The 111,200-nt window shown below is 44.2% G+C and overlaps 1 protein-coding gene and 1 non-coding gene across 2 annotated transcripts; both read left to right on the top strand.

The window, feature by feature from the left end:
- Window positions 1-10,309: 10,309 nt before the first annotated feature.
- LOC122945410 (gamma-crystallin 2-like) lies at window positions 10,310-77,606 on the top strand. The gene is made up of 3 exons (XM_044304481.1): window positions 10,310-10,660; window positions 75,437-75,688; window positions 77,334-77,606. Exons 1-3 carry the CDS (start codon window positions 10,310-10,312, stop codon window positions 77,604-77,606), a joined length of 876 nt encoding a protein of 291 aa, XP_044160416.1.
- On the top strand, window positions 26,985-27,091 carry LOC122945892. Its single transcript, XR_006391165.1, has one exon. It is a non-coding gene; the product is annotated as a U6 spliceosomal RNA (small nuclear RNA).
- Window positions 77,607-111,200: the final 33,594 nt, after the last annotated feature.

The raw sequence follows: 111,200 nt of genomic DNA, 5'->3' as shown, positions 1-111,200 counted from the left end.
AGGGCTTTCTAGCTCCCTCTAACGTCTAGGAGGCTGAACTACACCCCAACAGGCCTGATACCCAGATAACACAGGGAAATGAACATAAAACATCACATTAATACAATAGACATATTAACCCTTGTGTAGTGCCCACCTTTACCTAGTGGGACACTACAGATGTCTTAAAAACCCCATCCCCGTGTCTTGCTAAGCCATGCCCCCAGTTAGGCCACGCCCCTCCCCCACCGCAGCCGACGGGGATTGAAAAAATGAATATAAAAATCAACTTCTGTAACCTGCAGTGGTGGGAGGGTGGGTGACTTTCTCCCTGCAGCTCACGCTCAGACAGCACAGTGTTGCTGTGTGAGAGTGAGCTGTTTAAAAAGACATCCCTGTGCTGGAGGACACAGTTAAGGGGATGGTCTGCTATGGAGGTCAGTGTTAAGGGGCAGATTGCTGTAGAGGCTACTGTTAAGAGGGCAGGGTGTTATGGAAATCACAGGTAAGGAGATGGGGTACTGTGGAGGTCACTAAAAAAGGGGTGGCCACTGTAGAGGCCACTGTTAAGGGGGCAGGGTGTTATGGAAATCACTGTTAAAGAGATGGGGTACTGTGGATGTCACTAAAAAAGGGGCGGCCACTGTAGAGGCCACTGTTAAAGGGACGAGCCGCTGTGGAGGTCACTGTGTCACAGTAAAGGGAGGAGGGGACTGTGGAGGCCACTATTAAAGGGGCAGCAGGTTCTGTGAGGTCACTGTTAAGGCAGCAGGGTTCTGTGAAGTCTCTGTTAAGGGAGCGGGATACAATGGCAGTCACTGTTAAAGGGGCAGTCACTGTGGAGGTATCTGTTAAGGGGGCCAGGAATGGTGGAGGTCAGTTAAGGGGACTGTAACCTATGGTCAGTGTTAAAGGGCGGGTGCTGTAGAGGTCACTGTTAAGGGGGCGGGCCCCTGTGGAGGTCATTGTCAAGCGGGTGGGGTGCTGTGGAACTGACTGTTAAAGGGGCAGGCTCTATGAAAGTCAAAGTTAAGGGAGTGGGCTGCTGTGGAGGTCACATTTTTAGGAGACGTGGATGCTGTGGAGGTCACTGTTAAGGGGGCGGGGTACTGTTGATGTCACTGTTATAGTGGATACGGTCGATATCTTTTAACGACACACACAAACATTAAATGAAATAGATTAAATAAACCTGTGCGAAGCCGGGCCCTTCTGCTAGTTTACTGATAAATTCCGACATGCACAGATCGTCTTTTTTCACAGCTCTAGGATCCTTGCCAAGTATTAAAATTACCTAAAATTAACTGACTGGTCAGTGGCAGTCCCAACAGTCAGACCGAGAACAGGGGTCCCATGTTCCCATCCTAATTGAGTGGCAGGCGGAGCGTGCACCCTGCCACTTCATTTGTTCTTTATGGGACTACTGGAAATAGCCAAGTGTTGTACTAGATTTTCTCCGGTATGTTGTCTCTTCAGCTTTGCTGCATCATCTTTACTGAACCATGCTCACTTAACGCCCTTCCTAAAGTACACATCCTCTGCGTCTGGAGGAAAGAAGGTTTGTACACAAACATAGAAAAGGATTCTTTACTGTAAGAGCAGTGAGACTATGGAACTCTCTGCCTGAGGAGGTGGTGATGGTGAGTACAATAAAGGAATTCAAGAGGGGCCTGGATGTATTTCTGGGGTGTAATAATATTACAGGCTATAGCTACTAGAGAGGGGTCGTTGATCCAGGGATTTATTCTGATTGCCTGATTGGAGTCGGGAAGGAATTTTTTATTCCCCTAAAGTGAGGAAAATTGATTCTACCTCACAGTTTTTTTTTTTGCCTTCCTCTGGATCAACTTGCAGGATGACAGGCCGAACTGGATGGACAAATGTCTTTTTTTCGGCCTTATGTACTATGTTACTATGTTACTCACTACTGTTCCACATACCAGGCTCTGCTACATTGTTAATACTGATGCTTGGCTATAAAGACTATATAGATCATATAGAAGAAGACAAACTCTTTCAAACAAAGCTAGAACCAGCTCTGTACCTCACATGGATCCAGAGATCCCCTCCCCATTCATTGCTCCAATTGCCCAACTAGATTTATATCAAGCTGGCTCAGGGGCAGTGTCCTTTCTCATGGGTCGTGTCTTTCTTCTGTAGCTCTCTCCCGATTACAGCTCAGAAGGCAGTTGGAGGATAAAACTGAGCATGCCTTCTCAGTAAGTAGGACAAAGAAATAAGAAAAAAGCAAACAGCAGGTGGTGCTATACAGATAGATTTAATTGAATAACTCAGTAACTATAATACATTTTTAATGACATTCTCTTACAAAAGTATTCAGACCCAGGTGCTGGTTTGAAAACTTTACAATATTTTTCGTGGGACAACTGCAGGGCCGGACTGGGACAAAAAATAGGCCCGGGCATTTTTGACTGAGCAGCCCAATCACATGACCCCCAACAGGCCCCACCCCCTTGCAGTCTAGGGGCGGAGCCAAACCCGGAAGCACAATTGAGGGGCAGGGCCAGCCACCAGTAAGATAGGAAGGCTTCAGCCAACACACAAGCTTTGCAACAATATAGGAAGCTACAGAAAAGTCTTATAATATCCTTAGTGGATCTCAACCTCCCCATCCTCCACACCTTGTACAGGTCAGTGCCCCCGAAATTGCACTCACAGTTCTCCAGCAACTCTGGCAAATACCACCTATTCTGTACAGGGTGGGTTTACATCTGCGTTATGCCATTCCATTATAGGTTCCGTTTCAAATGGAATATAACGGAATGGCCAGATGGAATGCAAAACGGAAACCTTTAAGGGTCCATTCACACGTCCGTTGTTTCTTTCCTGATCTGTTCCGTTTTTTGCAGAACAGATCTGGACCAGTTCTGTACCCATTCATTTTCAATGGGTCCTGAAAAAAAATCTGACATTGAGCTGTCCGATTTTTTTCAGGACCCATTGAAAATGAATGGGTCCAGATCTGTTCCGCAAAAAACTGAACAGATCAGGAAAGAGACAACGGACGTGTGAATGGACCCTAAGAGACATTCCGTTTTGCTCTGTCCTAATAGAAGTTTATGAGAAAGCATAACAGATCAGTCTGGGTCCCCTTATGCAAGACGGAAAACAAAGTCCCGTCGACAGGACTTTGTTTTCCATCTTGCATAACAGTAACCAGATGGATCCGTTTTGATTCCCATAGACTTTTAAGAGGACGGAGAGCAAACGGAATGCCTCCTGCAGAGTCTGCACTGTATGAGAGGTAGCAGTGGCTGTGAAGGGAAAAGTTCCAGAGCACAATGACAGCCCCAGAGCCTCTCTGCTGCCTGACCAACCGTATGCTGCCACAGCGCCATCCCAGCCTGCAGGACATCAGAGAGGCCTGGGGTCCACATTATAGCACCACTACATTTACTTATTATCAAAAAGCATCATACATAACCAAGCAAAAGCCAGAATATAATAAAAGACAAAAACATTAAACTACATTTATAATAAAACAATTTACTTACAAAAGAAGCTGTTCAGTCGTCTGCTCTGCCATCCTCTGCTTGCTTCCAATGATTATTTGCCCTCCTTTCTGTCTCTCCTCAGTGCGCAGGCGCACTGTTATGGGGGATCTGTGGATGACAGTATGACACACTGTTATGGGGGATCTGTGGATGACAGTATGACACACTGTTATGGGGGATCTGTGGATGACAGTATAACACACTGTTATGGGGGATCTGTGGATGACAGTATGACACACTGTTATGGGGGACCTGTGGATGACACACTGTTATGGGGGACCTGTGGATGGCACACTGTTATGGGGGACCTGTGGATGGCACACTGTTATGGGGGACCTGTGGATGGCACACTGTTATGGGGGACCTGTGGATGGCACACTGTTATGGGGGACCTGTGGATGGCACACTGTTATGGGGGACCTGTGGATGGCACACTGTTATGGGGGACCTGTGGATGGCACACTGTTATGGGGGACCTGTGGATGGCACACTGTTATGGGGGACCTGTGGATGACACACTGTTATGGGCATCAGTGGATGACACATGGTTATGGGGGCATCTGTGGATGACGTACTGTTATGGGAGATCTGTGGATGACACTATTATGGGGGCATCAGTGGATGACGCACTGTTATCGGCATCTGTGGATGATGCACTGTTATTAACAGTGCGTCATCCACAGACCCCACCCCATAACAGTGTCATCCACAGATATCCCCTTAATAGACTGTTAAGGGGATATCTGTGGATTGCATGGCACTGTTATGGCGGCATCTGTGGATGACACTGTTATGGGTGGCCGGGGGGGATCTGTGGATGACACACATATATGGCAGCGCAAGCATCTTGTGCTATATATATGTGTCATCATCCACATGATCCACAGATATACCCCCCCCCCATAACAGTGTCCCTCCCTATTGTAAGACAGACCCCGCTGTTCCTTATGTAAGTGAGCTATTGAGCTTGTAAATAAACTTGTGCAAAGTATATGAGTAGTTAGTAACTACTCATATACTTTGCACAAGTTTATTTACAAGCTCAATAGCTCACTTACATAAGTTACTATCTTATCTAATATAATCTATCACGATTCACTATCATCACTAACTTACTGCACAGTCTGTGGCAGACTGTGGGCATGGGCAGGCGGCAGCGACAGCCAGTTGGGCACTACTGGGGCGCAGGGGCGGGCACTGGCAGGCAGAAGCTGGTGGCGTGGCAGTGCTCCAGTCCCGCTCTTTAACATTCAAACTTGGCGGCCGGCGGCAGCGTAACTGTGACGTGACGTCACTCACTACGTTACGTCGCACGCGCTGCTCCTCCCACACTGAAGGCGGAGCAGGCGCGTGACGTCGGAGTGAGCGACGTTACACTGCCGGCCGCCGGAAGATGGGAGGCGGAGCACAGGAAGCGGAGCACAGGAGGCGGAGCACAGTCTCACACAGTCAGTATATGTGTCTGTTCATTGTGTCACAGTGGGCGGCCGGGGCTGGCAGGAGGCGGAGCAGTCACAGTGACAGGGGTGTGATAAGGCCATACCCGGCCGGCAGTCACGGCACACAAACTCGAACCCTGAGGCAGCCCCCCTGAGGCGGCCCGGCCCACCGGGCAAATGCCCGGTCTGCCCTATGGCCAGTCCGGCCCTGGACAACTGCTTTAATATTTGTTCCCTAAAACTACATCTTTTTGTTACCTGACTTTTTTTTCAGGTACATTTTAGGGTACTTTCACACGTTTTTCTTTTCCAGCACTGAGTTACATCCTAGGAGCTCTTTACCGAAAAAGAACTGATCAGTTTTATCCCCATGCATTCTGTTCAGGAGAGCAATCCGTTCAGGATGCATCAGAATGTCTTCAGTTCAGTCTTTTTGACTGATCAGGACAGAGATAAAACCGCAGCATGCTACGGTTTTATATCTGGCCCAAAAAACTGAACACTTCCCTGAATTCCGGATCCAGCATTTTTTTTCCATAGGAATGTATTAGTGCATTCAAAATACCGGAATGCCAGATCCATCTTTCCGGTCTGTAGATGCACAAACTGAAAAAAATGTTAAAAAAATAAATGGATGACACCGGAAAGACGGATCTGGCATTTCAATGCATTTGTAAGACAGATCAGGATCCTGATCAGTCTTACAAATGCCATCAGTTGGCATACGTTTTGATGGATCTGGTAGGCAGTTCCGATGACGGAACTGCTTGCCAGATCACTCTGCCGCCAGTGTGAAAGTACCCTTAGTGACTATCACGAGTCACTATATTTCCTATTCTGTATCCTCATGTAGGCTGATTCTACATTTTCTGTCTTCCAGAGAATTAACCACTAGACTACCCAGTGGCATCAAGTCCTGGGGTGAAATTGTGCTCTCTGGTTGTTTATATTGTCCTGGAATTGCAGGGATCAGACTGTTACAACTGCATTACTAGTAAACAAGGAGTTGGAAATGTTGCATAGGGGATATTGATCTGCTGTATCACTTGAACAGATTTGGTGTGGGGCTACTTCTAAAGAGGTAATCTAAGGGCCCCCCCGGTTTTCACCCATTAAACCCTTTACATAGATTTGGACTCTTCTGCAGGGTAACCACCGGGCAATCTTTAGAGTAGTGTCTGTTTAAATGACGGCTGGCCCACGGTTGTCAAAAGACCCAGGTGTGGCGCATCAAGGGATCTGCCAAAGCCATAGTCAGGAACAGGCCAAAGCCAGGGCAGTCAGAATTCATGCAATCCGATAAACTGTCTGAGGTCAGGGCAGGCAGCTCAGGTTCAGAAATTAGATCAACCAGAGGTCAGGTTACGTAGTGAAAGGTCAAATTTGGCAAACAAGCAGAGGTCGGTACACAGGCAGATAAAAATAGAAAGAGGACACCTTTGCAGGACAATAGCAAGCTTAAATCTAATGCTCAGGCACACTTCAACAAGGGAACGTGCCTTTAGTACCCCAAGGTGGTGAGCCTTTAACTGGAAAGTTTAGGGTGCATGCACTGGCCTTAAGCCAGAGGGAGCATGCATGTGCACCACTGGCGTAACTATAGGGGTCGCAGTCGTGACTGGGCCCCTTGCCAGTGGTGCTGTATATTTCCCTTAATAAGATGCAGTGCATCTTATAAAGGGAATACTAGTGAGCGCTTCCATTATGGAAGAGCTCACTGGTCTGCAGGAGGAGGGTGAGAAAAGCGCTGTGAGCGCTGAACAGTACTTACCACTCCTCCTGGTCTCTCTTCCCTGGGCCCGCGCTGCTGTGCCCTCCCCGCCTGCAGCATCAGGACTTACACAGCGTACTCTGACCTGGCGCTGGAGAAGGTCAGGGGACAGCAGTGCGGGCCCTGGGAAGAGATGAGAGCTGGGAAGACAGCCTGACTGGGAGAGGAGCGGCAGTGCAGGAGAGGTAAGTTTGTTTATTTATTTTATAGTCTGATATAATGTCTGATTGGGGGTCTGATTAGGGGCCTGATTGGGGGTTTGATTAGGAATCTGAAGGGTCCGATTGAGGGTTTGATTGGGGGTCTGAACAGTCTGATTTGGGACCTGAAGGGTCTGATTCGGGGCCTGATTGAGGATCTAAAGGGCCTGACTGGGGGTTTAGAGAGGTCTAATAGGGGTCTGGAGGTCTAATAGGGGTCTGATTGGGGTTCTGGAGGTCTAATGAGGGTCTGATTGAGGTTCTGGAGTTCTAATAGGGGTCTTATATGGAGGTCTGGAGGTTTATCGGGGGTCTTATCTGAGGTCTTATATTGGAGCGGGGTCTGACATGGAGATCTAATGGAGGTCTAAAGGGGGTCTGGTCTGAAATGTTCGGGGTGGGTCTCATCTGGGGTTTGATATGAAAAGTAAAGGGGTGTTTTTTGTACTGGCACACTATCTGTGTGGTACCAGTATTTTCAGGGGGACTGTTTCTGCAGTATGGTATTGGGGGAGGGTCAGGATAGGGTGTTGAGAAGGTGAGGATGATGGAAAAGTAGGAAAGTAAGATGTCTGTTTGTTAAACTCTGCAGAGACAAGACACTGCTTAAAGAAGTCACCATGGCAGTCTGGTCTGAAAGGAGAAGATAAGGAAAGAGAATATCTGCATCAGAGGAGACATCACTGGATGTAAGAGGTACATATGTGGGGCTGTATTACCCTGTATGTTCTGTAGCGCTGTATGGAATGTTTTCCAAGTATGTCTTAAAAGGGTTTGTCCGTTTTTATTTTTCATATGAGCGCTGCCTTCTCTGCTCTGTAATTGTAGCGGCGAGCAGATAAACAGAGCAGAGAAAGCAGCTCTCATATGAGTGCAGTGTCCCACTCAAGTAACCGTGGGCCCCGCAAACATTTTTTACTATGTATTAAAGTCATGTGATATGCCTGTATTTTGTATTTTATCTCCTGTCATATTCACCATGTCACAATGTGATTTTACACGCAAGTATCCTTTATACAGGCCTAGTCAGGGTGCACTACACTCGATTCTCCACAGGATGGAGCAGTGTCAGTGTGTATAAATAGCTTAGCTCAGACCGAAGTTAGGCTGTGCAGTCATGTGTCGTATGTGCAGTCCTGTGCAGTTGTGTGCTGTGCAGAGCAGTTCAGTTCCTGGTTGAGGTAAATCCAAACCAGTGCAGATGAGCTCAGGTAAATCCAAGTGAGAGTTCAGTTGAATTCACTTCTCTCATGAGCCATGTAGCTGAATATCTGGAGGGAGGCCCCTTCCTAGCCTCTCTACTCTGTCCCTGTCGGCTCCATAGCCCAGGGTTAAGGCTCTTCCAGGGTGACCAATGTCTAAACTGCATGCAGCCGAGTATCTAAGGAATTATCACGTTAATGCAGGACAAAGGATTAGCAAGACAGCCATTACCTGAGGACTTATTGAGCACCTTTGTACTAGGTGTAGGAGATAGCTTGAAGCATCTACATCTCCAGTTTAAATCCTGAGGACAGTCAGGCCAACTGTCAGAACAGCATTGGAATAGAAGTTTCAGGATTCAGAAAAGCACCTTTTTATTCAAGGATTAGAATCAGGCCTGAGTTGTGACCAGTGTAAGACTTTCGTTATTACCAGCCTAGTCTGAGCAGTGGTTTTCTTAGGTATTACAAGAGCCTGCACTTCATTGAGGATTTGCATTTCCCTTTCCCCATATGTATGGGAGATTGTGCTTAATGGCAGATTGTATCAAGAGACTGCTTAATGCCTATGTAATCAAGAGTAATCATCAGTAAAGTGCCATTTGGAGTTTCACCCTGCTTGCCTTAGACTCAATTCCTCTATTAACACTGTAGTAAATGGTTGTACCTCCATCCAAAAGGTACTGATGTCACGACTACAAGGGACATTGCCACTGGCACATTAATACAGACCACCAAGGGCACCTCAAACCCACATCTGGCCAGTGTCCCTTACACCAGAGTGTGCCCCAGAGAATCCTTGTACCGTTCTCCTTTACACCTATGCGAGCCTGCCCAGGTACGACATAACCGTGAGTAACCAGAACTGTATTTACCTCGGCCCACCTATTGCTCACACCGTGACCTCACACCTAATTCCCCTGCAAGGTCTGGCATACGGCATAATTAAAATTGACGTCACTACGAACAGGATCAATATCCTCTGTGCCTTATAGAACAGGATTTCTGATAAATATCCTATGTGCTTTAATGAACTGGACTTGTGCATTGTTGTATTGTTGTGCACTGCAATAATTGAAACCGCATCGTTAAAACTGTAAAATTGTGGATTTTTGAAGAGTCAGTAGCGCTGCTTGCTGTATTTGAATGGACTGTTTTGCATTTAGAATGGCCGCCAAAGGACTTGTAATTGTTTGCTGTGCCATCACTGAGCAGCTTGGCGGTAAAAACTAAAGACACTCCCCCTCTCAAAGTGGGAAAATTTGCATTTTGAAAGAAAACAGTAGAAATATTCTGCTGCGCCACAGACCAAGCCTCATTAGCATGGATTACAATATGAGTACCGCCTCCCCCATACTGGTTTACCTAGGGGGCGTGCCAAAAACAAGAGGAAGCCTGACGGAGCAATCAACAGGGTTGTTGAATGTCCTGTGATCTGCAAGCATGTCAGAGACTGCGCTCCCAAGAGCGACTGGCATCGGAACCATTACCGAAACTCCAGGATCTGCCGATGCACAGCCCGGAGCCGCAGCATTTGAAATGGGTGAGCCACCAGCTTACTCTCTGGGACTGGAGAGGCCGCCCTGCCCCTGCTTAAGTATGGACAGAGATTTCCCTAGGCCGAATCCTTTATTGCCTACTTTAATGCAAGAAATACGTGCTGCTGCTGTACGCAAAACGACACAAGCTAAAATCTAGTTGCCAAAGCCATATACGAGGACCCAAGAGAATGTCAGCCCCGCCTGGAACGGAGGTTGGGCATCGTAATTACCTTTGACAAAGATCGTGGGTTCGGCTTTATTAAAGATCTTACCACTGGTTGTGATTTATTCGTAAACCGCAGATCGGTAAAGCAGAGCTACTTGCCGGGATACATGCACAATCTCCGAGAAAGTGAGCCCATGGAATTTACCCCTGTGGAGGGGCTGAGAGGCCCGTACGCCACTGCTGTGACACGCCCGCGGCCTAAACAAGAAAACTGGGAGGACGCTAATGAACTATCCGAAACTACCCCAGAGGTTCCCAGTAAGCCGATCCATACCACTAACCAAGAGAAAGCCATCTTTATTGGACCTAACATTTCTGACAATCTACTGTGTTGGAGTGCCCTATCAGCCCATATCCATCACCAGAGCTGCCGCGCAAAGTCCAAACGCCTGAGGACATTGTAAACCAAGAACGGTTCGGTGCTTACTTAGACAAAATGCATCAAGACAAAATGAAAACAGCTGCTACAGAGCCTGATATCCAAACCCAACTTCTACTAGAAAGAATTTCCAGACTAGAGGTACATCTAGAAGATCTATGCCACATTGCTGCACTCCAAGCAGACCAGACTTGGCATGGTGAGTGTGAACAAATGCAGTCACATGAGAAAAATCGCACTCCTATGGACTCTGCTACATCAGAGCCAATTGACACTGTACCTTTAAACACAAAAGCTGTTCCTGATGAGCCTATGATTTTAGCATCTGCAAGAAAATTATCCTATGCTACCAGCAGGGTCCGTCTACCAACAGCACCTGTGCCACAACCTAAAGAGTCAATGCAATGGGTAGGTCCTTTCCCAATTTACTTACCAGCAAATGCAATTACAAAGGTTAACCCTTTATTAGATCCAAATTACTGACCACAGCTAAAAGCAGAGCCTGGATTCACCATCTTTGATGACCAAGGAGGAATGGATACTTATTTATGAATAGGCCTGCTCACTTAATCCAATTTGCCATGACTTTTCCAGTTTGGGATTTCCATTGTTGCTACAATGTTTAGCTGCTGCCAGTTCACCACGGCTAGTGACAAGTTCCTGAAGTCACTCTTTTGATCCAATGCCACATTGTGCCTGCTTATTTTTGCACGTTTTTCCCTTTTAACCTCCTTTTCAGGTTGATTAGGGATTTTTGCAATGGACCGTGTTTTATAATGTTTTAAGCCAAATGCCCAGAAAGACATTTTCTGTGATTATTGCACTAAACTATTTCTTAAAAGTTTTATATGCTACAATATTATATTTGCACTTTGATATATGCCAATGCTTCTAAGGACTCTTTATTGCCTGCCATGGACTCTTTTATTGCTCTTACTTATGATCTTTGCCCATATATCCCCGTCAAGCACTGAAGGATATCAACGACCATTATTCACCCAAACTACTGATATGTATTATGTGACATATTTGCCTATAATGTATTTGCATTACATTTGCAAAGTCAACATTTTATATTTGCTCTCTTTTTGGAGATGATTGTATATGTTTTTCAGATGACCGTCTTACTACTACTGGACGTGTCGGGGGCTACACATGAAATACTACGGGGGTATGCAGTGTCCCACTCAAGTAACCGTGGGCCCCGCAAACGTGTTTTTACCATGTATTAAAGTCATGTGATATGCCTATATTTTGTCTCCTGTCATATTCTCCATGTCACAATGTGATTTTACACGCAAGTATCCTTTATACAGGCCTAGTCAGGGTGCACTACACTCGATTCTCCACAGGATGGAGCAGTGTCAGTGTGTATAAATAGCTTAGCTCAGACCTGTTACGCTGTGCAGTCATGTTTCGTGTGTGCAGTCCTGTGCAGTTGTGTGCTGTGCAGAGCAGTTCAGTTCCTGATTGAGGTAAATCCAAACCAGTGCAGATGAGCTCAGGTAAATCCAAGTAAGAGTTCAGTTGAATGCAGTTCTCTCATGAGCCATGTAGCTGAATATCTGGAGGGAGGCCCCTTCCTAGCCTCTCTACTCTGTCCCTGTTGGTTTCATAACCCAGGGTTAAGGCCTGCAAGTACTCTTCCTAGAGGTGAGCAATCCACTCCTATAGATCGCTCTTCCAGGGTGACCAATGTCTAAACTGTATGCAGCCGAGTATATAAGGAATTATCACGTTTATGCAAGATAAAGGATTAGCAAGACAGTCATTACCTAAGGACTTATTGAGCACCTTTGTAATAGGTGTAGGAGATAGCTTGAAGCATCTACATCTCCAGTTTAAATCCTAAGGACAGTCAGGCCAACTGTCAGAACAGCATTGGAATAGAGGTTTCAGGATTCAGAAAAGCACCTTTTTATTCAAGGATTAAGATCAGACCGGAGTTGTGACCAGTATAAGACTTTCATTATTACCAGCCTAGTCTGAGCAGTGGTTTTTTTATGTATTACAAGAGCCTGCACTTCATTGAGGATTTGCATTTCCCTTTCCCCATATGCATGGGAGATTGTGCTTAATGCCGGATTATATCAAGAGACTGCTTAATGCCTATGGATGAATTGTAATCAAGAGTAATCATCAGTAAAGTGCCATTTGGAGTTTCACCCTGCTTGCCTGAGACTCAATTCCTCTATTAACACTATAGTAAATGGTTGTACCTCCATCCAAAAGGTACTGGCACCACTACTACAAGGGACATTGCCACTGGCACATTAATATAGACCACCAAGGACACCTCAAACCCACATCTGGCCAGTGTCCCTTACACCAGAGTGTGCCCCAGAGAATCCTTGTGCTATTCTCCTTTTCACTTATGCGAGCCTGCCCAGGGACAACATAACCGTGAGTAACCAGAACTGTATTTACCTCGACCCACCTATTGCTCACACCGTGACCTCACACATAATTCCCCTGCAAGGTCTGGCATACGGCAGGAGCGCTGCCCTCTCTTAAAACAGCTGATTGTTGGGGGTGTCGGGAGATGCCGCCGGCCTAAAATTGATGACCTATCTTGAGGATAGGTCATCAGTAGTAAAAAGAGGACAACCCCTTCAACAGCAGGACGGGAGGCAATGGGTTAAGTTGAGAATTTGGCATGGTGGACGTTTATATTTTAGCCTCAGGCAGCAGAAAGGCTAGGTGCTCCCCTGCCCCTTGCCATAAAGCACTGAGGGAAGGGGTTCCAAGCTGAACTCTTGTACCAGGGACCATGATCCTTTAATTATGCCCCTGATGTCCCCTATGGACACAACCGAAGCAGGCCTCAGCCTGAATTGAGGAGAGGGACACTGTCAGTGCTACTACAGTGCATAGCCATGTAAACAACGCGTTTCAGGGACTATTAGTCCCCGAAACGCGTTGTTTACATGGCTATGCACTTTCTTCAAATAAAAAAAGGAATATCCAGATCGAAGTTTCATGTCCGTTTCCACCAGTGGATTTGCGCCATTGCAGCATCTTTTCTTCTCGACAAGCACTCTCTGGAGGATTGGACCCCCTTTCCAGGAGAGATATTACCTGCGGCTGCAGCCCTGTGGAATTGTATTTTACTCCATTCATATCTACAATAGAGTTGTGCCTATCTGTAGCACAACTCAATAAGGTGAGCCTTGCTCTTTCTTGTCAATAATTTAATTTATTCGAACGTACTATCCTATTGTGCGTCACTTTCTCTCTCTCTTCCACCACCCCACTTGTGGTTTGAGTGGAGGTTAGAGACGTCCCCTTCTACAACTACAGTGCTACTACAGTTGCTGGGTTTGCTGTATAGGGAAGGGAAATGCCAGGTATCCACCAGGACACAGTAGCTCTGGAACAACTACAAGATACATATGAGAGAAGCAGTAGTGAGGATAGACCACCAGCATAGCAGCATCCTCCTCTTACACCCTCTCTTTGGTCAAGGCTGGCTTAGAAATGTTCTTTCAGAAGGGCTGGTGCATAAATGTTCTCTATGGGCTCCCAGGATCTCTACTCAGGACTAGAGATGAGTGAATCTTCTAATATTTGGTTAGTTTTAAGACTTGGCAAATTTTTCTAAAAGTTCAATTTGGGTCCGAATCTATTCGTTCAGAACCAAAGTTGCTCCAATTGCTCTGGAAATTGGTATATAACCCCCTCTAGTCCTCTTAAACACAGATTTGTTTTATTAAAAGCTCCTATCTAGTTTTGTTAATTTTTTTCATTTTTTTTTTCATATACCCTCACCCATCCCCTTGGTCTGATACAATGTCAAGTGTAACTGTATCTACTTTTATCTTTGCCGCAACAAACTGTGGTTATTGCTTGACCGCAACTAAATGCAATTATCTTCTGCCTGGTGGTGACAGAACAGCTGGGCACTATTTTACAAGATTCATCCGAATTGAACCAGAAAAGGTTCAGGTTTGATTCAGTGTCCCCCAAAAATATTAGCGAATCTCAGCGAATCTCTGAATCTGCGAATAGATTTGCTCATCTCTACTCAGGACCATAACCCTACCAGTCTACCATATGGAAGGTTTCTTTATATTTAGAATATTCAGGATCTCACTATAATTCTCCACACCAACTGAAGTAGAAGAGGGATGGAACAGATAGATTAGTGGTTAAACACAACTTGCTTCATGAGGGAGACATGAAAATAATTAGGAATGTGTAAAGAGGAAGGAAGATTCAATTTGTTTCAAGGGAAATGTCGCACCAAGATGAGAAGGGGATCCAAGAAGAGGTGCACCCACTAACAGACAGCACCCAGTCTGATAGAGATAAATAGATAAAAGGGTAGAAGTGGGGCACTCACTAAAAGTATAGGGATCTTGAATTTATTAAGGTAATAGCATGGTAAAAGTACAATAACGTAATAAAATATCATGTATAGGGATGAGCGAACTCGAACTGTATAGTTCGGGTTCGTACCGAATTTTGGGGTGTCCGTGACACGGACCCGAACCCGGACATTTTCGTAAAAGTCCGGGTTCGGGTTCGGTGTTCGTCGCTTTCTTCGCGCTTTTGTGACGCTTTCTTGGCGCTTTTTGAAAGGCTGCAAAGCAGCCAATCAACAAGCGTCATACTACTTGCCCCAAGAGGCCATCACAGCCATGCCTACTATTGGCATGGCTGTGATTGGCCAGAGCACCATGTGACCCAGCCTCTATTTAAGCTGGAGTCACATAGCGCCGCCCGTCACTCTGCTCTGATTAGCGTAGGGAGAGGTTGCGGCTGCGACAGTAGGGCGAGATTAGGCAGATTAACTCCTCCAAAGGACTTGATTAACTGATCGATCTGCAGCTGTGGATCATTGAGCTGCTGATCCTCAATTGCTCACTGTTTTTAGGCTGCCCAGACCGTTTGTCAGTCACATTTTTCTGGGGTGATCGGCGGCCATTTTGTGTCTTGTGGTGCGCCAGCACAAGCTGCGACCAAGTGCATTTAACCCTCAATGGTGTGGTTGTTTTTTGGCTAAAGCCTACATCAGGGTGAAGCTGTCACACCAAGTGCATTTAACCAGCAATAGTCTGTTCATTTTTTGGCCATATACAAAATCAGGGGCAAGCTGCGCCTGTCACCAAGTGCATTTAACCCTCAATGGTGTGGTTGTTTTTTGGCTAAAGCCTACATCAGGGTGAAGCTGTCACACCAAGTGCATTTAACCAGCAATAGTCTGTTCATTTTTTGGCCATATACTAAATCAGGGGCAAGCTGCGCCTGTCACCAAGTGCATTTAACCCTCAATGGTGTGGTTGTTTTTTGGCTAAAGCCTACATCAGGGTGAAGCTGTCACACCAAGTGCATTTAACCAGCAATAGTCTGTTTATTTTTTGGCCATATCCCAGTCTAATTCTGTCACTAAATCCATACCGGTCACCCAGCGCCTAAATACTAGGCCTCAAATTTATATCCCGCTAAATCTGTCCTTAGTGCTGTAGCTGGGCGAGTTATTTAGTGTCCGTTCAAGCACATTTCTTGTTCTGGGTTGAAATACAATTCCCAATTTAGCAATTTCATAATTTAGTGGTTTCTGCTATATCAGAGCTATTTGAAATCTATCCCTAAAAGGGTATATAATATTCAAGGTGCACATTGGGTCATTCAGAATAACTTCACACACACCCGCTACTGTGTATTTCCAAGTCTAATTCTGGCACTAAACCCATACCTGTCACCCAGCGCCTAAATACTAGGCCTCAAATTTATATCCAGCTAAATCTGTCCCTAGTGCTGTAGCTGGGCGAGTTATTTAGTGTCCGTTCAAGCACATTTCTTGTTCTGGGTTGAAATACAATTCCCAATTTAGCAATTTCATAATTTAGTGGTTTCTGCTATATCAGAGCTATTTGAAATCTATCCCTAAAAGGGTATATAATATTCAAGGTGCACATTGGGTCATTCAGAATAACTTCACACACACCCGCTACTGTGTATTTCCAAGTCTAATTCTGGCACTAAACCCATACCTGTCACCCAGCGCCTAAATACTAGGCCTCAAATTTATATCCCGCTAAATCTGTCCCTAGTGCTGTAGCTGGGCGAGTTATTTAGTGTCCGTTCAAGCACATTTCTTGTTCTGGGTTGAAATACAATTCCCAATTTAGCAATTTCATAATTTAGTGGTTTCTGCTATATCAGAGCTATTTGAAATCTATCCCTAAAAGGGTATATAATATTCAAGGTGCACATTGGGTCATTCAGAATAACTTCACACACACCCGCTACTGTGTATTTCCAAGTCTAATTCTGGCACTAAACCCATACCTGTCACCCAGCGCCTAAATACTAGGCCTCAAATTTATATCCAGCTAAATCTGTCCCTAGTGCTGTAGCTGGGCGAGTTATTTAGTGTCCGTTCAAGCACATTTCTTGTTCTGGGTTGAAATACAATTCCCAATTTAGCAATTTCATAATTTAGTGGTTTCTGCTATATCAGAGCTATTTGAAATCTATCCCTAAAAGGGTATATAATATTCAAGGTGCACATTGGGTCATTCAGAATAACTTCACACACACCCGCTACTGTGTATTTCCAAGTCTAATTCTGGCACTAAACCCATACCTGTCACCCAGCGCCTAAATACTAGGCCTCAAATTTATATCCCGCTAAATCTGTCCTTAGTGCTGTAGCTGGGCGAGTTATTTAGTGTCCGTTCAAGCACATTTCTTGTTCTGGGTTGAAATACAATTCCCAATTTAGCAATTTCATAATTTAGTGGTTTCTGCTATATCAGAGCTATTTGAAATCTATCCCTAAAAGGGTATATAATATTCAAGGTGCACATTGGGTCATTCAGAATAACTTCACACACACCCGCTACTGTGTATTTCCAAGTCTAATTCTGGCACTAAACCCATACCTGTCACCCAGCGCCTAAATACTAGGCCTCAAATTTATATCCCGCTAAATCTGTCCCTAGTGCTGTAGCTGGGCGAGTTATTTAGTGTCCGTTCAAGCACATTTCTTGTTCTGGGTTGAAATACAATTCCCAATTTAGCAATTTCATAATTTAGTGGTTTCTGCTATATCAGAGCTATTTGAAATCTATCCCTAAAAGGGTATATAATATTCAAGGTGCACATTGGGTCATTCAGAATAACTTCACACACACCCGCTACTGTGTATTTCCAAGTCTAATTCTGGCACTAAACCCATACCTGTCACCCAGCGCCTAAATACTAGGCCTCAAATTTATATCCCGCTAAATCTGTCCCTAGTGCTGTAGCTGGGCGAGTTATTTAGTGTCCGTTCAAGCACATTTCTTGTTCTGGGTTGAAATACAATTCCCAATTTAGCAATTTCATAATTTAGTGGTTTCTGCTATATCAGAGCTATTTGAAATCTATCCCTAAAAGGGTATATAATATTCAAGGTGCACATAGGGTCATTCAGAATAACTTCACACACCCGCTACTGTGCATTTCCAAATCTAATTCTGTCACTAAACCCATACCTGTCACCCAGCGCCTAAATACTAGGCCTCAAATTTATATCCCGCTAAATCTCTCGTTACCGCTGTCCTGTTGTGGCTGGGAAAGTTATTTAGTGTCCGTCAAAGCACATTTTTTGTTCTGGGTTGAAATACAATTCCCAATTTAGCAATTTCATAATTTAGTCGTTTCTGCTATATCAGAGCTATTTGAAATCTATCCCTAAAAGGGTAGATCATATTGAAGGTGCACATAGGGTCATTCAGAATAACTTCACACACACGCTTCTGTGCATTTCCAAGTCTAATTCTGTCACTAAATCCATACCGGTCACCCAGCGCCTAAATACTAGGCCTCAAATTTATATCCCGCTGAATTTGAATACAATACATTGGGCCAAATAATATATTTGTTGTTGTGGTGAACCATAACAATGAGAAAAACATCTAGTAAGGGACGCGGACGTGGACATGGTCGTGGTGGTGTTAGTGGACCCTCTGGTGCTGGGAGAGGACGTGGCCGTTCTGCCACATCCACACGTCCTAGTGTACCAACTACCTCAGGTCCCAGTAGCCGCCAGAATTTACAGCGATATATGGTGGGGCCCAATGCCGTTCTAAGGATGGTAAGGCCTGAGCAGGTACAGGCATTAGTCAATTGGGTGGCCGACAGTGGATCCAGCACGTTCACATTATCTCCCACCCAGTCTTCTGCAGAAAGCGCACAGATGGCGCCTGAAAACCAACCCCATCAGTCTGTCACATCACCCCCATGCATACCAGGGAAACTGTCTCAGCCTCAAGTTATGCAGCAGTCTCTTATGCTGTTTGAAGACTCCGCTGGCAGGGTTTCCCAAGGGCATCCACCTAGCCCTTCCCCAGCGGTGAAAGACATAGAATGCACTGACGCACAACCACTTATGTTTCCTGATGATGAGGACATGGGAATACCACCTCAGCATGTCTCTGATGATGACGAAACACAGGTGCCAACTGCTGCGTCTTTCTGCAGTGTGCAGACTGAACAGGAGGTCAGGGATCAAGACTGGGTGGAAGACGATGCAGGGGACGATGAGGTCCTAGACCCCACATGGAATGAAGGTCGTGCCACTGACTTTCACAGTTCGGAGGAAGAGGCAGTGGTGAGACCGAGCCAACAGCGTAGCAAAAGAGGGAGCAGTGGGCAAAAGCAGAACACCCGCCGCCAAGAGACTCCGCCTGCTACTGACCGCCGCCATCTGGGACCGAGCACCCCAAAGGCAGCTTCAAGGAGTTCCCTGGCATGGCACTTCTTCAAACAATGTGCTGACGACAAGACCCGAGTGGTTTGCACGCTGTGCCATCAGAGCCTGAAGCGAGGCATTAACGTTCTGAACCTGAGCACAACCTGCATGACCAGGCACCTGCATGCAAAGCATGAACTGCAGTGGAGTAAACACCTTAAAACCAAGGAAGTCACTCAGGCTCCCCCTGCTACCTCTTCTGCTGCTGCCGCCTCGGCCTATTCTGCTGCTGCCGCCTCGGCCTCTTCCTCCGCCTCTGGAGGAACGTTGGCACCTGCCGCCCAGCAAACAGGGGATGTACCACCAACACCACCACCACCACCTCCGTCACCAAGCGTCTCAACCATGTCACACGCCAGCGTTCAGCTCTCCATCTCACGAACATTTGATAGAAAGCGTAAATTCCCACCTAGCCACCCTCGATCCCTGGCCCTGAATGCCAGCATTTCTAAACTACTGGCCTATGAAATGCTGTCATTTAGGCTGGTGGACACAGACAGCTTCAAACAGCTCATGTCGCTTGCTGTCCCACAGTATGTTGTTCCCAGCCGGCACTACTTCTCCAAGAGAGCCGTGCCTTCCCTGCACAACCAAGTATCCGATAAAATCAAGTGTGCACTGCGCAACGCCATCTGTGGCAAGGTCCACCTAACCACAGATACGTGGACCAGTAAGCACGGCCAGGGACGCTATATCTCCCTAACTGCACACTGGGTAAATGTAGTGGCAGCTGGGCCCCAGGCGGAGAGCTGTTTGGCGCACGTCCTTCCGCCGCCAAGGATCGCAGGGCAACATTCTTTGCCTCCTGTTGCCACCTCCTCCTTCTCGGCTTCCTCCTCCTCTTCTTCCACCTGCTCATCCAGTCAGCCACACACCTTCACCACCAACTTCAGCACAGCCCGGGGTAAACGTCAGCAGGCCATTCTGAAACTCATATGTTTGGGGGACAGGCCCCACACCGCACAGGAGTTGTGGCGGGGTATAGAACAACAGACCGACGAGTGGTTGCTGCCGGTGAGCCTCAAGCCCGGCCTGGTGGTGTGTGATAATGGGCGAAATCTCGTTGCAGCTCTGGGACTAGCCAATTTGACGCACATCCCTTGCTTGGCGCATGTGCTGAATTTGGTGGTGCAGAAGTTCATTCACAACTACCCCGACATGTCAGAGCTGCTGCATAAAGTGCGGGCCGTCTGTTCGCGCTTCCGGCGTTCACATCCTGCTGCTGCTCGCCTGTCTGCGCTACAGCGTAACTTCGGCCTTCCCGCTCACCGCCTCATATGCGACGTGCCCACCAGGTGGAACTCCACCTTGCACATGCTGGACAGACTGTGCGAGCAGCAGCAGGCCATAGTGGAGTTTCAGCTGCAGCACGCACGGGTCAGTCGCACTACAGAACAGCACCACTTCACCACCAATGACTGGGCCTCCATGCGAGACCTGTGTGCCCTGTTGCGCTGTTTCGAGTACTCCACCAACATGGCCAGTGGCGATGACACCGTTATCAGCGTTACAATACCACTTCTATGTCTCCTTGAGAAAACACTTAGGGCGATGATGGAAGAGGAGGTGGCCCAGGAGGAGGAGGAGGAGGAGGAGGAGGAAGAGGGGTCATTTTTAGCACTTTCAGGCCAGTCTCTTCGAAGTGACTCAGAGGGAGGTTTTTGGCAACAGCAGAGGCCAGGTACAAATGTGGCCAGCCAGGGCCCACTACTGGAGGACGAGGAGGACGAGGATGAGGAGGAGGTGGAGGAGGATGAGGATGAAGCATGGTCACAGCGGGGTGGCACCCAACGCAGCTCGGGTCCATCACTGGTGCGTGGCTGGGGGGAAAGGCAGGACGATGACGATACGCCTCCCACAGAGGACAGCTTGTCCTTACCCCTGGGCAGCCTGGCACACATGAGCGACTACATGCTGCAGTGCCTGCGCAACGACAGCAGAGTTGCCCACATTTTAACCTGTGCGGACTACTGGGTTGCCACCCTGCTGGATCCACGCTACAAAGACAATGTGCCCACCTTACTTCCTGCACTGGAGCGTGATAGGAAGATGCGCGAGTACAAGCGCACGTTGGTAGACGCGCTACTGAGAGCATTCCCAAATGTCACAGGGGAACAAGTGGAAGCCCAAGGCCAAGGCAGAGGAGGAGCAAGAGGTCGCCAAGGCAGCTGTGTCACGGCCAGCTCCTCTGAGGGCAGGGTTAGCATGGCAGAGATGTGGAAAACTTTTGTCAACACGCCACAGCTAACTGCACCACCACCTGATACGCAACGTGTTAGCAGGAGGCAACATTTCACTAACATGGTGGAACAGTACGTGTGCACACCCCTCCACGTACTGACTGATGGTTCGGCCCCATTCAACTTCTGGGTCTCTAAATTGTCCACGTGGCCAGAGCTAGCCTTTTATGCCTTGGAGGTGCTGGCCTGCCCGGCAGCCAGCGTTTTGTCTGAACGTGTATTCAGCACGGCAGGGGGCGTCATTACAGACAAACGCAGCCGCCTGTCTACAGCCAATGTGGACAAGCTGACGTTCATAAAAATGAACCAGGCATGGATCCCACAGGACCTGTCCGTCCCTTGTCCAGATTAGACATTAACTACCTCCCCATAACCATATATTATTGGACTCCAGGGCACTTCCTCATTCAATCCTATTTTTATTTTCATTTTACCATTATATTGCGAGGCTACCCAAAGTTGAATGAACCTCTCCTCTGCCTGTGTGCTAGGCCTAAATATATGCCAATGGACTGTTGCAGTGGTGGGTGACGTGAAGCCTCATTCTCTGCTATGACATGCAGACTGATTCTCTGCTGACATGAAGACAGATTCTCTGTTACGGGACCTCCCTCCTCTGCCTGGGTGCTGGGCCTAAATATATGCCAATGGACTGTTGCAGTGGTGGCTGACATGAAGCCTGATTCTCTGCTATGACATGCAGACTAATTCTCTGCTGACATGAAGCCAGATTGTCTGTTACGGGACCTCTCTCCTCTGCCTGGGTGCTGGGCCTAAATTTATGACAATGGACTGTTGCAGTGGTGGCTGACGTGAAGCCTGATTCTCTGCTATGACATGCAGACTGATTCTCTGCTGACATGAAGCCAGATTGTCTGTTACGGGACCTCTCTGCTCTGCCTGTGTGCTAGGCCTAAATATATGCCAATGGACTGTTGCAGTGGTGGCTGACGTGAAGCCTCATTCTCTGCTATGACATGCAGACTGATTCTCTGCTGACATGAAGCCAGATTGTCTGTTACGGGACCTCTCTGCTCTGCCTGTGTGCTAGGCCTAAATATATGCCAATGGACTGTTGCAGTGGTGGCTGACGTGAAGCCTGATTCTCTGCTATGACATGCAGACTGATTCTCTGCTGACATGAAGCCAGATTGTCTGTTACGGGACCTCTCTGCTCTGCCTGTGTGCTAGGCCTAAATATATGCCAATGGACTGTTGCAGTGGTGGGTGACGTGAAGCCTCATTCTCTGCTATGACATGCAGACTGATTCTCTGCTGACATGAAGACAGATTCTCTGTTACGGGACCTCCCTCCTCTGCCTGGGTGCTGGGCCTAAATATATGCCAATGGACTGTTGCAGTGGTGGCTGACATGAAGCCTGATTCTCTGCTATGACATGCAGACTAATTCTCTGCTGACATGAAGCCAGATTGTCTGTTACGGGACCTCTCTCCTCTGCCTGGGTGCTGGGCCTAAATTTATGACAATGGACTGTTGCAGTGGTGGCTGACGTGAAGCCTGATTCTCTGCTATGACATGCAGACTGATTCTCTGCTGACATGAAGCCAGATTGTCTGTTACGGGACCTCTCTGCTCTGCCTGTGTGCTAGGCCTAAATATATGCCAATGGACTGTTGCAGTGGTGGCTGACGTGAAGCCTCATTCTCTGCTATGACATGCAGACTGATTCTCTGCTGACATGAAGCCAGATTGTCTGTTACGGGACCTCTCTGCTCTGCCTGTGTGCTAGGCCTAAATATATGCCAATGGACTGTTGCAGTGGTGGGTGACGTGAAGCCTCATTCTCTGCTATGACATGCAGACTGATTCTCTGCTGACATGAAGCCAGATTCTCTGTTACGGGACCTCTCTGCTCTGCCTGTGTGCTAGGCCTAAATATATGCCAATGGACTGTTGCAGTGGTGGCTGACGTGAAGCCTCATTCTCTGCTATGACATGCAGACTAATTCTCTGCTGACATGAAGACAGATTCTCTGTTACGGGACCTCTCTCCTCTGCCTGGGTGCCGGGGCCTAAATATCTGAGAATGGACTGTTCCAGTGGTGGGTGACGGGAAGCCAGATTCTCTGCTATGGAACCTCTCTCCAATTGATTTTGGTTAATTTTTATTTATTTAATTTTTATTTTAATTCATTTCCCTATCCACATTTGTTTGCAGGGGATTTACCTACATGTTGCTGCCTTTTGCAGCCCTCTAGCTCTTTCCTGGGCTGTTTTACAGCCTTTTTAGTGCCGAAAAGTTCGGGTCCCCATTGACTTCAATGGGGTTCGGGTTCGGGACGAAGTTCGGATCGGGTTCGGATCCCGAACCCGAACATTTCCGGGATGTTCGGCCGAACTTCTCGAACCCGAACATCCAGGTGTTCGCTCAACTCTAATCATGTATCAATATTGCATTGAAGTATCAAAGTAACAGTAAAAGTGGAGCAAATAAAATATGGTACTATCGACAATAAGCAATAAAATATACTATAATAAAATGCAGTGAATAAGGGTTGAATACAGTACTATATAGGGTTATATAAATTAATATGGATCCCGATAAATATGGTAAAAAGTAGTGAGTTCATATGTCAGCCATAGGGACATTCACTGATTAAATCCTGAGGAATAGTTCCATGTAAGGTGATCCGTTCCAACAACCAGTCTTTAAATGGTTCTCTCAAGCAAGTAAGGTCAGAGTCCCAAGCGTATGCAGCTAAAGAAGTTTTACTGAATGTCAGTTTGGCTGCTAATACGCACAGCGGCGTCCCGCTGTAATAATGCGATCGCTTATGAGTGGGGTATACAAGTGCTTACCCGAGGCTTCTGGATAACGATTCCTCGACACGGTGCGTTGGTGTACGGCTCCGGTCTCAAGGATAGATGTCCTGTTTCAAAATTGGCGCCAGTTGAAATGTTTGTTGCACGCGGTATGAGTTACCTGCGTAGTACAACACCGATGATTCCGGTAATGGCTCTGGCGCACAGGTGATGACTTCCAGGCTTCTCGGACTTGTAGACCCACTTGTCCTGGTGGGGGGGGGGGGGGATACCAGACGCGTTTCGGGGATTTACAAGGGGTCTGCCTTGTAAATCCCCGAAATGCGTCTGGTATCCCCCCCCCCCCACCAGGACAAGTGGGTCTACAAGTCCGAGAAGCCTGGAAGTCATCACCTGTGCGCCAGAGCCATTACCGGAATCATCGGTGTTGTACTACGCAGGTAACTCATACCGCGTGCAACAAACATTTCAACTGGCGCCAATTTTGAAACAGGACATCTATCCTTGAGACCGGAGCCGTACACCAATGCACCGTGTTGAGGAATCGTTATCCAGAAGCCTCGGGTAAGCACTTGTATACCCCACTCATAAGCGATCGCATTATTACAGCGGGACGCCGCTGTGCGTATTAGCAGCCAAACTGACATTCAGTAAAACTTCTTTAGCTGCATACGCTTGGGACTCTGACCTTACTTGCTTGAGAGAACCATTTAAAGACTGGTTGTTGGAACGGATCACCTTACATGGAACTATTCCTCAGGATTTAATCAGTGAATGTCCCTATGGCTGACATATGAACTCACTACTTTTTACCATATTTATCGGGATCCATATTAATTTATATAACCCTATATAGTACTGTATTCAACCCTTATTCACTGCATTTTATTATAGTATATTTTATTGCTTATTGTCGATAGTACCATATTTTATTTGCTCCACTTTTACTGTTACTTTGATACTTCAATGCAATATTGATACATGATATTTTATTACGTTATTGTACTTTTACCATGCTATTACCTTAATAAATTCAAGATCCCTATACTTTTAGTGAGTGTCCCACTTCTACCCTTTTATCTAAGATTCAATTTGTAACAGATTCGATTCAACCGGCTCAAAACCTCAAAAGAACCAATGAGTGTGCCAACTTGCACGCATGTACCTTAAGGGCTCGTTCACACGGCCGTGACGTTTTTTTGCGGTCTGCAAATTGTGGACCTGTGAAAAAATGGATGCCGCAATTTACGGAACAGAACAGGAGGCTCATTATAAAAATGCCTATTCTTGTCTGCAAAACGGACAAGAATAGGACAGAACTATTTTTGCGGGGCCACGGAACGGAGCAACTGTGTGCTGTCCGCATCTTTTGCGGACCCATTGAAATGAATGATTCCATATACCGACCGTATGCGGAACGCAGAAAACGGCCCGTATGCTGAACGCAAAATACGTTCACGTGAACGAGCCCCAAGTCTGATGTTCTAGGGGAAGAGCCAAAATTTGTAAACTGAGAGGGAGTTTCAGTGCTGCCCATAATTATTCATACCCCTGGCAAATTTTGACTTAAAGTTACTTTTATTCAACCAGCAAGTACGGTAATTTTTTGACGGGAAATTACATAGGTGTCTCCCAAAAGGTAATAAGATGATGTACAAGAGGCATTATTGTGGAAAAAAAAATAAAAATTCTCAGCTTTTATTTACATTTGAGCAAAAAAAATAATAAGATGTTCCGCACTGTGGAAAATCTCAAGGACGTGGTCGGAAGCCAAAAGTGACACCTAAGCTGGCCAGGAAGATAGTTAGAGAGGTGAAAAAGAATCCAAGATCACCACCAAGGCCATCCTGGTGAATCTGGGCTCTGCTGGTGGCAATGTCTCAAGGCAGACAATCTAACGGACACTGCACAATGCAGACCAAGGAGGACGCCACTTCTCCAGATAAGGCACACAAAAGCTTGCTTGGCCTTTGCAAAAGCTCATCTGGACAAAGATTGGTTGAGAGTAGAATTCAGACCATTTCCAAGTGGCGCTGATGCAGAAAAGTACTCCGTACTACAGTGTTACCATGAAAGGTAATCTTTTATTTAAAAGGTCAACGTGTTTCAGGGGCGAACTGCCCCCTTCATCAGGACAATAAAACTTTTACATGTGAACATATCCTTTGTCATTCTTACTTATATGCATTCCGTTTGAGCGCGATGTGCAGAAACACAGGAGGCGGAAACAGGGCGGGTTTGGGGGCGGGAAAGAGTGGGGTGCTGCTAGGATACCATGACCTCTTTCCAAGTGGGAGGTGGCCAATGATCGTGTTTCGGAGGCGGGCTAAGTCGTCAGCTGGTTGCCGGGTTGTGGTCGGAGGTGTTTATATCAGATGTTATATCCCCGAGTGACGCGTGAGGAGCGTATACCAAACGCGGTCACATGATCTCTCTTGTGCAGGATGATAGGGCGTGCCTGTTGACCAGCATTCGCCTGATTTGTTTGTAGCTGGCATCAAGGAGGAGCATACACCCAGGGTAATGTGGGTGGTGCATTCACTGTGGGAGGGGCATATGTGCCGTATCGTGTGTTCAGTAACTGTCACTAGAAGGAATGGAAATAAGTCAAAATTTTCTGAACGTAGCATGTATCGTTAGTATCTGGTTATCTGGTATACAATACTACAAGGGCTGTGCGTGTACATAAATCAATGGGGTATGAGGCTCAGTACTTGTTTTTTTAACTGCATCTGGTAGTCTAGTGCAATTAATATAAATATATTAGAAACAGAGACATATAGAGGATACTTGCGTCTCAGATAAAATAGATAAATAGGTAAATAAAAAATAAAATGAAATATAAAGATAATAATAAATAAATAGATGTGGGGAATTTATATATTGCTACTAAAATAAATTATCATATAAATGTATATGGAAACACATGTAAATATATACACACATGTGCATAAAAACAGTGTTGTGCTTGCTTCGGCAGCACATATACTAAAATTGGAACGATACAGAGAAGATTAACATGGCCCCTGCGCAAGGATGACATGCAAATTCGTGAAGCGTTCCATATTTTTACTGATTATGGTTGCTAAAATGTGTCTGCTTCAGCTATGGCTATCAACTGAGGTCCCTACTCGGGAAATGGTGGTAGCACAAATGCGCAACTTATTTCATTTAGAATGGTAAGAAGCGCTAAAATGTAAAGAGGTGCTAGGACAACGATTTTTTTCAAACATGGAAACTGTTTGCTCTGGCGTATGGTCCATGCACAGAATACATGAAAATAATGAGCCCATTCAGGCTGACAGCATGGTATCTAAAAGAGGACCTGAAAGGAGATCTAGGACCATTAAAAGTATCCAGATAATGTTCAGCAGTTACTTTCAGAATCACTCGGGGATTGGTACACTGACCAGGCGCAAATACTTTCAGAAGGGGGGAGGATACTCTCGTTTTTCTGGAAATCCTTAGAGGCGAATGGTACAATTTCGTCTCTTCCTCTTCTCTCGCCATCTGCCTATGTGGAGGCACCTCTATTGGGATTATAGTTTTCCTGGAATCTACCTTAGGGCAACAAATTGCATCAGTTGGGGGTGGGGGTGGGGGGGGGAAGGGACCGGGAGGTATGCCACTTTATGGGAAAGGGCAATTTAAGGGAGGGGGCCTAAAAATGAAAATGACATTCCAAATGTACTTATTTGAATTGTTCTTTACTTTGCTCTGATTGATGTCCTGCAATGCTGAATGGAAGAGAATGTAATGCTTCCTAATTGCTTGATTTGTGCTATTTAATTGACATTGTATGGAATCTCACAAAACTTAATAAAAAGATATTTAAAAACAAAACAAAAAAAAAACAGTGTTTGGCCACTGGGTCTATCCGGGTGTTTCTGTAGTGGCATGCATTATAGTACAGTCTCACTCATCTCGTTTGGTTCGTATGGAGTCAAGGTGTCCAATTGGTAGATACAATATACCTCTCTTCTCTGGAGGTTACTGAATCTGTTATATGGATTGTCCTGTATATGGTGATCGTTAGTTTATTTTTTTATTTTTTCAGGTGTAATTGCGCAGTGTCGCAAAAAACTATGTTTTGGGCATAGTTTTTGTATGTTGTGTCTATGTTGGTTAACCCTGCAGTGTAATGCTTGTGATGTGCGGCCGACATACTGGATTCCGCATTCGCATTCAATTAAATATATCACGTAGCTGCTCTTACAGGTTAGGTGGTGTTTTATTGGGAAAGTAGTAACATTTTTTGTGGAGCTGAAAGTTTTCTTATTGTGCGTGATCATATTACAGCAGAGACAGCATCTTGTAGAGCATTTGAAACTGCCCACAGGTTCCTTTATTGTTGTATTTCAAATTTTTGTATGTTTTTTCTGTTTACTTGGGACTAAGGTGCTTTTTATTGTGGGTCCTCTCCTGTAGATGATCACAGGTTTTTTTCGGGCGATATTTCTCAAGATATGGGTCTTGTTTCACAATATGCCGATGTTTGGCCGGTATTATCGTTTTATTTGAAGTGTTGTATTGTGAAACAATTAGATTTAGATGTTTCAAATGTTTATCCGTTTGTTCTTTCGCTGTACTCCTTAAGCATTCTTTTTGCAAATTTTTTAGGCTCTTCTGGTATGCGTCTTTTAGCAGTTTGTTTGGGTAGCCTTTGTCAGTGAACCTTTTTTGTATGATTTTTGCTTGTTCCTTAAAATCAGCTTTCTCTGTGCAATTGTGCCTTATGCATTTGTATTGGCTGTATGGTACATTTTAAAGCCATTTTTTATGGTGGAAACTCTTATAGTGTATGTAACTGTTAGTGTCAACCTGTTTGAAATATGTTTTTATTGTAAGAATGCTATTTGTAATGGTGTTGGAGATGTCTAGAAAATCTATATTTTTTTTTTTTTTGGTAATTTGGGATAAAAGTAATCCCCCAATTTGTATTGTTGAGTTTATCGTAAAATTTTAGAGCTGACCACTCATCACCATCCCAGATAATAAAGTTATCGTCTATATACCTTTAGTAGTAGACGATCTGCTTATTAACAATGTGCGTATTCTCAAAATGGCCCATGAATATTTTTGCGAAAGCTGGTGCCACTTTCATACCCATCGCAGTACCACGGCATTGATGATATGTGGTGCCGTTGTGAATGAAAAAATTATTTTCTAAGATAAAACCCTTTCATCTATAACGCCTAGCCCCAGCAAAAATATCTACACCTGCGAGACCCCCGATCTGACAACAGGTGAAGGAGGAGAAAAAACAAACCCACCTACTCCGAACTATTTGCTAGATGACAACATAGACGACTCCATCTTCCCAATACACCAAACCTCAATACAAGAAATCAACATGGAGAATGAACCCCTAATTATCATTGACAATACTGTTGTATAAAAATATTAATAGTTTGTGTAAGGAAAAAGGTAAATCCATTCTTCCATCAGCCGCAGTTAGAGAAAGACCCAGGTGCTACCATCTTGATTGAATTCTGAGCAACTCCTTCCCCTCCTTGCCCAGTCTCCATCCTTTATTGACTAACAAAAGGTGTAAATTGGGCTGGCCCAAGACAAGGATACAGGAAGTGATGACATTTCAAAGGACAGGGAGGGGCAGTCAATGTGGCTGGGCAGACAATGGACACCCCCCATCCCTGTATAAGGAAGGATGAGTCATGCCCATTACCCAACCAGCCAAGTGGCTGCCCACCCCCCATCACTGTCAGCATGGACCTTATTCAACACTGCTCCAAAGTGATCAGTATCTAATAAAGATGTTCTCATACTGACAGTTTTACCACTGGTCCTGATTCAGCCAAAGTACCCTCTGCTAGAGTGCTCTCTGGCTAAATCTGACACAGGGAGACAGATGACAATCTATAAAAACACACACACATCCTAAGATAAAATGTCCGCATAATAAAATTTCCACAACAGTCCCTCCTCTTTGTCATATGCTCCCCAGTGTCCCTTGACAAATCTTGATCTTCTTCTTTGAAAAATACAGTCTTGTCTACGAAAAGTCCTGAATCCATAAAACAAAACAGATGATGGAAAACAGAACGTCAATCTTGACACGTAGCTTCTTTTCTTCGGGAGGTGACTTAGGAGGTTGTGTTTCGCGTTGGTCGCCGGCTGGTTTAGGATACTCTGCATCTGGTCCATGGTTTGGTCTTCAGGGCGTCTTGTCTGTTCGGGCTTCGGTATATCGATTAGACATCAGGAACATCTCACTCCGGCGTATAGAAGGAATGGAGACAAAAAAACATAAGTATATGTCCTATTTCCTTTCGCCTGAATCCAATGGAAAACCAGTGAGCCCCAAGACCTCCCAAAGTTTTAAAAAGCATTCTGACTCTCACTAGTCATAGCCCCGCCCCTTCCCAGCTCCTGTCAGTATGGGCCTGACCCTTGTCAATGGTGTCTGCTAGCCTGGCATAACCATATACCTTCCTCACAACTGGAGGATCCCACATCTACGGGTCGCCTTGCTGCAGGATTAACAAGCCAGGAGCAGGAGCCAGAGCTAATATTAATATCGTCTATCAACAAATGCCTCCTTGTAACAAATAAACAAAAGTGATACTCTGCATTCTTTGACTTAGTTGAGCAGCTTCTTGAAGTGACCGGTGTGGATCCAGTTGTCTCGTCCCTCGAACTTCAGAGAGGTTGGCGTCATCAACAGCACCTGGAATGGCCCAAGATATCTCGGCTCTAGTCCCGTCCTCGGATGTTTCTTTAGCACGACCCAATCACCTGGTTGACTAGAATGAACACTGGTTATTGAGTCTGGGTCCGGGAGCAACTCCCGAAGCCGGTGGTGGACATCGGGTGATAACCCGTGGGGCTGCCTGGAGGCATACCTGATGGAATAAAAGGGTTACAGCGGAACATTCAGGCCATGGATCGGCCATGATTTTTACCTTCTTTGCAAAAATCTGACCCAAGTTCCAGCAAAGAAAAGGCAGTTGTGATGGTTTAGAAATTGATTGACATTTGAGAGCTTAGAAAGTTTGAAGATCGTTGTTTTCTGCACCACTTTGCCCCCTTTTCATCGTCCTTAAAACCAGGATGAAGAGAAGCTGAATTAAACATGGTGCATCGTCTCAAGGTTAGATGGAGAGATGACGGAGGGATGAGAGAGTGAGATAGAGAAAGAGAAAGAAAAATGCTTCTCTTGGACTCTGCAGTCTTAGCGGGATGGGAGTACATGACAGTGTTAGTTCGCACTTGTAGTGTCCCACTAGGTAAAGGTGGGCACTGCACAGGTTAATGTGTTTCATTGCATTAAATGTCATGTGTTTGTTTTCCCTGTATTAGCTGGGTGTCAGGCCTGTCAGGGTGTAATTTAGCCTCCCAGACGTTAGAAGGAGCTAGAGAGCCCTAGATAAATATAGGAAGGCCCAGACAGGAGAGAGTTAGTTCATTCCAGGGAACTAAAGGAGTCACTTCGTCCACCTGAAGCTCCTGAGGCTAGGATTAGCTCAGTAGAGGCACCCCAGTTGCAGGACAGAACCTCCTGGGAGAAACCCACAGTCAATCAACAGCCAAGTGAGGAAACTCCAGGGTAAGCTAAGTAACCCTGATGGGCAGATGCAAATAGAAAGTGCAGCAAGAATCTAATACCTGAGGAAGATATAATTACCAAGGATTTAAGCCACCCTTTAGGCATCGGGGCCTTGGGAGATAAAGCCAGAGCAGGAGTTCTAGAAAGGACAGTGTACATTGATTCTGAGGAAAGGTACAACCTGCTGCTGAGTGCTTGTGAAGTTACCCTCTGCGTATCTTGCATAAATAGTGCCTGCCATTTTATGAATAAGCCTACTTGTGGAACTGTGATTGAAAGACTGTGTTACCACCTGCTGTACAAAGTTGAACTGTTCAGTAAAAGTAACGTTTGGTTCACTATTCTACTTGTGTACCTCCATAATCCCAACTACCAACCGGTGTGCCACCGTCCAAAGGCACTGGCGTCACGAATCCAACAGGGACCTTGCCCCAGGCACTCAAAATACCCGTAACATCCAGGGCACCTCATCCACCATCAGGCCTGATCCCTATATACAGAGTGTGCCCCAGAGGAACCGTGTCTACCTCTCCTTCACTGCCATGCGCCTGCCCAGGGTTCTCCAATACAGTGAGTAACCCTAGATTGCCCATAACCGTGACCTCACTTCGCTATACCCTGCAGGTCTGGCGTGTTGCACACTGTCTGGGACTTTTGAATGTCCTGTTGCTGCAGATCGATGGATTCGTGCAGCCACAGTTCTGCTTTCTGGAGGGAACCATGGCTTTGGAGTCTAGTGGGGAATTTACGGACAAACTTTTTCCCAATCCAGACCTCAAAGGTCCCTGCTTTGGGGATGGTCCACTCTGAACCTAAAGTCCCTTGGTGCCAATCTTTGAGGGGCTTAACAACTCCTCCTCTATAGATGGATTTCACATACTGCTTGGCTGTCCTATAGTAGTCAGAAGTGGTACCCTTCTGATCCCTACCTAAACCCATGCTCACCTCAGTTTTGGCTCTGAATAGTGAACTGACCACAGGATAGGGCTTCCAATTGACCTGGAGTGGAAAAAGGGGTGCACAGAGAACACACAGTACCTTCTGTGGGGACGAGGGGTACACAGAGAACACACAGTACTCTGTGGGGAATAGGGTTACTCACACAGCTATTGGTATGCCCAGGTGATATATATCACCTTGTCTCCTTAAAAAAATGCTCATCAACTCACTTTCCTTTGCCGATATGATTCTATATAGTCAAGCTGAACAGCACACAAAGCCCTTTTTGCAGTGACTGATCAAAAACCTCTCACTGAGCAGCAACCCTTGAATTCAGACAGAAGTTCCCACACAATATCATGAGACCCCCAGTACTCCTAACCAAATCTACAGAGAAAAGAGAGGGAGCGAGAGAGAAAAAGAAAGAAAATGAGAATATGAATAGACTAAAAATAAAAATGGGTTGGTAAATAAGGAAAACTGAAAGAAACTTCAATAAAAACCTAAAAAATGAATTAGTAAAAGAAGAAAAATATAAATGTAAATTAATCAAAGAAATACCCAAACTAAAATAGACAAAAATAACTGAAAAATAAAAAAAGGAAAAAAACACTTAATTACATAAATTGAGCTTCAATAAAAAGTTTATTTTACCTTAACCCAAAACGCATACTAAAACCTTAGGAACACATACAATTGTATAGGACTGAATTAACAAATCAATGTCCTGGAGGGTTCCCCTGAAAACCGTACAAGAGAAATTCGATCCACCCAGTAATTGAAATGTTAATTTGCGCAGCCCCAAACAGCTTCAGATTCATTTGACCAGAGAAACAGTATTTAACATCACACGGTCCCAAAACCGGTTTCTTTCACATTTTAGCCGTTCATATTGTGATTTAAAATCCGCTTCATTGATCCATGACCTTGGCTGTCCCTGGGTTCTCTGCCTTTGCAAAGAAGTATGTCTGGGACTATTACCCTACCTTGCTGAATAAACCACTTCACTTCTAGGTATGGTTCTGGAGTACTTAACATACCTGTGTCTGTTGCCATTAGCAACGTCACAATATTGTGCAATGTGCCCGTGTTCCCTGCATGCAAAACAAAGAATAGCTCGCCTCCTTGCACAAGGCGATTTGACTTGGCGCACAACATTAACCATCCCAGCATGAGTAGATCTCACACTACTATCTGTATTGAGTCCACTTACCATGGACTCATCTGAGGAGTCTTCTGGCCTTGTGTTAATACGTCCAACTCCAGGGTCAGACACATTGTCCACCTCCATTCCTGAGTCAGATCCACCATGCGACCCACAGTCCTCAGACTTTTCCATGCTTTCAGCCCATACATTGCCTCTAATCCCAGACACATTACTCTCCAACAGTTGTTTCATCAAGCTTTCAGATAAACTTTCATTCTCCTTGCACAGCTCAGTATTACACCTCACAGTACATTCATAATTGGCGCTAGCTTCAGCTGCCTGCTGGACAAGAGTTCTCAATTTAACAATTTCCACTTTTAAATCTTCCACTTCTCCTTCCAAACTCAGCTTCAGCCTACAAGACTCCTGATATTTATCTACTATCCACCCAGCAGCAAAAATCAGAGCATACTTGCCTTTCCTTTTGCCCCATTTTCTGGTACCGATCAGGTTTGCTAGACAATTCTGGGCCTGCAGCCATGGATCAGTAGATCCCTGCATAGCCTGAAGAATGGCATCTGTATCCTTCACCTTTGCTACTTCTTTAAAAATACTTTCCATTGCACAAAAACAAACACCACAATGGTTGCTACAAAAAAAAATAATAATACAACACACTAGTACCAATCTCTAGGAGTTGTCCCAAAACTTTTGGCACAGAACTTTTCTATACTGTAGTACCCGTATTAATTATGCCAAACAGGTCTACAATTCAGTATAACAGCCACAAACATTAATCAGAATCATCAACTATAGGACGATTTCACCACTAAACTGCCACTAATGTTCACACAATGGTTCCTGTATCAGACTGGTCACTGCGCTATACAATAGCCGAACACTCAACTGAAATCCAGCACAAAACTTACCAAAACAAAATCAAACTGTACATAGAAAGGTTACAAAAAGACAAGATAACTATTCGACAAAACTAACATTTCAGGCAAAAACAATCAAATCGACTCCATAGCAAACTAACTAAGATGGCCGACAAGCACATGGTCATAAAGATGGCCGACAAGCACACGACCCTTCACACAAAGGAAATAAAGATAGTGTCTACAATATCCAGCAAACCCCCTGAAACCAGAGCAAAACCTCCACTCTGTGGGTGATTTACAGGCTAACAATATAAAAACACTCTCTAAACGCTGTCTCTAATGTACAAACACTAACACGAATTGCTGCCTCTATAAAATTGTCTCTTACAAAATCACAGTAACATAAAATTTAGGAAGTTACAAAAAACACAATACCCTGTGCTACTCAGCATACAACCTCCATACAATCAACACAGATACACCAAAAACTATACAACGAAAAAACTGTTACCATATCCTTACACAAATAGAGCAAAAAATGTTCTTTTAACAAGCAGAAATTTTCTCTGACGCAACAGACAAAACTATAGTTTCCTATTCCCTCCCTTTTACCTGCTGTGCAGAGAAAAAAATCTGTTGAATCCACCTAGCTCGCCATCTGTAGTAGAAAAATTAATATTTGTAATCAGCTCGCATCAAAGTTTGTGTAAGGAAAAAGGTAAATCCATTCTCCATCAGCAGTAAGAGAAAGACCCAGGTGCTACCATCTTGATTGAATTCTGAGCAAATCCTTCCCCTCCTTGCCCAGTCTCCGTCCTTTATTGACTAACAAAAGGTGTAAAAGGGGCTGGCCCAAGACAAGGATACAGGAAGTGATGACATATCAAAGGACAGGGAGGGGCAGTCAATGTGGCTGGGCAGACAATGGACACCCCCCCATCCCTGTATAAGGAAGGATGAGTCATGCCCATTACCCGACCAGCCAAGTGGCCCCCCATCACTGTCAGCATGTACCTTATTCAACACTGCTCCAAAGTGATCAGTATCTAATAAAGATGTTCTCATACTGACAGTTTTACCACTGGTCCAGATTCAGCCAAAGTACCCTCTGCTAGAGTGCTCTCTGGCTAAATCCGACACAGGGAGACAGATGGCAATCTATAAAAACACACACACACATCCTAAGATAAAATGTCCGCATAATAAAATTTCCACAACAATACTATGGCAGGTGCATCAGCCCTGGTTCCTTTTTTAGACCACACCAAACAGACAGGACCAAATTTTCAACCTATAATCACATGAACTCACAAAGTCAGAGAACAACCTCTTACAGAAGAGACTCTCCTTCTGTCCACATAATAATGTCAATATGTTTTAACTTGAAAAAAAACTGACCATAAAAAGACACTTTGAACACGAGAATACAAAGAAAAAAGATAGCACTATGTATACAAATACAGAAGAAACACAAAACATACAAACACCAGGAAGTGCACCCCAAATCTTGTTTTTTCCCAGTCCAAAGTCAAGGACACCTTATACCGACATTTTTTGATCTGGTATCAGCAGATTTAAAAAAATGTTCAAAACAAAACTCCAAAAGGCCCCATGCTAATGGAAACCTGACTTACCAGGAAACGTGTGACAAGAGGAGCCTTAGAAATAATGAAAATCTAATAATTCGCCCAGCTGATAAGGAAGGGGGGGGGGGGGGAATAGTAATAGAAAATGTAGAGGAATATGAAAGAGAAGCACACAACATCCTTAATGATACCGACTATTACCGGGTAACATCGGAAAATCCCTTCCCAGACATAAAAAAGAGGCTTATAAGCCTTATAAAAGAAGGCCCAAGAAAATCAATACATAAATAAAAAATAAAAAAATGTCCTTATACCAAAGGCATCATCTAATCCCAATTTATACCACTTACTATAAAAATACATAAAAATATAGAGAACCCCCCAGGGAGGCCTATCGTGTCAAATACAAACTCATCAACTAGCAACCTATCACACTACCTTGATTTATTCCTTCAACCATATGTTCAGAACCTAACGAGTTACCTACACGATTCAAGACAGTTAATGGAAGAAATCGGCAATATAACATGGGAAAGCACCCATGCATTATTTACTATGGACGTTACAGCATTATATTCAAATATTGAACACAATTTGGGTATTGAATGCGTGGAAACTACACTACGCAACGACACCACCCTAAAACCACCACAGATTGAATTCCTATTGGAGAGCTTACGTTTTATCTTAGAAAATAATTTTTTCATTCACAACGGCACCACATATCATCAATGCCGTGGTACTGCGATGGGTACGAAAGTGGCACCAGCTTTCACAAATATATTCATGGGCCATTTTGAGAATACGCACATTGTTAATAAGCAGATTGTCTACTACAAAAGGTATATAGACAATATCTTTATTATCTGGGACGGTGATGAGTGTTCAGCTCTAAAATTTTACGAGAAACTCAACAATACAAATTGGGGGATTACTTTTACCCCAAATTACCAAAAAAAAAAACGAAATAGATTTTCTAGACATCACGATTACAAATAACAATCTTACAACAAAAACATATTTCAAACAGGTTGACACCAACAGTTACATACACATAAAAAATGGCTTCAAAATGTACCATACAGCCAATACAAACGCATAAGGCGCAATTGCACAGAGGACGCTGATTTTAAGGAACAAGCAAAAATCATACAAAAAAGGTTCACTGAAAAAGGCTACCCAAACAAACTGCTAAAAGACGCATACCAGAAGAGCCTAAAAAATACACAAAAATAATGCTTAAGGAGTACAGTTAAAGAACAAACGGATAAACATTTGAAACATCTAAATCTAGTCACACAATACAACACTTCAAATAAAACGATAATACCGGCCAAACATTGGGATATTCTGAAACAGGACCCATATCTTGAGAAATATCTCCCGAAAAAAACTGTGATAATCTACAGGAGAGCCCCCGCAATAAAAAGCACCTTAGCCCCAAGTAAACAAAAAAAAACACACAAAAACTAGAAATACAACCATAAAGGAACCTGCGGGCAGTTTCAAATGCACGCACAATAAGAAAACTTTCAGCTTCACAAAAAATGGTACTACTTTCCGAATAAAACACCACCAAACCTGTAAGAGCAGCTACGTGATATATTTGAATAATATATTTAATTGAAGCATTACACTGCAGGGTTAACCAACATAGACGCAAGTATCCTCTATATGTCTCAGTTTCTAATGTATTTATATTAATTGCACTAGACTACCAGATGCATTGATTTATGTACACGCACAGCCCTTGTAGTATTGTATACCAGATATCCAGATACTAACGATACATGCTACGTTCAGAAAATGTTGACTTATTTCTATTCCTTCTAGTGACAGTTACTGAACACACGATATGGCACATATGCCCCTCCCACAGTGAATGCACCACCCACATTACCCTGGGTGTATGCTCCTCCTTGATGCCAGCTACAAGCAAATCAGGCGAATGCCGGTCATGTGATCGGAGGCACATGACCACGCTATGTGGATCCAACAGGCACGCCCCATCATACGGCACAGGAGAGATCATGTGACCACGTTTGGCATACGCCCCTCACGCGTCACTCGGGGATATAACATCTGATATGAACACCTCCCACCACAACCCGGCAACCAGCTGACGACTTAGCCAGCCTCCGAAACACGATCATTGGCCAGATCCCACTTGGAAGGCGGTCATGGTATCCTAGCGACACCCCACTCTTTCCCGCACCCAAACCCGCCCTGTTTCCGCCTCCTGTGTTTCTGCACATCGCGCTCAAACGGAGTGCATATAAGTAAGAATGACAAAGGATGTGTTCACATGTAAAAGTTTTATTGTCCTGATGAAGGGGGCAGTTCGCCCCTGAAATGTGTTGACCTTTTAAATAAAAGATTACCTTTCATGGTACCACTGTAGTACGGAGTACTTTTCTGCATCAGCGCCGCTTGGAAATGGTCTGAATTCTTCTCTCAACCAATCCTTCGTTATCCCATTGACCGTGAGCCACGGAAAAGGGCACAGACCTGGGCAGCAGACGCAGAGGCCTTCCTGCAAGCTGGACGGGAATATTCCAACAAGGCGATTTATAGGTGTTGTGACTTGTCACAACCCTACATGGTAAGCACAATCAGTGTATTTGCATTTTTATTGTCTGTAAGGTTCTACACATGAGGCGCTGCCTCTTTTTCTCTTCTTCCCTTCCATCTGGACAAAGAAGAAGACTTCTGGTCTTCTGTGTTATGGTCAGATGAAACAAAAATGTAATTGTTTGGTCAAAATGATGTTTCCTTCATTTGGCGTAAAAAAGGAGAAGCCTTCAACCCAAAGAACACCATCCCCTCTGTCAAACATGGTGGTGGGAAGCTAATGTTTTGGGGTGTTTTTCAGACAATGGACCAGGGAACTTATTCACAGTAAACGGCACCATGAAAAAAGAGCACCACATGAGGATTCTCAACAACAACATCAGGCAGTCTGCAGAGAAACTTGGCCTTGGCCACCAGTGGACATTTCAGCATGACAGTGACCTAAAACACACAGCAAAAGTGGTGAAGAAATGGTTAGCAGACAACAACATTAATGTTTTGGAGTGGCCCAGCCAGAGTCTAGACTTGAATCCAATTGAGAATCTGTGGAGGGAGCTAAAGATCAGGGTGATGGCAAGAAGACCCTCCAACCTGAAAGATGTGGAGCTCATTGCTAAAGATGAATGGGCAAAAATACCCGTGGACACATGCAAAAAGCTGGTCTTGTGAGCAGAATTCTGTAACAGGGAAGCTTTAAGGGTGCCTTCACACGCAGAAGATTTTGTGGCAGAAAATTCCACCACTGAAAATAAGTTCCATTCATCTGGGGATTGCATAAATCCATGTTCTTGCCATCCCATTCCAATGAATGGAACGGATTTTCAGCCGCAGAATTTTCTGCCACAAAATCTGCCACGTGTGAAGGCACCCCTAGTCTTTTACCAGATCTGGAAGTAATTATTGACAGTGGATTTGGCTGTCAGAACTCAAGAAGAGACAGTAATCGGAAGAGGAACTTATAAGGGTCCATTCACACGTCTGCAAAATGGGTCCGCATTTGTTAAGCAATTTTGCGAAACAGGTCCAGACCCATTCATTTTCAGTGGGGCCGGAATGTGCTGTTCGCATCCGCATTTGCGGATCCGCACTTCCATTCCGCAAAAAAATTAGAACATGTCCTATTCTTGTCCTGATTTGCGGACAAGAAAAGGCATTTTCTACGAGAGTGCCAGTGATGTGCGGTCCGCAAAATCTGTAACGTACATTGCCGTTGTCCGTGTTTTGAATAAAACAAACAGACGTGTGAATGGACCCTAACTGGTGTCCGTACTCTGCAAAGAAACAACTTACTGGTTGACTGACTGGGATAGTTATTGTAGGAAATTTCTGCCCAGGTGAGCAAAGCAACCCACTCGTCATGACGTGTAGAAATGACATGTTGAAAATTGTTGGCCAGGACCTGATTAATGTATTTCACCTGTCCATTGGTCTGCGGATGATAGTGGTTAAACGCACTTCATAGTCACACACTACATGATGTGCAGGGTTAAACCATGCAGGTAAAAAAGGTGTTTCAGGAAGAAGTTGGCTAACTGACTTGCAGATAGGAGGCCAGACAGAGATAGGAATTAAGCCAATTTAGAAAACTGGTCAGCCACCATCCAGACTATATTACATCCTGAGAAAGGAATATTGGTGATAAAATCCATGACTACATGTTGCCACAGGACATCTGGCACTGGCAAGGGTAGTTAGAATTCTATAGGAAGCAGTTCCTGTCCACTGCCGCTCCTCTCCTTTTGGGGTGCATGGAATGGAAGCCACTTTGCTCAACCATTATGTTCTCCCAGGGCTCCAGCGCCTCCCATCAACAGGCTGAGGCTTGCTTCTTGCTGGCTATGGGAAGGTGCCCAAGAAATAGGTTCTAGTTTGTTAGTTTCCTGCAAATGTGTGCCATTTGTTAGTTTCCTTGTTATGTGTGCTGCCTTCTGCTTAGCTTCTGGAATTGACCCTTTGCTGACTGACCTGACTTTTACTCCTTTATTCGGTTCTGACCCTGAGCTGCTCCCCCTGATCTCAGACTGTTTATAGTATTGCTGGTACTCTGCTTACCGCTGATCTCAGCCTGCCTGACTACAGCTTTCCCTGATCTCTCTTGTGCAACGCACCGGTGTCTCTTGACCCATATGGATCAGGTGTCACTTGAGGAGAGACTACCCCCAGGTAGCAGCATTAGGCTACTTTCACACTGGCGTTTCTGGGTCCGCTTGTGAGATCTGTTTCAGGGCTCTCACAAGCGGCCCAAAATGGATCAGTTAAGCCCCAATGCATTCTGAATGGATAAGTTTGGCTCCGTTGCTCCTCCATTCCGCTCTGGAGGCGGCGCAAAACACATCCGTCCTGACTTACAATGCAAGTGAATGGGGACGGATCCGTTTTCACTGACACAATATGGTGCAATTGAAAACGTCATGAACAAATAATGCAAACTGATCCGTTCTGAACAGATACAAGTGTTTGCATTATCGGTGCGGATCCATCTGTGCAGATACAAGACAGATCCGCACCGAACACAGGTGTGACAGTAGCCTTAAGGATTCCCCTGCAGTGTTGTCCAGGTCCCTGTATAGGCATTATAGGGTGAAGACCTGGGGATCCACCTAGATAACGCCCTTAGGAGTAGCCCCAAGTCAAATTTGTTCAAGTGACACAGCAGATCCACATCTGCTTTGATATATAGGTCTTTGCTTTTGAGTAGTGTTCTGAGTCCTGAGTGTTCTGGGCCCTTCAGAATTTTCTATAGTTCTGCCTAAATTTGACATAAAACTACATACTATTTTCACACATGTCCTAAAAGAAGGTAAAGATAACCAAATCAAACACATGAGTCAAAAATATTAGATGTGTTCATTCATTTGTTGGGGAAAATGTTACAATATCATGTCTGAGTGTCAAAAGTATGTGTGACTTTTTAGGATTAGCAGATAATATTGATGGTGAAATTACAGTTTGGGTGTTTGGAGGCAGGCAACAACCCACCAGGCCACCAATATACTGCACCTCCCTTTACAACAAGGACGGGCTTTACATTATGGAGCCACCGTGCTCTTTACGGGACCACAGATAGCATGTTGCTTCGTGATTGATTCACATTAAACGTCCCCTGGGACCAACTAGCCAATCAAACCGGCATTGCTGGGGCGAATTGCAAATATAATATAACAATGTAATTTGTGATTGCCTAATAACAACATGACTATATGTATATTTAATATAAACGTTGACACTTGGGGGCTTAAAGGGAACCTGTCATGTGGACATTAACTACTAAAAAGTACCTTAGATGTATTCACTTACTGGTGTGACAGATCGTTACCTCATTATATACACACAAAGATGCCGCATGCCGCATGCTAATGAGCTGATTTATGTCCAGCGTGATGTCATTGAGTCCAGCGTATATTTAATTCAGAGATATAGTCACTCCCCTGCCTACCTGCTGCTGATTCCTATGGAAAAAAATCTGCAGCCGGTAGGCGGAGAGAGTCAGGAGCTCATGAATATTCATGACTCATCATTATCAGCTGGAGCTTTTCAATACAAGATGTTGGCAGATTGACTGGGTCAATTAACCACTTCAGCCCCGCTAGGTGAAACCCCCTTCATGACCAGAGCACTTTTTACACTTCGGCACTACACTCCTTTCACCGTTTATCGCTCGGTCATGCAACTTACCACCCAAATGAATTTTACCTCCTTTTCTTCTCACTAATGGAGCTTTCATTTGGTGGTATTTTATTGCTGCTGACATTTTAAATTTTTTTGTTATTAATCAAAATGTAACGATTTTTTTGCAAAAAAAATGACATTTTTCACTTTCAGCTGTAAAATTTTGCAAAAAAACGACATCCATATATAAATTTTTTGCCAAATTTATTGTTCTACATGTCTTTGATAAAAAAAAATGTTTGGTCAAAAAAAAAAATGGTTTGGGTAAAAGTTATAGCATTTACAAACTATGGTACAAAAATGTGAATTTCCGCTTTTTGAAGCAGCTCTGACTTTCTGAGCACCTGTCATGTTTCCTGAGGTTCTACAATGCCCAAACAGTAGAAAACCCCCACAAATGACCCCATTTCGGAAAGTAGACACCCTAAGGTATTCGCTGATGGGCATAGTGAGTTCATAGAACTTTTTATTTTTTGTCACAAGTTAGCGGAAAATGATGATGATTTTTATTTTTTTATTTTTTCTTACAAAGTCTCATATTCCACTAACTTGCGACAAAAAATAAAAAATTCTAGGAACTCGCCATGCCCCTCACGGAATACCTTGGGGTGTCTTCTTTCCAAAATGGGGTCACTTGTGGCGTAGTTATACTGCCCTGGCAATTTAGGGGCCCAAATGTGTGAGAAGAACTTTGCAATCAAAATGTGTAAAAAATGACCGGTGAAATCCAAAAGGTGCACTTTGGAATATGTGCCCCTTTGCCCACCTTGGCAGCAAAAAAGTGTCACACATCTGGTATCGCCGTACTCAGGAGAAGTTGGGGAATGTGTTTTGGGGTGTCATTTTACATATACCCATGCTGGGTGAGAAAAATATCTTGGTCAAATGCCAACTTTGTATAAAAAAATGGGAAAAGTTGTCTTTTGCCAAGATATTTCTCTCATCCAGCATGGGTATATGTAAAATGACACCCCAAAACACATTCCCCAACTTCTCCTGAGTACGGCGATACCAGATGTGTCACACTTTTTTGCTGCCAAGGTGGGCAAAGGGGCACATATTCCAAAGTGCACCTTTCAGATTTTGCAGGCCATTTTTTACACATTTTGATTGCAAGGTACTTCTCACACATTTGGGCCCCTAAATTGCCAGGGCAGTATAACTACGCCACAAGTGACCCCATTTTGGAAAGAAGACACCCCAAGGTATTCTGTGAGGGGCATGGCGAGTTCCTAGAATTTTTTTTTTTTTGTCGCAAGTTAGTGGAATATGAGACTTTGTAAGGAAAAAAGAAAAAAAAAGAAAAATCATCATTTTCCGCTAACTTGTGACAAACAATAAAAAATTCTAGGAACTCGCCGTGCCCCTCACGGAATACCTTGGGGTGTCTTCTTTCCAAAATGGGGTCACTTGTGGCGTAGTTATACTTCCCTGGCAATTTAGGGGCCCAAATGTGTAAGAAGTACCTTGCAATCAAAATCTGTAAAAAATGGCCGGTGAAATCCGAAAGGTGCACTTTGGAATGTGTGCCCCTTTGCCCACCTTGGCTGCAAAAAAGTGTCACACATCTGGTATCGCCGTACTCAGGAGAAGTTGGGGAATGTGTTTTGGGGTGCCATTTTACATATAACCATGCTGGGTGAGAGAAATATCTTGGCAAAAGACAACTTTTCCTATTTTTTTATACAAAGTTGGCATTTGACCAAGATATTTCTCTCACCCAGCATGGGTATATGTAAAATGACACCCCAAAACACATTCCCCAACTTCTCCTGAGTACGGCGATACCAGATGTGTGACACTTTTTTGCAGCCTAGATGCGCAAAGGGGCCCAAATTCCTTTTAGGAGGGCATTTTTAGACATTTGGATCCCAGACTTCTTCTCACACTTTCGGGCCCCTAAAAAGCCAGGGCAGTATAAATACCCCACATGTGACCCCACTTTGGAAAGAAGACACCCCAAGGTATTCAATGAGGGGCCTGGCGAGTTCCTAGAAATTTTTTATTTTTTGCATAAGTTAGCGGAAATTTATTTTTTTGGTTTTTTTCTCACAAAGTCTCACTTTCCGCTAACTTAGGACAAAAATTTCAATCTTTCATGGACTCAATATGCCCCTCAGCGAATACCTTGGGGTGTCTTCTTTCCGAAATGGGGTCACATGTGGGGTATTTATACTGCCCTGGCTTTTTAGGGGTCCTAAAGCGTGAGAAGAAGTCTGGAATATAAATGTCTAAAAATGTTTACGCATTTGGATTTCGTGAGGGGTATGGCGAGTTCATGTGAGATTTTATTTTTTGACACAAGTTAGTAGAATATGAGACTTAGTAAGAAAAAAAAAATATAAAAAAAAAAAATCCGCTAACTTGTGCCCAAAAAAATGTCTGAATGGAGCCTTACAGGGGGGGGTGATCAATGACAGGGGGGTGATCAATGACAGGGGGGTAATCACCCATATAGACTCCCGGATCACCCCCCTGTCATTGATCACCCCCCTGTAAGGCTCCATTCAGACGTCCGTATAATTTTTACGGATCCATGGATCTGATCCGCAAAACACATGCGGACGTCTGAATGGAGCCTTACAGGGGGGTTATCAATGACAGGGGGTGATCAGGGTGATCACCCCCCTGTCACTGATCACCTCCCCTGTAAGGCTCCATTCAGACATCCGCATGATTTTTTACGGATCCATGGATACATGGATCGGATCCACAAAACACATGCGGACCTCTGAATGGAGCCTTACAGGGGGGTTATCAATGACAGGGGGTGATCAGGGTGATCAGGGTGATCACCCCCCTGTCACTGATCACCCCCCCTGTAAGGCTCCATTCAGACATCCGCATGATTTTTTACGGATCCATGGATCGGATCCAAAAAACACATGCGGACGTCTGAATGGAGCCTTACAGGGGGGTTATCAATGACAGGGGGTGATCAGGGTGATCACCCCCCTGTCACTGATCACCCCCCCTGTAAGGCTCCATTCAGACATCCGCATGATTTTTTACGGATCCATGGATCGGATCCAAAAAACACATGCGGACGTCTGAATGGAGCCTTACAGGGGGGTTATCAATGACAGGGGGTGATCAGGGTGATCAGGGTGATCACCCCCCTGTCACTGATCACCCCCCCTGTAAGGCTCCATTCAGACATCCGCATGATTTTTTACGGATCCATGGATACATGGATCGGATCCAAAAAACACATGCGGACGTCTGAATGGAGCCTTACAGGGGGGTGATCAATGACAGGGGGTGATCAGGGAGTGTATATGGGTGATCACCCCCCTGTAAGGCTCCATTCAGACGTCCGCATGTGTTTTGCGGATCCGATCCATGTATCCATGGATCCGTAAAAATCATGCGGACGTCTGAATGGAGCCTTACAGGGGGGTGATCAATGACAGGGGGGTGATCACTGACAGGGGGTGATCAGGGAGTGTATATGGGTGATCACCCCCCTGTAAGGCTCCATTCAGACGTCCGCATGTGTTTTGCGGATCCGATCCATGTATCCATGGATCCGTAAAAATCATGCGGACGTCTGAATGGAGCCTTACAGGGGGGTGATCAATGACAGGGGGGTGATCAATGACAGGGGGTGATCAGGGAGTGTATATGGTTGATCACCCGCCTGTCATTGATCACCCCCCTGTAAGGCTCCATTTAGACGTCCGTATGCGTTTTGCGGATCCGATCCATGTCTCCGTGGATCCGAAAAAATCATACGGACGTCTGAACGGAGCCTGACAGGGGGGTGATCAATGACAGGGCGGTGATCAATGACAGGGGGGTGATCAGGGAGTTTATATGGGGTGATCATGGGTGATCAGGGGTTTATAAGGGGTTAATAAGTGACGGGGGGGGGGTGTAGTGTAGTGTAGTGTAGTGTGGTGTTTGGTGCGACTGTACTGACCTACCTGAGTCCTCTGGTGGTCGATCCTAACAAAAGGGACCACCAGAGGACCAGGTAGGAGGTATATTAGACGCTGTTATGAAAACAGCGTCTAATATACCTGTTAGGGGTTAAAAAATTCGGATCTCCAGCCTGCCAGCGAACGATCGCCGCTGGCATGCTGGAGATCCACTCGCTTACCTTCCGTTCCTGTGAACGCGCGCGCCTGTGTGCGCGCGTTCACAGGAAATCTCGCGTCTCGCGAGATGACGCATATATGCGTGACTGTGCGCCAGCCTGCCACCTCCAGAACGCGAATCTGCGTTAGGCGGTCCGGAGGTGGTTAAAGAAAGTGACCCATCATTTTGCTAAAAGAATCAGTCACTTATTTATGTTGCCCTTAGTTAGGACACCATAAAACTGGTGACAGGTTCCCTTTAAATATTGCAAAACTATAGCAGTGTTACCACTAATAGTATAATAGTAGTTTAGTATAGTATAGTATAATACCAATATATCAAGTGAACTACATATTTCTATATTGAACAGGACATAATGATTAATGAAAAATAGGTTACCATATCAATGGTCATTATATTTGAGAGCTACACTGGTCTTTTTTGCCATATTTGACTCATTTGTGAACTAGTGCCTTTGGTACAGGGAAACGCTTTGGAACATTGATAAATGATACATTAATGGCAAATGAAATGATTTGTGCATATAGAGACATTATCAGTTTTTTATATATTTTTTGGGGGGGGGTCTTGATTTGTCTGATCACGTGTACTCTGGATGAGAGGAAATATATCCGTTATATAAGACTGTATATACTAACAATCATGACTGACTAATTGATGTCTGGGTGGCGGTCCTATATCTCTGTGCCAGGGACTGACCAGGAGGTACCTGACACTTGATTGCCCCTATCTGGGCGGCTATTTGTTTTTTTAGGCAGAGGCTATAGAATAGGGAGGAATAGGGATATTATTCCTTCTTGTCAATAGACTCACAAGTCCTAAAATCATTATAAAGCACCTAATGGTATTTTTATATATAATAAATAAAAGGTTATATTTTAGTGGTGGTGGTCTGTGATATATATACGTTCTTTAATCCCACTTTGAATACTTATCTGACTTTCTGCCAGTCTACATTTCAGGACTGTGACTTCAAGTGTTTATTCTTTCATTGTTTATGTTTATAGCTTAATGAAAATCCAAAAGTCAGTATCTCAAAGAATTAGAATATTATATAAGACCCATTAAAAATGATTTTTAATGCAGAAATGTTGGCCTACTGAAAGATATGTACAGTATATGCACTCAATACTTGGTAGGGGTTCTTTTTGCATGAATTAGTCCATCAATATGGCATGGCATGGAGGTGATCAGGCCGTGGCAGTGCTGAGGTGTCATGGAAGCCCAGGTTGCTTTGATAGAAGCCTTCAGCGTGCCTGCATTGTAGGGTCTGGTGTCTCTGATCTTCCTCTTAACAATACCCCATAGATTCTCTATGGGGTTTAGGTCAGATGAATATGCCGGCCAATCAAGCATAGTTGTTATTAAACCAGGTATTGGAAATTTTGGCAGTGTGGTCAGGTGCCATGTCCTGCTGAAAAATCAAATCAGCATCTCCATAAAGCTTGTCAGCATAGGGAAACATCAAGTGCTCTAAAATTTCCTGGTAGATGGCTGCACAGTGGACCAACACCAGCAGACGAAATGGCTCCTTAAACTATCACGAACTGTGGAAACGTCACACTGGACCTCAAGCAACCTGGATTGGGTGCCTCTACACTGTTCCTCCAGTCTTCGGGACCTTGATTTCCAAATGAAATGCAAAATTTGCTTTCATCTTAAAACAGGACTTTGGACCACTGAGCAACAGTCCAGTCCTTTTTTTCCTTAGCCCAGGTAAGACACTTCTGAAGTTGTCTCTGGGTCATGAGTGGCTTGACACAAGGAATGCGACAGTTGTAGCTCATGTCCTGGATACGTCTATGTGTGGTGGCTCTTGAAGCACTGACTCCAGCCACAGTCCACTCCTTGTGAATCTGTCCCAAATTCTTAAACTGCCTTTTCTTGACAATCTTTTCAAGGCTGCAGTTATCCCTGTTGCGTGTGCACCTTTTTCTACTACAATTTTTCCTTCCACTCAACTGTCCATTACTATGCTTGGGTACAGCACTGTGAACAGCCAGCTTCTTTAGCAGTGACTTTTTGTGGCTTACCCTCCTTCTGGACAACTGTCAAGTCAGCAGTCTTCCCCATTATTGTATAGCTTGCTGAACTAGATTGAGGGACCATTTAAAGCAGGCATGCTCAACCTGCGTCCCTCGAGCTATTGTAAAACTTCCACAACGCCCTGCTGTAGGCTGATAGCTGTAGGCTGCTCAAGCATGCTAGGAGTTGTCGTTTTGCAACAGCTGGAGGGCCACAGGTTGAGCATGCCTGATTTAAAGGATTAGTAAACCTTTGCAGGTGTTTTGTGTTGATTAGTGGATTCGATTGTGACACCATCAGTCTACGTTATTGAGCTTTTTTACAATATTCAAATTTTCCGAGATACTGACTTTTGGGTTTCCATTAGCTGTAAGCCATAATCATCAACATTCAAATAAATAAACACTTGAAATAGATCACTCTGTGTGCAATAAAACTATATAATATATGGAGTTCCACTTTTTTTATTGAATTACTTAAACTAACTTTTCGATGATATTCTATTTTACTGAGATGCACCTGTATATGCAAGAGATCATACATAAAGGAAGCAATTATTTAAAGCAAACTTGTCACTATAAAAATGCTATTCAGTATAACCTGTAACTTGATTGAAATCCCTACTCTTTCTGTTCTTAGGACTTGTGTGGGCTTCCCTGGTATGCATTTGGCCCCCAACCATCTATGTTTGTGTCCACAGTCTGGTCACATATAGTTTCTAGGTCAGAGAAAAGTAGAGTGGAACATGGTATCAAAGCAAGAACTGGTGTTAATAGTGCGCTGTAAGCCCATCTCTGGGAACTACATATGTTAGAATGGAAGTTTGATCCCTTTCTGTGTAAAGAAAGGACTAGCTTAGAACAATCGTTTTTTTATTGGAAGTTTTAAGAATACAATAAAGAAATAAACATATATCCTTCAATATTCATACATCGAAGCATGCACATAAACATTTCGAGACTCATTAACATTTATGCTTTTGAGCCTAGTTGTTACAGACAAATGAGTAAAAATGAGAGAAGCTGTCATATTATTGGAGTTAGAAAACCCAGCATCATTACATGTAGGCTCCAATTGAGCCTTGCTGCATCTATACTCCCTCCTCTGGAATGTTTTAAAAAAAACTGCAAAACATATCAAAGAATAAAGAAGAACCAAAGAAAACTTAATAAACTATACTGTTCACTCTCAGCTTCATGAGGAGGACGTAAGATACTTTATTTGCTTGGAATAACAGCATAGCTAGATGACAACCATATTTTACAAGATGTCTCAAATTTGGGGTAGGTATGGTTCTTGTAGGCCAACATATATTCTCATATGCACATGAAGTATTTACCATTATAATCACTTCCTGTAGGGAGGGGGCCATAGGGGTCTTCCAATACCTTGTTAATATCAGTTTAGTGGACAGCAGAACATGGCCTATAATGATATGAAGGTGAGTTGGGTAATCCATAATAATAACAGGGCCAGTTCGGGGGAGGGAGTAATATGCCTCCCTATGATAGAGAATAGGAGGTCAAAACTTCCCTTCCATAAATGTTGAGAAATAGGACATGACCAAAGGATATGAAGAAGGTATCCCCTACCACCACATCCCCTCCAGCATAAGTGAGAAGTACCGGGATATATGTGGCTTAACCTATCGGGTGTAAGGTACCATCTAAGCATTGTTTTGATAGCAGCCTCATAGTGAGATACACAAGTGAAAGTTTTAGATATAAAAGAAAGTGAGGAGGACCAGCTAGAAGCAGAAAATTCCTTACTCAATTCCTTTTCCATGAAATAAAGAAAGTAGATTTAAAAATAGTAATGATATTTATTTATATAGCGCCACCATATTCCGCAGCACTTTACAAATTCATAGAATTCATGTGATCTCACAAATACTGGTTTAGAACTGAGGATAGCATATAAAGGCCTCAAGCCATTCGATTACTGCTCTATGGAATTCCAGAGGTCTATAACGTTTTTACATGCTGATACCTTAAAAGGATCTCTAGTATGAAAAAGATGGTGAATTCTAAGGTACATATGAATATCTTTACGGGAAATAGAGTACTGGCCATGTAAGGAGGAGAACTGCTTCAATTGGTGTCCATCAAAAAGGAGTGCCACTGAAGAGCAGCCTTTAGAAGCCCATGTTGCTATAGCCAGATCAGAAATAAAAAAGGCCAGTGTCTCCAATGGGACGTAAGTCCTAGTCAAAAACCACACTTTTGGAGCTTTGGAGTGAAAGATTCTCCAGGTTGAGATGGAGAAAGAGGGAAAGCTCGGGAGAGTTCCAAGAGAGAGCGATCGGTCAAGGGCTGCCCAAAGTAAAGCCTTAAGGTTACATCTAGGAGAAATGGCTGCCTCTATATGAATCCAATGGTCCCCAATATCAATACCCTTAACCTGGTCAGAATTACGGATAGCCTGAGCTAGGGGTTCAATGGATAGGATGAATATGAGAGGGGAAAGATGCAAGTACCATTAGAGATTGTAAATGGAGATACACGGGCTGAGGGGTTACTATATTATGCTTTCACTGCACCCAGGAAGGGGCCACACAAACCCATAGTTTGAAGCATAGAGAAGGCAAAAGACCAGTTAATACGGTCTCGGCATCTAGGGTGACCAACACCGCTCCCAATCTCGACCTCTCCACATGGTCAATTATGTTCATAACCCTCCTTGTGTTACCAATAATTTGCCTGCCTCTGATAAATCCAGATTGGTCGCAATCAATTAGCGATGATAGAATGGGTGCTAAACGGGAGGATAACACTTTGGCATACATTTTTAGATCTGTATTTAATAAGTAAATGGGCGTAAAGTTTTGTGGAGTATCTGGTGGTTTCCCTGGCTTTGGAATAGTAACTATAACTGCTGGGAGCATTTCAGATGGGAAAGAGCCGGTAGAAAACCCTTTCTGCAATGCTTCCTGTATAAAGGGGAGGAGGATATCTGTAAAGGTCTTATAATAGCCATTAGAGAGACCATCAGGTCCAGGGACTTTCTGGTTGCGAAGCGAGTCAATTATTTTCTGAAGCTCTGTTATGGAGAGAGGGGTGCTCAGTATATCTTATTGTTCAGCTGAGATATGTGGAAGGTTGAAACTATTCAGGAAGGTCTTAATATCTGCCGAAGAATTGTGGGGGGCGTCTGGGGAGGGATTTAAATTATAAAGAGAAGAATAGTATTCCATAAAGCTATCAGCTATACCCTGGGGATCCATAATCATCGAGTTATCTTTGGAGGCTCGAATGTATGGAATCCTAGATTTAATCCTTTGAGATTTCACCTGCTGAGCTAACAATCTACCCACTTTATTATTTTGAGAGCAGTATCTAGCTTGAATCTTTTGTAAATTTTGTTGATATCTATAAAGGAGGCAATCTTTAAGTTAGAGTCTGAGATCTTTTAACTGATCTGAGAATACAGGGTTGGATTTATTCTTATTCTCCATATCCTTAATAGAGTCCAATAGCTCTGAAATTCTTTTATCTCTAGCTTTTTTTTTTGCCGTATGGCTTAGTTTAATTGAAAAAAAAAGCTCTAATAAATCCCTTATGGGCGGTCCATATACCTAGCCCACATTATATTGGAAGTACTCATGAAGGGCGGCCTCAAGGGTAGTTTTATATGTTGGGTGAGATAGTAGAAATGTATTACTGCTCCAAAGGGAAGGATGTGGGGTTGCATGAGATTCCTGTAATGACAGTGTGATAGCTGCATGGTCAGACCATTTGATTAAACCTATAGTGGAGTCTGAGACCAATGGGAGTAGGGATTTGGATATCAAAAACAGGTCAATACGGGAATAGGAATGATGTGCTGTAGAGAAATATGTATAGTCCTTTTCTTGTGGATGATGGATTCCCCATACATCAAACAATTCTTCTGAATGTGCCCATTGCTGAAAGTTGGTATTCTTATATCTAGTGGGGTGAGAGGTGTCTAGGTCTGACACTGGGGGTAAGTTAAAGTCTCCACATAAAATCAAGTGTCCCTGTTTTAACTTATTTACTTTCCTAGAAAGTTTTTTTCAGAAAGCGGACTTGGTGCGTGTTGGGAGCGTATAGCTCCACAATGGTGTAGTGAACATTATTGATGGAGCAGACTAGGATAATATATCTACCCGCTTCATCAATGATGCTCTTAATTTGAGTAACAGCAATAGTATCCCTAAAAGCTAAAAGAACCCCATCTGTTTTTTAACATGAGATTGAATAATAACTGGAAATTTAGGATGGTGGAGTCTGTGGCTATCTTTTACTAAAAAATTAGATATTTGGGCGCACAAAAATATAACCTTTGAGAACTAGGGCCTCCTGCCAGATAAAGGCTCTTTTAGGAGGATTGTTAAGACCTCTGACATTAAGAGAGATGATCTTAAGAACCATAGGGAAGGTAACATAAGCTTAACCTGATGTACTCCAATATGACACAGAAGACATTTCGATCCTCCCCAGTAATAGAGCCGTCTCCGCAATATCCGTGATAGAGTTCATGCAGCTGAGAGTGAGGGAAATTAAACTGAAAAACAAAAAGAGAAGAGCAAAGAAAAAGCATACAGAACCAAAAACATACAATAATGGCTATGCAGCGCAAATAGCTGCTGCTGAACTTTGGGTGAAGCCAAGGCACATAACTAAACCTCTAAACTTTGAGGCTGTCAGCTAAAAATACCCAAATGAAATGTCACACGGTCTATAGTGCTTGGTGCCTCTTCCACATTCCACCACACACCAATCTTGGAGAACATGTTGAGGATCTTTGGGAGTCCCTTCCTGGAATTTTGCAATGTCAATCTTCCAGGAGGATAAGAGGGCCTTCCCTGATTCCACGGAGCTGATGGCATGTAGGATTCCATCCTTGTTGATCAGAAGCTTTACTGGGAACCCCCCAGCGGTAAGCTAATTTCTGCTCTCATAGGGATAGTGTAACTGGAGCCAACTGACGGCGTTGTCTTAATGTGATGACTGATAAATCAGCAAACAGCTTGATAGGTTTGTATGGACCCTTCTTTTTGGACGCCTCTAGGACTTGCTCTTTTATATGAAAGAAGTGGATCCTTGCGAGGACATCTCTGGGAACTGTAGTGCAAAGATAGCTCGGTCGTGGCACCCTATGAGCCCTGTCAATAACCATCACTTGTGCCGAGAGGGAAGGCAAAAGGGCCTGAAAGAGTGAACAAATATATTGCTTGAGTTCCGTATTACGGATGTCCTCTGGAATGCCCCAGAATTTTATATTATTCCTGTGGGTTCTATCGTTAAGGTCATACATTTTAGCTTTATTTCTCTCTAGATTCTCAGAAAGGTCAATGTGGGCATCTATTAGATTATTGTGAGATGACACAAATTTCCCCATCTTCTTTTCTATATGGGAGACTCTGGAAAGCAATCCCTGTATGGTAGACTTGATTAGACCTAGCCAGGACTATAAGTCTGCATGGAACGATTTTCTCACTTCCAATAACATATCTTTAATCAAGGTACCTGAAGTAGGTTGGTTGGAGGTCTGGAATTGTTCCATATTTGGAGTTGAATAAATGGGTACTGAGAGAGCGAAGTGCTCTCTTACCATCTGAGTAGATGTCGAGGGCTCCCGGAGTCCCGGTCTCTGCTTCTCTGGGCTGCCTAAGGATAGCAAGGATAGCATGAATTTTTGGCTACCAGGACCAGGAAGGGGGAGTGGAATCCTCCCAGGGAAAGGGAGGGGTGTAACCAACTGGTGGTTAAATGCCCGTACAGGGCAGAGACTATTGTCTTTCTCTGAAGGGGGTCACGTCGTGTAATGTGTTTGGGGGGACCTTGGAAAACCTGCTCACTCAACCAACTCTCCAAGAATACAGCTAAGGAACTACAGCTTTTAAAAACCACCTTCATATCTGGTAACTGACTTTCATTTGCTAACTGATTGTACCACCATCTGTATTTGCACATCTGACCATTATATATATCTGTGTGTATATAGTGTTGTGTCTAGTATGTCCTTAAGGCAATTAAATATATAAATGAATCTTGCTTTGCTCTGAATCTCGATCCACGAATCCCCACCTCCGTGTTTCGGCATAACGTTCTACACTATCTGTGGGTTGGTTTCAAACCCGATATAACCCCAATCGGGATTATATCTAACAAGGAACTGGTGGCAGTCTACTCTTCTGGTAGGGCTCTGTTTCACTGGGGCAGTGAAAGGACCCTCTCAGGTTGTCAGGGTTGTGAGTGAGTGTTGTGCCACGCTGGAGGTTGTGTGGGCCACTCTCTCTCACTCCTCGTGCCTCCCTTTGCCCCTCGTGTCTGTGTAACCAGTGACAAAACCGTAACGCGTGATCCTGATGTAGTGCGATTTCAGGTGGGGCTGCAAGGTGCGGTATCGTCATAATGATCACGTTGCTTATCTTGCATGGTGAACATGAAAAAAACTGATGTTTTTGGTCACCTCACCATCCAAAAATTATATAAAATGTACCCCAAATGGTAACCGTGACAGCTTGTCATGTAAAAAGAAAGCCATCACACACCTGCCACAACTTAAAAGTAAAAAAAGTTTATGGGTCTTTAAATATGGTAACAAACAAAACAAGAGATTTTATGATGCAAAAGTAGTAAACATAAAAAACTATATACATTTGGTATATTATATCAATCCCGCAGAATAAAGTTATCATGTTATTTACCCAGCACGGTGACCCCCATAAAAATAAAAAAACACTGACAGAATTGCTATTATTTGGCTACCTCAAATCTCAAAATGTCTTAGCTATACCAAAATAGCACTAATGGAAACAATAGCTTGTCCCGCAAAAAAGCGAATCCTCATACAGCTTGGTTTAACTAAAAAATAATAATTATCGTTCCTCCTAGAATATGATGACCTAATATACATTTATGATTTTACCACATAACAATTAAGAAAAAAAGCTGCTCTCACCTGCTCCTTCTCTGCTTTGAGCACGGAAAAAAATGCACCTGGATGCGGGTAACTTGAAGTCCAAAGGAAAAGCTAATTTTTTATATGATTTTATATTATGAGTCTAGTGATTTTATAGTGTAAAAGTAGTAAGACATAAAAATACTATATCACTTGGTTATTGTCATATTCATATTAACCAGCAACTATCATTTAATTTATCTAACACAGTGAACCCAATGAGAAATAAAAAATAAAAGAAACACTGACAGAATTGAGATTGGAAATTGGAAATTTATCTAAAAACCATTTTTACCCCAAAATGGTACTAATAAAATGTAATGCTTTTCCTGCTTAAAAAAAACAAGCCCTCAAATACCTCCACTTATCTAAAAATAAATATGTTATGGGACTTAAAATATGGCAAAACAAAAGAGAGTTGCTCAGAAAAAAAGGGGGGAAATTTATGAAACCCTTCCCGATAGAATTCTGGTTTCAAAAAGTCGCAAGTAGCGGCTTGCAACTTTATGTGGTCACTTAAACAGAATTGAGCAACTTTTTGAGCACTGCACATTTCAGCGCCACCAACAGTTTTGGAGTGCCAATTTGGTCAGATTTTCAGAGTAGATCACTCTTGTGACACATTTATGAAGTGCAAATTTTTTATGTGTTGCAAAAAAAGTTGCAACTTCAAGTCAGGCATCCCCCAAGCGTACTTTACTGAAATAGTCACATCTACATTGTACCTGTGACTGCCCCAAATTTATTATTACTTTGAACCGTTTTCTTAAATTTGGTGCAGGTGCACATAGCAACTTCAGTCTAAAACCTCTACTGAAATACAACTACAGTATAATGCTAAATTACCCCAATGTGATTTTATGGTGTAAAAGTACTTAAAGATTATAAAACTATAAATTAGAAAATGTCATCTATGCCATATGGAAAATCCTATAAAAAATAAGAATAATGCTCAAAATTGCCATTTCTTTGACCACATTGCCTCCTAAAAAATGGAATAAAAATTGATCAAAAAAGTTACATCTATCCCAAAATGGTAAAATTAAAAAGTACATATCGTACTGCAAATAAAAACCTCACAAAGTTCAGTTCACAAAAAAAATTAAATGAAAAGTTTTGGTTCCAAAAGCAAACTGGTGCACCTTTTTTTTTTTTTTTTTTTCAAATTGCATGCAATTTTATTGCATTTTCTAGCTGACAGTGGTCATCTACACAATTCTGAGAATACTGTCACCAAAAACTGACCTGCAATGTCAATTTATGCTGTGGGGTTTTCTGAATGGAACATCTGGCTGTGATGCCACATGAAAATCAGCCCATTTTGGGGCAGTTTTCCTCCTGGACTTGTGTAACACCCCAGAGTTGTGTTACTACATGCCTCTACCCAGCTACTGTCTTCTAAGAGCCTGTATATTGTCATCTGATGTAATTTATATTATGCCTTCACAAATGTGCTTGTAAAACCATGTTAAATACAATTGTCCCTGTAATTTTCCAGGTTTACCAGCAAGTGGCAGCAATGCAAGAACCGGGTACTAGTCATAGTTTAGTATATCTAAGCTGGAATGGATCATTCCAGCTTAGCCCCCCCTCTGTGAGCAGAGTGGGCTGTGCCCACATCCTGCAGCATGGGTGGAGAAGGAAGTTAGAGTCAGTGTGCCAGCCACCCCTGTTGGGGAAGCATTCAGGAGATCCCCTGCATAGGGAAGACAGCAAGGATCTTGTCTCGGCTGAGACATTGATCAAATTCCCAGTCTGAGACCTGCAGCCTCAGCTGGATGAGAAGAAAGCAGACAACCTCCAGAGTTCCAGGAAGAAAGCATTCCCTGAGAAACTACCTGTGAGTAAAGTCCAGGGACCTAGGAGAACCCATTCCTCCTCAGCTAGTCTGTCCCCATACAGCAGAAGCTATAGAAAAGCGCATAGGTTAGTTCCTGCCACAAAGCTACAAAGCAGACAAATTATCCTGCAGGCTCCAGATTTTAAGTGCAGAAGTGTTATTTCTGCCAATGATTGCTAAAACCTGCTAGGACCAGAGACCAAAGCTGTATACTGCTTGGATATCTGCTGCAAAATTCTCTATTACTCCTACTATCACTACACTTAAATTTATTGCAAGTGAGCCAGGAGCCCAGCCGCACCTAGGTAGGAGACACTGTTGACACATTTATCATCAACCTACAGAGACATTATAGGCCATTACACCACTCTGGCATTCCTAATCTGGGACGTGCGTTGTAACACCTAGGAAGGGCTCTGGGATGGTACCCTGCGCATGCTGCAATTGGCGTCACAAACTAATATAGACTATTGTCAACCCGTACCTGCCCATTGCATAAGTGGCATCAGCGTATCCATTCCTGGTCACTGCACTTGCCATGTGTGCAAATAACCTAAATGTGAGATGCACATCATATTTACCCTTTTAACATTTCCACTTTATTTTTGGTTTCAGGCACAAAAAATTTAATTTTTGATATTGTTAAAGTGTTTTTCTGGTACGCCACCCAAACACAATGGGGGAGATTTATCAAACTAGTTTAAATAGAACTGGCTCAGTTGCAAAGGAGCTCTGAAAAATGAAAGGGGGAATCTGATTGGTTGCAATGGGCAACTAAGCCAGTTCTATTTAAACCAGTTTAATCAATCTCCCCCAACATGCTTTGCTCTGTAATGTTTCACAGAGATTACTCTGGATCAATGCTTGATAAAAATTACAGTTCAAAGCAACATGAGAACCCCTTTAATGTTGTAAATAGAATACTTATTTTGGCTTGAAACACTGAGCTAAGTAATGCTGAGGGTAATTTGACACAAGGCAAATTTGATGCAGAAATTTATAAGACTGAAAATCCATTTTATTTGTCTGAATGGGTTTTTCTGGCCTTATTGAAAGAAAAGCAAAGGGAGATGGGACCGTTTTGACAGATGGTTTAATCTGCTGGTGAAAAAGGCTCACCTGGATGGGTTAAGGTACTTTCACACTCGCGACAGAGGATTCCAGCAGGCAATCCGCACGCAAACTGATGGCATTTGTCTGACTGATCCGGATGCGGATCAGTCTGGCAAATGCATGGAAATACAAGGATCCATCTCTCCAGTGTCAACCAGAAAAATGGATACGATATTCGTTTTTTTTTGCATTTTTAAAGGTCTGCACATGTGCAGATCGGAAAGCCGGATCCGTTTTGCCAGAACACTTAATGCCTTTAATGTAAATAATGAAGGATCCAGCATTCCGGCAAGTGTTCTTTATTTTTTGCCAGAGAGAAAACTGCAGCATGCTGCGGTATTTTCTCTGTCCAAAAAAACATAATAGGGACTGAACTGATGCATTCTGAACAGAATGCTCTCCATTCAGAATGCACTAGGATAAAACTGATAATTTTTTCCCCGGTATTGAGCTCCTGTGATGGAACTCCATACTGGAAAACAAAAACGCCAGCGTGAAAGTACCCTTACTCTGGTGGATAGAGGTAGCTGGTGCAGCCAAGCTTCTTCAGCCAAGGAACAGCATGCCAGGCAGAACATGTAGAAGAAAATTCAGACAAGAAAGTCACAAACAAGCAAGTCCAGACTTGAAGGTAAGTTTATAGCTTTTATTTATTCATTCACAGTTTCCAAAGATTACGTGTTTCAGGACCGGAATGGTCCCTTCTTCAGATCAAGAGATAAAATGCAAAAAGGTACATGTGCACAGTTTAAATAGCCATTTTTTTTTGTGGAAATCCCAGCCCCCCATAGGGGATGGAATATGCAAATAAAAACAAGTGAATACATGAATAATAAATAGTGTACATAGTAAGATGCATAAAAATGATTAAAGAATTGGACCCTTTCATAATACAAGCTAGAATTGTTAAAAATATTTACGGGGGTTAGTGTATTGTTAGTGCCTTATACTAAATAGTACTCACTAGAGATGTGTAGTATCTAGAACCAGCCACTAGATGTCAATGGAATCCTGTGTAAGTAAAACATGCAAATAAAAATATAAGGTAATAAGTAACTTAAGTTACTATACAACAGTTTCTGCATCTTTGTTAAGACCGTAAGGAGCTCTAGAACCAAGTTTGTTCATCCAGAACATTTTTCTATGTTTGAGTACTTCAAAACCATTGTACGTGTGCAGCGGTACATGATCGATCAATCAATCAACTCTAATACTAAAGGACTTTTGTGGGCCAGCATGCAATGTTTCGATAGCCCCTTTTTATACTAATTATATTATGAAGTGCTGTGTTGTGCATCCAATATATTGACCATGTGCAAGATAAAGGACATATTCAGTCTTACCACTAAGGTAAAATTTGAAGGGGAATGTTGTGCCATAGGTGGATGAGGTAAAACTGTTGGTTTTATGCGTCATGATCTGGCAACACAGGTATCTCGCAGTACCGCAGCAAAAACTACCCAGACTGCCTGTTTTATTTGGAAGTGGATTACCATTTGTCTGTTTGAGGCGGCTGGGGGCAAGAATGTTCTTGATGGTAGGGGCTCTTTTGAAGGTTATCGGAGTGACTTACCAAGGTGAGGATCTTTTAGGAGGATCTGCTAATGTTAGGCAAGAATAGAGTGAACTTTTTTTGTGGAGCTCGAGAAGGTGGTTATGGGTGCATCTGAGTCCACCGTATCCCCCCTTGGATGGACTTCTATATACTGGTCCTGATTTAGAGCCTGGCAGTGGATTAATGCATTCTCAACAATTTTTTGGGGGTACCTTTTACAGAAACCTTTGTTCAATTTGTTTGGATTGTGAGGAAAAGGTTGTGTCCTCATTTTTAAATGCATTGAAACTGGCTGTATGGTGGTGTTATTCAACCATTTTCTGTAATGGTTACTGTCAACAAGTATAAAATGGGTTAATGTGATGAATTAGCCATCATTGTGGGTGATATTGATGTATAAAGAAGGGATTGATGTGGTTTTAAATTCAAAAGACAGACTATAGGTATTTGTGGAACAATATGAGGGAATCAGAGCAGCCTTTGCAAATAAAAAAACAGATCATCAATAAATCTCCTGTATAAAATAATATGCTCTTCCCAAGCATTATTGCCACTTATGAAAACATCTTCAAAAGCCCACATGAATAAATATGCATGAGCCGGCGCTACTTTGCTCCCCATCGCTGTACCACATTCCTGATAAAATACATGGTTAGCATGCATAAAATAGTTATTGTTAAGGATAAAAGACAGGCCATCAATTAAAAATGTCCGCAGCTTACTAGGCATCTCATGGTCATGACACACTGTAAGCCTTTTGTGTATTGTATATTGGAATAAAGTTAGGAAACATCCGTGGTTACAAGGAGGCAGTTGGGTTTCCTTCAAATCTCTAATGAGATGTGTAGAATCCTTTAGATAGCTTTTTAGGGACGTAATGTATTTTTGAAGACGTAGGTCTTAAAAATGAGCTAGGTTGCTCATAGCGGAGTTCGTGTTGGAAATTATAGGTCGCCCTTTAGTGATGTTTTTATGGACTTTTGGAAGGTGGTAAAAATAAGGTTTTGCTGGGAAAGGTATGTGTAAGTACTGCCTTTCTTTTTTGGTAATGATCCTACCTGTGTAAGCTGTTAATACTAGTTGGTCAAGATTTTGGCGAACTCCAGTAAATTGATCATGATGTAGACTTTGGTATTGTGAAGTAGTATTTGGTATCATCGAGTATATTGTAGGCCTCTTTTTCATAGTCTGCATAATTCTGAATGACTATGCCCCTGTCACGGACGTTTCTGTGACAGGTGGCAGGAGACTGGCAACACATGGTTTGATCTGACAGGTTTTCTGTTGTTTCTGGTATAGCCACACCCCTTGCCTCAGGTGTTGGTAATATGGTCATTTAACCTTCCTTATTTATAGTTGCTTCTCCCACTATGCTGTGCGGTTTATAGCTTCAGTTTCAGTTGTGGATTTCTGGTGTGTGGATCTCGGCTGAGTTCCTGGTGCTTCCATAGCTCCTTTGAAGTTAAGTCTTGTATTTTGTTTTGGTTCTGTTTGTTTCATTTCCCTATTGTTTGTATTGGGCCTGAAGAAGACTCCTGTTCGTCCTTCCTTTTGGAGGAACAGGTAGTCTCGTCCCTGCCATTAGTACCAGGGTCCTATAGGGCTAGATAGGACTCTAGGTATTCCTGTGTATGAACACCCCTACCTCTCTGGTCTGTTCATAATGGTAGGCAAGAAACTCCCAGGCTGTGAGCTGTGCGCTGCGATTGGCCAGCGCTGCAGCCTAGGAGAAGGAGACGCCCACAGGACAAGGGCAGACACCGCCTACTATAACTTACAGAGCAAAGGTACCGGAGGGCATAACGGGAGAACGGATTGTTTTTACAAGTGAAAGGTCCTCTTTAAGCACCAGGATTGTAGCAAGCCACATTAATTAAGATGAATGCGACAATCACAGAAAGAACAAAAATGGCATCGATCACAGTGCAAGTTAACTCTTCAAAGTGCAGTAAAGTAGTGAGTTGATGGCTTTCCACAGCAGCAATAGGGGCAAAAGTGAGAAGAAAGGCACCATTTTATTTTAAATATACTGTATACCCCTAACTATAAATGCAGCTTCTATACATGGATGATAATCATCCTAGTACAGATAATTGTTTTTTTACTGTATGGCCATAGCAGATAGGGTTATTGTAGAACAGATAAAATTGGTGGTTAGGGGCTCGTACAAGTCTTGTCTGGCCTTTTTTTTTGCTGCTAAAAAAACCCTGTGTGACTATTTCATGGCATCATTTATGGCTTTTTTTTTGTCCACACATTGATAGTCACTATATTTTACAAAAGCATCAATAACTAGAGTATGCAGAGTTTAAAAAATGCCAGGGACATTTACCCATTCCCAACATCCACCATACATGAATGGTGGATGTTGGGTCTTTAAAAATGACAGCAGATACTCTGGGCTAATGTCTGCAATCAGCGGTAACACAGAGTGTGGACATTTGACCCCTCAGATGCCGTGGTCAAATGTGACCATGACATCTGAAAGGCAAAAATCCTGAGAGCACTGGCTTACAGAGCCAGAACACCTACCCCTGAGCCAGAGCCTGTACTAGGCTTTTAGTACTGTTACTGGTATATACCAATTCTGTCCTGCAGGTGGCAGCACTGTATTGAAATATACCAATCTTGGTATATTGTAATGGATACAATTCCATTACTTTATACATATTGCAATCTATTGGTTACATGTTGTGGTCCACTTTGGGACCCCAAAAAAGTAAAAGAAAAGCAAAAAAAAAGTTGTTTCTTAAAATAAAAAAGATACATTTAAATCACATCCTTTTCCCAATAGCGTAACTGAAAACAAAAATCAATATAGGTAATTTGCAATTTTTCCCACCATTTTTCCCATCAAAAAGTCATACATACACCAAAATGGTATTAATATAAAGTACAGATTGTCCCGGAACAAATGACTCCTCACACAGCCCTGTAGACGTAACTATAAAAAGTCTGAATATGGCGATGAAAGGAAAAAATGATTTTTTTTCCAGTTATTTTTTTTTCAATATTAAAAACAAAAGAATAACTACCGTATATAAATGTGGTATCTTTGTAATCATGACCCATTGAACGAAGGGAACAGGTTAATTTTACCGCATAGTGAATGCTGTAAAAACAAAACCCATAAGGCCTCATGCACACGGCCCCGGCTGTTTGTGCACCACGTCACAGATGCGGATCCATTCACTTGAATGGGTCCGCAATCTGGAAGGTGTGGTGTGAAACAGAGTTGAATGGGTTTGTATTCGTCTGCGGCATATGCAAGGATGATGCCCATGCAAATTTGGTCCCCAATTCCCGGAAAGGCCGGGCAACATGAGGCCTAAACCTGTGGCGGAATTCAATTTTTTTCCAATTCCACCATATTTGGTATTTTTTTGATGTTTACCACTACATCGTATGCAATATTAAATGGAACCATTAGAAAGTGCAACTTTCTAAAAATAAAAAAAACAAGCCCTCATATGCCTATGTGAACAGAAAGATAAAAAGGTTAAGGCCTCGGAAAGGCAGGAAGTGAAAAACAAAACCGCAAAAAAAAAAAAAATCCTTTGGGGGTGAACCTGTACTTTCCAGTAACACTCACACTCACTACACAATGTGTAGTTATGGCTCTGGGAAAGCAGAAAGTAAAAAAAGCACATATATAAAAACTACTCTGCTGTTTGTATTTTATATTTCCAATAGACTTGCAGCTAACATCTGGATTTTTTGTCTTTTTATTTTACAAAGGTGCATGTTTAAAAAAAAAAAAGGAAATTCTGTTAAAAAAATTATAAAATTATCAACAATGCTGTAAACTATGTGAACCCAGCCTAGGGGTAATTATTGTATGTCTGGGTACAATACATTTGAGTGAAAATAACGCTAAAAGCACATGTGTGAAATGCGTTTGTGTCACACATGTCAGCTTTTTGGTCAGTCTTCATTGTTTTATTATTTTTTTTCTGATTATTATTACTATTATTATTATTACTATTGTGGGCAGAGGTTAGCAGTTCCCTATGTGTTGCTTGCTGTCTGTCTATATAGGTTCCTGGCAACAGTAACATAGTAACATAGTCTATAAGGCCGAAAAATAGACATGTGTCCATCCAGTTCGGCCTGTCATCCTACAAGTTGATCCAGAGGAAGGCAAAAAAAAACTGCGAGGTAGAAGCCAATTTTCCCCACTTAGGCCTCTTTCACACGAGCACGATGGAAAGGTCCGGATGCGTTCAGGGAAACTCGCACCATTTTGCAAGCAAGTTCAGTCAGTTTTGTCTGCGATTGTGTTCAGCTCAGTTTTTCAGCGCGGGTGCAATGTGTTTTGCTGCGTTTGTCATGTGCTTGATAATAAAACAGAAGGTTTACAAACATCTCTTAGCAACCTTCAGTGAAAAACGCATTGCATCCACACTTGCATTCGGATGCAATGCGTTTTTCAGGGAAGCCCCAGTCACTTCTATGGGGCCAGGGCTGTGTGAAAAACGAAGAACATAGAACATGCTGCGTTTTTCGCGCAATACAATTGAAATGAATGAGTCGGGATGCGTTCACGTCACCATTGCACCCTAATGGAAAACTCGTTCGTGTGAAAGGGGCCTCAAGGGGAAAAAAATTCCTTCCCGACTCCAATCAGAATAACTCCCTGGATCATATAGCCTGTAATATTATTACACTCCAAAACGCCTCTTGAATTCCTTTATTGTACTCCCCATCACCACCTCCTCAGGCAGAGAGTTCCATAGTCTCCCTGCTCTTACCGTAAAGAATCCTTTTCTATGTTTGTGTACAAACCTTCTTTCCTCCAGACGCAGAGGATGTCCCCTCGTCACAGTCACAGTCCTGGGGATAAATAGTGATCTAATAGTTAACAGTGATCGGTATAAAGCGACATACAAAGTATAGATTCCATCTTCTCTGCATGTCTTCAAGTCCCCCCTGCACTGGGAATGCCTAGAACATCTGCAAGCACCGAGTTCACACTACCACATTTCTCGATGCAGTTTTTTTTTACATTCACACTGTACAGTATTGGAAACGTTAAAAGCACAGGTCACAGGCTAAACTAAAGCGAGCCAATGTCAGGATTCATTGTTTCCAGACTGCAGTCGTGCTCATGAATCCGACACAATATCTTTATTTGATGACAATGAGAGGAAAATCCCTGTGATAATAGATCAGTTCCCACTAGAGGTTTGTATAAAGAATAGACCCCACACCATGCAGAACACACGGTGAACTGATCTGCCTCTGCAGGCAGAAAGGGCCCCATCTGCTTTTTGTGCACTTTGTACGCCTATAGTTGTGCAGGGTATATATTGGCTTGCTGCTAGAAATATACTTTGACTCGCAGACCAGCAAACCAGCTAAAATGGGGAAGGTAAGATGCATTTGAGAGAATATTATTTGACCATATGCAAATTATATAATATTTCTCATTTATATGTCATGAAATAAATGCCATATATAGCTAAAGGACTTCAGATGTAAAGCAGCACTCTACAATATCCCAATCTGAATCTGTCGTTTTTGATTAAGGCCCCTTTCACTGAAGTGTATTTGCAATCCATGTATGCCCTGTATTTTTTGTACCGGAATCCGTGTATGTCATCCAGATGAACTAAAATGGTGAAGGTACGTATCCCTAAATACACATGAAAATACAGATGAAATACTAATACAGTACGAAGCAAAATAGTGATGGAAGGAAGGTGTGTGGAAACTCTGGAGATTACTGAAGCAATGCTGATGACCTACGGATGGTATATCATCTAGATTCCGTGTCACGGAGCCAGAATATGGATAAGAGGCCAAAATGGGATATATACAGGAGCTGTTCACAACACTTTGGCTCTAAGCAACAGCCTTTTGAATCCAAATTGTATATGATGTAGAAATGTCAGATTGGATGGAAGAATAACATAGCAAGAAACTTATTTTTGGATTTTGAAGACAATATGTGAAAACTGCATCTTTTCTTTAAATATTAAGTGTCATTTCAGCTATTTTGTGTGTACAGGAAGTGATATAGGTAATGTTATCCAGCTCACCTGGTCGGCGTGTAATATCCCGTGTGCACGGAGTACAGCCAGCAAGTTCCTGGGCGTAGACAGAGTGAAATAGAAAAAATGACTCTGGCACCTATTTTTCTTCCCATAAAATCTTCCTCTTTATTCAATCACATCATATGCGGTACAGTATCACAAACAAGCTGTTCACGCGTTTCGGAGACCTTCTCCTTAGTCGTAACGTAATGGGAAGAAAAATAGGTGCCGGAATCGTTTTTTCTATTTCACTACAGGAAGTGATACAAATATTTTTATTAGCAACATAGTAACATAGTACATAAGGCCCAAAAAATTGACATTTGTCTATCCTGTTCGGCCTGTCATCCTGCAAGATGATCCAGAGGAAGACAAAAAAAAAAGGAAGAAGCCAATTTTCCTCACTTTGGGGGAAAAAAAATTCCTTCCCGACTCCAATCATGCAATCAGAATAGCTCCCTGGATCAACGACCCCTCTCTAGTAGCTATAGCCTGTAATATTATTACAGTCCAGAAATACGTCCAGGCCCCTCTCTAGTAGCTATAGTCTGTAATATTATTACACTCCAGAAATACACCCCTGAGGTACCCCACTAGTGACAGTGACCCAATCTGAGTGTGTACCACTAATAACCACCCTCTGTTTTCTATCACTGAGCCAGTTACTTACCCACTTACAGACGTTTTCTCCCAGTCCGAGCATTCTCATTTTATATACTATCCTTTTATGTGGTACAGTGTCAAATGCTTTGGAGAAGTGATTTATAATATACTTAATAATATACTTTACTAGCTGAAGGACCCGGATTCGCTCAGGTATATTTAATCTATTTCAAATAAATGTGTGTGTGTGTTGTTAAAAGATATCAGCACTATCCACTATAACAGTGACCTCCACAGCCCCCCACCCCCAAACAGTGACCTCCACAGCCCCCCACCCCTTAACACTCCTCCCCCCGACAGTGCCCGTCCCTTAAAATTGGATCTTCATAGCAGCCCAACCCCTTAACTTTGACCTTTACAGCAGCCTTCCCCTTTAATAGTGGCTTTCACAGCATACCACCCCCTTGACAGTGACCTCCACAGGGGCCCGCCCCTTTAACAATGGCCTTTACTGGACCGGGGGCGTGTTCTTTTGAACAGTTCACTCTAGTTCACTTAGTCCATTCACAGTCTCCGTAGGTGTTTTGTGGTCCGCTAATTGCGGATCCACAAAACACGGACACCGGCAATGTGCGTTCCGCATTTCACGGACCACACATCGCTAGCACTATAATAGAAAATGCCTTTTCTTGTCTGCAGTTGCGGACAAGAATAGGACATGTTCTATTTTTTTCGGGAACGGAATTGAGGATCCGGAAGTGCGGATGTGGACAGCACATAGTGTGCTGTCTGCATCGGTTCTAGCCCCATTGAAAATGAATAGGTTCGCACCCATTCTGCAAAATTGCGGAACGGATCTGGACCCAAGTTGCGGATGTGAATGGACACTATGACAGCAGCACTGTACTGTCTGAGTGTGATCTGCAGGGATAAAGTCACCGTCCCCCCCACCTCTGACAGCTGACAGAAGTTTATTTTTACCTTAATTTTTCAATCCCCTTTGGCTCAGGAGTGGGGGGGGGGGGGCTAACCAGATCTGGGCGTGGCTTAGCGGGTCCTAGAAGTAGATTTTTAACTAAATTTTTTTCAATCTCAGTCGGCTGAGGAGTGGGAGGGGGAGTGGCCTAACTGGATCAGGGGCATGTCCTTTTGAACAGCAGCACTGTGCTGTCTGAGTGTGAGCTGCAGGGAGAAAGTCACTCTCCCTCCCACCCTTGCAGCTGACAGAAGTTGATTTTTACCTTAATTTTTTTCAATCCCCCTCAGCTCAGGAGTGGGAGGGGGCTAGACCTAACCAGATCATGAGCGTGGCTTAGCAGGGCCTGGGGGGGGGTTAAGTCTTTTGAGGGTGGACACATTGTGGCAAGGGGCGTGTCAGGGCTCCTTCCTACAAGAGTGACACCCCTCTGGGCACCTTACTGGCTGATTTGCATACCAAATACTGCAGTATTTACTCCATCCAAAATTCCGGAACACTTGCTGGCATTATTTTCCATTGAAATGCATTCATTCCGGATCTGGCACCAAGTTTTCTGGCAAAACATATCCAGTCTTCCGGTCTGCGCATGCGTAGACCTTTAAAAATGCAATAAAATAAATACGGCTTGCAGCGGTTTTGTGTTCAGTCCAAAAATGCTACCGAAATGAACTGATGCATACTGATACATCCTGATCAGTTTTGTTCCCATTGACAATGAATGGGGACAAAACTGATCAGTTTACTTCAGGTTTTCGAGATCCTCTGCTGGATCTAAAAACCTGAATTAAAAACACAGATGTGAAAGTAGCCTAAAAGGCTACCTTCACACTTGCGTTGTTGTTTTCTGGTTTTGAGATCGGACAGAAGATCTCAATACCGGAAAAAACGTTTCCGTTTAGTCCTCATGCATTCTAAATAGAAAGAAATCCCATCAGATTGCATCTGGATGTCTTCCGTTCCGGCAGCATTCCGTTTTGTGATTGGTCACAAAACCGTTGCAAGCTACGGTTTTGTGTCCAGTCATAAAAAAAAGTAAAAAAGAAAGGATTGCAAGTCAATGGTGACGGATCAATTTTTTTTAGGAGCCTAAAAATACTTGTCCATCACCCATTGACTTTTAATCTATTGAGTGATGGATTAATTTTTTTTCCGTTTTGATTTCACACATCCGCATCCTAACCGAACGGATGCATCCCGATGTGCAAAATTAAAATAGATCCGTTTAATTCCAGTATTGAGATCCTCTGCCGGAGTGTGAAAGTAGCCTAATACTGTTTCTCTCTCTCTTCCTGACTTTTAGTGCTAATATCTCATCTCCCCTGTATCTACCTACTGTCTCACTAAATAACTAGCCACTGGGACACACAGGGGAGATTAAGGAGAGCCAGGCTGTCAGCATCACATACAGAGGAGAGGATTTCTGAATGTGAATGCAATGTTAGTATATAAATAGGCCTTAGTCCTCTTTCACACGGGCGACATGTTTTTGGCCCGGATAAGATGCGGGTGCGTTGCAGGAGTGGAAAACATTGTAATACGTTTTACATGCGCGGGATTAAAATCGGCATGTTTGGTACCCAGACCTGAACCCGGACTTCTTCACAGAACATGGTTTTAAGGGAAAATAATAGCATTCTTAATACAGAATGCATAGTACAATAGGGCTGGAGGGATTAAAAAAAAAAATAATATAATTTAACTCCCCTTAATCCACTTGCTCGTGCAGCCCGGCTTCTCTTCTCTCTTCATCTTTGCTGTGCACAGGAAAAGAACCTTTGATGACGTCACTGCGCTCATCACATGGTCCGTCACATGATCAATCACCATGGTAAAAGATCATGTGATGGACCATGTGATGAGCGCAGTGACGTCCTCAAAGGTCCTATTCCTCAAAGAAGACGACAGAAGAGAAGTCGGGCTGCGCGAACAAGTGGATTAAGGTGAGTTAAATAATGTAAAAAATTTTTTTTACCACTCCAGCCCTATTGTACTAAGCATTCTGTATTAAGAATGCTATTATTTCCCCTTATAACCATGTTATAAGGGAAAATAATACAATCTACACAACACCTAACCCAAACTTGAACTTTTGTGAAGAAGTTCGGGTCTGGGTACCAAACATGCCGATTTTTCTCACGCGCGTGCAAAACGCATTACAATATTTTGCACTTGCGCGGAAAAAATCATGCATTTTCCCACGACGCACCCGCATCTTATCTGGGCCAAAAACATGATGCCCGTGTGAAAAAGGCCTAAGGCTTCTTTCATGCAGTGTTTGGTCAATGATTTCCATATGTGAATATTAGGCCTAGTTTACAAATCAGTGTTTTGGTCACCGCTTGAATATGTTCCAACTTTTAAAAAAACAGAAAGTGAGACATGGTTTGTGGTGCGCTTTGTGTTTTTTTTTTCCCAGTAAGGGTACTTTCACACTTGCATTTTTCTTTTCCGGCATAGAGTTCCGTCCTAGGGGCTCTATACCGGAAAAGAACTGATCAGTTTTTTCCCCATGCATTCTGAATGGAGAGCATTCCATTCAGGATGCATCAGGATGTCTTCAGTTTAGTCTTTTTGACTGATCAGGCAAAAGATAAAACCGCAGCATGCTACCGTTTTATCTCCGGCCCAAAAAACTGAAGACTTGCCTGAATGCAGGATCCGGCAATTTTTTTCCATAGGAATGTATTAGTGCCAGATCCGACATTCAAAATACCGGAATGCTGGATCCGGAATGCGCCGACCGAAAAATTGGTGAAAAAAATAAATGCCGGATCCGTTTTGCTGGATGACACCGGAAAGACGATCAGGATCCTGATCAGTCTTACAAATGCCATCAGAGGGCATACGTTTTGCCAGATCCACCAGGCAGTTCCGGCGACAGAACTGGTTTCCGGATCACTCTGGCGCAAGTGTGAAAGTAGCCTAAGCTGACCACACACTCAATCCTAGTTAGTTTCTTTTGTATATCCGCTCAGTAATACTGTTCCTTTGTGATACACTGTAATAGTATCCCTATACAGTGTGCCTATTTTGTCCCCTTCAGATTAATGATGCCCCCTTTAGTTCCCCCTTCACAGTAGTTACGCCCCCTCACAGTAAGAGTGCCCTCTTAGTGCTTACTTTACAGAAAGAATGCCTGCTCGGCAGGGGCATAGCTAAAGGCTCATGGGCCCTGGTGCAGAAGTTCAGCTTGGGCCCCCACAACCACCTTCCCTCAGTGCTTTATGGCAAGTGGCAGGGGTGCACCTAGCCTTTCTGGTGCCTGAGTCAAAAATTGAAACATCCCCCCCCCCATGCCAAATTCTCAACCTAACCCAATCCCTCCAGTCCTACTGTTAAAGGGTTAAATTGATTCAAAGATTAAAAAAAGGACTCAAACCGCAATCTTGCTCGGAGCGCAGCAGGTGTATGAGCTGCGCGGTCTCACCTATAGAACTACTGTTAAAGGATTGTCCTTTTTTTACTACTGACGACCTATCATATGATGAGGTCATTAATATCGGACCGGGAGGGGTGCCAGGAGATCAGCTGTGTAAAGAGAGGGCAGTGCTGATAGGAGAGCTGCTCTCTCTGCTCTGTTCATGTGCTCACTGCAGCAATTGCAGTGGTGAGCAGGTAAACAAAGCAGAGAAGCGACATGCACACATAGGGCTCAAAAGGGGGCTTGAGCCCCTACCCCTTTATTTTTTATGTTGTCCCATGCCCAGGGCCTGTCCAGGGTTGTCCCAAGCCGTGGGGGGGGGGGGGGGTGGCCGTCCGCCCCCAGGTGTCAGGCTGTCAGCTACAGAGGGGTACTGCCATGCCTGCATGCATGCTGGTAAGGTATAGTATTCTGAGAGAACACCGGCACTCCAGAGTGAACTGTGAGAGAGTGAGAGCTGTGGGAGGAAGGACCTTACATGACATCATCACCATGTGACCAATAACATGGCAATATTACTGGTCACATGGCTATGAAGTAATCAAAGGTCCTTTCTTTCTTCCAGGAGTGTTGCTGCAGCCTGCAGGAGAAGGGTAGGACATGTGGGTCGGCAGCACACTGCTATCACAGGCACTGGCCGACTGTCTGCAGAGTAGGAAGATCAGGGATGGCTGCTCAGCAGCGTCTGTAGAGGGGAGAGAGTTTGTGAGCGCGGGAGAGGTGGATGTGACTACTGGGGAGGGTTTTAGGATTATATACTGGGGGCTGCTGTATGAGATTATATACTGGGGGGCTGCTGTGTGGGATTATATACTGGGGGGCTGCTGTGTGGGATTATATACTGGGGGGCTGCTGTGTGGGATTATATACTGGGGGGCTGCTGTGTGGAATTATATACTGGGGGGCTGCTGTGTGGGATTATATACTGGGGGGCTGCTGTGTGGGATTATATACTGGGGGGCTGCTGTGTGGGATTATATATTGGGGGGCTGCTGTGTGGGATTATATATTGGGGGCTGCTATATGAGATTATATCCTGGGGTGCTGTATACTGGGTGCTATACTGCTCTACTGTATATTGTGGGATGCTGTAGGGATGCTGTATATTGTGGAGTGCTATACTGCTCTACTGTATACTGTGGGGTGCTATATTGTATGCTATAGAGTGCTATACTGCTCTACTGTATACTGTGGGGTGCTATATTGTATGCTATAGAGTGCTATACTGCTCTACTGTATATTGTAGGGTGCTGTATATTGTGGGGTGCTATACTGCTCTACTGTATACTGTGGGGTGCTATACTGTATGCTATACTGCATACTGTGGGGTGTTATACTATGTATTGCATACTATAGGGTGCTGTATGCTATAGGGTGCTATACTGCATACTGTGGGGTGATATATACTATAGGGTGCTATACTACATACTGTGGGGTGCTGGGGTGCACTGTAATGCTGGGGTGCACTGTAATGCTAGGGTGCACAGAGCCCCAGTCTCCTTCCTGAACTGCAGAGCCGTGCCCACTTCCAGCCCTAGGCCCAGCTGCCCAGAGCACTGATCCTGAGCCTGCTGGAGTCTTCAGAACTGTAAGTATTTACAGTCATTAACTGTAAGCTATATTATATATAGTGGTGGAGGGCGTGATTGCCTGCCAGGGGGTGGGAAGGTTGAAATTCTCGCCCAGGGTCCAATTAATATTAAAACGGCCCTGCCCAAGCCGACCTACTACAGGTGCGCCGCAAGTCCACACACGACCCCCCTCCATCCCGCCAGCGGTAGCGCAATTTATTCACCGGTACAATTTATTCTCCAGTACGCCCGCTCACCACTGCAGGGTCAGGATGACAGGGTCCTTTAAGACTAGCGCAGGGGCTGCCTGGGTAGTGGATGTGCGTGACGCACGTCTGCTATGTCACGTGACCCCCCAGCGGGATAAATGCAGGGGAGCAAGCGCCGGCCTGTGTGACTCCGTCTGCTGCCTAAGTTCCTTTAGTGCCTGTTTGCTCTCAGTGCCCGCCCTGGTGATATATTGTATATAATTTAAGTACCAGGAATAAAACAAGTATGCAAAGGGATAATAGTTGTAGTGTTTTGTCCCTTTGCATACTTTTGGTTGTAGTGCATTGTCCATTTGCATACTGGGGGTTGTAGTGATTTGTCTCTTTGCATATTGGAGTCTGTGGAGTCTTGTAAAGACATCACTCATTTTACCATAATATGTACAGTGCAACCAAAAAAGTAATATTTGTGGATTCTGTCGTGTTTACAATTACAGTATCAAAAAATTCATGAAGAACTAGGTAGGACTTCTAGAAAAGTAAGCTTTGTGGTACAAACCTTTTTTGAAATTATGTCACGTGCCCTTTCTTTTTTGCTTAAGCCCCTGCCCTTCAAAATGTCTGTGCACATCCCTGCAGAGAAGGGAGTGCTCATACGAAAAATAAAAGTGGACAACCCCTTTAAAGACATGCTTGGAAAACATTACATACAGCGCTACATAACATACAGGGTAATACAGCCCCACATATGTACTTCTTCCATCCAGTGATGTCTCCTCTGATGTAGATATTCTCTTTCCTCATCTTCTCCTTCAGACCAGACTGCCATGGTGACTTTCAGCAGCGTCTTGTCTCTGCAGAGTTTAACAGACATCTTACTTTCCTACTTTTCCATCCTCCTCCTCCTCACCTTTTCAACACTCCATTCACCCCCCCCCATCCCCAATAATATACTATAGAAACAGTCTCCCTGAAAATACTGGTACCACACAGATATTGTGCCAGTACAAAAAAAATACCCACTTACCTTTCAGATCAGACCCCCATATCAAACCCTAGATGAGACCCCCCCTATTTCCGACCAGACCCCCTTTAGACCTCTGTCAGACCCCATATCAGACCCCCATTAGACCTCATAGTCAGACCCCGCCCCAGTATCAGACCTCAGATAAGACCCTATTAGACTTCCAGACCCCCATATAAGACCCTCATTAGACCTCCAGTAGACCTCAGACCAGACCTCCAGACCCCTATTTGACCTCAAAACTCCCATATCTGACCCCTATTAGAACCCCATTAAACTTCTAGACACCCATTCAGACCCTCATTAGACCTCCAGACTCCAATAGGACCCTCATTAGACCTCCAAACCCCCAATCAACCCCCATTAGACTTCTCTAGACCCCAGTCAGACCCTTCAGACTCCCATTCAGAACATTTAGGCTCCTAATCAGACCCCCAATCAGATCCTTCAGACCCCCAATCAGATTCTTCAGACCCCCAATCAGATCTATCAGACCCCTATATCAGACCTCAGATCAGGCTATAAAATAAATAAACAAACTTACCTCTCCTGCTGTGCCGCTCCTCTTCTGGTTAGGCTGTCTCCTGGGCTCTCATCTTTTCTCAGGTCCCGCACTGCAGTCATCTGACCTCCTGCAGAGTCAGAGTGCGCTATGTAGATCCTGACGCTGCTGGCAGCCAGGACACAGCAGCACCGGCCCCAGGAAGAGCGAGCAGGAGGAAGGGTAAGTACTGTACAGCGCTTCTCTCCCCCTCCTCCTGAGAGCTTTTGTTATGGAAGTGCTCACTAGTATTCCCTTTATAAGAGGCAGTGCATCTTATAAATGGAAATATACAGCACCACAGGCAAGGGGGGCCCTCTGTGCCCCCTTGGCTTAGGGGCCCGGTCGCAACTGTGACTGCTGCGACGCCTATAGTTATGCCAGTGCCCCTTGGTGCCTCACAATAGTTATCCCTGCTTATTACCACCACCTAGTAATTATGTCTCCTTAGTGCCAGAGTAAGAAGGCCGGCCCGTCCCCTTCCCTGCTCACACCATACCCACTTTTTTTAGACCTGGCGTGACCAGGGAAAAGTCACAGATTGCAGCCCAAATTTTGCCAGGTATACGCCTTATTTATGGTTAGTAAATAGTATTATCTGTCCTTAATACTTTCCCTTCTTTTATGTTCAGCTCACCGACACCCGTCTCGCTTCACCACAGCCACCGCTGCATCCCTCCTTCGCCCGGATGAAAACATCCGGTCTGGGGGAGCAGCAAATAGCAGGTTGCAACGGAGACGAGCCTCAGTAGCGTCACCCGTGATGCTAGGGTGACTAGTTCCTGTCGCGGCCTGCTATTGGCTGTCCCACAAGCCAGTTGTTTTCCCCCGCGCTACAGGGAGATACAGCTGTGACACGAAGCGATGCGGGTGCTGGGGAGCGAGTTAAGTACAACCTCTGTGAGGGGCCCGGGCATATGGTGGAGCATTATAGAACTTGGATAATCCCTTTAAAAACAGCATATAAAACATGTGCATGTGGCTGTACCCTAAAATAGTGAAGGCAGGGGTCTGGAGTTAATTTTGATAGTAATCAGCAAAAAACAAAACAAATATGTTTACATTGAATTCTACTTTTATGTAGAGTAAGATATTAATAATTCACTTTGTATTCTTGCCAGATCATCTTTTATGAAGACAGGAACTTCCAAGGACGCTCCTATGAGTGTAACTCTGATAGCTCCAACTTACTGTCTCTTTTCAATCATTGTGGCTCAATCCGTGTTGAACACGGTAACTGGATGATCTACGAGTTTCCTAATTTCAGGGGATGTCAGTTTTTCTTGAAGAGAGGCGAATATCCTGATTTTAACCAATACCTGGGCTTTGGAGATACCATCAGATCCTGCAGAATTATTCCCCAGGTACTTTCTTGTAATTCCAGATAAAGAAAACTAAATCAACCGAACTTGTGACACAACTGCCTCTTATAATGATATTGTAGTGCTAGTCCACGTTTTTTGGTTTTGGTATTTAGCTAGGGGGTTGGAGAAAAAGACTTTTTCATATCCACAAATAATTACGTTTTTACATTTTAGAGAGCATATTGTAAAATCCTACACCCACAGCATGCTTCAATTAACAAAAATGCAATGGGACAAGAACATGCCAGGAAACTGTCTTAAAGTCCATGCACACCATCAGCATTTAATTTTTTTTTCATTTTACTCATTTTGGGCTAAAAGTCAATTTTTCAATTGGTCTTTATTAAAAAGATTCAGCCGTTCTGTCACAAAGGGTTAACCGTTTCTCTAGCTGAGTGCATCCTACTTTCACCTTGTGCTGGTTATCTAATAACCCTTATCTCTAATTACATAAAGGTCATAAACACTTATTTAAGCCACATTCTTATCTGTAAGATAAGGATTGAGCTATAATGAGTGTTTATAAGGAGCTGTAAAGCTGCCCATGCTAATTAGCTAATTGTTGACTAATATGGCTGATTTTGGCCAATCATCATTTCACAATTATGCGTGAATGACCATTTGCAATGGCAGTGAGCAGACTATTACCATAAATGTGATGTCAGGTTGGATTATGCTGGCTGTGGTTGGATGAAAATACAAGGTTATAACATGGTCATCTGCAGTTCACTTCATTGTTACTATCCTGCAGAAAAATTAGTGCCATGGATAGTTCCCCTGAAAATATCAGTACCCCACAAATAGTACCCGGTGCAATAAGTATTGGCTCCCCCCAAAAAATAGTTACAGTATGCCAAGTGTCCCTGACCCAGCAGTAATCCCCGGTATATGCCCTGAAAAATAACTGTGTAAAGTAGACACCCATCAACAGTAATAGTTCTCTCCTACATTGCCCCAATGCCATTAACAGAACTATTGCCAGGGTGCCCCATAGTAATTGTGTCTCCAAAGGTGGTGCTACTACTACTCCTCCAGAGTGTATTGGCATCATCAGAACGTGGATGCATTAGATTTGTGTCCTTCTCATGCCCTCCTGTCTCCTGACCCAGCTTACCCATGGTTTTATCTATTTGTATCTTGTGAACTGCTGGCATTGTTTATTTAAATCTTTTTATTGAATAGGTAACAAAGCCACATGTCTTTTTATATATAAAAGTAATAATATGTAGGGGTTTTCTGAGCTTTTTATATTGATGGCCCATTCTAAGAATAGGCCATCAGTATGTGATTGTTGGGAGTCTGACATCCGGCACCCCTGCTGATCAGCTGTTTGAGGAGGACGTTGCATTTATTAGTGGCCAAGCACAGTACTGTCCATTGGATAGCGGCTGTGCTTGGTATCGCACCTCAGCCCCTTGGTTATGTGACTGAAGAAGGCGATGTCACGTGGCCTAGGAAGAGGCCACGATGCTCACCGGAGTGCTGCGGCCTCTTCAAACAGCTGATCAACAGGGGTGCCCTCACCAATCACATATCGATGGCCTATTGTGAGGATAGGCTGTCAATATGAATATCTGAGAAAACCTCTATCAGGTTATATTGTTTTGGGGAGAAATTGAATATATTCTTTTTTGTATTCCACTAGCAAACATCATGCAAGCTTAGAGTCTATGAGAAAGAAGACTTCAAAGGCCAAATGATGGAATTCACAGAAGATTGTCCACAAGTTTATGAGAAATTCCGCTACCATAACATCCACTCATGCAATGTCCTTGAAGGCCATTGGATATTTTATGATGAGCCTAACTATAAGGGTCGTCAGTATTACCTGAAGCCAGGAGAATACAGGAGATGCAGTGACTGGGGTGCAGTAAACAGTAGGGTTGGCTCTTTTAGAAGAGCCACAGACTTTCAATAACACACTGAAGAATGCATTGTTGCAAATTTTCTGCTAATAAAATATACTAAGAACTAAATTTGTGCCAAAAAGATTAATATGTCATTAAAATACAGTAAGCTATACAATATTTGTCAGGCTACTTTCACACTAGCGGCAGGACGGATCCGACAGGGTGTTCACCTTGTCGGATCCATCGTACTATAATATATAGCGCAGCACGGCGAGAGGCTGCCGAACTAAAAGTACTGCATGTCTGACTTTTTAGTCCGGAGGCCTCTCGCCGTGCACTGCCATGCTGTGCTGGAGCTCTGCCTCTGTCCCCATTATAGTCAATGGGGACAGAGCGGCAGTCCGGCGGCACGGAAAAATAGCGGCAGGACGGATCCGACAGGGTGAACAGCCTGTCGGATCCGTCCTGCCGCTAGTGTGAAAGCACCCTAAAGGACACTATTACTGAATATTATTTTGGTTGACTTATTTTTGGTACATTTGTTTGCAGGATTTTTCACAACTTTTTTAAACTTAGTTTTGCGTGACCAAATGTTACCTTAAGTCCTTCCTGACATCTGCTATATATGTACGGCACAGCAGGCAAGGAGCTTCCACATTTTACAGAACATGTATGGCATAATGATTAGGCAGGCACAGGAGCTGTGCCTGATCAATCACAGCAGGGGCCTGTTTCCGACAGCTAGGCCTCTGCTCTAACTGCCAGCCAATAAATACATGTGGGCATAGTTTTCAAATTGGGGTAACTTATTTGGGGATTTCCACTCAACAAGTACCTGAGGGTCTTTGCAAATGTGATGTAGCACCTAAAAATCATTTAAGCAAGACAGACCTTCTTCCCTTCTGAGTCCTGCCATGTGCCCATACAACAGTTTACACCCACATTTATGAACCCAGTAAAACCTGCCTAACAATTTAAGGAGTATGGTATGAGTCGCAGATGGCACAAGCTGGGCACAGCATATTGGGCACTAAAATGCTTTATCTGTGGAAAACTTAGGTAGGGTACAGGTCCTCCCTAAAGAGTCCAGCCCTGTATGGAGGCTTCCCGAAAATATTAGCAATGTCTCAAATTCATAGTGGAAAGAGAACTATTTCGCTAACGACACCTTGTGGAAGTGGCTCCCTATGAGTCCAAATCTGACTTTTTAACATGCCTTGGGACATGACAACAGAAAGTAGCCTAGTCAAATATCCATCCATTAACAGCTGTTCCAGGGTGCTTGTCCCTCGTCAGTACAAAAAAGTTGGATTTTGACTATTGACTTGGAGCATTACCAATAAGTCTACTCTCCATAACATTGAGCACTTCCAGTAAGTCTCCATACTAGGCTGCTGTCTTTAGGGTCAACCAGTATCATATCCTATCTAAGGCATATCACTCAGCCAGCCAGAATCCTATTGATGAGGGAAAAGCAGCCTGAAACAACTGTCTGCAGATGGATATTTGGCTTGGCTATTTTCCCTTGTAATGTCCCAAGGCTTGTTGAAAACTTGAAAATTTCATTTTGCACAGTCCCATGCTCATTAATTTCTGTAAAATACCTGTGGTGTCAAAATACCTGCTCCCCATCGGTTGCCATGGTTACTTAGCAATTTGTAGAAGCATCATACTTACCTGCGAGCAGCGATGTCTGTGTCCGGCCGGGAGCTCCTCCTACTGCTAAGTGACAGGTCTGTGCGGTGCATTGCCTAATGATCTGTCACTTATCAGTAGGAGGAGCTCCCGGCCGGACACAGACATCGCAGCTCGCAGGTAAGTATGAAGCTTCTACAAATTGCTAAGTAACCATGGCAACCGGGACTGCAGTAGCGTCCCGGTTGCCATGGTTACCGATCGGAGCCCCAGCAATTAAACTGGGACTCCGATCGGTACTCTCCACTGCCACCAATGATGGGGGGGGGCATTTTAATTAGGAGGGGGAGGGAGGGGAGAGGGCCCACTGGCCACCAACGAGTTAACTACAGCGGAGGGAGGGGGGGCCCACTGGACACCAATGAGTTAACTACAGGGGAGGGAGGGGGGGCTGGCTACCAACAAGTTATATTTTCATATCCAGTAGAACCTGACTAATAAATTTAGGGGCATGGTGTGAGTCTCCAATGGCACAAGCTGGGCATGGCACATTAGGTACTGAAAGGCCATATATGTTGAAAAATTTAAATTTTCACTTTGCATAGTCCGCTGCTCATTAATTTCTGCAAAATACCTGTGGCATCAAAATGTTCACACCACAACTTAATCAGTACCTTGAGGGGCATATTTTCCAAAATGGGATCAATTCTCAGGGGGTCCATTTATTATTTCACGCCTGTTGTCAGCACAATCTTTGTAAATCACCACATTAGGCCTCATATGCGCATGGTGCTCTTTTAAGGGGTCGTTCACACGAACGTATTTTGCGTTCCGTATACGGACGTTTTATGCATTCCGCATACGGTCTGTATACGGAAACATTCCTTTCAACGGGTTCACAAAAGATGCGGACAGCACTCTGTGTGCTGTCCGCATCAGTTGCTATGTTCCGTGGCCCCGCAAAAATTATGAGTCCTGTCCTATCCTCGTCCATTTTGCAGACAAGAATTTCTGTAATAGGCCTCCTGTTCCGTTCTGCAAATTGAGGAAGGCACACGGGTGGCATCCGTTTTTTACGGCACGGTCGTGTGAACAAGCCCTAATTCTGAGCCCTCTTGTATGAGGGTCACATGCAGGGTGTTTCTAAAATCAGGAACCACAGCATAATAATAAAGCCTTGTGTTCGTACTAGCATACTATGGACACAGCATATTGGCCACTGAAATGGCAAACATGAGGAAAAATTTTAATTTTCACTTTGCACCATATGCTTTGGATTGATTATTTCAAAACATCCGTGGGGTTTGTACTTTTACTGAATAAACGCTTAAAAAGAAAACTTTATTATTATATTTATTAAAATAGTGGCGACCCACCACATGATAAACTTATCAGGCTAAGTCTGGAGGAATGGCTCACACCACAATTGTATGGGTACAGCCTCTGCCTCCACACTTATTGAAACAGTGTGTTTATCTGGATGTATCAGGATTTTATTCTCTCTGTGATATCCTGCCCAATTATCCAAACACACTGTGGATAATTGCTAAGTACGCTGAATACACTTATTTAGCAGGAGGCTGTGTCATTCTGTGCTGCATGCGCGCTAACAGGAGCGTGCAGCGTCCTTTACCTGCAGGCAGAGTGTCAGTTTCGATAAACAGATGGGGCGAACTGCACTCATGCCAATATAAGACTCTGCTCCTGAGGACAAATCACTGTTATAAATAGTGATATAGAAACGCGTCGAGCAGACGCACGAATAGGCAGGGACAGTCCAACATTTATGTAAATGGCGATGGGATCTAATAGGATAGGAGAAGCAGGTTATAGGGTAGAGCTTTAATAAAATAGTTCTCGCCTGCAGTGTATCCATCCTACTGTTCCATTTGCATAACTTTGCTAGTACAATGCACTGTTGCAACAAATTCAACAGTTGCAACTTGGTGTATGGCTGTTGCTATAAATTACCAAAACAAAATAAGTGTATTCAGCGTACTTAGCAATTATCCACAGTGTGTTTGGATAATTGGGCAGGATATCACAGAGAGAGTAAAATCCTGATACATCCAGATAAACACACTGTTTCAATAAGTGTGGAGGGAGAGGCTGTACCCATACAATTGTGGTGTGAGCCATTCCTCCAGACTTAGCCTGATGAGTTCATCATATGGTGGGTCGCCACTATTTTAATAAATACAATAATAAAGTTAGCTTTTTAAGCGTCTATTCAGCCAGTAGAAGTACAAACAGTATATACGCAAAATCATCTCTATAGTTAAATCCAAAACATCCATGGGGTCAAAATTCCCACAAATTCTGTGATGAGTGTGGTTTTCAAAATAGGGTTACTACTTGGGGGTTTCTTTTTTTATTTCACTTCAGAGCCTCTCCAGAGCTGTAAAAATCACAAAACTAGGCCTCATTCTCTTCTGAACCCTGCAACGTTCCCAAACAGCTTTTTATGACCACATACAGGATATTATTCTACTCAGGAGAAATGATCTAACAAAATTTGGGGTCCTTTTTCTCCCACTACAACTTACAAAACAGTTGAGACTAAAACTACATAAATTAAAATAAAATGTAAATTTTTCATTTCATGTCCCAGTTTGAAAAAATAAATTAAAAATTATTAAATTAAATTAAATTAAAAAAAATAAAAAAAATCTGTGAAACACCTTAGGGGTCAAGCCAATCTGTTCTGTCCTACTTATGTGTGAAGGTACATAGCTTGACAAACAGCTAAACCTTTCCCAGCAAACTTCGTCTTTATTGCAAGGTAAAACTGAGGAACAGAAAAATAATGCATTTACTAATGTAGTCTGACATATGACAATACACAAAATACAATATGCAAACCATGTGAAACATACCAGCGATGCTACTGTGAGCTTAGATGAAGAGGATAGATCAGCAAACTCCCATATTGTGTGGATACCCCTGTAATGGTGGTTGTGAATGACTGCCATGAGCAGGGCTGATGATGTCACTAGAGTTCATAGGCTACAAGTTATGGAAGCTGAAGTGGGTCAAACTTCTAGTGTGAAGAGCTGCAGTGTATATAAAACGGCCACTAGATGGTGCAATTACACAATGAACAGAGAATTATACATTATAAAACATATTAACTATGCATAAATGAATAACAAACTGCTGAAGACATGACACAATCACTATACCCCTAGGGAAAATCCAAAATGGGATAACTTTTTGGGGGTTTACACTATTCTGATACCTGCAAATTTGACATGACACCCAAGAACCATTCCAGTGAAATCTGCTTCCAAAAGACAAATGGCGCCCCTTCTGAACCCTGCAGTGTGCCCATACAGCAGTTTATGACCATATATAGGGTGTTAAAGGATAAAAACAGGATGCAGCGCTGCGGATTACCACAAGGATGATCGCTATAGAGACCTTTAGTTGTTGACAATAGAACAACATGTTTGAGGGACAACGTTCACAGACAACACAACGGCCATTTACCACAAGGTAACTTTAGGCCTCTTTCACAGGGGCGTCCCGGATTTGCTCCTGATGCGGGAAACCCTCGCGAGTGTGCACACAATTTCAGTCAGTTTTGACTGCGATTGCGTTGCGCTGTTCAGTTTTTATCACGCGGGTGCAATACGTTTTGTACACTAGTGATAAAAAACTGAATGTGGTACCCAGACCCAAACCCAGATTTCTTCACTGAAGTTCGGGTTCGGATTAGGTGTTCTTTAGATTTTATTATTTTCACTTAAACCATGCTTATAAGGAAAAATAATAACATTCTTAATACAGAATGCTTGCTAAAATGTGGCTTTAGGGGTTAAAAAAATATATATAATTAACTCACCTATCCTCTTGTTTGCGCAGCCAGCATCGTCTTCTTTCTTCTTATTTCAGGATCTGCAAAAGGACCTTTGATGACGTGATCACACTCACCACGTAGTGAGTGCGGTGACATCAGCGCAGGTCCTGCTGAATGAAGAAAGAAGACGATGTCGGCTGCGCGAACAAGAGAATGAGGTGAGTTAAAAAATATTTGTGGTCAAGGCTCCGGGGGGAGTGTGGAAACGAAGGAGGAGAAACTGGACGTGGTGGGACCTAACTGGCTAGTGGTGTGCCTTTAGCCATGTAACGCGGGTAGCCAAAAAAGGGGGCAAAACATGGATTAGCAGCAGTTTATTATTTGAGAATTTACAAGACCAAACTGGAAAAAGCTTTGGCGATCTCGACCCGTGGATGTGGGATGTAACGGGAGAAACATGAAGATTGCCATCGTCCCATCTTTCGTATGACGTGAGCGGGAACGCCATGTTTGGAAGCTGCGGATGCGGCCCCTATCCGGAAAGAGTGTCCGGAGATGGAGGCAGCGTGGAACCCCAGACCTGAAACTATGGAACGAATGTGCCTGATCAACTGCGCGGATGTCAGTGAAAGCACGGGGAAAGGCAGTAAGGGGCTGTGGGGAGTTCTCTCGTGGAGAGTGGAGAGTAGCTGATTGAACACTGACACTGGGCACCAAGGATTGGACGAATTGAAATACTCGATCTGTACCGGTGGACCTAGCAACCACAGAAGACCGAACGTCCACTCCAGCTCGCAGAGGCGTTATTCCCAGAGAAATAATGTTCATACGAACAGATGTATAAACCGCCTCCTACTGGTCCACAGGTCTTATAAAGGTTCACCAACCATGGAATCCAAAGCACCGGACACGAATACCTTCAAGAAGGAATAGAACAGATGGTGCAATACCCTCGGGATCTTTAAAGGTAAGAGGTTTATTGTACTTACAATTATTATATGACAAACTTGCACATAGAAATGCCCGACCCGGGTTTCGCTATTCGCTTCTTCAGGGGCTGCGATGCACTCACCGCTGCAAACACGAGTAAAATGTCTTCTACGTAGAAGACATTTTACTCGTGTTTGCAGCGGTGAGTGCATCGCAGCCCCTGAAGAAGCGAATAGCGAAACCCGGGTCGGGCATTTCTATGTGCAAGTTTGTCATATAATAATTGTAAGTACAATAAACCTCTTACCTTTAAAGATCCCGAGGGTATTGCACCATCTGTTCTATTCCTTCTTGAAGGTATTCGTGTCCGGTGCTTTGGATTCCATGGTTGGTGAACCTTTATAAGACCTGTGGACCAGTAGGAGGCGGTTTATACATCTGTTCGTATGAACATTATTTCTCTGGGAATAACGCCTCTGCGAGCTGGAGTGGACGTTCGGTCTTCTGTGGTTGCAAGGTTCAAGAACTGACATTAACTGTTTGGTAGAGCGCGGTTCCCGCACTTTCTGTTTGTAAACTCGCTTAGGAGATCGAACCTACTCCCTTAAGGGGACCGCTGCTGAGGTCCATTAACTTCACACCAGATAATATTATATAACTTTCTCTTGTACCGGTGGACCGACTTGGGAGGTTTTGGAGGAAAGTAGAGAGAAGGTGAAGTGGTCTGAACTACGACGGAGCTGACTGATTGCCGGCCCTGGGTTCTGGGTTGAGGTGCAGCAGAATTCCCCAGGCCTGAGGAACCCATAGAAGCTGAGAGGATCAGACTTCGGAAAGGGCCAAAAGGACTGCCATCTAGGGCGGCAGAAATTTTTGGGAATAAATCCCCTGTGACTGGTTGTCTGGAGGGAGTGGAAGGAGAAGAGAGCTTCTGGATGCCTCTCAAGGCCGCCTTGACTGCCTGGGAGGAAAAGAAAGAGGTATGACTGGGATGACTGATCATGTGGTGGTGCTGGATGCCCGCTAGGTAAAGTCTGATGGTGTTGTGGGACAATCGGAGCTCCTTGTGGCAGTATGCCAGGAAGGCCAGGATGAAAGAGACTCTGTCCCTGTCCCCCCTGGGGTGAAGGTGTGCAAACCGCCTGAAGGTGTTCCACCCCGTTAGATAGTTGTGGGCTGAATTGACCGAGAGTGACCTGCGGATGAGACCATGGGTTGCGGAAATGTACTCCTCTAGTCCATGATCAGGGCTTCGAACCCTGGTGGGTTGATCCCGACTCTCTGTGCTCCCGGCATGACCTGAAAAAACAAATTGAAGTTTAAACGGGACAGAGCATCGGCTGCGGTATTTTTCTTGCCCTCTATGTGCCTGCAGGTGACATGGAAATTATTCTGGAGAGACAGCCAGGTGAGCTTACGGACCAGACACATGACCTTTGGTGAGCTGGACCTACCCCTGGCGAGGATGTCGACGACTGCCTGGTTGTCGGTCATGAAGCACACCGGCCTGTTACTCCATGACTGCCCCCAGATGAGAGCGGCTGCGACTATGGGGTAGACCTCGAGCAGGGGAGAGGACCTGGCAGCCTCCTGGTCCGAAGAGACCTGCGTGGGCCAAGGACCCGCGAACCATTGGTCCCCGCAGATGGCCCCGAAACCGAGGGAAGCAGCAGCATCGGAGAAAACCAAGGGGGAGGCATCGTCCCACTGAGGAACAAAGAGGGAGATGCCATTCCAACTGGACAACAATAGGGACCACATGGCCAGATCTGCCAACGCATCGCGTCCGAGGTGGATGAGGGCATGCTGATCAGAGGCTGTTGGGAGGAGTCTGAGCAGGCCGGCGGTGAATGATCTGCCCTGCGGCATGATCCTGGCGGCAAAGTTGAAGGACCCCAATAGAGACTGGAGTTCCAACTTTGACACCGTGTGGGTACCCACAAGCCTGGCCACTGAGTCCTTTAGCCTGCTTAATTTGTCCAGGGGAAGGCTGGCCTCCATTTTGACTGTGTCCAGGGTGATGCCCAGAAAGGTGATTACCCTGGAGGGGCCTTCCACCTTTGCTGGGGCCACTGGAACTTTCAGGCGACCGAACAGGCTGAGGAGGCTGTCCAGCCTGTCCGGGGCATGCTCGGGCTGCTCGATGAGCAAGAAGTCGTCCAGATAATGGATGACGCTCGGGCAGTGGACGTGATTGACCAGGACCCAGTGAAGTGCTTGGGCGAACTGGTCAAAGAGCCAAGGACTGCTCTTTGACCCGAACGTCAAGCGGGTGGCAAAATAATATTTTGCCCTCCATTTGATGCCGTAGAACTTCCACAGGTGAGGCAGGATAGGCAGCAACTTGAAGGCATCGGAGATGTCCGCTTTTGACAACCAAGCTCCTGCCCCGACCTGTAAGATGAGTTTCACGGCCTCGTCCAGTGAAGAGTACTGCATGGAGAATTCGTCCGACGGGACCAGGGAATTTAGGCTGGGGGTGCTGGATGCATGAGGAGCGGACAGGTCATAGATCAATCTCTTTTTATTGGAGGATTTTTTGGTCACCAAACCTATGGGGCTGACTCGGTACACAGGGAAAGGGGATTCAGCAAATGGACCGATCATGAAGCCCTTCTGTAGCTCCGCCTCCAACAGTTCGTCCACCGCCCCGGGATCCGCAAGAGAAGAGAGAAGGTTGGGGCACTCATGAGTGGTCTGTGGAAGGGTGACTAGCCCTGTATGAAACCCCTCCGCAAAACCCTGTTTGAGGAACAGGACAAAACTGGGGTCATGATGTTGCTGGAGGAGGGAGAGTAACAGGTCAATGTTGACCCCGCCTAGTCATGGGCGTTTGGCCGTGCGTTGGGAACAAGAGGACTGAGGATGGGCCCTGAAACAAATGCAGCAGATGTGCAAGGCTTTGCACTTATCGAAACTGCAGAAACCCAGGTTAAAGTTATTGCAAATCTGATTCTTCCCTAGAAAGGTGATGGGACGACCTAGTTTGTCCGTGGCGGGGTTGGGTTTCTGCGCTCTGGAGCTAAACATTGTCCTGGCAGGGGATGGGTTAGGGACATGGGGGCACCAGTCAGAAGAATGGAGAACTGACTGGCAACCGGCACAGGCTGGGGATTTCAGCCCGGCGAAATGCCTGCAAAAAATCTCCATGTCCAAAACCGCCCAGTTGGTGACATGCTGGTGCTGGAGGAACGCTGCTGCCGCTTTGGTGGAGAAGGACCGGTGATACTCATAAAAAGCGGAACCGCCATATTTGTATCCTAACTCGGTGACCTTGTACATGTATGTGTCCACTTCCTCCCTGCGGTGGGGATGAATGGAACACACGATGTCCCGGTACAGGCTGAAGGTCAGCATGAATTCGGGGATGGTCAGCTTCTTATTGAGGCGGACGTCTTTGGACCTCAGTACCACTGACACATCACCGCAGGCGATTGTCCGGTTTTCGACCGTGCCATGGGTGGAGATCAGGATGGCGGCCAGATTGATGTCCTTCCCTGCCAGGATATCCTGCCTGATGCTCTCTGGTATGAAGAAAGCGGGGGCGATGTCGGGCGAAGCAAGGCTTGTACCAGGGGTGTTAGCGTGGGAAGTTGAAGGAACAGCTTCGGGCTCTGCGGGAGGAGGAGGCGTGGCAATCGTGTTCTCGACGGCCTGGAGCCTGGAGTCGATGTGTGATATTGAAGACGCCAGGTTGTTGATGGTTGCGTGGAGTTGGGTCAAGGAGAGCTGAATAGTTGACATGGAGACCAGGTCTTCGGAGGCTCCGGGTGGTTCGGGAGCCCTGGGTGACTGGGGAAAGAGCAGGCGATACAATTCCGCCTTTCGTGCTGATGCCGAGTGGCGGATCCCTTTCCTTTTGAGCTCGGCGACCAGCCTGGGGATGGTCCAGTGTCTGTAGGACACGCGGCTGGCTGCCTCGGAGACTGCTGACTGCTGATTCTGGGATGGACATTGAGTCCTCAATGTCCGATACGTGAGACATGATATCGGGGAGAGGGCACGCCGTTTGAGTCAGACCCTGTTGGGAGGATCTGAATTGAAAAGACAAACTCATGCAAAAGAACCCCCAAAAAAGGGGGAAAAAATAATTAAAATTTTCTTACCTTGAGCCAAGCGGAATTTTGGGGTGGAAAAAGGGAAACCTGGGAACGAGCAAAAACCCGGGAAGGTCCACGGAGAGGGTGAGACTTTGCACCTCGTAACCTGGGATTTGTGAGTGAGGTGGAAATTTAACAGGTACCTGCGTGGAGAAGTACACCAACAACATTTCTGAAAACGGAACTTACGCGGATGATGATCAGGAAAAGAACGAGACCTGAATGAGGGATGAAAGAAATGACAACCTGAGCGGGTCAGGAATTAAACGAGAGTGATGGAACGTGCCGGATGATCGGACTGAAGACCCCATGGTGTGTCGGGAGATGGTTGCTGGGGAAGAAGAAGACGGTGCCATGGCCGAGTGGCCCTTATGAAGCCGTGATGGCAAGATGAAAAACGAGAATGGAGGTAGGTGAAGGACAAAACATGAAAAACAAAAAAGGCCTGAGCGTGTGAGAAAATGAAGAAGCATGAGCTGCTTGACAGGTAACTGGAAAGAGTTGGGTCCTGTGAAACAAGACCGAAGGCCGAGATGCCTCTGGTGACGAGGCCTCAACTGGACGCCAAAGTGGAATCCTACCAGAGTGACGGCCAGTGAGGCGACATGAAAATATTCTGTACACTGTATAACATCTGCCAGAAAACCTTTTTTTCAACTCATTGATTAGTGATTAGATTTCAACTCACTGATTAGTGAACCTCCACTCTGCAGTAATTAAACAGAGCTATTCTAGCAAGCACAATAAAATAATATGCCAGTGGGGGCAGTATGTAACCTAAGAGAAAAACTAAATACAAGTAAAGCCTCATTCACACGTCAGTGATTTCCATCAGTAATTTTGAGCCAAAACCAGGATTGGAGTCTCCACAGATATGAAGTATAAGGACAAGATCTGCACCTGTTCTGTGTTTAGAGCAGCACCTAATTTTAACTCAAAACACTGATGGAAATCACTGATGTGTGAATGAGGCAGTACTGAACATGCTGTTTTCCAAATACATAAACATGTAGCCATTTAACCACTACCCGACCGCCTAACGCAGGATTGCGTCCTGCGGGCGGCCGAGTTATTCCTCCTTGACGCGCCGGCGCGTCATCTCGTGAGACGCGAGATTTCTTGTGAACACGCGCTCACAGGAGCGCGCGTTCACAGGATCCGAAGGTAAACTAGTTGATCTACAGCCTGCCAGCGGCGATCATTCGCTGGCAGGCTGTAGATGCAATTTTTTTTACCCTTGAAAGGTATATCAGACGCTGTTTTGTTAACAGCGTCTGATATACCTGCTACCTGGTCCTCTGGTGGTCCCTTTTGCTTGGATCGACCACCAGAGGACACAGGTAGCTCTGTAATAAGTAGCACGAAGCACCACACTACACCCCCCGTCACTTATTAACCCATTATTAACCCCTGATCACCCCCCTGAGAGAGAAGAAGTCTGGAATCCAAATGCCTAAAAATGCCCTCCTGAAAGGTACTCATTGGATTTTGGGCCCCTTTGCGCACCTAGGCTGCAAAAATGTGTCACACATTTGGTATCACCGTACTCAGGTGAAGTAGGGCAATGTGTTTTGGGGTGTATTTTTACATATAACCATGCTGGGTGAGAGAAATATCTCTGTAAAATGACAACTTTGCATAAAAAAATGTTAAAAGTTGTTGAGATATTTCTCTCACCCATCATGGGTATATGTAAAAATACACCCCAAAACACATTGCCCTACTTCTTATGAGTATGGCGATACCACATATGTGACACTTTTTTGCAGCCTAGGTGGGCAAAGGGGCCCAAATTCTAAAGAGTTCCTTTAGGATTTCACAGGGCATCTTTTACGCATTTGGATTCCAAACTACTTCTCACGCTTTAGGTCCCCTAAAATGCCAGGGCAGTAAAAATACCCCACAAGTGACCCCATTTTGGAAAGAAGACACCCCAAGGTATTCCGTGAGGGGTATGGTGAGTTCATGTAAAATTTTAATTTTTGTCACAAGTTAGTGGAATATGAGACTTTGTAAGAAAAAATAAATAAATATCATTTTCCGCAAACTTGTGACAAAAAAAAACTTCCATAAACTCACTATGCTAATCAGCGAATACCTTAGGGTGTCTACTTTCCGAAATGGGGTCATTTGTGGGGTGTTTATACTGTCTGGGCATTGTGGAACCTCAGGAAACATGACAGGTGCTCAGAAAGTCAAAGTGCGTAATTCAAATTTTTCACATTTTTGCACCATAGTTTGTAAACGCTATAACTTTTACCCAAACCAATAAATATACACTTATTGCATTTTTTTTATCAAAGACATGTAGAACAATAAATCTAGAGAAAAATTTATATAGAAATGTAGTTTTAATTGAAACATTTTACAACAGAAAGTGAAAAATTTATTTTTTTGCAAAAATTTCGGTCATTTTTTATTAATATCAAAAAATTTCAGCAGCAATGAAACACCACAAAATTAAAGCTCTATTAGTGAGAAGAAAAGGAGATAAAATTAATTTGGATGGTAAGTTGTATGACCGAGCAACAAACCGTGAAATTAGTGTAGTGCAGAATTGTAAACAGTGGTCTGGTCATTAAGGATGTTTAAGCTAGGGGGACTGAGGTGGTTAAAATAGCTGGGTTAAAACTGTTGAATAATATACTGTATTAGACACTACCTGTTTATCTCAAATCTCATATATACTAGTCACAAAAAGGGATATTTGGCTTGTGGGTGAAATTTCAGGGTGAACCTAAAAAGCACAGGTGAACTTAATGTGATCTTCTCTAAACTTTTGAATGCACGACTGTTTAGTATTTCAGTACTTTTTGCACAACTTGCTGTTCTCTAACAAGGAGCTTAACGGCAAAATTCACGACAGGTGCTTGATCCATGAATCACCCAATAAATTGCATGGTTCAATAAGAATTGGTATTTAAACAGTCCTCCTCATCATGCTCTTCACATTTTGATATCATAAGACCAAGACAACACCTAACAGTTGATCAACAGGCTTCTAGCAGGATGTTCTCAAACAATAGTGGCCACTGAGCTTGAAGTGTCACAGAGTGTCATCAGCAGGTTGCAACAGAGATACAGAGAGACTGAAAGAGTCACAGAAAATCATAGTACCACACTGATGACTGCTTCATTGGGAACAATACCCTGCAGAGCCAGATGATGAATGCCACACAACTCTAAGTTAATTTAAGGGAGGTGAGAGGCACCCAAGTGTCACTTCAGACCATTCAAAACCAATTACATCAGGTCTGCGTGCTACACGACCTGCAAGGGTTCCTGACCACAGCTGGCATTGTCTAGCATGGACTAGGGAGCATATACACTGAACGAGGGACCAGTGGGCCTCATTGCTGTTCACTGATGAAAGCTGATTCACGCTGAACAGAAATGATGGCCGCCAACGATGTTGGAGACATCAATTAGAGAGCTATGCATCAGCCACTGTTGTCACCAGGCGAGCCTTTGGTGGTGGTGCAACACCTCAGAGTGGCATTACCACTTCTGCACCCTGCTACTGTCTTTATTGGTCTAACAAAATGTCATCTTATGTATTTTGTTCAGGTCCTATACACTGTGCATTTCTAATGTTATGCAACTGTTATATTCATGTAATGTGCCTGGTTCACCAGCAGGTGGCAGCAGCTACAGTTAGAGAGAATGGAACTCACCATTCCATTCTCCCCTTTTTTCTTGGTCAGAAGTTGTCCAGTCCTTTTTACTACCAGAAGGAGATAGGGAGTTCTGGTGGGTTCTGGTTGAGACTCCATGTTGGAGATTCTAACCTATTCCCTGGCATAATCCAGAGTCAGACTAAAGAGAGAAGTTACAGCATCATGCAGAAGCAGAGATTACATTTAAGTCTGTTAGTACAGCAGAGCCAAAGAAAAATCGATGTAGCAGAGTTGAGATTGTTTTCCTGCCAGAGTTAATGCTAAAGCCTGCTGGATAAAGATTAAGTCTGTAAACTGTTTGGAGAAACATTTATGCAAATGAAAGCTGCAATTTAACTTCATCACAAGGTCTGGACCTCAATTGTTCACCCTATTTGTCTGCTTCAGAGCCAACGACTGAGGTTCCAGTGTATCCAGGTAGGAGCACCGTGACATGTGTACAAAACATTATAGGCCACCCTATATCACCCGGCCATTCCTACACCTGGGTACCAACACCATTTCTTACAGGGATTCTGTCCCGTTGTTGCTTCATTGAAACTGGCGTCACAAAACACTTATCTCATCTTAAAGGGACCTCTTGTGGACCGTTGTTGCAGTGGTGTTACAGTGTAGGCAGGTGTGTCTAGCCAATACAGAACTGCCCTAAACTTTGTGAGTTTGAGTTGAGAAAGATGGACCGCCAGGCTTAAAGGACCACATCAATTGTCATGCGATCAATGGATTCTTTTTATTGTGAAAAACCACGCATATAATTCTCGTATATTAGGGCAGGAAACCCAACACAGACAGAATGCCTGACACCATTAAAACAGGTAACTAATAATGAAAACAACGAGCATTTGGTCAACTTCTTAACCACCTACAACAGTAACTATAGAGCAATACAGAACATCCTAGAAAAACACTGGAACCTTCTAGAGAAAGACCGTGTCCTCAAAAAATGTATTCCATCCAGACCCTGACCTTCAGAAGAGCAAATTAACATGCAATTGTCATTTCACTACCAAAAATGAAATTCCTATTATATGTGATGCTGAAGGGCAGATATTCAGAAGCTACATTTTTCAGTTAATTTTACCTTTCTGATGTCTGTATTCAGCGTTTTGCAACCCTATTTCTCTGTTCCTCTATTTCAGCGGTAAAGGCTAAATCCCATGAACGGGAAGGACCTTCTGACATCAAGGAGGAACGTGACATACTGAAATCACGTGACCGCAAAGCAGACGCACCCTCATTCAGAGTGATGGTGTCTGAAGTGAGTGGAGAGCAGAACCAGTGTGTCACAGTGGGAAGTGGGGGAAACTCCCCACCGTACGATGTCGGGAATTTTGGAAATCAATTAGGCCTGGATGCCGGGATCAGGGAGCAGGTCACCTCCTAAAGCGCCCCTAATCCACACCCTAACCCCTCACTGTATGAGTGGACCTGGATGGTAGGACTGCTCATACCCAGGAAACCTAGGACCCTGAGTCACCCTGATAATCCCTCACATAGGAGCAGGGGAGAGACGACCTGTTCTTCCAAGACACGGATGAACAGGAGTCTCAACCGGCCAAGTAGCAGAGAAAAGCCAAGTGGAACGGCAGGTAAGTATCCAGTGGCGGGAATAACCACTGAACCAAGAACCCTGGAATGCATGGTAACTTACCTGCCACAGCTGCTGGATGGCACAACAGAAGACACACCAAAGTGAACTGGAGCCCATGCAAACGTACTGCAATCCAAACACCACACCGGACTCAGTATGTACTGACACACAAAGTAACCAGCACTCCAGCAACAGCACACTGACTTGACTTTTGGTTCCCCCTCCGGGGATCCCTGAGACCTCCTTACGGAGGTACAACAGACAGGGAAACGCCTTGCATTTATGCCGGACATAAAACACCACTGACCATACATAAAACAGCAACAAGATGTACACCACGCTCTGAACATAATCACACGCCAAACATCAACTTAGGTAAGGTAGGGAACATGGAAGATACATAAGGAAGACATCGTTGGAGACATCGATGTCCAGCTAGGTGGCTCTAAAGGACTGGGCAGATGGAACACCCTGGACTGCAGCAGAGCTTCAGCACAAACAACAGCTGAAGTACAACTGACCCCAGCCAGGGAGCCACAGGAGATAAAACCCTAGTGGCCACACCCAGCCAGGAAGTTAACCCCTCAAGCACCAGACAGGGGACGAACCAGGAGAAGGACAGAAAAGCACATACAAGCCGACATCAGTGCATTGCCCCTGTGTTACGCCCACAACATTGAGGCTGTGACACAGGTATTTACACACAGGTATTTACACTGGGGAAACAGGAGGGATTATAGTGGGTGCACATGGCGATGGGGAAATGCGTGGGGGGGCAAACATGGTGGAAAAATGTGTGTGAGGGGGTGAACATGGCCTGAAAATGTGTTTTTCTGGGGGGTGAACATGGCGGGAAAATGTGTGTGGGGGACATGGGGGGGAAATGTGTGTGGGGGTGAACATGGGGTGATGTTTGTGTGGGGAGGTGAACATGGGGGGATGTGTGTTGGAGGGCAAACATGGGGGGTGAACATGGGGGAATATGTGTGGGGGTGAACATGGGGAAGGAAATGTGTGTGTGGGGGAACATGGGGGGGAAATGTGTGTGGGGGAGAACATGGGGGATGTGTGTGGGGGGGTGAACATGGGGGGATGTGTGTGGTGGGGTGAACATGGGGGGATGTGTGGGGGTGAATATGGGGGGAAATGTGTGGGGGTGAACATTGGGGGAAGTGTGTGGGGTGAACATTGGGGGAAGTGTGTGGGGGTGAACATTGGGGGAAGTGTGTGGGGGTGAACATGGGGGGAAATGTGTGGGGGTGAACATGGGGGAAAATGTGTGGGGGTGAACATGGGGGGGAAATGTGTGGGGGTGAACATGGGGGGAAATGTGTGGGGGTGAACATGGGGGGAAATGTGTGGGGGTGAACATGGGGGGGAAATGTGTGGGGGTGAACATGGGGGGAAATGTGTGGGGGTGAGCATGGGGGGAAATGTGTGGGGTGAACATGCAGGGGGGAAATGTGTGGGGGTGAACATGCGGGGGGGAAATGTGTGGGGGAGTGAACATGGGGGAAATGAGTGTGTGGGGGTGAACATGGAGGAAATGTGTGTGGGGGGAAGTGTGTGTGTGTGTGGGGGTGAACATGGGGGAGACTGTGTGTGTGTGGGGGGTGAATATGAGTGTGTGTGTGTGGGGTGTGGGGGGTGTACATGGGGGAAAGTGTGTGTGGGGGGTGAACATGGTGGATGTGGTTAGAGCTGGGGGTGCAGATGGGAGGCTAGCATGATGGTGAGATGTGTACATTGGGGAATATTGGGATATGGCTTAGAATATTCTGGCTTGGTATCTGTGGAATGCTAGTTAGGCTTCTTGCCGACGAGAGTAATCATGTGAGCACGAGACAGTAACACTGCGGGTGTCTGGTAGCGCACAGCATCATAGACACCCATGAATGCAATATTAGGGTGGCTCACTCCCTATGACTCTGGATAGCTGCTTAAACCTGAAATTGAATCACCCTATTCAATACATACACAATGTATACAATGGACTAAATAGGCAAGCACTCAGAACATCATGGGGCAGGCACACTATTTAATACTAATAATATAGAGTAAACAACAAAAAATCACAATAAAATATGCAACAATAAAACAGTAAAATGAAGTATAAAATCGCTAACGAATAAGGTGCAAGGTAAGTTCCTGTCGAAATAAATATACCAATAAATGTCCTTATTAATGCATCTGATATTACCGCTGAATTGGTGGCAGCCTATTTCTTGTGCACGCTTTGATCTAGCGTTATATCCAAACCGCAGGTTAAAAGTTTTTTGTAGCCGCAGTATAATAGCAGTATGCGGATAAATGGTTGCTCACTGAGCACTCACCCCACCTGATGGTATACGGTCTTCACGCTGGCTGGTGTGTGCTCAGGTGTACGCATTCAGAGCGGATCAGTACCTGTATCGAGGTCAAACTTTCATGCAGTTGCCTGGACTGCCTCTGTATGCCGCTCCGTGCACAGTTCTCACTAGATTCAGTCGGAGAGTAAAAAATTGCATGGCCATGCTTTGATTAATTGTAGAATCATTCAGAGCATCGGTATACAGCACCAGACACGTTTCGAGGTCTTGCTGACCTCTTCCTCAGTGGGTATACTCCATATGCTCAGACTCCACTATTTATACTCTACTCAGTGATAAGTAAATCCTGGAGAACAGATCTCAAAGTGAGCCAGATAGTCGTAGATAAGTCCTGGAATAGCGGATTTCAAAAAGGCAAATTCCATCTAATGCGATTTTGATGCGTTTTTTAACGATTTTTTCAACAGATACATTTTTATCACCAAAGGTGCTGGATTGGATGTATTATTCATTCTGATGTACCAAAAATTAAAAATTCATTCTTATTCCTTAGATATATCCACAATAAATGAACAATATAATAACAAATAGATAATATTAAAAGTGCATCAATTTGTAAAAAAATATATATAGAAAGGCATACATATGGGGATGTAAAATCATTGTTTGGGTGACAATCGATATTTGGGTGATTCAATAAACAATCGATGAACGGTCGATCCAAGGGATTTGGAGCACCTTCTAGAAACCAACGTCCAAAAACAGTTTTATACTCTTTTCTAGCTGTCACTTGCCAAGCTGGCTAATAAATTTTCCGGTAGGGCAGTTCCGCCGGATTAAAAGAAACTGTACTGATGAGAACAAGTTTGAAGAGGAGGCCATAAAAATAAAAGATTAATTTATTAACAAGGAATATCCTGAAGAAATAGTCAATAGTGCATTGGATCGGATTAAGAGATTAGAGAGAGAGACTTTCTTCTCTGATAATAAAAATTAGAATATAAATGTACCACCAAAAGAAATGGAACTGAGAGTCATTCTACCATTCAATGCACACTATTAGAAAGTTCAATATATTCTGAAACAACATTGGCATTATATATTGGACGATAAAACAATAGGCCATTTGCTACCAAAGGTTCCTTTGATATCTTTCACAAAAGTGCCCAATTTGGGCCTTAAAATAGCGCCCTCTGTCAAGCAAGAATAGGGAAAGAAAATTTCTATGTTTCAACATTGGACAAATATGAATGGCTTTTTTAGGTGTGGGAGATGCCCTGCTTGTAAAGAACACAATATTCCCTAAAAGAACACTATAAGTAATATCTACACAGAATTCATTCTCTTGGAAAATTAGGGATAGCCTATCCTGTAACTCCTCCAGTATCATCTACATTATCCAGTGCCCATGTCAGAAACAATATATTGGACGAACAAAACGACCATTAAAAACAAGAATAACTAATTGCAACTGGTGTCATATACCAGTTGCCCCCCTAAAAAAGTGATTAAGGTAGGGGTGCAATATACCTATAATATAATTTCTATATAGTGCATTTGTATTGTGCAGCATTTTTGTGCGGTTCTGCTGAGATACCGCAGCTGTAAAGAGAGACAAACGCTATTAGAAAAACTAATTGCAACTAGTATTATATACCAGTTGCTCCACAAAAAAAATGGTTAAGGCAGGGGTGTGATACACCTCTAATATACTTCCTATATAGTGCATTTGCATTGTGCAGCAGTTGTGTGCAGTTCTGCTGATATACCGCAGCTATACAGAGGGACAAACGCTATTGGAACAACTAAGAGCAACTAGTGTGATATACCAGTTACCCCCCCAAAAAACTGATTAAGGCAGTGGTGTGATGTACCTATAATATAATTTCTATATAGTGCATTTGTATTATGCAGCATTTGTGTGCGGTTCTGCTGAGTTAACGCAGCTATACAGAGGGACAAACGCTATTGGAACCAATAATTGCAACTGGTGTGATATACCTGTTGCCCCCCCAAAAATAAATGATTAAGGTAGGTTTTGTTATATACCTATAATATAAATTCTATATAGTGCATTTGTATTGTGCAGCAATGGTGTGCTGTTCTGCTGAGATACCGCAGCTATACAGAGGGACAAACGCTTTTGGAGCAACTAATTGCAACTGGTTTGATATACCAGTTGCACCCAAAAAAAACTGATTGAGGTAGGGGTGTGATATACCTATAATATTTTTATATAGTGCATTTGTACTGTTCAGCATTTCTGTGTGGTTCTGCTGCAAGAACGCAGCTATACAGAGTGAGAAATGCTATTGGAACAACTAATTGCAACTGGTGTGATATACCAGTTGCCCCCCCCCCCAAAAAAAAATAAACTGATTAATTCAGGGGTGTGATATACCTATAATATACTTCCTATATAGTGTATTTGTATTGTGCAGCAGTTGTGTGCAATTCTGCTGAGATACCGCAGCTATACAGAGGGACAAATGATTTTGGAACAACTATTTGCAACTGGTGTGATATACCAGTTGCCCCCCCAAAAAACTGATTGAGGCATGGGTGTGATATAACTATAATATCATTTCTATATAGTGTATTTGTATTGTGCATCAGTTCTGTGCGCTTCTGCTGAGATACCGCAGATATACAGAGGTACAAATGCTATAAGAACAAATAATTTCAACTGGTGTGATATACCAATTGCCCCCTCAAAAAACTGATTGAGGCAGGGGTGTGATATACCTGTAATATACTTTCTATATAGTGCATTTTTATTGTTCAGAATTTGTGTACTGTTCTGCTGAGATACCGCAGCTCTACAGAGGGACAAACGCTATTGGAACAACTAATTGCAACTGGTGTAATATACCAGTTACCCCCCCAAAAAACTGATTAAGGCAGTGGTGTGATGTACCTATAATATAATTTCTATATAGTGCCTTTGTATTGAGCAGCATTTGTGTTCGGTTCTGCTGAGTTAACACAGCTATATACACTACGTGCAGAATTATTAGGCAAATTTTTATGCATGTTGTCTTACTCCAAGCTGTATAGGCTCGAAAGCCTACTACCAATTAAGCATATTAGGTGATGTGCATCTCTGTAATGAGAAGGGGTGTGGTCTAATGACATCAACACCCTATATCAGGTGTGCATAATTATTAGGCAACTTCCTTTCCTTTGGCAAAATGGGTCAAAAGAAGGACTTGACAGGCTCAGAAAAATCTAAAATAGTGAGATATCTTGCAGAGGGATGCAGCACTCTTAAAATTGCAAAGCTTCTGAAGCGTGATCATCGAACAATCAAGCGTTTCATTCAAAATAGTCAACAGGGTCGCAAGAAGCGTGTGGAAAAACCAAGGCGCAAAATAACTGCCCATGAACTGATAAAAGTCAAGCGTGCAGCTGCCAAGATGCCACTTGCCACCAGTTTGGCCATATTTCAGAGCTGCAACATCACTGGAGTGCCCAAAAGCACAAGGTGTGCAATACTCAGAGACATGGCCAAGGTAAGAAAGGCTGAAAGACGACCACCACTGAACAAGACACACAAGCTGAAACGTCAAGACTGGGACAAGAAATATCTCAAGACTGATTTTTCTAAGGTTTTATGGACTGATGAAATGAGAGTGAGTCTTGATGGGCCAGATGGCTGGATTGGTAAAGGGCAGAGAGCTCCAGTCCGACTCAGACGCCAGCAAGGTGGAGGTGGAGTACTGGTTTGGGCTGGTATCATCAAAGATGAGCTTGTGGGGCCTTTTTGGGTTGAGGATGGAGTCAAGCTCAACTCCCAGTCCTACTGCCAGTTTCTGGAAGACACCTTCTTCAAGCAGTGGTACAGGAAGAAGTCTGCAAGGTAAGAAAAACATGATTTTCATGCAGGACAATGCTCCATCACACGCGTCCAAGTACTCCACAACGTGGCTGGCAAGAAAGGGTATAAAAGAAGAAAATCTAATGACATGGCCTCCTTGTTCACCTGATCTGAACCCCATTGAGAACCTGTGGTCCATCATCAAATGTGAGATTTACAAGGAGGGAAAACAGTACACCTCTCTGAACAGTGTCTGGGAGGCTGTGGTTGCTGCTGCACGCAATGTTGATGGTGAACAGAACAAAACACTGACAGAATCCATGGATGGCAGGCTTTTGAGTGTCCTTGCAAAGAAAGGTGGCTATATTGGTCACTGATTTGTTTTTGTTTTGTTTTTGAATGTCAGAAATGTATATTTGTGAATGTTGAGATGTTATATTGGTTTCACTGGTAAAAATAAATAATTGAAATGGGTATATATTTGTTTTTTGTTAAGTTGCCTAATAATTATGTACAGTAAAAGTCACCTGCACACACAGATATCCCCCTAAAATAGCTAAAACTAAAAACAAACTAAAAACTACTTCCAAAAATATTCAGCTTTGATATTAATGAGTTTTTTGGGTTCATTGAGAACATGGTTGTTGTTCAATAATAAAATTTATCCTTAAAAATACAACTTGCCTAATAATTCTGCACTCCCTGTACTTCCTATATAGTGCATTTGTATTGTGCAGCAGTTGTGTGCAGTTCTGCGGGTATACAGCAGCTTTACAGAGGGACAAATGCTATTGGAAGAACTAATTGCAACTGGTGTCATATACCAGTTGCCCCCCAAAAAACTGATTAAGGCAGGGTTGTGATGTACCTATAATATAATTTCTATAAAGTGCATTTGTATTGTGCAGCATTTGTGTGCGGTTCTGATGCGATACCGCATCTATACAGAGTGACAAACGCTATTCAAACAACTAATTGCAACTGGTGTAATATACCAGTTGCCCTCAAAACACTGATTGAGGCAGGGGTGTGGCATACCTATAATATACTTCCTATATAGTGCATTTGTATTGTGCTGCATTTGGGTACGGTTCTGCTAAGGTACCGCAGCTATACAGTTTGGCAAACGCTATTGGAACAACTAATTGCAACTGGTGTGAAATACCAGTTGCCCCCCCACAAAAAAACTGATAAAGTGGTTTGATATACCTGCTTCCAGCAAATACTCATGAAAGGGTTCTATATACCTGATTACACAAATACTGCTCTTCTATGGGGACTTTGTCACAGGGTCATTTTGAAAATGACAGGCAGAGGAAGAGACAGGTCATTCCGCAGTTGCGATTACATCAATGGATGCAACAGATTTGGTTGAGTGGCTCACTCAGCCTTACGCTTTCGCACCCTTATCATTCTTTGTATCAGCAGCTTCCTCACTCTCTGCTGTGTGCACCCCCAAAGACACCACCACCTCCACCACCATAGCCCCTCCACTTGAGTCAGAGAATTACTTTCCCATCCATTCAAAGATCTTACCGATGCACAGCTATTTTTGGTATCTGATGATGATTCTGAAGAGGAGGTAACAACGGCCGCCACAGAGTGCTCTGACGACAGTACCCAGATCAGCCCTAGGAGGGTGATCCCCGCTGTTTCTGACTACTCCGAGATCTCTAATGTCAGTGGTGGTGAAGGTGATGATGATGACGTGTTCATGGACGTCACGTGAGTGCCCACAAGAGAGGAAGAGGAGGTTAGTTCAGAGGGAGAGATTTAGCATCAGAAAGAGAGGAGAACGAGGCAAAACTCGCAGTGCACAGGAAGCAAAAAGCAGACTGCAAATGTATCTGGAGCGAGCCTTTCACCATGCATGGTCATATCTGGCGCTCCCAGGATGCCCGCACATGGCTCCGCAGTCCTTTTTTTAACATGTCAGCTGCTGTCAATAGTGTTGCCATCTGTCGCCTGTGCTGTCAGCTTGTAAGTCGCGGTAAGCCCAACACTCAGGGAAGACCGCCTTAAGAAGTGACCTGGCCTCCCATCACCGAGCCCAGTGGGAGCAACACCGTTAGAACCCACAAAGCCACACTCCTAGCGCTCCACGTCCTTCCTGCCTCTTCTCCTTCTTTTTCTCCTCTCTCCTCCCATTTGTCCTCCACTCTACCTTCCACCATGCCATTGTAGCGTTCATCTGGCAAAAGGCAGGGTTCCATGGTCCAAATGTTCAAATATAAAAAGTTGATGACGCCGCATAACCCTCTTGCCCAACGGCTGACTGCTGGCTTGTCGGAACTGCTAGCCTGCCAACTACTGCCATATAAACTGTTGGACTTAGAGGCCTTTAGAAAATTTATGGCCATTGGCACACCGCAATGGAAGGTCACTGGAAGGAAATATTTTTCCCAGAAGGGCATCCCAGAGCTATATGGCAATGTTTAGCGGCAAGTGAATGTATCTCTGGCACATAGTGTCGGTGCCAAGATACATCTGACCACAGGCACATGGTCTAGCAAACATGGGCAGGGAAGGTACATAACTTTTACTGCCCACTGGGTGAACCTTCTGGCGGCTGTCAAACATGCAATCCGTTGCACCCGTGTGGATTCTTCTTCTCCTCCTACTCATTCTCCATCTCCTCCTTGGCTGACTCCTCCTTCTCTTCCGCTGCACCCCCCAGTGGCCCAGAACCTATTTGAGGTAAGACATTGCCATGCTTTGCTGCGGTTGTTATACCTGGAAGCCAAGAGCGACACTGGTCCTGCACTGCTTTCAGCTCTGTGGTCACAGGCTTATCAGTGGCTAACCCCTCTCAATTTGACAGTTGGTGTGCAACAATAGTCCCAATCTGCTGAGCGCACTGAAACAGGGTAAAATGGCACACGTGCCATCTATGACACACGTCCTGAACTTAGTCGTGCTGCGATTCGTTGCCAAGTACCCCGAGGTCCAGGCCATTTTAGAAGATCTTACACGGCCATGGCTTGCCTTGCTGACGTTCAGCAGCGACACCATTTGCCCATCAGACGTCTGATTTGTGACGGCCCGATGTGCTGGAACTCCACCTTATATATGCTTGATAGGCTGCTTCAGCAAAACAGTGGCGTTAATGACTACCTTTACGAACTCTGCGGCATGAAAGGTTCTAAGGAGCTTTTTTTTTTTTCCACTGTGCCAATGGCTGCTCATGTGCGACGCATGCAGACTTCTGCGACCATTTGATGAGATCACTAAACTGGTCAGTCACAGCCATGTTGCCATCGGTGACATCTTACCTCACGCCTTCTCTCTGAAGCATTGTGTCATCGATCAAGCTGTAGAGGAGCAAGAGCAGGAAGATGAGGAAGTTACAATGCTGAGTCAGAGGAGGATGGTGCCTGGGTGGAGGAGGAGTAGGATTAAGAAGAGCAGGCTTTAAACTTTTCTTGGATCCCTGGTGTTGTCCGTGGATGGGGGGAGGAGACCGAGGACGACATTGTCCTGGGTGATGAGCAGGAGCCAGGTCGTTCCACCGCTTCTAATTTAGCTCAAATGGGGGCCTTCATCCTCCAGAGTTGAGGGACCCCCGTATCAAAAGCATAAAGGGCAAGGACCAGTAGTGGTTAGCAATGTACTTAGACCTCCAGTACAAACACAAATTGGCGGACATGTTACCAGCATCACGGAGGGCTGGCAGAATACAACATTTCCAGGCCTTGCTTTGAGAGATGCTACATTCTGATGTAACGGGCACTGGCAGAGGAATTTCCACCCACAGACAAACAGTTGCCAGTACCAATCCTACAGCGCATGCAAGAAGAGGGCGGTTTGAAGATGTGTTGGTGACTTCGGATATGAGATCATTCTTGCAGCCAACTCATCGACATATTCCCTCCAGATCCAGCCTCAGGGAACACCTAGACCGACAGGTGAACAACTACATCGGGTTAACGGCCGATTTGGATGCTCTGATAAGCGAGGAACCCCTTGACTACTTGTTGTGCAGGCTTGACCTGTGTCCAGAGCTTGCACAATTTGCCATGGAACTCTTGGCTTGCCCCTCGTCGAGTGTCCTGTCTGAAAGCACGTTCAGCACAGCAGGGGGGATCATGACCGATAAGCGCACTCTCCTAGCTCACGACAGTGTAGACTACCTCACATTTCTAAAAATGAATGATGCAAGGATCTCGGAGGAATTCAACACTTGTGATGACCACGTGTAATTGAATTACCTCATGCCAGCCCACACATATCTGCCACCAACCAGAACATATAATGGCCCCTGTCTTATGTAAATACAGCGGCATAAAATACCTTTTCTGTCCGGTGGATGCCTAATGTTTGAGACTTCGGAGAAATTCAACACCTGTGACGACCACGTGTTATCGAATTTCAACTATTATCATAATTTTTTTTTTTTCAAGGGGATTTCATTTGCCATGTTTTTAATCCAATTTTATATTTTTTGTTCTTTTAAACATATGTATTTGACATGTATTTGTACTGGCCTGCAGTAAAATTGATATCCAATGACCGTCTAATATACCTCCAGCCACATAATCACTTGATGTTTTCTGTCCGGTGAATAAATAATTTTTGGGGCCTGTAGTCCGCTTGCCTGCAGTAAAATTGATATCCATTGACTGTCTAAAATACCTTCAGCCACATAATCACTTGATCTTTTCTGTACGGTGAATGCATAATTTTTGGGGCCTGTAGTCTACTGGCCTGCAGTAAAATTGATATCGAATGACCGTCTAATATACTTCCAGCCACATAATTACTTGATGTTTCTGTCCGGTGAATTAAAAATTTTTGGGGCCTGTAGTCCACTGGCCTGCATTAAAATTGATATCCATTGACTGTCCAATATACCTCCAGCCACATAATCACTTGATCTTTTATGTACATTAAATGCCTAATTGTTGGGGTCTCAGAGGAATTCAACACCTTCTGACAGTGACATTAGCTGTGCCACATCTCCAGTGTAAAGAGTGCGCATCCAAAAAATATCTGTGACATCCAGTGTACTTTTTTAATAGACGGTGTCCGCTTCTGACAGTGACATTATCTGTGCCAGATCTCCAGAGTAAAGTGTGAGCATCCCAAAAACATCTGTGACTTACAGTGTACTTTTTCAATAGAGTGTGTCCGCTGTGGACAGTGGCATTAGCTGCGCCACATCTCCAGTGTAAAGTGTGCGCATCCAAAAAATATCTGTCACATCCAGTGTACTTTTTCAATAGACAGTGTCCGCTGCGGACATTGACTTTACCAGTGCCACATCTCCAGTGTAAAGTGTGAGCTTAACAAATGTATATGTGACATACAGTGTACTTTTTATGTAGACGCTTTGGTCAGTGACATTACTGGTGATACCTCTCCTGTATAACGTTTCCTCATCCCAAAAACCTGTGACATTCCCTGTAATTTTTTATTAGCCACTGGTGACAGCATTGACATTATCTGTGGGATATCTCCTGTGTGACGTTTCCACATCCCAAATACCTTTTTAAATTTTTGGGCACATACACTTCCAAATCCTACGCTACTGTATGTGTGACAAACTTTCAAGCATACAGTATATAAAATTTACATAGTAACATAGTACATAAGGCCGAAAAAAGACATTTGTCCATCGAGTTCGGACCGTCATCCTGCAAGTTGATCCAGAGGAAGGCAAGAAAAATATAAAAAAATGTCCCCACTTTAGGGGAATAAAAAATTCCTTCCCGACTCCAATTAGGAAATCAGATTAACTCCCTGGATCAACGACCCCTCTCTTGTAGCTATAGCCTGCAATATTAATACACTCCAGAAATACATCCAGGCCCCTCTTGAATTCCTTTATTGTACTCACCATCACCACCTCCTCAGGCAGAGAGTTCCATAGTCTCACTGTTCTTACCGTAAAGAATCCTCTTCTATGTTTGTGTACAAACCTTCTTTCTTCCAGACACAGAGGATGTCCGCTCGTCACAGTTTTAGTCCTGGGGATAAATAGATGATGGGATAGATCTCTGTACTGACCCCTGATATATTTATGCATAATAATTAGATCTCCCCTCAGTCATCTTTTTTCTAAAGTGAATAACCCTAATTTTGATCATCTTTAATTTAATATGAAGAAGGTGAGCAGTAAGGGACAGGGAAGTGGCCATGATGCTGATGGTGAACGCAGAGGCCGTGTCCCTGGGCGCGTTGAAACTGTGCCTGCTGCCAGAGCACAAGAAAAACAATCATCCATGATACCTAGCTTCATGTCCCAGTTTGCAGGGTGGCGCAGGATACCACTCTTGAAGTCAGACCAGTGAGACAGGTGGTCGTTGGATTGCAACAGATAATGCTTCCAGTCGCTTAAGCACCACAATGTCTTCCACCAAGTCCAGCCTCGGTAGCCAAGAGTCTGCTCAACACAATCCTCACCCTGATCCTCCTTCCTCCCACCATGGAGAGTCTTGGCAACCAAGTGATCCCACACTCGGATATTCCGAGGAGCTATTTTCTGCGCCACTCCTTGATTTGGCACTCTCGCCAACCACGCTTGAAGAAGGACAGATCTTGTGCCCTGATTCCAAAACTCTTGAGCATCCCCAGTCACAAGAAGATGATGGTGGGGAACGGCAATTACTGTTTAATAAGTTGGATGATGATAAGACACAGTTGCCAATAACTCAACTGCAATTACTGTCTCAAAAGGTTGATGAAGAGGATGAGACATAGTTGTCAATCACTGAGGTTGTGGTTAGGTCAATAAATCAGGAGGATGAGCAGAGTGAGAAAGTGGAAGAGGATGTGGTGGACAATGAAGTCACTGACCCAACCTGGGAAGGTGGAAAGCAGAGCAAGGACAACAGTACAGAGGGGGAGGGATCTGCTGCACCGCAACATGCTGGAAGAGGCTGTGGGGTGGCAAAAGGGAGAAGGTGGGCCACACCAAACAGGCCCGCAACTGTTCCATGGAGCACCCCCTTACAGAAATCTCCCGTGCCAACAGGTAGGTGTTCCGCAGTATGGCGCTTTTTTGAGGAAAGTCGGACGACAAAAGAATAGTAGTTTGCAACCTGTGCCGTAGCAAAATGAGCCGGGGCGTGAACAATAGCAACCTCACCACCAGCAGCATGATCCGCAACATGGCATTCAATCACAGTAATAAGTGGGCCGAACGCCTGGGTCCACAGTCTGCGGGTCATGTCACTGCCTCCTCTTCCCTTGTGTTACGTGCTGGCCAAACCCCTGTCGAAGGCACAGGCCTGAAGGACTCCCACCCTGCACCTGGACCTTTGCAAGCACCATCAGCGACCACATCCACTTCCGTGTCCCAGCGCAGCGTACAAATGTCCTTACCTCAGGCATTTGAACACAAGCGCAAATACCCAGCCACCCACCCACAGGCCATAGCATTAAATTCGTAACTTTCCAAATTACTGGCCCTGGAAATGTTGCCATTTAGGATTGTGGACACTGAGGCCTTCTGCAGCCTGATGTCGGCGACTGTCCCGTTTAACGCAGTTCCATCACTATTTTTCAAGGTGTGCCGTGCCCGCCTTACACCAACATGTGTCCTGTAACATCACATGTGCTCTGACCAACGCAGTTACTGGGAAGGTCCACCTAACCACGGACACATGGACAAGTTCATTCGGCTAGGGACGCTTCATTTCCCTGACCGCACACTGGGTGAAAGTTTTGAAGGCAGTAAGCGAGTTGTACCCTGGAATGGCACAGGTGCTACCAACGCCAAGGATTGCGTGCCCTAATTCCATCAGGGTTTCCGCCTATGTTAGTGTCCCAACCCCCACTTCTCCTCCTCCGCCTCCACCTCCACTTCCACCATAGAATAATCCTCTTGCAGCACCAGTCAGCCATCATTCGGTAGTTGGAGGCAGTGTAGCACTGCAATGGGAAAGCATCAACAGGCCGTGCTGAAGCTGATCTGCTTAGGTGACAAACAGCATAATGCTGCAGAGCTGTGGCCGGAATGAGAGACCAGACTGAGCTGTGGCTCTCGTCACTCAACCTAGAACCAGGCATAGTTATGTGTGATAATGGCCGTAACTTGGTGCTGGGCAAGCTCACGCACATCCCATGCCTGGCCCATGTCTTTAACTTAATGGTTCAGCTCTTTCTCAAAACCTACCTCAATTTGCCTGAGCTACTGGTGAAGGCGCGCCGCTTGTGTGCACATTTCCGCAAGTCATTAACAGCTTCAGCTGGTTTGTCAACGCTGCAGCAGCACTGGAAGTTTCTATCTCACTGACTGGTGTGCGACGTGAGCATGCGCTGGAACTCCATGTTCCACATGTTGGCCAGGCTATGTTAGCAGAGGGCAGTAGTGAAATACCAGCTGCAACATGGTCGTCACATTTCCACTCAGCTTCCGCTCTTCACAAGTGAGGAGTGGGCATGGATGTCTGACCTCTGTGAGACTTTAAGAAACCTTAAGAAATCAACACTATTATCAGCGTAACCATCCCACTTCTGTGTCTACTCAAATGTTCGCTGCTCACAATTATGGACAACGCTTTGCATGTGGAAGAGGTATAAATGGGGGAAGACATTACACAGGGTGATAGCCAGACCACCCTCAGCGCCAATTTGACGATCAAGAGGAGGAGTAGAAGAAGCAGGAGACGTTTGCCTCTGCCACAGAGGGAAGTACCCATGAAGGTTTAATTCCATCTGTTCTGCGTGGGTGGCAGAAGAGGAGGAAGAGGATGAGGAGATTGAGAGTCATCCTCCTGATGACGACAGCGAAGTCTTGCCTGTTGGTACTCTAGCACACATTGCTGACTTAATGTTAGTCTGCTTTTCCAGTGACCCACATTTTAGACAACACAAATTACTGGTTGTTCACCCTTCTCGACCCCCACTACAAAGACAACTTCTCATCTCTCATTTGTCTGGTGGAGAGGACGAGCAAAACGGTGCATTACCAGAACGTCCTTGTTGAAAAATTGCTCTAAAAATTTCCATCTGACAACACTGGCGGCAGAGTCCATAGTCCCTTGGACAACCAAGAGAGTGAGACAAGGCGAACACACAGCAGTTCCAACAGAGACAAGGCAACACTCTCCAAAGCCTGGGAAAATTTCATGGCACCCCGCCAGCACCCTCACCCTGATGCACGGCCTTATGTGACAAGGAGGGAAAATATTTGGAAGATGGTTAAGGAGTACAGTACATAGCAGACTGTGTCAGCGTCCTCAATGATCACTCAGTGCCTTACAACTACTGGGTGTCCAAGCTGGACAAGTGGCACTAACGGGCACTCTATGCCTTGGAGGTGCTGGCCTGCCCTGACGCCAGCGTTTTGTCTTAGAGGGTATTTCTGCTGGTGGCATTATAACAGATAAGCGTGTCTGCCTGTCAACTGAAAATGCTGAGAAGTTGACTCTTATAAAAATGAACAAGGCCTGGATTGACCATGACTTCTCGACTCCACCAGAAGAAAAGCAGCTGAACATAAAGGCACTTTAAATGTGTTGTTTATCATGTACTGAATACACTGCATTCCCATGCACCCCTTCAGCCACAAACAAGGGTATATGGTTGAATCTTTCTTTTCTCATCCTCCTCCTCTTTCATCACATCAACATGCTTATTTGTTGAATATGATGCCCTCGCATATAATGTTTTACAGGGTCAGCTCACCTGCAGGCCCTCGCATATAATTTTTTAGAGGGTCAGCTCACCAGCAGGCCCTCACCTACAATCTTTTACAGGGTCTGCTCACCTGCAGGCCTTCACATATAATGTTTTACAGGGTCAGTTCACCATCAGGCCTGCACCTAAAATCTTTTACAGGTTCAGCTCACCAGCAGGCCCTTGCATATAATGTTTTACAGGGTCAGCTCACCAGCAGGCCTGCACCTAAAACCTTTTACAAGGTTCAGATCACCAGCAGGCCTGCACCTACAATCTTTTACAGGGTCAGCTCAGCTGTAGGCCCTTGCATATAATTTTTTTTGAGGGTCAGCACACCAGCAGGCCTTCACCTACAATCTTTTACAAGGTCAGCTCATCTGCAGGCCCTCACATATAATGTTTTAGAGGGTCAGCTCACGTGCAGGCCCTCGCATATAATTTTTTAGAGGGTCAGCTCACCAGCAGGCCATAAATCATAATTTTCAAGGGTGTATATGCCCTCCTTTATGTGTAATAAAAGGTGTATTGGAGCGCCGATTTACGTGGAGGCACTGTGTCATAGTGAGGTGAGAATCCCCATTCACCCTGCCTACCAAGGGGTGCCCAATGGGGTGTTAAATATATATGTTATTGATTATGTTATATTCATTTTTACTTATTTTTATCTTAACCAATTATATTTTGTTTATTATTGGTGTCTTAATAAATATTGGTGGTTACCGTATTTTTCGCCCTATAAGCACAAAAGTGGGGAAAAATAGCAGTGCGTCTTATGGGGCGAATGATGCGGCCGTCGGGTGTATCGGCTGAGAGGGAGGAGGGACTGGGGGCCGGAATCTGGTTCTGTAATGGCAGCGGGGCCCGATGCAGTCACTGAATTCTACTACACCGGGCCCAGCTCACAGTAGTATCATCATATCTAACTTGTAGGTATTGTTAAACTATTCAAATATCATCTGAAATCCGGCGCTTTACTTACTACTAACTTCATAGCAGTCAGGAGGCTGGGCAGTCAGTAGTGAGTCACGCTGCGAGCGCCTGCCCGGACTCCTGGCTGCTATGGCGTTAGTACTAAGTAAAGTGCTGGATTTCAGATGATATTTGAATAGTTTAACAATACTTACAAGTTAGATATGATTATGCTCCTGTGAGCGGGGCCCGGTGTAGTAGAATAAAGTGACTGCACCTGGCCCCGCTGCCATTTCAAAACCAGATGCCGACCCCCCTTCACTACACAGGGACACTGTTATGGGAGATCTGTGGATGACACATTAGATAAGATGCTATATATGTGTCATCCACAGATGCCCCCATAACAGTGCAATCCACAGATGCCCCCATAATGATCCCCCATAACAGTGTCATCCACAGATGCCCCATAACAGTGCCATTCACATATTCCCCATAACAGTGCCATCCACAGATGCCCCATAACAGTGGCATCCACTGATGCCCCCATGACAGTGCCATCCACAGATCCCCCATAATAGTGTCATCCACAGACCACCATTAGTTCAAAACCTACCAAAAGCATACCTTTTGGTTCAAAATATTTTTTTTTCTTATTTTCCTCCTCAAAAACCTAGGTGCGTCTTATGGGCCGGTGCGTCTTATAGGGCGAAATATGCGGTACTTTAGAAATAGTATTGTGTCTGGAGAGACAACTAATTGTACTTATTTAATAAAGATCCGTTCAGTAATTTTTTTGAGTTCTTACACATGCATTTTCACCAGTTGTCACAATGCCCGTTCTGCAATTTTGGAAGCATTTGTCTTCTCTGTGTTCTGCTTTGTTTGAAATGTAAAAATGACATATTTATTATTCATTGAACATGTAAAAAAATGCATCTCCTATATAATTATTTTTTACAAAAGAAAAAAAGTATATACTGCTTCAATCTTTACAGGGGAAAATTGTAATTCCTTATTATCGATGTCTGATAAGGCCAATGGAAATTTGATTTAAAAAATATACTGTAATTTGCAGTATGGGAATACCTGTGTTGGCTGAGAAGAAGATGATATCTGAAACACAAAAAGTTATACACATTTATCTAATTTAAAATTGTTAAAACTTTACAAACAAAACTTCTGAAACTTTTTTAATTGTTTATTAACAATTTCTAGATCCTGGACTCTGCAAAATAGTACAAAAAAAATAATAAAAATAAAATAAAATA

This window comes from Bufo gargarizans, chromosome 8, assembly GCF_014858855.1.
Source record: "Bufo gargarizans isolate SCDJY-AF-19 chromosome 8, ASM1485885v1, whole genome shotgun sequence".
In the NCBI taxonomy this organism is placed as follows: Eukaryota; Metazoa; Chordata; class Amphibia; order Anura; family Bufonidae; genus Bufo; species Bufo gargarizans.
The sequence above is the reverse complement of the archived record's forward strand: the minus strand, read 5'-3'. Positions and strand labels throughout refer to the sequence as shown.

What these genes read in the sequence shown, in the direction of transcription:
- LOC122945410 (XM_044304481.1), top strand. Translation starts at nt 10,310, where the DNA reads ATGCATCAAGACAAAATGAAAACAGCTGCTACAGAGCCTGATATCCAA. An exon ending in CTAAAGAGTCAATGCAATGG is followed by an intron (nt 10,661 to 75,436) that starts GTAGGTCCTTTC and finishes TTCACTTTGTAT; the next exon opens with TCTTGCCAGATCATCTTTTA. An exon ending in CCTGCAGAATTATTCCCCAG is followed by an intron (nt 75,689 to 77,333) that starts GTACTTTCTTGT and finishes GTATTCCACTAG; the next exon opens with CAAACATCATGCAAGCTTAG.